The sequence below is a fragment of the Sus scrofa genome, chromosome 4 (assembly GCF_054392235.1).
Source record: "Sus scrofa isolate SSC_HxYL_T2T_F1_AM1 chromosome 4, Sscrofa_HxYL_maternal_Yorkshire_Landrace_v2.0, whole genome shotgun sequence".
Lineage (NCBI taxonomy): Eukaryota > Metazoa > Chordata > Mammalia > Artiodactyla > Suidae > Sus > Sus scrofa.
The window spans coordinates 115,038,416-115,178,215 of record NC_139386.1 but is presented as its reverse complement, the minus strand read 5'-3'; the positions used below and the strand labels follow the sequence as shown (position 1 = coordinate 115,178,215).

The 139,800-nt window shown below is 54.3% G+C and overlaps 2 protein-coding genes and 1 long non-coding RNA gene across 8 annotated transcripts; 2 read left to right on the top strand and 1 right to left on the bottom strand.

Annotated features, from left to right (window-relative positions):
- Positions 1 to 18,660: 18,660 nt before the first annotated feature.
- On the top strand, positions 18,661 to 74,890 carry SLC6A17 (solute carrier family 6 member 17). 3 transcript variants are annotated; one of them, XM_085021290.1, is made up of 12 exons: positions 18,661 to 19,190; positions 36,230 to 36,601; positions 41,558 to 41,715; positions 43,364 to 43,490; positions 44,234 to 44,415; positions 46,941 to 47,051; positions 64,223 to 64,464; positions 64,774 to 64,966; positions 66,910 to 67,102; positions 67,681 to 67,840; positions 70,219 to 70,381; positions 70,902 to 74,890. In XM_085021290.1, the coding sequence occupies exons 2-12, from the start codon at positions 36,316 to 36,318 to the stop codon at positions 71,268 to 71,270; spliced, it is 2,184 nt and encodes a 727-aa protein (XP_084877416.1). In that variant the 5' UTR covers positions 18,661 to 19,190; positions 36,230 to 36,315; the 3' UTR covers positions 71,271 to 74,890. The 3 variants fall into 3 exon arrangements, with proteins under 3 accessions (XP_084877416.1, XP_020945710.2, XP_084877417.1); XM_021090051.2 differs by lacking the exon at positions 18,661 to 19,190 and adding an exon at positions 19,519 to 19,879; XM_085021291.1 differs by lacking the exon at positions 18,661 to 19,190 and adding an exon at positions 28,840 to 28,936.
- A 7,474-nt stretch (positions 74,891 to 82,364) lies between these two features.
- On the bottom strand, positions 82,365 to 85,921 carry LOC146404204 (uncharacterized). Its single transcript, XR_014844572.1, has 2 exons — positions 85,782 to 85,921; positions 82,365 to 83,127 (listed from the first exon to the last, which is right to left on the bottom strand). It is a non-coding gene; the product is annotated as an uncharacterized LOC146404204 (long non-coding RNA).
- Positions 83,986 to 111,333, top strand: KCNC4 (potassium voltage-gated channel subfamily C member 4). 4 transcript variants are annotated; one of them, XM_085023702.1, is made up of 4 exons: positions 83,986 to 86,067; positions 97,734 to 98,670; positions 101,141 to 101,344; positions 111,200 to 111,333. In XM_085023702.1, exons 1-4 carry the CDS (start codon positions 85,390 to 85,392, stop codon positions 111,217 to 111,219), a joined length of 1,839 nt encoding a protein of 612 aa, XP_084879828.1. In that variant the 5' UTR covers positions 83,986 to 85,389; the 3' UTR covers positions 111,220 to 111,333. The 4 variants fall into 4 exon arrangements, with proteins under 4 accessions (XP_084879828.1, XP_020945708.1, XP_020945707.1 ...); XM_021090049.2 differs by lacking the exon at positions 111,200 to 111,333 and adding an exon at positions 107,477 to 108,592; XM_021090048.2 differs by lacking the exon at positions 111,200 to 111,333 and adding an exon at positions 103,964 to 108,592.
- The last annotated feature ends 28,467 nt before the right edge of the window (positions 111,334 to 139,800 follow it).

The window sequence follows — 139,800 nt, the reverse complement described above, 5'->3', positions numbered from 1 at the left end:
AAGGCTAGGTGGGCTGGTCCCCGAGGTGATGGGCTGTCCAGTGGGGAGTGGGGGGGGTGGCAGAAGCAGCCAGGCTGGCGGAGATGCGAGGCTGCACGTTTGTTTCTAGGCTGCTTATCTGCAGACGCTCCCTGGAACAGGCTCTGTCCCAGGGCCTAAAAAGAGGGGAGGGCAGATGCTAGAAGGGAGAGTGGGCGGAGGGGAAGGTGGAGGAGGAGGGTCAGGTGAGGGGGTAGTGGCAGAGGCAGAAAACCGGAATAATAGCACAATCACACGTTACATGGCACCACGCATGGCTTTTCCGTTTCTTGACCTCAGTTAATCCTCAAAATAACTTTGCTGTGGCTATTGTTCCCTTTTCACAGATGGAAAAACCACAGCAGAGAGACTGTTCCTGGCTCACAGTGCCCCAAATCAGCCCAGCTCAGCCCTCGGCTTTCCTTTCAGAGTTGAAGGGGCACACACAGTCCGCCCTCAGGGCTGAGCGCCTCCGCAGGCCTGAACCACACATCAGTGGCCCCCAAATACTGATCACAACTTGTGTTCTGGGGTGTCTCCATCTCCGTCCCATCTTTGAACCCAGACTAGGGCTCTCTCTGTGCCAGGCACCCCAGATACAGTCGAGAGACTTCCGTTTCAGTTTCTTTCCTGACACCTTCTTCCTGTGTGATTTCAGGATAATCACTTAACCTCTCTGGGCCTAGATTGCCTCCTGGTCTTGTACCCAATAAGTTTAGCATGTCCTGGACTGGATGCTTCTTCTCTCCAGTCCCCCACACCTGGGGCCCAGACCCCCTGCTGCTCGTTGTCCCCAGTGCTCTCTGGTTGACGTGGCCCTCAGCCAACCCACACCAGAATCTCTGGCCCTCCTTCCCTCCACGTGCACACGATCACTGTGCCTGCTGACTGCCTCTAAATACCCTGAGGGTTGCTCTGCTCCCCGCCTGGTGTTTGGTAGATGCCACAGAGATGCTAGTTCTTTTTAATTTTTTCAGGGCCGCACCCGAGGCATATGGAAGTTCCCAAGCTAGGGGTTGAATTAGAGCTGCAGCCTCCAGCCTGTGCCACAGCCACAGCGACAGCTATACCAGATCCAAGCCTCGTCTGTGACCTGCAGCTCATGGCAATGCTGGATCCTTTACCTACTGAGCAAGGCCAGGGATTGAACCCAAGTCCTCATGGATACTAGTCAGGTTCGTGACTGCTGAGCCACAATGGGAACTCCTTTTTTTTTTTTTTTTTTTTTTTGCTTTGTAGGGCATATGGAAGTTCCCAGGCTAGGGGTCAAATCGGAGCTGCAGCTGCCGGCCACACCCACAGCCAGAAAGGATCTGTGCTGTGTCCGTGACCTACCCCACAGGTCACGGCAATGCTGAATCCCTGATGCACTGAGCAAGGCCAGGGATGGAACCCACATCCTCATGGATGCTAGTTGGATTCATTTCTGCTGGGCCACAATGGAAACTCCAACTAGTTCTTTTTCTTAGGAGCCTTTCTTCCTGCCTTGAAAAGTACCAGGCGATGTGAAAATGTGGGTGTCACTGTGATACGACTCTATCTCCCTTTTCTGCCAGTCACAGAACCCCACCCCCATCCCAGGGCCTAGGGCTTCAAAACAGCTTCTGACTGTCACCCAGTTTCCAGAACAGGGCCCCAGGGGTGGCAGTATGTCGCAGTGGTTAAGAAGGTGGGCTTTGGACTCCAACCTCAATTCTGCCACTAACGAGCTGTGTGACCTGGGCCAGTTACTTAACCTCTCTGTGCTGCTGTTGCCTCACCTGTAAAATGGGAATGATGCGAGATACTAAAACCTTGTTAAAGGAATAGACTTGTTATTGTTAAATGAATTTCTACACACAAAATACTTAGAATGGTGCCTGGCAAAAACAAGCCCTCAACCAATATTAACTTTCCGAATTATTGCCTGGCATATAATAACCCCTCGATAATCTCTGCTTCCAGTTTTGTTCCCTCCCATACATTCTCCACTCAGTGACCAAAGGGCTTTCTCTGTCACTCCATGCAGGCTTGCCAAATAAAATACAAGATGCCCAGTTTAAATTTGAACAGATGTCTGGTATTTGCTAAATCTGGCCACTCTGCTCCCATGCTTAAAATTTTTCCCGCTTCCCCATGACCTTATATAAAATTTAAGCTTTTTAGCATGACATTCACGTTCTTTGTGATTCAGACCCCTGCCCTCTGCATTTAATCTCATCTCCCTATTTCTTCCCACCCCCAGCCCCCTTGTCTTATGCTCCAGCTGTCTCCAATTGCTTTCTTGGAATCCCAGAGAATGGATCTTAGCATTTTGGAGCGACGATGAGCTGTTTGTCACATTTTTAGATGAGGAAGTTAGGGCCCAGAGAGGTTAAAGACCTGCTGAAAGTCACACAGCTCGAAGGGAGGCTCACATCATTCCCCATCGTTTTGTTAGGACCTCAAACCTTGCTTCTGGAGTTCCCATTGTGACTCAGTGGGTTAAGAAACCGACATAGTGTCTGAGGGTGTGGGTTCGATCCGCGGCCGTGCTCAGTTAAGGATGCAGCGTTGCTGCAAGCTACGTTGTAGGTTGCAGATGTGGCTCCGATCCGGTGTTGGCTTGGCTGTGGTATAGGCCTCAGCTGCAGCTCTGATTCAACCCCGAGCCCGGAAACTTCCATATGCTGCAGGTACATCTGTAAAAAGAAAAAAAAATCATTGGTTCTGAAACACTGAAATCCACTCAGGTCAGAGGAGGACCCTTTTGAAACAACGAACATATTTGGTTTAAAAATCCTGGCCTCAGAGGACCAGCCATGTGCTTCTCCTAGGGTTTAGGGGTGAGGAAGCCTGGATCTTCCGGCCTGGACCAGTTCCCAGGGGCCAGCCTCAGCAAGCTGTGGTGCCTGAGAGGTTCTGTGCGGCAGAGAGTTTACCTGGAAGTGCTCTGGGCTCAGGTAAGGGGGTCCCTGGGGAATAGGAGACATGTGTCTGAGACCCAGGGCTGAGGGAGCAAGGCCCAATTTGCAGCCAGAATGGAAACTTATCTCTCCAAGTCCAGGCAGCTGAGAGTGAGGGCTGGGGGTTATAAAATGGGCAGAATGATCCTGGCTGCGAATCATCCTGCCCAAAAACCTGTGGTGGCCTCAGGGACCACAGAGTAGAGGCCAACAGCACGGGACCGGGGGACATGTTTCCCGCAGGCCTCCCGGGGCAGGTTTCAGCACTCTGCTGTCACCGCCGGCATCAGACTTAAAGTGGATCGGCTTCCCAGCCAGATCCCTGGAGGCCCTGGCTCTGTTACAGCCTCTCGATGAAAATATCTCCGCTCAGTGCTAAGAACTTGATCTCAGTAATTGACTTGTATAATGTCCAAAGACTGTGCATATAACCAGCTCAAAGCGATGCATCATCTTTAGCAAAAAGATTTATCATGGAATCTGCGGCAGCTTCTCACTTGTCTGGAGCAGAAATAGGAACAACTCTCCTTGCCAGGAATCATCCTTTGTCTCCAAAGCAAATTTCTCCATGGTTGGAGGCTTCCTGGGCCCAGACTGAGGCCAGTGGCCAACTTCCTGGCCAAGGTCCCAGTGTCCCAGTGTCTCCAGCTCAAGAATCTCAGCCATAGGCAGCAGGGACAAGGAAGAAAGTGGAGCCCCAGTTTAGGAGCCCCGAGTTCTAGGAGTGACTCTGCCACCACTTGACTTGTGACCTTGGGCAGGTCACTTAGCACCTCACGCTTTTACTGCTCCATCTGGAAAATGGAATTTGTGATTCCTGCTTAACCATTACACAGCAGTAATGGAAGAATTGTCCATCGCCTGCTTTGCAGGGAGGCAGTGTGGAATCATGTTTCAGAGCCTGGGTTTTGGGATCTGGGTCAGGTCCCAGCTCTGCTGCTGGCTTATGTCACATTGGGTAAGTTTCTCAACCTCCTGAAGCTTTGGTTTTATAAAGCGGGGATGCTAAAAGCATCTACTCCGTGGTCGTGTTGTCAGGAGGAGAAAGAAAGAACGCACAGGAGCCCTTGGGATGGTGTGGGTGCCAGGCGTGCACTCAAGGACTAGCCGGTGCTCTCATCTCAACCCAGCCACCTGGGGCACCAGGCTGCATGAGGGGCCATGGTGGTCCTTATAAGACAGACCCATCCCCCCATCTCACATCATCTCATTGAGCCGCTCACCACTGTGGGTAAGCAAATGGATTTGGAAAGATTAAGGACTCCCACAAGATCACCCAACCCGACGGCGGCAAAGATGACCATTAAACCCATTTCTAGCTTTTTCTGGCTTGGAATATAGTCAGAGAGAGCAAAGATGGTCAAATAAGAGCGCGATTAACAGTGAGGATGCAGAAGCTGTGAAATCTCCCACCTTCGCCACGCATTAGCTGTGTGGCCACGGACAAGTGACTTACCCTCTCTGAGCCTCAGGCATATTAGCTTCCCTGTGTGGTTACTGGTGTTCCATCACGATAGCTCTTACTGTCTGCCATTAAGATGGTACGATGGCCAGTCCTCAGTGCAGGCAGACTCTATCCAAGGAGCATCCTGTGGGCTGAAGGTGATTAGGCAGGACAGCAGGGTGACATTGAAGTGCAGCTTTGAAGGACAGAAACGCTGTGACGAGCAGAGCCAAGAAGGAGGAACTTCTAGGTAGAGGAGATGGTGCAAGGGGAGGGGGGGACACTCAGGAGGATGCTGGGACCCGTGAGCATGGCAGCTGGGAACCCACAGGGGGCTACTTCCATTCATCCACCCATGGTAGAGGCAACTTCCTTTTCATGTCCCTTGCGGAGTTCCTGTCTTGGCTCAGTGGTAACGAACCCGACTGGTATCCATGAGGACTTGGGTTCAATCCTTGGTCTTGCTCAGTGGGTTGAGGATCCGGTGTTGCCGTGAGCTGTGGTGTAGGTCCCAGACATGGCTCAGATCTGGCGTGGCTGTGGCTGTGGTGTAGGCCAGCGGCTCCGGCTCCAATTCAATCCCACACCTGGGAACCTCCATATGTTGAGGGTGCAACCCTAAAAAAAAAAAAAAAGAGACAGGAGTTCCCATCGTGGCGCAGTGGTTAACAAATCCGACTAGGAACCATGAGGTTGCGGGTTTGGTCCCTGCCCTTGCTCAGTGGGTTAACGATCTGGCGTTGCCGTGAGCTGTGGTGTAGGTTGCAGACACGGCTGGGATCCAGCGTTGCTGTGGCTCTAGTGAAGGCCAGAGGCTACAGCTCCGATTCGACCCTAGCCTGGGAACCTCCATATGCCGCGGGAGCGGCCCTAGAAATGGCAAAAAGACAAAAACAAAAACAAAAAAAGAGAGAGACAAAAAAAAAAAAAAAATTGGAAAAATAAAAATCACTTTCTATGAGCTAGACACTTGATAATACTCTCTTTAATTTTCACAACTGTTCTTCAAAGTAGGTAACGTTATCCCCTTTCATAGAGAAGCAGCTGAGGCCCAGAGAATCTAAACAAGCTCCCCCAGGGGGTCCCAAGTGAGTGACAGAGCCAGGACCCAGAGTCCAGTCTGTCTCCCCAGGATGCTCCGACTGCCCCGCTGTGCTCACTTCCAACCAGCACCGAAGGAATACCTGCCTCGGAACCAGCTGCTGCCAGCCAGGGGAGAGTTTTCTAGAAAAGGGTTGGGCATTGTGTCTGGACTCTAGCAGCTGGTGGCCTTGGTAAAGTCAACACACAAAGCACAGCTGCTCAGCTGGTGGGGAAGCACAGAGGAAGCCGGGCCTGCAGGGCACGACCGCCCCTATCTGAGTATCTGCTCTCACCCTGTGAGCTGGGGCGCGGGTTATGGTCAGACCACTGTTAGGCTGGCAGGATGGAGACAGGCGGGGACTCTGTCCTCAGAGACTACACAGGTGAAGAGTGAGGGACATGGAGCCTTGTCCCAGGTCATCCTGGCTGGTACCAGCCTCCAGCCTGGTGGATTTAAACCTCTGTGGCGCCTGCTGGACACATGTCCCAAGGCTGGGTAGTGACAGTGCCCATGGCTGACAATGACAGATGCAGCCCTGGGATGGTGTCTCTATTTGTTGTCTGTCTCCTTCTGAATACTTCAGTGCGAGAGTTTCTTTGTCTCCTCTGAATCTGCCTCCTCCTGGATGCTCCGTGGCTGACGGCTTAAGCCCACGTGATTGAACCATGTGAATCAGGTCTGCGGTCGGCAGCACCCTATCCCCAGACTTGGCCAGCGTTTCTTCCTCAGCCCACCTCGGTCAGAGCACTGTCTCCCTCCCCAGATCCTGGCCCAGCACCCAGTATCCCCTGAGAATGCCCCTCCCCATCTGCCCGCCACGTCCTCCAGGAAGCCTCCCCAGATTTCTGAGACCCACTGTTCTTCCAGACCCCGACAACCCTGGACACAGCTGTTGGTGGAAAAAAATTCTCTTCTGTACGCTTATGCGTGTGTACCTATGCAGGGCAGCTCTGTGAGGACAGGAAGGGTCCTTTCCTGCCTTTTCATCCCACCCCAGCACTGAGCAAGGAAGGGCACAGGACTTGGTGATGTTTGAGAGATTTAGCCGGATGGGGGCAGATCTAGGACATTCTGCTCAAAAAAAGATTTCCATAGATTTTGGTGCATGGCGTCTGGCTTTGCTCGACACTGAAGGATTTCTCTTGATTTATTAGCCACTCTTTCCACATCTGTCAGCCAAGGGGCCAGGGCCAAGTCGGCACCGAATAAATAAGCTGTTTTCCCCTCCCTCGAAGGACCCATGACTCCAGCCAAGATGCTGAAACCCCACTCACCAGAGTCACGTGTCTCTGTGCCTCGCTCCCCCTCCCCCACCCCCGCAGCCTCCAGCCCAGAGGGAGTCCTCATGAGATGGGGAGGAATCTGCTAAGGACATGCACCCTAATTTTTGCCCTAGTTTTCAGCTAACTTGCGGCATGACCTTGGATGAGTCCCTTGACCTTTGCGGGCCTGGTTTCCTTCCCCTGGCAGCAAGGGGATTGTAGCAGTCCCAAAGGACTGTGAAGGTGCCTCCCAGCTCTGAACTTTTGCTTCTCTGACTCAGAGGCAAAGATGTCTATTGCTTCTTGAATAAAAATGTTTCTGCCCTGACAGCCAGCCTGGGGGAGATCAATAATTCCGTCAGAGCATCCTCCCGGTAAGGCTGGAGCTCTGCAATCTCCCCCAAGCCTGACGCTTTATCTTTATTCCTTGTCCATCCCCAATCTCCCTCTCTTTAGCCCTCCCTGCAGCCCCCTTCACCTCCCCACCCCCAATCCAGGATGCGGCAACCTGCCATGAATGAAGAGTGGCTGGTCACATGGCCTGGTCACCATGGAGACGGATCCCCCGCAGACTGAGGTAGGCATCAAAGTCACATGAGAACCCCGGAAAACTGGCTGAGGTATTTATAGAAGCAGGCTTGTGCTTTTATGGCAATGGGTCTATATTTGACTCTGGTTCTGAAAGCTTCCTGCTGGCTCTGGAGTGGGGCAGGTTGGGCACCTGGTTCTCCCTCCCCAGGTCTGGGGGGAAGATAGCCCCCTCCCTTCCTGTTGTCTCCTGGCACATGGCCTTCCCTCTTCCACTCCCAGCCGACACTGCTCCTACTAGAGCAGACCCCTCCCTTCTGCTTACAGTGAACAAAGCTTCCTGCCCAGCTGGGAGTTTGGGGCCCCAGGATGCTGGGTACCTGGGCAACTGGGGCCACTCTCTTTTTCACCACCTGCCCCAAATGCAAATCCGAGGAATGCGTTTGCTGCTCTTCATAAATATTAGGAGACACGGTCATTGCTCAAAACCTTTGCTGCTTCTTTCTTCCTTCAAAATTGGGAGAGAGCTGCCAACAGGAGGAAGGCTTCAGCCCCCCAGGCCCCCATGGATCTCATAGCCATGTTCTAGAAAAGCAAGTCAGTGCTAGCGGGAACTCCTGTTTCCCAGAATGAGCATTCGCCTTCTGCACATTATCCCATGTCCTCCTCACGTGCCCTGGAACAGAAACTCTGCTGATCGTCCCATCCCATAGGTGAGGATGAGGAAGCTCCAAGTCAGAAAGCCTATCTGATGCCCCAGCCCCTTCCCTGCCCACGTGCCTGCTGAGCAGAGGCAGGGGCCGGGGAGAGCATGCTGGAGAGTGGCAGGCTAGAGAAGCAAGGACAAATGCATTTGAGCTCTTTTAATGAGCAGGTAATACAAGCTCATGGTCAAGAAAAATGAAAACAAAACTCAGTAAGTTCGAAGCCAACTTTCTGTTCCCAGGATCCTCCAGCCCCCCGTTTCCCTCTGCAGAGGAGGTCGCTGTGGCCAGTTTCAGCTGCTCCCTTTCTAGAGATTTCCTACACCTTATGGAGGCATTTATGGATATACTGAATATACAGACATAAGCTATAACATTCACAGGGTCTGTGATGAGAGGTAAATCGTCCTTCCATGCCGGCCCCAGCCATGCAGTTTCCCGCTCTAAAGGCAAGCACTCTTGTCAGTTTCTTCTGTATCCTTCCAGAAACATTTTATGCCTCTGCAAGTATGTGCAGCATATGCAAATGGTCACACCCTCTCCACACTATCCTGCATCTTTTTTTCATTTAACAATGCATTTCACAGACGTTTCCAAACCAACATGTAGAGCACACTTGTTGCTTTTAATAGCTGCAAAAAAGTTGACTGTGTGCAGGCACCCTGAATTATGTAAGCAGTTCTTTGTTGATAGCTATCTAAATAGTTTCCATTTTTCAAAAATCACAAACACTGCTGAAGGAGTATCTTTCAACAAACACTTGCAGAATGAGTGTGTGCCTTCAGAGTTTTGATAGATATGGCCTAATGGGTAGCGGCATGCACTTTTTGACATTTTGTCATTTTTGTAATTTTGATAAATGTAGTCTAATTATCTTTCAGAGGTTGTACAATTTAACTCTTCTCACACTAGCAACATGTGTATTATCAGCCTTTTTTTTTTTAAAAAAAAAGAAATTATTTGCCAATATACTAGGTAAAATATGGTGTCTCATTTTTCAGTATGCATTTTTTCTATTATGAATGAACATCTTTTTTTATTTTTATTTTATTATTATTATTATTATTATTATTTTTTTTGTCTTTTTGCTATTTCTTTGGGCCGCTCCCGCGGCATATGGAGGTTCCCAGGCTAGGGGTCGAATCGGAGCTGTAGCCCCCGGCCTACGCCAGAGTCACAGCAACGCGGGATCCGAGCCGCATCTGCAACCTACACCACAGCTCACGGCAACGCCGGATTGTTAACCCACTGAGCAAGGGCAGGGACTGAACGTGCAACCTCATGGTTCCTAGTCGGATTTGTTAACCACTGCACCACGACGGGAACTCCGAACATCTTTTTATATGTGTAGGAGCCATTTGTATTTTATTTTCTACGAACTTTCTATTGATATCCTTTCTCTTTTTCTTACTGAGTTTTAGGAACGCTTTATATGTTAAAGAAATACGTCCTCCGCGTTTTAAACCGTCATTCCAGACATCCCTCAGCGCTAACTATATGGCGGGACTGTGCTGGGCTCTGTTCTCGGAGATACAGCATTCATCTGTCTAGTTGGGGAGCAGGCAAATACCAAATAAACATGGATGAGAATTGGGTGCCAGATGGGAAAAGTGATGTGGAGAACAAGAAAGCAGGAGGTAAGGGGAGGGGCAGTGATGACATCATACTTAGAAAGGTCTTCCCCACCCAACATTATGACAGTTTTTTCCAGGCTTTCTTTCAGTACTTTTAGGTTTCATTAAAAAAAAAAAAAAGTTAGGAGTTTTCATTGTGGTGCAGCGGAAATGAATCTGACAAGGAACTGTGAGATTGCGGGTTTGATCCCTGGCCTTGCTCAGTGGGTTAAGGATCTGGCATTGCTGTGAGCTGTGGGGTAGGTCACAGATGCAGCTCAGATCTGTTGTTGCTGTGGCTGTGGTGTAGGCTGGCAGCTGCAGCTCCGATTAGGCCCCTAGCCTGGGAACCTCCATAAGCTGCAGGTGCGGCCCTAAAAAAAAATTAAAAAATAATTGGACTTTTCTAAGGACTGTGATGCTCCTGTCCATTGTATGTTTGCTCTGCTAGTTCATCAGTTTCTACATTGTCGTTATCATTGCCTTTCCTCTGTTTTCATTGAGTCTGTTTTCTTCAGTTCTTGAAAAGGTTGCTAGGTTCATTGATTTTCACTCTCTCTTCTCATACATCTACCGAAGGCTATAAATACCCCTCTCGGTACTGCTTTTGATGGTTTCTATGTTTTTGTTTTGTTTTTTTTACGTTACTCTCAATACATCTGCAATGTACAGGGATATAAAGAGTAGGTCAGGGATTCAAATTTACTTTTTTTTTTCAGATGGCCAAACTAATACCATCTATTAAAAATCCATCTTCTCCCTACTCATTTGAAATGCAATCTTTATCATATTCTAAATGACTGAATCTGGGTTTATTCTGGACCATACATCCTGCCTCATGTATTTCTCATAACTAGGACCACATTCATTTAAATTCACAGCTTTATACTAGGAAAAAGGGCATTACCCCCTGGTAAATTCCCACACCACACCCATTACTCTCCCTTATAATTCCCCTGGATATTTCTCCTTGTTTCTTTTTCCATATGAACTTTAGAATCAACTCACCTAGTTAAAAAGAAAAATAAAACCCCTTTGTTATTTTCACCGAGGTCATTTTAAAACATAAGATTAATGTCGAGAGAATTAACATGTTTATTATGTTTTGTCTTCCAATCTAAGGACACATTATTTCTTTTATGCAAACATATTTGTGGAGCTCTCGTGACATTCAGGAGCTTTATACAAACCTTGTAAGGTTTATTTTAATTCAATTTTTATTTATTTATTTATTTTTGCTTTTTGGGGCCGCACCCGAGGCATATGGAAGTTCCCAGGCTAGAGGTCGAATCGGAGCTACAGCAGCCGCTTACACCACAGCCACAGCAACACGGATCCAAGCCGGATCTGTGACCTACACCACAGCTCATGGCAAGACCAGATCCTTAACCCGCTGAACGAGGGCAGGAATCGAACCCGCATCCTCATGGATGCTAGTCAGGTTCATTAGCCGCTGAGCCACGAAGGGAACTCCACAAAGTTTATTTCCAAGTATTTTTCTTTTTTGTTGGTGCTGTTGTAACTGCAGCATTTCTCAGATCTTCTTACTGGTTGTCATAGGTCTGTGGTAGACACCTTACATGTTAATTTTGCATCCAATCACATTACTGAATTATATTAAGTTTTTTAGTCAGAATTATTTATTAAATGAAGTTTTCAGCTTTTAAAGGAAGAAGGCAAATTATAGTTTAAAACTTCGAGGGTAAATAATGATGTCAGGATTCAATGAGTTAATAGATATCAGATGGCTTAGAGTAGCCTCGGCACTCTAAGCAATGATGGGAAAGGTGCCTTGAGTTTACACAGGGTTTTATCCCATTTAATCTTTACAGCCACCCCCTGAGTTAGACTACAGCTAATTTCCATTTTCTAGATAAAGAATCTGAAGGTCAGAGATATTCAGTGATTTGTCAAAGGTCTCCGGGCGAGGCAGTGTTGGAGGGGAAGCTGCGTTTATACATCACACTGCCTCAGAGAAAGAGAAAGAGGCAAATCCCTTTGTCACACAAAGGGTCCCTTAGAATCACTCATCCCACAGGTGGCTTTTGATTTGTGTTCTGGGTGTTCACACAGGACGGGTTTCGTCGGGGTACCCACCCTGCTTTATGTGGACCCTATGGCACTGGATGCCGAGGGGCAGAATTCAAGGCCACTGAGACCCAATAGCAGAAGGTCGGGCTGCCTTTGGAGTTGGGTAGGGGGGCCTGGCCTGCCTTTGTGTGGCGCCTCTTGCCCCAGGGGGAAAGCTGTCATCACGCCTGACCACCTCTCATGCTGATGGCGGGTGGGGAGGGGGGGAACCAGGGGGTTCGCAGGCTCCCCGGAGTCACACCTGGGGAAGAGGAGGAGGCAGGTGCAGGAGGCAGGTCCCCCCGGGCCTCCGACCTCTCGCTGCCTCCCTCTCCTCACATTCAGCCTACCCTGCTCACCCCTGGGGTGCTCTCAGACCCGGAAGCCACCTCCCACGTGACAGCCTGGGGCGTTTAGGTCAGAAATGACAAGACTCTCAGAGCCGCTGGGAGGTGGAACCTGGGAATAGAAATTGCTGTCTGCTGTCAGGGAGCAGGATGCTTCTGAAGGGCTCTGGGGCTGCCACCACCCATTCAAGTCTAGATGGGAAGTCAGCCCCACGGTGTCACTGTCATGCTCTGAAACTGTCCGTGGCTCCCTATGGACAGCTGGGTTTGCAAGACAGAGCTCCAGGCACTGGTCCATCTGCATAGGACCCCAGGACAAAGAGCTCTGGCCTGAGGCACCCTCTTCTAAGCCCCCAGCACAGCCCCTCACTGCGAATCGTCATCATCACCGCCACCACCATCAGCGCTAACACCGCAGCAGCAGCTTACGTGGAGTGAGTCCTCACTGCGCACCAGGAAGCAGCTAAAACACGTTTCTTGGAAACATCTCATTTAATGCCTAATATCCTACGTGGGGGGACTGTTATTCTCCCATTTCCGAAGCAAGGACACTTGGTCCTGAGAGTCCCCGAACTAGTCATAATGGGGTGCAATATGAATGCTGGCACCTTGCTTGCAGGATCCAAGGTTTTTTTTGTTTGTTTGTTTGTTTTGTTTTTTTGTCTTTTTAGGGCCGCACCTGCGGCATCTGGAAGTTCCCAGACTAGCGGTCTAATTGGAGCTGTAGCCGCTGGCCTCCACCACAGCTCACAGCAACGCTGGATCCTTAACCCACTGAGCAAGGCCAGGGATCGAACCTGCAGCCTCATGGATGCTGGTCGGGTTTGTTAACCACTGAGCCACAACGGGAACTTCAGGGGCCCCAATTCTTTCTTCTGTGAAATGCATGGTTCTCCTCTTGACCCCGCCCCTGTGGCTTCTCTCCTGACCCTTCTTGCTCCTCCTGCCCCACCAAAGTAAGGCCTCCCCACCCCGTCCCCAGAACTCTAGCCTCTTGACTGTCCTCTGCACACTTCCTCTGAAGAGCCAGCTCTTCCTCCAACCTCTGACGGGACTTTAGATTCGTATTTCTTTTCTTTCCTTTTTTTTTTTTTTTTTTTTGTCTTTTTGCCTTTTCTTGGGCCGCTCCCATGGCATATGGAGGTTCCCAGGCTAGGGGTCGAATCGGAGCTGTAGCCGCTGGCCTGCGCCAGAGCCACAGCAACTTGGGATCCGAGCCACGTCTGCAACCTACACCACAGCTCATGGTAATGCTGGGTCGTTAACCCACTGAACAAGGGCAGGGACCGAACCCGCAACCTCATGGTTCCTAGTCGGATTCGTTAACCACTGAGCCACGATGGGAACTCCTAGACCTGTATTTCTAACCATGCTTTATCTATTCTTTCAGCCAGTCTTTATGCAGTGTCCCCTCTGTGCTGAAGATGGGGTCTGCCCTGTGGAGACCATCCCTCAGCCCCCAGTCATACCATCGTGTCCTTAGTTACTGTCGCGAGGAGGGCTGCAAAGGAGAAGCCATGCCCACCTGGGAGGGCGACTGAACTCTTCTCTAGGTCAGGGGAGGCATGAAGAAGCAGGGTTTGACAGACGTGTGGTGGCCAGGGGAGCAGCGGCAGAGGGATGGGTTGGGAGTTTGGGATGAGCAGGTGCCAGCTATTGCGTGTGGAATGGATTAACAACAAGGTCCTCCTATATAGCAGAAGGAACTATATTCAATATCCCAAGATAAACCATATGGAAAAGAATGTGAAAAAGAATGTGTGTCTATATATACACGTATAACTGAACCACTTTGCTGTACAGCAGAAATTAACAGAGCATTGCAAGTCAACTATGCTTCAATAAAATAAACTTAAAAAAAAAGAACTAGAAGAGTTCCCATCATGGCTCGGCACAAGCGAATTTAACTAGTGTCCATGAGGACGCTGGTTCAATCCCTGGCCTCGCTCAGTGGGTTAAGGATCTGGCATTGCCATGAGCTGTGGTGTAGGTCGCAGACAAGGCTCAGATCTGGCGTTGCTGAGGCTGTGGTGTAGGCCTGAGGCTATAGCTCCGATTGGACCCCTAGCCTGGGAACCTGCATATACCACAGGTAGGGTCCTAAAAAGACAAAAAAATTAAAAAATAAAATAAAAAAGACCTAGAGTTTGGGGTGAATTCCATGGGGGAGTGGGTGGGAAGCAGGGGAGGAGGAGGGTCACAGTGGCTTCAGGTATCGAGGGCACAGGGGCTGAAGGCTGATCAGGATGGGGCGGGGGAGCAGGAGAGCTGCGGGTGGGTGTGGGTAGTGGGCTGCAGGGAAGGCAGTGGGAAAAGGGGTGTGAAATGAGGCTGGAGATGATGAGGGGCCTTGAAGGACACATTAAAGATGTGGGCACAGCTGTGCAAGCTGGAGGAAGGTGCGATCATATGTACACATCTGAAAGATCACGCTGGCTGCCGCGTGGAGAAAAGGGGACGGGCCTGGAGTTGGAGTTGAGATGATTATGAGTGGTCAGCCGAGCAATGATTATTGTCCGGATGAGGGTTGGGCAGCAGAATTAAAGAGAAGTGGGAGACTCTAGAAGTCTTTAGGAGAGAAAATCTCCAGGATTTAGTGACAGATTTCATGGAGGAGTGAGCAGGAGGGGAGGGGTCTCGAGGCTGACTGTTGGGTGTCCGGCTGGCTCAGCCAACGGTGGAGCCAGGGAGCCCAGAGGAGGAGCAAGAAGCAAAATGTTGACTGTTTTACAGGGTGGGTCTTTGAACATTGATTTTTTTCTTGCAATGTGCATTGGAGGTGATTCATAGGGGGCCAGAGGGAAGGCTGGAGGAGACTGAGCGTGTGAAGCTCAGAAGGATGTCTGGGAAGAAGAGGTAAAAGTGGGGACTGTTGGTCCAAGCGACAGTCTAGGAAAAGACTAAAGGATAGGGCTCTGAGGAGCCCAGCCCTGAAAGGTCAGCAGGGGAAACCGGAAGGGTAGGAGGAAAATCAGGGAGTGCGAAGTCCCAGGAAGAGAGTGCTAGAAGGACGCAGGGGCATCCAGGGCCCCGCACTGCAGCCAGAACAGGAAGCGAGGTCTGGAGACCGTCCTGTGGGTTTAGTGCCACAGAGGTCATTTGTGACCTGAGAGAGAGAGAGAGAGAGAGAGAGAGAGTGTGTACCACCTTGGCAGCAGGCTGGGGCAGGAGCGGGTTAAGGAATGAAGGGAGTGAGGAAACAGAGGCAAGAGAATGGAGAAGAAAATAAAAAGCTGGAGATGAGAGCTGAGCGACTCAATTTATTTTTTATTTATTTACTTTTTTTGTCTTTTGTCCTTTTTAGAGCCGCACCCACGGCATATGGAGGTTCCCAGGCTAGGGGTCCAATGGGAACTGTAGCTGCCGGCCTACGCCACAGCCACAGCCATAGCGGATCCTTGACCCACTGCGTGAGGCCGGGGTTTGACCCCTCAACCTCATGGTTCCTAGTCAGAGATTTCTGCTGCGCCACAACAGGACCTCCCCTAATTTTTAATTTTTTTATGGCGGTGCACGCTGCATGTGGAAGCTCCTGGGCAGGGACTCTGCAGTGGCCCGAGCCTCAGGGGGAGCTCCCTGAGTGACTTTTTCAAAGGAAAGCATTGGAACATGTTTTTAAAAAAGCAGCTCCAAAAGAACCAGAAGAAAGGGAGAGGTTGACAAGACAGGAGAGATGGAATACCTGAGTTTCTCAACAAGGTGTGGGGCCCGGGGAGCCAGTGGACAGGTGGGGGTCGATCTCAGGCAGCAGGAGGCTGTCTGCTGCTGTATCAGAGGAAGCAGGAGGAGGAGAGGGTGGGGGCAGGTGTAGATGCAGATGGAGCAGGTTTGCTTGTCCTCAGTGGGAAGCAGAGAGAGCTTCTGATTGAAATAAGGCAGCTCCTGACGGAGCCAGGGACCTGTGGGGTGGGGGTGGGGGCCAGCTGGGTGGGTGTGTGAGGGGCGTGGAGACGGGGGCGTGACCTTCATTAGAATGGGGAAGTCAGCCAGCCAGGGGCTGGGAGGAAGGTGTCAGGCAGCAGGAGAGCCTCCCTCCTGAGGCTGGAGACCCTGAAGACAGAGGGAGATCCATGTGCCCCATAGTGTGTATTTCCCTAGAAAATCTGGCCTGGAGAAACCAAGAACTGGATAGATGTGATACAAGAGCAGAGAAGCAAGGATGCCTTTGTTACGTCTTGATATCCCCAGCTGCTTCAGTCTCAATATGCTCCAAATCCATCATCTCATTACTTTCCTCCCCAAAGTTCCCCAAATCTGCTCCTCCTTCTAGATACCTTATATTCATTAATCGAAATACAATCACTCAATAATATCATTAATAACAGTCTTTTTCTTTCTTTCCTTTTTTTTTTTTTTAAGTCTTTTTTAGGGCATATGGAAGTTCCCTCTCACCACAGCCACTGAGCGGGACCAGGGATCGAGCCTGCGTCCTTGAGGAGAGCCACAAGGGGAACTCCAATAACAGTCATTTATTAAACACATGTTATATCAGATGCGATACCAGATGTTTTATTTATGTTTTTATGTTTTTATTTTTGGGGGGCCGCACCCGAGTCATATGGAAGTTTCCAGGCAAGGAGTTGAATCTGAGCTGCATCTGCAACCTACACCACAGCTCAAGGCAACGCCAGATCCTTAACCCACTGAGCGAAGCCAGAGATCAAACCCTAGTCCTCATGGATACTAGTTGGGTTTGTTACCTTTGAGCCCCTACGGGAACTCAGGATACCAGATATTTTAAACCAATCCTCTCCTCTGATCATCAAAACAACCTTATGGGTTATGTAGGACCCATTTTACAGATGTGGAAACTGAGGCTCAGAGATAACTCATAACTCATTCAAGGTTTCCAGTAAATGAAGTCAAGATGAAAACCTAGGTATGTTTGCCTCTAAAATCCTTCCCCTTTCCCCGCCTTACAATGGCCCATCTCAGACTCTTTCTTTCCTCCCGCCTCCCACATCAGATCAGTTGTCGAATTCCATTTGTTCACCTCTGTCAAGTTTCCTGTATCACATCTTACTCCCTGCCATGCCCCCTCCTCTCTGTTCTGCATCACCAGATGAGTCCACAAGGGCAGGGATCGTTATCTGTCCTGTTGCTCTGCAGCAGAGCTGGATCCTTAACCAACCGATCGAGGTTTTTTGTTTGTTTTGTTGTTTTTTTTGTTTTGTTTGTTTTTAATGGCCACACCAGCGGCATATGGGAGTTCCCAAGCTAGGAGTCAAATCTGAGCTGCAGCTGCTGGCCTATGCCACAGCCACAGCCACAGCCACGCCAGATCTGAGCTGCACCTGCAACCTATGCCTCGGCTTGCAGCAATGCTGGATCCTTAACCCACTGAGCGAGGCCAGGGATGGAACCCGAATCCTCACAGAGACAACATCAAGTCCGTAACCCCCTGAGCCGCAAAAGGAACTCCTGTCTGTCTTGTTTTCTGTCATATCCTCAGGGCTTAGAACAGCGTCAGGCAAATACTAGGTAGTGGTTGAGTGAAGAGATAACTGTCTATGGAAAGATCATTCCAAAAGCACTGATGGCTTTTGTTCCAGACTGTCTTTTTGAGGAGGTCTGCATGACAAAAAGGCTTGAAAGATACAGTGTCTCCGGCGGTAAAGGGCAGGTATGTTTGCGTCTGGCACAATAAAGATGACATCTCCCTCCAGGGCAAAGTTTGGCGGGTTGGCTTGCAGCCCACTATAAAGGACTGGTGTTTCTAAGCCTGGAGTTCCTCAGCAGTATCGCCTGGGGTCCAGTTCCATGCCCCCCCCTACGGGACCTGTAGGCTAGAGAAATTAATTTGAATGCTAAACTCATGCTACCTGCTGTGCTATGAGTGAAAAAGTCCTTTGTCTCTGGTTCAGGAGTCTTATGTCAGATGCAAGGGTAAAATCTCAGAGCCTTCAGAATTCATGACAATGACCCTACTGGCTTTCTTTCTTTCTTCCTTCCCTTTTTTTTTTTTTTTTTTTCTTTTCTCTTTATGGCCACACCTGCAGCATATGGAAGTTTCTGAGCTAAAGGTCAAATTGGAGCTGCAGGAGTTCCCATCGTGGCGCAGTGGTTAACGAATCCGACTAGGAACCATGAGGTTGTGGGTTCAGTCCCTGGCCTTGCTCAGTGGGTTAACGATCCGGCGTTGCCGTGAGCTGTGGTGTAGGTTGCAGACGTGGCTCAGATCCCGCGTTGCTGTGGCTCTGGCGTAGGCCGGGGGCTACAGCTCCGATTCGACCCCTAGCCTGGGAACCTCCATATGCCTCGGAAGCGGCCCAAAGAAATAGCAAAAAGACAAAAAAAAAAACAAAAAAAAAAAACAAAATTGGAGCTGCAGCTGCCAGCCTACATCACTGTAACAAGGGATCTGAACTGCATCGTCAACCTACACTGTAGCTTGTGGCAATGCCAGATCCTTAGCCCACTGATGAACCCGTATCCTCACGGACACTATGCCAGGTTCTTAACCCAATGAGCCACAACGGGAACTCCCTATTGCCTTTCAGTAGGACAACCGATGCAGCCTCCATGTCCATCCCTCCCAGACCCCTGCCTCTAAGTCCAAGGTGTCCTCTAGAGCTAAGATACTTCATTCCAGACCCCACACCGCCCTCCAAGGCCCCGAGGGATGGCTTCTACTCCCAGTCTGACTGCACCTCCTAACAGCCCGCTCTTTCCAGGTCAGGCAACCATCCCACCTGCACACCTTCTCCACTCTCTTGCATCTTTGTCAGCTGTCCCCTCTGTAAAGGTCATCCTTCCCCCTTTCCATTGAAATCCTGTCTGCCCTTTAAGGCTGGGATCCTGTCTCACCTCCTTCATCAGGCCTGCTCGCAGCTCAGTCAATTTCCTTCTCCTTTCTCTCACTTTCCTCCTCTTGTAAGGTTCTTCCATCCCTCTGTCTTGAACTGTGACTTCCTGGCTAAACCCCACTCTGCCTCTCCCTGGCTTCCATGCCCTCATGTCCCAGAGGGGTGATCTTCTCAACCCCTGCAGCGCCAGTCAAACAGTAGGAGCTCAATAGTTGGGTGATGTATTTAGGAGTCGAACGGCTGGTAAGGATCTTGCAGAATGACAGGATGGAACGACAGTGGAGTGGGACAGTGAGAAGAGCGCGAACAAAGGCAGTGGAGGTGGAGGTGGCCAGGGCGGAGGAATAACCACTTTGGCTGAGTTCAAGATACGGACCTGAAACGATGAAGGTAGGGAGGCCCAGCGCTCAGGAGGGCCTTGGCCATGGGGACCCCATTCCTCTCTAAGGGCAGATCCTGGTAATGCTGCTTCAGGATCTGAGTCCCTTGGTCAGGGGCTTCAGGAGGCTTCTCCCGGGCAGCCCCCCCCACCCCCCGCCGCCTCCCGCTCGCTGCCCACCCCCTCCGCTTCCGTCGGCCATCAGAGCCTCGCTCGCGGCCCCAGAGCCTCGCATTGACGCGGGCCCGCGCGTGAGTCAAGCCTGCGTCACGGCGCCCCGCCACCAGGGTGGCCTTTCGCAAAGCGAGGGAACAGTGCGCGCTGCGCTCCGCCCCACTCGGTTCCGCTCCGCAGAGCCGGCGCGGCCAGGGCGCGGGGAGGGCGGCAGTCGGCCCCGACGCCTGCAGCCTCACGCGCTCCCTCGGCGGCGGCACCTGGGCTCCCCGACCGCTCCCCCGAGGCCCCAGCGCGCCGCGGGCGGGAGACCGGCCGGGACCGGCGGCGAGGGAGGGAGTGAGGAGCGAGCAGAGTCGCGTGCGCCGGCGCGCCGCTCCGGGTGCCCTCCCAGCCTGGGCCGGGGCCCGTCGCCGCCACACTCGCAGTGCCCGTGGGAGGGGCTGTGTGCCCGCGACCTGTCGGGACCGCGGCTGCTCGGCAAGAGGGCAAGGGCCAAGACCGCACGACGGCACACGCGGGACAGGTGAGTCGCCGGCCGCGCCCCGCTTGGCTTTACGGGACCAGCCAACGCAACTTCAGCTGTTCCGGCCCCGCCCCAGGCCTAAGAACCGAGGTGCGAGGCGGCGCTGCTCAGGGATCCGCCCGGCCCGGCGCGGGCCCGGGGCTCCTCCCGCCACTCCAGCTGCCGTTGCCTGGCGACGGAGCCCCGGGGCCCGAGCTCCTCCGGCGCTTCGGAGGGTGCCCCGCGCCAAGCTCATGGGTTGGACATCAGGCTCCAGCTTCCGGGGCTCAGGAGGGCCCAAGAACTCCGGTGGTAGTGGGGCAGAGCTGCAGAGGCAAGCGCCCGCGAAGGACCGGGAAGGAGACCCGGCCAGAATCGCCGCCAGGAGCTGCGCGCCCAGGGCGCAGTTCCTGCGGCGAGGTTCCTGCGTGGCTAGAGACCCCAGCCTCAGCCGCTGGGCTTCAGGCCCATGACCTTGACAGTAACATTGGCAAGAGAAGCAGAGCGCTCACGCCCGAGATGAATATTTAATTCCCAGTCTCGGGGCTGGTCCTCGCTGAATTCGGAGCTAGCGGGGAGCCCATCCTCCCTCGAGGGAAGCGCATCTGGGAACAGAATGGCGGAGATGGGGGGACGTGCGCGGGGTGCAGGTCTGGAGGGGGCGCCGTCTCGGGAGACAGGCCTCTGCCTCCTCGATACCTGTGCGCTCCGGGTTCTCAGGCGCCGCTCGCTGTGCTGCGGGGAGGGCCGCTCCCGCAGGGGCGCGGCCTCCAGCACTTTCCTTTTAAAGCCTGAACAGGAACAGCCGTGTCAGGGCGCCAAGGGTTCAGAAATCCCAAGGCCGCTCACTTTACAGGACCCAGTCGCTGTCAAGGGGAGTTTGTCTTTTGTTCGTTTTTTGAAATAATTTGTTCCTACTCCTTTCTTTCTTTCTTTGATGCATTTTTAATGGTCCCTATGGATTAGGAAATTTCTAACCGGAGCTATTTTGGGGGCAATTCAGCTGTGAACATGAGGCAGGTTGGGTTGGGTTGGGGAGATAGGTCAGGGGTGTAGAAGGCACTGCCCCTATTAACAGGAACTTCCAGGAACTGAGAAAAACCCATAATGGCTCCAAAAAAGAAAAAAAAAAGTATCAAAATTTCACTCACGCCCTGCTGAACCTACCGACTGATGTCTGAAGAACAAGGTCAGAGTGTGAGAAGGTTAACATGGGGCTCCTTCTACCTCGTGCTGTGCTTGCCTAGCCCTCGGTCCAGTGAGGCGGACCCATCACCTGGCAGGAAGGGCTCTGAGGTCACGCCTGCGTGTCCTTGGCGTTGGCCCATCCATAGGGACCATCAGAGGCTCAGCTCCTCTGCTGGCTTTTTCCCCCGAATGGAGCAGCTGTGGCTAAGTAGGTGGTGAGTTTCAGCAAATCCCTGCGGCTTAGCCTGGAGGGTGACTCAGTGCAGAAGGGAAATGGTGCCCACCAGCTCCAACGGGAGTGAGTATGTTTGGCATGAGTCACATGCAGAGTCGTGTGTCCGCTGTTTGTGAGTTGAATGGAGTTCTCTACCGGGACCTGTGAGTGGCAATGACCTGGGCTCCTGGTGTTTTAGAGTCCCTGACCGGAGGTGAGCAAGTCCCCAGAGTGAGCTAAGCAGAGCTCAGGCTGCCTGGCTGTCAGGTGAGGGGCCTGAAGCTCTGACTTCATGGGGAAGGCCAGAGGGCTGAGCCGGGTCGGGAGGGAGGTTGGATGAGAGGCGGAAGTGGGGGAAGGCCGTGTGGTTTTGGTGAGAACTGGATTCAGTGCTCTGCCACGTGCCAGCCTGGAGTGACCTTGGGCAAGTCACTTTACCTCTCGAGCCTGGGTTTCCTCAGTTGTAAGGCAGAGATGCTGGTGGTACCTTTTCTGCAGGCTTATTTTTGAGCCCAGTGTGAGGCACATAGCAGATGCTCATGAAATGTTAGTTTCCCACCCCTTTCCTTGTGGGCCTCAGCCAGCAGGAATTCTTTCTCTTCCTGTCCTTGTTTCTTGGTGTGAGAGGAGGTGTGGAGACAGATGAAAGGGGCAGGGCTGCCCACGTGGTTTCACAGGACCCATAACTCAGCGTCAAACTGACCTACTTCCAACCCTCAGGTCTCCCCCAGGAGACCCTGAATGGGGAAGCCTGAGTAAGAGCCGTGCTATGGCGGGGGAGGGGGGAGGGGTGGGCAGGACTGTGCTGGGTCTCTTGGGTGCCCTCAGCTGCCTGCAGTGGCTCCAGGGTGAGACTCTAGCACAGACCTTGACTCCTTCAGATTGTTCCTGACTGTGGCCTGCACCCTAGTTGCAGCACCTGCTGAACCTGAAGGGTCCCTGCCCTTTGATCAGGTCCCCCCACCTGTCCTGTTTGTAATGGAGTTGGGGGCTGCAAGAGAACCATCCAGGGGAGGCTAGGCTGGCCGTCCTGGAGAGGAAACAAGCATGTTTCCTGCATTTCCTAATGGATGCTGGCCCCTGGCTCCCTCTTGTAATGTGTCTAGGCCTGGTGCTGAGCTAAGATGTGTGCATCTCAAGAGCAAAGGAAGTAAGAGCATCCCCAGGGCAGCAAGAAAGAAGTCACGCTGACCCAGGGGACTCCAGCCTGCTACTGGAACTGCTCCTGGAAGTGTGTGTGTGTGTGTGTGTGTGTACGTGTGTGTGTACATGCACTCTGGAATCATGGCCCTTTCAGTTGGACCTGAGAGCTACTTCCAAGGATGATAAACGCACAGATGAGAGGATTCCTGAGAAGCGAGTTCCTTCTGCCTGTGCAGCTCCCCTTCCTCGTGCGCCTTCCTGTCCAGGTTGGCTGCAGCAGGACAATTCGTCATTAATCCCTTCAAAGCTGCTAAGATAAGCAGCAGCACAGTTTAAAGGGAAGATGGATTTCAGGGTTTTTTTGCCTCCCTAAAACCAGGTCTGAGTTATTGCTCGCCCTTAGGCTGGGCTGCAAGAGGTGCTCACAGCAAAATATCTGGAGCTCCAGGCTGGGGCACAATGTCACTCTGCTCCTACAAAGTCCTCTGACATCGGTCTTTCTCTGACTGGTGTCCCAGGCTTCCAGGGGTCGGAAGCCCAGTGGCACGGGTACATCTGTGTTAGTGCACCTCCCGAATGCAGGCGGGACAGGGATCTGTGGAGAAATGCCTGCTTTGCCAGCTTTCAGGAGGGGCGGGTGCTGGGTTCCAGCCGCTCACGCCGTGCTTGGCACATGGTGATAACATCCCGGGTTTACTGAGGTTTCTGCGCTGTGCTAAGTGCTTTATTAATACACCATCTCCTTCGCTATGGTCCCAGGAGGCAGATATTGCTCTCAGAAGTTTACAGATGTGGACCTTGGGGTTCAGAGAGGTTAAATAATTTGCTCAAGGTCCCACCAGTAGTGAGTGGTAATCTGAGGATTTGCACTCAGGTCTGGTAGATTCCAGACTTCATGCTCTTACTATGTGATGTGTCTCCATAATAAGTTTGTGTTGTTGTTGTTCTTTCGTGGCCGCGCCACCGCATATGGAATTGCTAGGCCAGGGATCAGATCCAAGCCGCCGTAGTGACCTCCTCAGAACCGTCTGATCCTTTTAACCCATTGTTTTGGGCCGGGGATTGAACGTGCATCCTAGCGCTGCAGAGACACCTCCAATCCCCTTGTGCCACAGCAGGAACTCCCGTTTCCATAATAAGTTCTTAATAAACATTGCTGACAACCTAGGCATTTACCCAAATGAAGCTATCTAAACCTATCTAGCTCTTTAAGCTAGAGTCCTGAGCCTTCACCAATGGCTAATTGGTAGAGAATGAATGAACCTTCACTTCTAAGCTTTGGGAAATAAATACTAGTGGTTCCAGGGTGGCTGGAATCCTGAAGTAGATCCCAGGCTCCACCGTGGTGCCTTACTGTTGGGTCTCTCTTTCTCATCCTGACTTCTCCCACCTTCATTCCCTTAAGTTTGTCCAAGTCAGGGGTTGGTGCTCGGAGCAGGGAGGGGGCATCAGAGCAGACTGGAGGTTGCCCTGCAGATCTGTGCCTCTGCAGAATCAAGGACAGCCAGTCACTGGTGGGAGCTCTGATGTGTCAGGTTTCTCTGCTAAGAGGGTGTGCCAGGCACCTGCCGCAGCTTCTGGTGAGGTCCTGGACCCCAGAGCAAAAGTGCCAACACCCCAAGGTTACTTACAGCAGCTGCCCCATGGCTGCCTGAGGGCTGCTGCTTGCTTCCTGGGCTTCCTGGAGAGCTCGCTCTGCTCGCCCTCGGCCTCTGCCACTTACGTCCTTGGCTGTTCTGGGAAACTTGGCATCTGACTCCTCCTGCTTCTCCATCTCTTCTCTTCTCTGAGAAATCACCTGGAGGAATGGGCCCTGCTGTCCTAGGCTGGCTGGCATCTCTGAGCCACCTATGATCCCAGTGGGGAAATTTTTGATAGCGAGGGTGGATAATTGGAATGTAAGCGTTACTGCTGCCCCACCCCCAGCGGATAAAGAAATCTTCCCAGAAACGCTTGCTCCCCAGACAGTCATTTTGCAGAGATCCAGTCTTTGGGTAATTCCCCCCCCCAGCCCCCACCCCTATGAGGAACTTTAAAAATTAAAACATTGTTCTTCTCTGGATAAATCCAGTTATTTTAAAAAATATAATAGTCACTGTGTACAGAAAACTCACATGTGAGGACATAAGTTCAGATACAGGATGAGTTACTGAGCCAAATTAGTCTCATGTTTAGAATCAGGAATATTTGGGAGTTCCTGTTGTGGCTCAGTGGTAACTAACCCAACTAGCATCCGTGAGAATGTGGGTTCGATCCCTGGCCTCGCTCAGTGGGTTAAGGATCCAGTGTTGGTGTGAGCTAAGATGTAGGTCACAGACGCGGCTCGGATCTGGCATTTCTGTGGCTGTGGTGTAGGCTTGGGGCTACAGCTCTGATTCGACCCCTGGTATGGGAACTTCCATATGCTGCAGGTACAGCCCTAAAAAGAAAAAAAAAATCAGGAATATTTTGTTAGAGAGTAGCTCTGGGTCAGGTGAGGCCTGGGCAGCCTGAGTCCCCAAGTCAGGAATTGAGACCAAAAGCACTTTTTGCTCTGAGGCCTCTTGTGGAGTGAGGGTGAGGTGAGCGTGGGACAGAGGAGGTACCACCTCAGCTCCCAGGCCCTGGGGTCATCGTTTCAGCTGCATTTGTCTCACAGAGCTGCCACTCTGTCTTCCAGAGCCAACTCACTGTTCATTTGAAGATAACAAGTTGCCTCTCTCTGTATTCCATCGTTTCTAATTACCAGGTTAATTAGAATTTCCATTGGATTCTGTGCACCACTCATTTGTCCCCTGTTATTTCACTTGCAATAGAATGCACTGGTCCACACCCCAAATTCCTGCTGGTTGTATTTGTCTCTTTAATTATAAGGCTTCTGGGCTCCCGTGGTTTTGAATCCTACTCCGGGTAGGGAGTGCTGCTTGCCAAACTGCCTTTCAGGAGACGTGAGCAGTCCCCTGGCAGGATGGCTCCAGCAGGTGCCGCCAGGTGAGTACTCCGTGAGGACATGGACGCCCTCTTCCTGGGGGTCTGCAGGAAGGGGAGCGAGTGTGCTCCCATGCTGTGCAGCCCTGCGCTGGCTCCCAGAATGCCCTGGTGGCTGCTGTCCACGGTCCTGGCACACCTCTGAGACAACCTGCCTGCTAGTAGTTCGGGGACTCCTTTAGCTGAAAGGAGTCTCCTTGACAGGTTCCCCAAACTGCATTAAGTCTTCAGCTTTGGGAAAGGACCTGGTCAACTGAGGGAGCCCCTGACCCCGCTGGGGGCGGGGAGTGGCACTAGACGGACTCATTCCATTGGCGACTTGCTGAATGAGATGCACGCGTGTCGCGCTCCGTGCCGTGCATCCGAGAACCTCCTAACCAGGGCCCCAGGTGGGTGGCATGGGGCCCAGAAATAATGATGCCTTTATCCCTGGAATAGCCTTGGAGTGGCCCAGGGTGCTGAAGCCTCCTCCAGTCACCCCAGTGTGCCCTACCCGTGTTCTCTTCTCCGTGTGTCATCGCTGGGGGCAAACCGAGAAGCCCATAGAGCAGGGACTCCCGAGGCTGGTAGACCACAGCTTGCATCCCCCCCTCCTCCGCTTCACGGCCCGTTGATCTCGTACGTGGTAGCTACCTTCCCTTAGCTTGGGCTTCTCTGTCTGTATCATGAGAGTGCATTTTATCCCAGGTTGTTGGGGGGATAAATAGCATATGGAAGCACCATGTGTCTTCAGACACGTGCGCACCCTCTGCTGTGATCTCAGGTGTCCTGCTACTTGTTCCTGGTGGGAGTGCTTTTCTGCCCACCCTCCACAGGGCCGCGCTGAGGGCTGTGAGCAAAGAGGCACGTTTCTGGTTCTCAGGAAAGAGGCATCCTGTTGGGACTGTAATTAAAGGTTTCTGATCACTTTTCTTTCGAGGGCTCTTCGGCGGTCTGGTGGGTAACTCAGGTAATTGGACCCCCTTGATGCCTTGTGTTTCTGTCTGAGACAAGAGAAAACAGTAGGTTTAAGAAAATCCAGGTCAGAGGATTTGGGCAGACGCCGCGAGGACCCATCTGTCACCACCATGGGCCTCTTGTGAATAAGAAAAGCTGGGAGTGAGGCCTTTACTCGTCCACTGCTGGGCTTTTTATTTTCAAGACTGATTTTTAAAAGATTTTTTTTTTTCAAATCAGGACAGATGTCATAGATCTTCTGTCTAGAGCCCGTCTACACGTTAGCACACTGGGGTTCTCTGTTTCCCTCTCTCTTTAAAACCTAAAACTGGAGTTCCCATTACAGCTCAGTGGGTTAAGAACCTGACTAGTATCCATGAGGATGCAGGTTTGATCCCTGGCCTTACTTAGTGGGTTAAAGATCCGGCGTTGCCATGAGCTGTGGTGTAGGTCGCAGATGTGGCTCAGATCCCACGTTGCTGTGGCTGTGGCATAAGCTGGCAGCCGCAGCTCCAATTCAATTCCTGGCCTGGAAACTTCCATATGCCGTGGGTGCAGCCCTAAAAAGAAAAGCCAAAAACCTAAAACTCCCCCACCAGCCCCTTGCATCCTCAGGCACCCACGTGCTTCTTCCATACCAGCCCAGGGTGGGACCGTGGGTGGGTGCCCCTCTGTTCCTGCTTGAGCCCATATCTCTGTGTTCTCATATGGAGGGGAAGCTCGTGTGGGTGGGTTCATAGTGTGCCCCCTGCGTTATTTCATTCTCGTGACAACCCCTTGAGGTTGGAGCCTCATCCTTTTTTTCGGGTCCAGAAGCCAAGAAAGGTTGTGTACTTCCCCAAAGACTCACGAGTAACACGTGGCCGCAGGCCTCAGACCCAGGTTCCCTGGCTCCCAAACCCGGGATCTTTCTGGGAGCGTGTGGTAGTTGAGAGTCGGATGCTGGAGTCAGGCTGCATTAGTGGTTGGGACTCAAGGCCTCCACTTCTTGACTGTGTGCCTTATTTCATTCATTCCAAGATGCATAACTTTGCACGGTGTCACATCTTAAAAGCAGGAAGTGCAGTCAACAATGTCTCAGATGCGCTGGTGGTCAGGAAGATGGGTGACCTAGTTGGGTGAAAACCTTCCATTGTCCCTTTCCATTAAGTTCAAGAAAGTACAAGCACCAAAGGGTCTTAAGTTCAATGACATATAGCTAATTAATTCCTCTGAGCCTCTACTTCTTCATTTGTGTGATGCGGACAAGAGTGGTCCCAGCCTCATGCAGTCACTGGTGGGGTTAAAGGAGCTAATGGCTGCTACAGTCGTTTCTCAAGAAGCATCACCCCTGTGCTGCTGCTGTCATTATTATGCGACACCCTGCTCCGCCCTCAGCTCCTAAATTCTAGCGCCAAGACAATGCATCTGTGGCGCAGCCGCAGTGCTGTTCTTACGTCCAGACCCACCAGGCATGAGTTTCCAACTCTCACGTGATTTGGTAGAACTGAACCCAGAGATTTTGTTGGCACGGGCCCCACCCACACTTTCCAGGGCCAGTTCCTCCCCCTGTGGACCATCTGCCCCTTTTCCTGCTTGCCTTCTTCCTTGACTAAGAAAACAAAATACTGACAGCAGAGAACATGCTCAGCAGATGCAACAGGAAGATGAGAGGGACCGAGAAGATTCCACTGGCTCCTTCACCTCTTTGTTGCTTGGAATGGTCCGCCAGCTGATGAAATGTTCCACGCAGAGACTGTGCCCACCCAGTGTTTATTCCTTGGCGTAAAGATGGATCCTCTCTGCCAAGTGGAGAAAGGGAGGCCCAGATCATGGCTCCTTTGTAAAAGGCAAAAAGTCAATGAGACATGGCTGGACTTCTTAGTTTGCCTTAGATTTGTTTTGTTTTGTTTTGTTTTATTGTCTTTTTAGGGCCACCGCTGCTGCCTATGGAAGTTTCCAGGCTAGGGGTCAAATGGGAGCTGTAGCTGCTGGCCTACACAACAGCCACTGCAGTGCTAGATCCAAGCTGTGTCTGCAACCTACACTGCAGCTCATGGCCACCCTGGATGCTCAACCTACTGAGCAAGCCCAGGGATTGAACCTGCATCCTCATGGATCCTAGTCAGATTTGTTACCACTGAGCCACAGTGGGAACTCCTATCTTAGGAGTTTGGAAATCAGACACTCTTGGGATCAGAATATCCTGTCAGAAAATGGAGAAGATACGAAGCTGGGAAATGACACGGCTCTAGAAAATTTGAGGAGCTCAAGATACATCAGTTCATTGATTCACTCGTCATTTATAACCTATTTATTGAGCCCATGTAGTAGAAAGTCTCCCAGAATTTAGCCTTGCAGAAGCAAAGATGCTGTCGGTTAGAATAAGGGCAGGAGACCACAACACAAAGCCAGCAATCTGTGACGTGGAGTCAGAAGGGACCGTTGTGTTGATTCAACTCCTCAGCCAGCTTTTCTTCCTCTCTCTCCTTCTGTCCATGTGGTATCCAGATGCAGTTGGTAGGTGAGCGCTGTTCCCTGTTTTCCAGATGCGCAAGGGAGAGAGAGCTGCCTTCCGAGGCCTGGGGTCCCCCCACATGCGCTGCAGGGCTGTGCGGGATTAGAGCCCCCGGTTGGGCACGCAACTTCTGGTAGGTTTACCGTCTCTCTGGTCAGAGCTGTTAGCTTTTCTCCCAGCCTCTTTGTTTCACAGGCCAAGGCAGTGGTTCAGATTTCAACCTGGGAAGCAGGTGGTTCTCAGAAGCTGGGCAGGCAGTGACCCCGGAGCATCTGTAAATTCCACGTTCCGTCCCGTGTGCCGGGCACCCCCGGGTCCTGCCCTCAGGGAGCCTTGTGGTTAGAAAAGCAATCAGGCCTGTAAGCACCCAGTGATGCTAGAAAGCCAAATGCTAAGTGTGTAAAATAAATAGTCTCATAAGGAGCGTGCTGAGGAGGGTGAGAAAGGGGCATTCATTCTCACTGAGAGGATTCTAGAAGGTGTCACGGGTGAGACGGTGAGCTTGGAGCTGGACCTTCAAAAACCAGAAGCTCCAGGGGCAGAGGACACGGGGTGATGGCTGGGCCGGGGAGGAAGGGGCCCCAAGGAGGAGCTGCGCGTGTTGGCCAGGGTGGGACAGTGACAGTGCGTAGTATCCAAGAAGCCACCTCCGAAGGCCTGAGGAGAAGCGAGCTGGGAGCCGGCTGCCTGCCTCTCATGGAGAGAAGTCTGAGCCGGAGCATGAGGGGTGGGAGCGGACAGATCTGAACCCACTGACATGACTGTGCCACATGGGGATGGAGGACAGAGGAGGGAAAGGCCAAGAATGGGGCTGGGTCCCTGCCCGTGTGTCCTGGGCGAGGAGACCCAGGGCGAGTGGCCGCCACATCCAGGCCAGGAGCAGTTTGCCAGTTTTCCAGGAAGACAATTAAAAATAATTCGTGGGACAGTTTGGGTCTCTGAGAATAGTCCGACCCGTTTGGGGTCAGTGGAAGCCCAGAGGCTCTGAGGTGATGAGCAGGACGGTGGGGCCACCACTGATTGTCACCTGGAGATTAGGAAGCTGCCAAGGTCTCTGAGAGGAAGGAGCCCGGCCTCGCGTTCTTCTCCCCACCGCTTAGCGATGCGTTGGACTTTGGCCGCGTGGTCGGGGAGCGGGGCCTTCCCCACGGCTCTCCTCTTCTGGGGCCCCTCCTGGCTTCCCTGTTGGAAATCCGCATTTGCAGACACACAGCACTCTCTGCAGAGCCCCGCCAGCCAGGGCAGCAGGGCTGGGCACGCCCCGTGGGGCCGGGTGAAGCCAGCACACCGGGGTCCCCTTGGCGGCCTCTTGCCCCAAGATGGCAGCTTGTCCCTCCAACTCCCCTGGGGATCGTACCTGGAAAATAAATGACTCCTGTGGGCTTGTCCCTTGCGTTGCTTGGTACAACCTTACCGACCCCAGGAGGCAGGTGTTCAGAGGGGCCCGCCCCGCCTCTGGCTTGGCCTCGGTGGCAGGGTGAGCAGCCACCCCCATTTGCTTGGGGTCACTGCTGACGGCTGTGCTTGAACATTTGTTGTGGACCCATCAGCCCTCTGGCGGGAGATATTTTTACCTGTCTGCCTCCTAGTCGCACTATTTTTTCATTCTCTTTTAAAGAAGATTCACAGCTCACTCGTGCCGTCCTGCGCTCTCACATGTGCTATTCTGAGCCGTAAGCTGCATCTGTTGCTAAGTGACAGATCTTTCTCCGAGTTTGAGCCCCTCTGCATCGTGCTCTAAGTCATTGAGACATTCCTTGCAGAGAGTACCATGGAACTCATCACCTGATGCTCGGGGAAGCAACTTTACAACCGGGGGGGTCATTTGAGTCCTGCTGGACTGGCTGTCACAGCATCATCACGACACCTCTGTGGGCTCTCAGCTGGCAGAGGGTGGCCTGACAGACAGGCCTGAGAACCTGCAGTGTCTAGCACCTGGGGCAGGTCACATCCTGCTCACACCCATGTCTGGGCGTCAGGGGGGAGCCCTCCCTAGATACATGCGGACCTGAAGGGGGCCTCGGACGTCACCTAGACCAACTCGTATTACACCTGGATGCTGAGGTCCAGAGGGATCAGGGTGATGGGTGGGTGGTGGTTAGTCAGGACCAGCACCCAGCCAGCCTCTAGATGCCTGGATCATGGCCGGCTCCAGGGCCTGCAGAGGCAGGGCCAGAAAGGACTCTCCCCACCCGAGTGCTTGTCCTGGCAGTGCTTCAGGGTTGCTGGCTGGGTACACACTGCGTTCCCATGCCTCCGTCCGAAGACTCACCTTTCCCCACACAGGGACTCCAGGCTTAAGGGGACTGGGGGGGCGCGGAGTGGGAGGGTTCTTCGCTGCTGTCACCGCCCCTTTATTTTATTTTCAAAAGTGATTTTATTGAGCCTGTTGCAGTATTTTTTTTTTTTTTTTAAACAGCCCCACTTGCGGCACATGGAGGTTCCTAGGCAAGGGGTCAAACTGGAGCTGCAGCCGCAAGCCTACACCACAGCCATGGCAACACCAGATCCGAGCTGCATATGCAACCTACGCCACAGCTCACGACAACACCGGATCCTTAACCCACTGAGCGAGGCCAGGGATCGAACCCACGTCCTCATGGACACTAGTCTGATTTGTTATTGCTGAGCCACAAGGGGAACTCCCACTAGTCGGGCTCTTAACCTGCTGAGCCACAACGGGAACTCTGACCTGCCCTTTAAAATCACGCAGAGGGCACAGGAGTGGGAACCCTGGGTGCTGACAGCTGTGTGACATGAGCCGTGCACTGTCCCAGCCTGGGGCACAGCTGTCCACCTCACTGCCCGGCTGGGCTATGAATGCCATGAGGTGACAGGAAGAGGTGACATTTGTGAACACTTGCTGGGAGCCGGTCCCCCTCTAAGACCTGAACAATCCATCCTCCCCACGATACTGGGGGTGGGCTCTGCTCTCCTCACCGATGCTGAGGGAAGCAGCACAGTGAGCTGAAGAAGCTTGCGGGGCTCGTAAGTAGAGAAGCTGGGAATCAAGCGCAGGCCGATCTGAGTCTGGCTTCAGAGCAGAATCACTAGCCCATAATGTGCCCAGAGACTGTATACAACAGGATTTTAAGTGGTTTCAAATTATTAAAAACATGAGCTATAGTTTGATTCATAATATTGCTAGGCTGCACTATGAGCCCGTGTTTTTATTAGTAATTGCTGTTCTCCGGGCCCAGGACCTGGCACCGCATGGCCCTTACAGTGTCCCTGTGAGAGCCCGCGGCGGGGTGAATGGGCCCGGACTTCGCAGGGCGCTGCCCCACCCGCCTCAGGGTAGTGCCCCTTCCTGCAAACAAAAAAAGGGCATCTCTGACGTGGTGCCGTTGCCAAATGCTCTCCGTCCTCCCCCGCATCCCCCGCCCCTGCCCCCATCCCACAAACTCACTCTGGCTTTTCCTGAGGAGAAACGGGGCATTTATGTAACAAAATATAAATAGGGGGACTTGCATATCTTTAAATGAATACAGGCAGACAACACCGGGCCTCCGGTTGCAGCCACTGCCATTTGGGTCCTTGCTGGCGCCGGGAACCTGCTCACCGTATCCTTCCGCAGCCTCCCCGGGAGGCAGAAACTGTCATCACAGAGAACTTTTCACCCACGAGAGGGCTGATGCTCACATAATCTAAGTCAGGTGGCTGCCTGCCTTTCTCAGGGCATCAGCCAGCGTCCTTACAGTTGGTGGGAGGGAGGGAGGGCAGGGGCTTTGAAGTTAGTCGGGCCTGGGTTCGAGGGCTCCCACTTCATTCGATTACTCATGCAGTCGACATACGTTTCCTGAAGGCCGCTGCTCCAACGTCCCCTCCTCCGGGATGCCTTTCCAGGCCATAAAATAGCAGCTTGCAAACACCCCGCTCTGCACGCCATGGTATTTCTCTTTATAGCACAAATCACCACTGGCTATTTTATGTTTATTTCTTTCTTTAGTATCTGGTCCTTGCATAAGAAATAAACCTCCAGATGCGTACAAGGTGCCTGGTGCAGGGACCGGAGCCAGGAAGGACCCAAATGACAGTGGCTGCTACCTGGAAGTCTGGTGTTGTTTGCCTTTATTCATTTAAAAATATGAGAGGTCCTGCTGTGGCCCAATAGGATCGGCGGCATCCCTGAAGCACTAGGATGCAGGTTCGATCCCCAGCCTGGCACAGTGGGTTAAGGATCCAATGTTGTCACAGCTGCAGCGTGGGTTGTAACTTTGGCTTGGATCTGATCTCTGGCCCAGGAGCGCCACGTGCCTAGGGGTGGCCGAAAAAGAAAAAAAATGTGTTAAGTCCCCCAGGCAAGGGGAAACACTGGACTTATTTTGTTTGTCGCTGCATCCCTCACACCTAGAACAGGGCCTGCTGCAGAGAAGGCAGTCAGAAAATACATGTCGAGTCAATGAAGGTATGAGTGCGTGAATGAATGAATGGGAACTCTCAAACCCAAGCCCACCTAACTCCAAAGCCCCTGCCTTCTGCCACCGCAGCCAATTCTCTTCTTCCTGTGTCCCTGCCCCCTGCTGGGTCTGACCCAGTGGCTTCGGGCAATTCACTTCCTCTCTCTGGGCCTCAGGTTGCTCACATATAAAGTGAGCATGTGCCTAGAATCCCTCGAACTTTAATATCCCATAGTCATTAATTCCATATGAATATTAGACATTGCATGGGCATATTCATGGGCACAGAAGGGTCCAGTCAGGATTGCAGCCCAGCCCAGTGCCTCAGCGGCAAGTTTGCATCAGCACTTTGCTTCCTGCAAACCTGATGGCACAGGAGGCCCCCGGGCCGCCATCCTGCAGTGCGGGATGTCCTCGCACATCAGTGACATCTTGGGAAGAAGGAAGAAGCTTGTGTCGAGCTGATGCCTGCGGTTTCTGTGATGCTGCTGTGGGCATCCTTCTCTGGCTTTCCCAGAATGTGTTCATTTTGCCCTTGAGCCCTCCTGGTTTAAAACGAGGCCGTCTTCACCCCCACCCCACCCCTCCCTCATGCTGGTGACCAGAGCTGCCACTCCCTAATCTGTTTATGGGGACACGTGTTCTCTAATTGATCAGCCTCAGGATAAAGTCTGCAGACTTGTGGGAATCCCCCTTGGTTTTCTCCAGTTGCAGCCAGATAAACAGCAAATCATACCTAATGCACTGCAGATTGTTCTGTTCGAAGCCCGCTGCAGGCCGAATACCTGCAGAGAGGCTCTGAGTGAGGTACCCGGGTGGTGATTGCAGTCGTCAGAGAGTCCCCGACCCCTGTCCCCAGCTCTAGTTTTTAATAAAGCACTTGCCGTACGCTGAGGAGCGATGGGGTAGCTGGACGGACAGGCAGCCGCTGCCTGTGCCTTAGGTCTTGCTCTCTTTTGAGAGCCTGGGGTCAGGGTCCTGCCCACTGGGGCAGGGGTAGGAGCTCGTGCCAGTAGCCCAGGCAAGAACGAAGGCCTCTCCCTTGCACAACTCCTAGGGGCACCATTCGCTTGTGTGGCATGGGCACACACAGCCGGGGGTGAGGGGGGGTGGGTGCTGAGGGCTGGAGGGTCCACAGACTCACCGTCCCACCTTGGGCCCCCTCCAGGACACAATGGCACGTTCAGCCTACCCACTGTGAAGTCAAGTCCCAGCAGAGAGCTGTATGTCTTCCAGGGAAAGCTGAGGTTGTGCAGGAAGGCTGGCTGTGTCCCAGGCACTCCAAAGGCCAAGACCCCCACTCTGCCTGGGATGGAAGGGCACAGTCACTAAAGAATCATGGTCTCCCTTAGACGAGGAAGGCAAGGACGTGTCATCGGCTTGTGTGGTCCAAGACCTGGCCTGGGGAGGGGGAGGGCTGGCTAACCCTGCAGACCAGGGAGGACAGTTGTCCCCATCTGCCAGGCCTCCTGCCTTCATTGCCTGTGTAGTAGGATCCAGCTGGCCAGGTCCCCTTGAAGGTCAAGTGTTGGCTGGAGTCAGCCAGGAGGTCTGGGTCAAGTGCAGCCAGAGGGGCAACCATGCACGTTTCTGCTGCACGAGGACCTTGCCCGTGCGTTCAGGTGGCACGTGCGAGAAGAGAGACGGCTCATTCCCTCCGTAAAGTAATTACAGAGCTGGGTAATTTACATCCCTAGAAGGATGCAGGGCAATTGCAGGCCAGGATGTACGTGGTTTAATTTTAAATCCTCCAACCTCCCCTTAATGAGGAGGTGCTTTGAAACATAGCAGAATGTGGAGATCCTTCAAAGAACTCATTTCTTGGTGCTTTATTTGTTTAAGGGAAAGCGTGAAAGACGGATGGGGAATGGCAGGAGCAGGGGAGGGTTTGCCTCCCCCGCCTGCGTCGTGCAGACATTATCTGCTGTAAAACTGTCACTGAAGGATAGAGAACCGGCTCTTGGCTGCAGTGGCCTTCAGATAACGTCAGCGCTGAGCCATGACCCAGGATTTGTTGGCGCTGAGCAAACCTTTCTGAGGTTTTGGTGCCAGAATCCTGAGTGGAACCTGACCAGTGCTCCTGCCTGGGGATGCAGGGGCCCTGGGGTTGCTGCTGCCCAAGGGCTTCATGGTAAACGCTCTGGCCTTTCTATTCTCCCACAAACGTTTGAATCAACTGCAAGATCTGTAAAAATACAGAGAATGATTCAGTGGCTTGGGAGGGGCCTGAGAGTCTGTGTTTCTAGCAGGCTCCCCATGATGTCACTGGCTCATGAAGTGCATTTTGAATAGAAAGCCCCGGAGAAGGCCTATGCTGGCTTCTCGGGGTCCCACCAGGGGCTTTGACCAAAGAGGACACTAGAGGGCTGGGACTTGGCCCCACCCGGCACTGCCCTGGGCAGGGAAGGCTATGGGGCCCTTCACATGGTGTTGAGCATTCTAGGATCCGTGGTTATGAAAGGGGGCAGTATTGTCGTGGATGACCCTTTATTTGGGCTTGGTGTCTGCTGTCACCTCTTCTGTCCCATTAGGCTTTCCTTTCTGATGATGCTCAGGTAAAAAGGCCAGTGGGGGAGTTCCCGTTGTGGCTCAGCGGGTTAAAGGCCCAGCGTTGTCTCTGTGAGGATGCGGGTTGGATCCCCGGCCTCACTCAGTGGGTTAAGGATTTGGCATTGCCACAGGCTGCAGCGTGGGTCGCAGATGCGGCTTGGGTCCAGAGTTGCCATGGCTGTGCTGTTGCAGCTGCAGCTCCGATTCGACCCCTGGCCCAGGAGCTTCCTTATGCCGCAGGCACGGCCACAAAAAGCAAAAGAACGAAGGAAAGGAAGAAGGCCAGTGGGGAAGCTGAGTCTGCAGACCTTGATCTCCTCAGTGGGCACCGCGATGGGGGGGGGGCAAACCCCGTGTTCAAGGCCACTGATGACACAGCCGGTGTGTGGCGGGGAGCTGACGGGGTCGTGTCATCTTGGGCTCCCCACCTCTCTGGTGTGGGCAGCTAATCCTCTCCTGCTCGCCTGGCTTCGCAGGTCCCTGGATGAGAAGGAGCTGACAGCAGCCGAGCCCCACCTTCTCTGTGTGCTGGGGAGCGGGGCTGCGCCGCCCCGGTGGCCCAATGCCGAAGAACAGCAAGGTGACTCAGCGCGAGCACAGCAGTGAGCATGTCACGGAGTCGGTGGCCGACCTGCTGGCCCTTGAGGAGCCCGTGGACTATAAACAGAGTGTCCTGAACGTGGCCGGCGAGGCAGGTGGCAAGCAGAAGGCGGCGGAGGAGGAGCTGGATGCGGAGGACAGGCCGGCCTGGAACAGCAAGCTGCAGTACATTCTGGCCCAGATCGGCTTCTCCGTGGGCCTCGGCAACATCTGGAGGTTCCCCTACCTGTGCCAGAAAAATGGAGGAGGTAAGAAGGAGCTCTGCTTGCCCAGGCGGGGCCCTGCAAATACACCGGGCTTGGGGGGAGAGATGGATCACCCCCTGGTGGGGCAGAATCGGAGCCCTCGTAGGCTGGCGCTCAGGGCTCCAGAGTGAGACTCCCCAGGATTAGCTAACAGCTCTCAAGGGGCTGTAGGCATGATGGCGAGAACATGGGCTCTGGCCCTGGACAGCCTGGGTTCAAATCTCAGTGCAGCCAGTCTGCTCTGGGATCTTGCTTGATTTCTCTGTGCCTCACTGTTCTGCATCTGTAAAATGGGAATAATAGGCGTTCCTGCCTCACAGGATAGTTGGGAGAATTTAATGAGCTTTACACGTAGAATGCTTGCCACTGTATCTGATGCACAGTAAAGAGCAACTGTTGGCCTTATATTAAATGCAAGTAGGTGCAGGCACTGCTGGGAAGCACTCCCTGGATATTGGGCTGAAATACATGAAAGTGCTCATATGGGAGCGTTTTGGAACAGCCAAAGCACCAATTTCATGTGGTTCGACCATTGAAACCTCCGCAAAGCTTAAGTAAGGAGGACTGATCATCATCCTTATTTTATTTATTTTTTATTTTTATTTTTTGTCTTTTTAGGGCTGCACCTGGAGCATAGGGAAGTTCCCAGGCTAGGAGGCGAATCGGAGCTACAGCTGCCGGCCTACACCACAGCCACAGCAACTTGGGGTCCGAGCCACATCTGCAACCTACACCAGAGCTCATGGCAATGCTGAATCCTTAACCCACTCAGCAAGGCCAGGGATCGAACCTGTGTCCTCATGGATACAAGTTGGGTTCTTAATCTACTGAGCCACATCGGGAACTCCATTATCCTCATTTTAGAGACTGTGACATTGAGGCACAGAGAGGTTCGGTCACTTGCTCAAGATCACACAGCTGGTGATAAAATCAGGATTCAAACCTGGGCAACCTCTGGTCCTGGGAATGGGATTTTGAGTCAGCAGAGAGCTTTCATGCCCCTGAGTCCCTGTGCCCCGGGACTGCCACACTCCAGCCTGAAGGGGTGGCCACAGCTTTGCAGGCATTTTAACCCCACCGCTTCCCTCCCTGCTCTGTGGGGCTCTTCTGGGCAGCCTGTCCCAGAGAAGAACCCCATTCGGGAGCCCTCCCTCCTCTCCAGACACTCTCCCTGTGCAGAAGGCAGAGTCGGGACGGAAGCTTCTCGTTCTTGTAGTTGCTCGTGAAGGGCAGGAGTGAGCTGCCCACCTGAGTTAAGGCAGAGGCTTTCATCTTTTCCACCAGGGTGCGACCTGTTCCCTCCATGCTCTCCTAGCTTTGAAAGATCTCCCCCCAGCCCTTCGTCCAATAAATAGCGACCAATCAGAGCTTTTGGTCTGTATAGCACGGCCAGGCCCAGGTCACTAAGCGGATGTAAGACCATCCCAGAGCAAAGGTACAGATAGATGTAAGCGTGTGGTTCCCTTAAGTGCCCTTAGATGTTGACAGGAGCTCAGAGGACCCAGGACGACTGTGTTTGGGGACCCTGGCCGGCAACCCCCAGCCTCATCCTTCTATGGCTGAGATCATCCATCTGCCGGAGCACTGGGTGCTGGATCACGGAGTCCCGCTTCCGACCACACATGCACCCCCCACCCCGAGGGCACCGTTCTTGCCAAAGTGTGTCGGTTCCCAGTGTCACCCGACATCACGAACAACCCCCGGAAGAGAAGCACTGGCAGGTCCCGGGGCTCTGAGCTCTGCATTCCACATTCCCACCTTCATTTTCCATCCTCTCTGATTCCTGGAATCCTGCTTTATCTCTACCTCGAACTCTCCTATATTTTCCTGGTTTTGTGAGAAGTCATCCGAAATGCTATTTTGGAAGGAGGCACATCTTTACAGGAGGGAGATGATCTGAGAGTCAAAACTCTGGTTTCGAGCCCTGGGTGATCCACGCTAAACTGCTTAAGTCTGAAAACTCTGGAATTCTGCCTGGCTCCACCAGATGCTGACAGATTCTTTGTTCTGCATCTTCTGAGTTTGCTTTATTTTCTCTTTATTTTTATGAGGAGAAGGCACGTGGTCATCAAGGGCTTACTCGGGGTAGGTCATTCATTGAATCGTCAGGACAGTCCTGTGCGTAGGTGTACAGGTGAAGCATAGGAAATGGCCGTTAGCATTAGTCAAAAGTGATCAAAGAGTAGCAATCTCATATGGGTCTACCTAATATTTTCTTTTTCTTTCATTCTTTTTTTTTTTTAAAGGACGCACCCGCCCCGGCACATGGACGTTCCCAGGTTAGGGGTCATATTGGAGCTACAGTCGCCAGCAATGCCAGATCTGAGCTGCATCTGTGACCTACACCATAGCTCATGGCAACACTGGATCCTTAACCCACTGAGCGAGGCCAGGGATCAAACCCACATCCTCATGGATATTAGTTGGATTCGTTATTGCTGAGCCACAGCGGGAACTCCATACCTAATATTTTCATCCTCTTTTTTTTTTTTTTTTTTTTTGTCTTTTGTCTTTTTGTTGTTGTTGTTGCTATTTCTTGGGCCGCTCCCGCGGCATGTGGAGGTTCCCAGGCTAGGGGTCCAATCGGAGCTGTAGCCACCGGCCTACGCCAGAGCCACAGCAACGCGGGATCCGAGCCGCGTCTGCAACCTACACCGCAGCTCACGGCAACGTCGGATCGTGAACCCACTGAGCAAGGGCAGGGACTGAACCCGCAACCTCATGGTTCCTAGTCGGATTCGTTAACCACTGCGCCACCACGGGAACTCCTCATCCTCTTTATGTAGATGACAAAACAGTGGCACAAAGAGATCAAGCAATCTGGCCAAAGTCACACAGCTAGCAAGTGGCAGAGCCAGGATTCAGGCCCAGGGGTTCTGGCTCCAGGGTCTGGATCTCAACCCCTCACTCAGTGTGCATCTGAACAGGCTTGAGACCAAGGTGGTCCTTCAAAGCCCAGGAATAACTTTGGGGTTTGCTAGAAATGAGACCAAGTGCAGACCAAGACACAGGCTATCAGAGATCCAGGGAACTTATGAGATTCCCAGAATCCAGCTTTCTGTAGCCATGTTCTGCTAAATTTCCTGGCACGAGCTGTTTAGACTGATGACCCGAAGCCCCTGAACACCACCGAAACATCAAAGGAAATCCAGATGTGTTCCAAGTTGTGTTTTCTAGGGTGGAAGAGGGTACATTTCCAAATGAATTTCTGTAAAGGTTGATGTGAAAAAGTACTCTGCTCACCCAGAGCGCAGCCCGGAGCACCAAGGCTAACTAGACCTCGGTGTCTTAAGAGGCTGCAGCCGGGTCAGCACCCTGGGGCCCGAGTCGTGGCTGGTGGGGCCAGGTCTTTGCCACAGCACTTACCTGGAGGCTTCCCCTAACAGAAGATCCTATCCCAGAAACCCATCTCCCTGCATATCTGGACCGACCTGAGGACTTGCGGGTGAAATATGAAACCAGTGAGGCTGTGTCCCCGTGCCTTCCGGCAGATCACATCTCTCCTTTGCCTCTTCCTGAGCTGGAGGCCAGGAGACAGAACTAGGCTGAAAGACAGGACCAGGGGTCCTTTAGCTCCCTCCTCCTTTTAGGATCGTGATGCATTGGGCTCGATAGTGAAAATTGAATTTATGTGTGCATGTGACCACGTGCACCTGTGTGTTTAATGAATTAGGTGCTGTTATGTAAGGTGCAGGGGTAGGGGTTGCTCCCCAGAAGGCTTTCTGGATTAGCCCCCTTGGACCCCCTACCCCTCCCCTTGCACGTATGTGCTCCGTTGGCCATGCGTGACGTGTGTGTGCGTGTGCGCTGACATGGTCCTTGTGATCGTGAGGGTCCCACCAGTCCTCCTGGGATAGCGTCTGTGCCTTCTGTTGCCCTGATCCCCCTCCGCACACGCCTGGTACAGAGCAGGTAATGGCTGACGGTTGCCAAGTGCTGGGTCGTGTGCCTCGGAGATGCCCAACCCCCTAGGTTCATTGGTGGATTCGGCACATATTGGGGAGCTGGTGAGATGTCACGTTACGGGGGGCAGAGCCGTGTTGCTGGGGGTCTTCCGGAGACTCCCAAGCTTGCAGGGCTGGCTCTGGGGGTGCTGGGTGACCGTCAACGTGCTGGTGATGGAGTGGCTCTGACACCTATAGCAGACGGGCAGGGCTGTGCTGACAGCGCTGCTCACAGGACTAGGTGGTTGGCACAGCTCTCTGCGGAGATCACTCGTCTGTGTCCAGACATGGTTTTAATTCTCCTGCTAAATGCCCTGTCACTTGGAATCGAGATTGTGTCTGCAGCAAGGCCCGGGACAACGACGTTAATTTATCATCTGGAATCTTTAGTGAGATCCAGTCTATCCTTTATGATCCTCGAGGCTACGCTTTCCTGAACTGCTCCATTTCTCTCCCGTTCCTCCCAATTAGCTGTAGATTAATGGCGATGCTGGTCAGCCCCTCTGTCCTTGGAGAGCTTCCAGGCTGTTCTTCCCTGGAGCTGCCCAGTCTGCTGCATCAGCGTCTGGTTCTGAGGAGGGAAGACTGAGCCTGGGGTTTGTGCCTCTGGGGGACCCGTGAGCAGCCAGCGGCCACTCCTTCTGGGCCACCTCTCTGGGCGGGAGGGGGTGTGAACAGGTGTGCACAGGATACGTCGGGAGATGGGTGTGTCTGTCTGCATGTGACTGGTGTCTGTGTGTCTCTGAGTCCAGCCTTGTAAGTGGCAGGTGTTGACATATATCCGGATGCTCCTGAAGTGTCTCAGGTCCGGGGAGCCAAGGGGGAGAAGGAGGCTGGCGTGTGGCAGGTCGCACGTGTGAGCCAGGCCATTCCAGAGGAGCACAGGGGCTGGAGACGGTTTGAGGACGATCAGAGGTGTGGCTGAGGCTGAAGGACGTGGCTGCCACCCCTCCCTTTTCCGGCTGCTGTGCTCCAGACACACTCCGACGTCTCTCCCTTCCTCCCTCTTCCCCAGGTGCCTACCTGGTGCCCTACCTGGTGCTGCTGATCATCATTGGGATCCCGCTCTTCTTCCTGGAGCTGGCTGTGGGCCAGAGGATCCGCCGCGGCAGCATCGGCGTGTGGCACTACGTGTGCCCCCGCCTGGGTGGCATCGGCTTCTCCAGCTGCATAGTGAGTCGGGAGCGGGCAGCGGGCACCAGCCAGGAAGGAGAGGGGCTGCTTCGGGGCATAGGGTTTACAGACCGGAGTCCTGGGCGGAGTTGAGGGCAGGGAGGGAGACCCTCATCGTGAGAACTGCATCCAGCTGGTGCCTCGGGACCTCATGTTTCCTAAACTGAAATTTGGCAGCACTGCCTGAAGCAGGATGTAGTGTTTGGGACTGTTACCAAGGTTGAACATCTTGGCCAGAGTTCCCTGGGGACGTGTGGACCCTCCCAGCTGCCCTCTCTGCTTACCGGCCCATCAGTTCTCTGTGAGGGAGGCCCGTCTCTTTTCCTTGGTCGAGGAGCATTTTATTTGGGTAAAGGCAACTCTGGGGCAGGGCATCTCCTGGCCAGTTTGCCGTGGCATGAGCAGCGCTGGAGAAGGACTCAGACAGGAGCCGAGGACCGACCTGGGAGGGGGTGGCTGTGAAACAGTGGGAGGCAGGGAGATCTCACTGGCCTGGATATGAAACTCTGTGAGGGCTCCAGGCTGATCCATGGGGCAGCAGGTAAGGCCCCACTTAGCTCTCTAGGGGAGGAAATGAGACCCCTCCCGCCCCCCTTAAGGGCGAAGCTCACAGGTACCCATGCTCCCGGCTGGGATAAAAACTGGAGTCTGCCTCTGGAAGGGACTGAGGATCTGTCAGGTGTGGCAGCAGAGCCAGCCCAGATCTGCCTCAAGCAGAGACTGGGAGCGTTCACCCCTGCACAGGTCCACGTGGCTGAATGCAGCGCCCTCTGCTGGGGCTGGCCGTGTGTGCATGCATGAGTGCGATTGGGGTCTCCCCCTGGCGCTGAAAGCATCCAAGTAAAGGTAGTGGTTGTCTCTCCCTCTATATTCCACGTAAGATGTGCTGGAGGAGGGTCTGCTCGTGCATATCGAGGCTCAGGTGAAATGATGAAGGAAGTGTCACCGATGCATCATATAGCCCAGCGGTGTCACTGATGCATCATATAGCCGGGCCCTGGGACATAGAAGGCATCTCTCGATATCCACAGTGGATGCAGCAAATCCCTGCGGGTAAAAACATTACTTTCAAAGAAACCCCTTGGACCCGCAGTCAGAATCCATGTGCTCTTATTTTAAACACAATTCTACTGAGGTTAGTTATCATGTTTCCAAGGAATAAGAAGTGACATTTTCTGGAGGCAGGCTGCTAACCGTACCAAAGAGCAAGTCGCATCCAAGAGGAGAGAGGACATAGGGAACCAATAAGAAACCTCAGCAAAACCTCAAAAAGCACAGCAGTCTGGGGCCATTTACTGTAGAAGCAAGAGCTGTTCGTGCCTCCCAGTCCCCGAGGGCAGCTCTGGAATTGTAATCCTGAGTCATCAGGAAATGATGGGGAAGTGCTTCAAGCATCTTAGAAGAATTTCAAACTGGAAAGGATTAACATTTTAAGAGTTTATTGCTTAAAGGAGAGAACGTTAATATCTGAAACATTCCTTTGTGGGTTCCCTGAATAGCAGATGAGTGGTGGATTAGGAGCAGGCCCTCGGCTGCAGCGACCCACCCCTCCTCCTCCTTCAAGGCTGTGTTGGGGGAGTGGGAGTGGGAGTGGAGTTGCCTGCAGCCTCCGTGACGCCACCCCCACCCCGTGGACCCTTCTCTGCAGGTCTGCCTCTTTGTCGGGCTGTATTATAATGTGATCATCGGGTGGAGCATCTTCTACTTCTTCAAGTCCTTCCAGTACCCGCTGCCCTGGAGTGAGTGCCCTGTCGTCAGGAATGGGACCGTGGCAGGCAAGTATGGCTCTTCTGAGGCACCCAGTTGGGGATTCCAGCTGGCTCTGTCCCAGGAAGGCGTCGAAGGCGCCTAAGTGGCTAAGGCACGCATTTGGGGTTTCATTGACTTGCTGTGTCACCTTGGCTAAGCCACGTACCCTCTCTGATCCTCATTTTTTCTTGCCAGCCCAGCCCACAGAGATCTTAGGGGGACAGAATGAAATAGTGAGTGTAGGCGAAGTTCTGGAAATTGTGACTTGGGTTTAGTCACTGTTAAGGATCCAGTGTTACTCCAGCACCATCCTATCTGGAATCAACCCTGATTTGCATGCTGGTCTATAAAGAGATGGATGATTTGTCCCACTTCACAGATGGATAAACTGAGGCCCAGAAACAACTGTCCCGTGGTCATGCCACTGATTCAACCAAGGATCTAGGATGGGAATCCAGGTCTTCAGCTCCGACCTCAGGACCTTCCTCAAGGAACTTGTGGCCAGTGCCACCTAATCCTCTTGCCCTCTGTGATGGACGTGGGCAGGGGGATCACCTGAGTGGGAATTCAGTCCGCTCAGAGTGTCCTGAAGCCTCCCAGGCCCCTTGGGAGCCCAGGAGTCCTCGGGCCTGCCAGCTCCTGGCTAACCCCGAACAGTAGCTTCTGTCCCCACTGCCGACACTCGGCTGCCCTGGGTGGGGAGGGTGATGGTGGTGGGTGTCCCATAGGCCCTGCCGCTGAGGCCCTGTGGCCTCTGCTGCCGTTTCAGTGGTGGAGCCAGAGTGTGAGAAGAGCTCAGCCACTACCTACTTCTGGTACCGAGAGGCCTTGGACATCTCCAACTCCATCTCGGAGAGCGGGGGCCTCAACTGGAAGATGACCCTGTGCCTCCTCGTGGCCTGGAGCATCGTGGGCATGGCTGTGGTCAAGGGCATCCAGTCCTCAGGGAAGGTGAGTGGCGAGGGGCACCCACACCTGCAGGGGGAGGAGATGCGGCAGAAAAGCGTGGGCAGAGGGCGGGGACTCTGGGTCGCCTCTGCAGGGTTCTTTGGGTGGCCTTGGCCTCTGGATGGCTCAGGATGAGGACACAGGCCCCCAGGAAGCGATGGGAGTGTCACGGCCACAGTACTGTTCCCTGTGGACAGCTAGCCAGGGGTGGGCTTGCAGAAAACCATTGCTTTGACTCCGGCTGCCTTTGTGCTCAGATAACTCAGGCTTGTTCCACAAACTTGAAAGAGAAGGAACACCAGGAGAACTGAGCTGGGACATTTGGCTGGATCCTGCTTCCCAAGCAGAAGCCCTAAAAGAGCCGGCCTAACAATTTTGGATGAAAACCAACAGCTCACTGTCTCTACAGTTAGTGGGCTCTGTGAGCAGCGGGTGCTGGGGGCTCTGAGGACGGCTGTGTACCCGCCTTGGAAGGTGCAGACCAGCCGAGCCTCTTCCACCTTCTCCCAGCAGGTCAGAGTCTCTTCACATAAGGGCCCTTTCTTCTTCATCACATAGCAGGATTTGTGGACTGCCAGGGCTGGAAACCACATTTGTGATCCTATGGCGCAATCCGCCCATTTCACAGATGAGGAAACTGAGGCCCAGAGAGGGGGAAAAAAAATCTCTCCTGAGATCAGGAAGCCGCTCAGCCTCAGGGCTGGGACTAGAATCCTCGCTGTCGGTCTTAGGCTCCAGGGTCTTCTCTGGATTTGATGAGCAGGGAAGCTAAGCCCTGGAAAGGTGTCATGGTCTCAGCCACGGCCTCTTTTCCCTCCAAAGGCCAAAATAGTCGCTGGTACTTCGGGGCCCTGATCAGGCACTGCCACATGTGTGAGTGCATTTGCAGTTAGAAATTACTATGCCCACTTTATTTTATTTTATTTTATTTTTTTGAACAAGCATCTTGTTTTTTTTTTTTAAATCCCAATTGTTAAAAAACAGCAGAATATAGCTAGGAAAATGAAAATGACATTCATGGCAGATAAGATCCATGATTGAGAATAAACAAACAAACAAATCCAAACCAAGGCCATGATACACCCATCAGAGTCACACAGACTTAAATTGCCTGATCATAGAAAGTGCAGAAAAGATGTGGAGCCCTGGGAACCCTCATTCAATGCTACTATATGAAGTGGGACTCAATGAGAAAATAGCCTGCCTTCATCTGGAGAATCTTCTCATGGGTTCGTAGCCAGTAGAATAGCATGTACATATACAAGAATGTTCATCTTAGCATCATTCATAGTAGTAAGCCTTAATCAAATTAAAATGGAAAAATGATTGTTTTAATTTCCACATAATGGAAGAGAGTGACCAACATGAATAAAACGCAATTACATACGAGATAAACGAAACATCAAGTTGTACAAAATAAGCCGTAAACACACTGCGTATGTCCTTTATGTGAGGATAGCAGACAATGTTTAAGACTCTTTCTGGGAAGATAATGAAGGCGGCATCTATGGCCTACATATTTTTCCATAACTGATTTAAGCAGGGGTTACAGGGTGTTTGCTGTATATAGATTCACATGGCTGACAATTCATACTTTTTTCTCTGGAGGGCCTAAGATTTGAGTCAAATAAAACTGTGCCTTGAAAAGATGAAAAGAAATATATCAAAATATTCACAAATAAGAGAAAGATTTTTCTTTTTGTAGTTTTCACTCTACTGTCTAAATTTTCGTTAATCAATATATCATGTTCACAATGAAAACAAATACCTAATTATGCCCACTTTAGAGATGAGGAAACAGAGGCAGCCTGAGGTTCAGTAAGGAGCCCAAGGTCACATGGCTGTAGGTGGTGGAGCCAGGATCAGAACCCAGGTGGTCCGGCTCTAGACACACACGGTTTCAGTCTTCACAGCCTCCTTCCCAAACAGCCCCCCTGGTTTGTTTGCAGCCACCTTTCTGTAAGCATCTCCTTTGCGGAAGGCTGTGGGCCAGGCACACTGGGGATACAGAAACGTTCAAGAAAGACATGTGCTAGAAAATAGCATCTAACTTATAATCACAAGAGGCAGGACCTTCGTCTGATGCCTTTGCCTGGGAGCCATGCCCGTAACCTCCTGGCTGCCTCCTGTCAAGGGAGCTCTTAGGACGGGAGATCCCCTGGGGGGCCACTGGAGGCAGGGACGGGAAAGCAGGCATGTGACATGAAAAAATGAAGAGGGGCCGGCAAAGGGTTCCTGGCCCCCTTGGCGGCCTTTGGGGGTGGGGAGGCTGCGGGCCCAGCCCCGCCAGCCCTTGAAAGGAGAAAAGAAGCATCAGGCACAGCCGTGCTGACTCCAGCTTGTCTGTGCGCCTGCTTCTGCCTTGGCTCAATGCCAGACGCGCAGTGGGTTTGGCCCCATGCCAGGGGTCCCAGGGCTCCGCTTTCTGCTGCCATCCGAGGAGGCTTGTGCACCCCAGCTGGGAGCAGAGAGGGAGTGCCGGCTGCAGGGGGGCTCTGCCACACAGTGGGTCCCTGTCCTTTCCGCAGGTGATGTATTTCAGCTCCCTCTTCCCCTACGTGGTGCTGGCCTGCTTCCTGGTCCGGGGGCTGCTGCTGCGAGGGGCCATTGACGGCATCCTCCACATGTTCACGCCCAAGGTAAGGGTCTCGGGCTCCTGGGGAGCACAGCAGCTCCCTGGGCCTTGTCCATTTCACCCGCTTCAACAGCCACTGAGGACCTGCTGAGTGGCAGGCGCCGTGTCGGGCACTGGAGGGAGGGGCGAGGGAAAGGCGCATGGGCCCTGCCCTCACGGTCCCACATCAGTGTGGGTGAAATCCGAAGAAGCTTCGGGGAGCAGATGACATCTGAAACGAGCCTTAGGGAGCAGATAGGATTTCAGGGGCAGCGGTAGGATGATGCAAAGGAATTGTATGAGCAGGTGTGGAAAAGCACTGGGCCTGCTTGGAAGTCAAGTTTGGCTGGGGTGTGGGGGCGGGGAGGGGCGTTCATTGCACCAAGAAGATGCTAAAGAGAAGAAAAATCCCTGGGAATCCCAGCTTGTATCCAAGCCAGGGGCATGAGGTTAGTATCTTATTAAAGATAAAAGCCACATGCGTGAAGCCGCCTGCATCTCCTCTCATGTAATCTCTCAGTAGCCCAGTGAGGGTCCAGCAGCACCGCAGTGCTCGGCTCGCAGGGTGGCCTCAGGGGCGCAGGCATCCTGAAGATTGGCACCCAGTTTCCTAACGGTGGCCCTGCCTGTCTATTGCCCTTCAGACCACTGGGCACAGCTGGCAGGAGCCAGCCCACTGAGGAATAGGAGAATCTCAGGTGCAGGTTGGCATGCGCTTCAGGGCAACCCCGAGCAAAGTGCCATGGTCACCCTGGCGGGCGAGCTGGAAAGTTCAGCTCTCAATACTGCCATCTCATGCATATGCATGCTCGAACACACACACACACACACACACACACACACACACGCTTACACGGAAAGTTTATACAAATGACACAGGGAGAAGAATCCAGATCTTGTGGGGTTGGGAATCCTTTTCCCTCCCAATCCCCCTGCTCTGCAGCTGCACACAGCTCCTGGTGTCTGGCGGTGGCGGCAGGCAGGACTCACCATCTGTGTTCTCCAGGCGGGACATAGCTGGCCCTCGGTGTTCTTAGATGTGACATCTGAGGTTTCTAGGTGAATAATCAGAGAGGCCCGTTTTACGAAGGACTTAGTGAATTTCCTGGAGGCGTGAGTGTGACTCGAGAGCCGCTTGGCTGGAGAAGGGTTGTGGTGACCATGTGATGTCTGACAAAGAAGAGAAACATGCAAATCCGATTTCTTTGGGGTGGGCGGGAAACCGCCACGAGAAGAAAGCCGAGGGTTTTTATGAATGAATTCGACTGTATTTCTAGAATCGTGGTCAGCCTAGTGTGTTCCCTGGAGTCTTTCCGTTATGCTTTGTTGAACTTTATGAGGAAATCGTATCCTCTGGAGATGTTCATAAATGCGGAGCTTCGCACAGGTCTCCGGATGCGCCCCTGGGTGGTTTTAACAGAGCCTGGAACCGATTCAGGAGAGGGGCTGCCAGTCCCAGCACATGCAGAGCTGCTCCCCTTCTGATTCAGACACTCCTTTTTTCTCCCTCCTTTTTAGGGCCACGCCCCCAGTATATGGAGATTCCCAGGCTAGAGGTCTAATCAGAGCTGCAGCCGTCAGCCTACGCCACGGCCACAGCAATGTGGGATCCGAGCCACGTCTGCAGCCTACACCACAGCTCACGGCAATGCTGGATCCTTAACCCACTGAGAAAGGCCAGGGATCAAACCCACATCCTCATGGATCCTAGTCGGGTTCGTTAACTGCTGAGCCACGACAGGAACCCCCTGCTTCAGACACTCTTTAAGACATTTTTTTAAAGTGAAACCACTCAGACATATAAACACATTATAATAATATAATAAACATTTTTAAGGAAATAAAATATTACAGAGGCCATAAAAGTACCTATGGAGCCAGCTCTCATCCCATTCCCTTCCCTTCCCTAAAATAACCACTATCTTGAATTGGGGTTTAGCCTGCTAATGCTTTATTTAAAATTTGTAATACATGTATGCGTATCCATAAATAACATAGGGCATGTGTGCATACTTTGGATAATTATATAAATTGCACTATGTGCAAGTTTCTGTGACGTGCTTTGATTTTTGCTCAACATTCTTTTTTGAGACTTAGCTCTGCTGTTATATGTCGCACTGGTGCATCCATTTTCACTGCTGTATTGTATTCCACTGTAGCACCACCCTCACATTTGTTTATTCATTCTCTAGTTGATGGTCATCTGGTTGTTTCCACTTCTTGCCACAACTAATGATGCTGCAGTAAACATTATGACCCAGGTCTGCATGTGCACGTTTCCGTAGGCGCATATGTTTCCAAGTAGAATTGCTGTCTTGAAGGGTACGGATATCTCGGTTTTACTGGATGTTGGCTGGATTGCTCTCCAAAGTGGTTGCGTCTGTTAATATTCCCACTAGTTGCATATGAAAGTCCTGGTTGTTCCACACTTGTTACACTGCCATTTTTGCCAATCAGATGGATGCAGAAAGGTTAGTATACACTTTGAATGACAGGGGAGCTCCTTTCCCAGACCTTTTTCCTGGATGTTCAGGAAACAGTGTGCTTCCACCTTAGCACTGGCAGAGGACCAGAGTATTGTTGAGGTGAAGCTTAAAAAGATCAAATCCCGGAGTTCCCATTGTGGCTCAGCAGAGACGAATCTGACTAACATCCATGAGGACACAGGTTTGATCCCTGGCCTTGCTGTGGCTGTGGTGTAGGCCAGTGGCTACAGCTCTGATTCGACCCCTAGCCTGGGGTCAAATATGCCATATGCCCTTGGTGTGGCCCTAAAAAGACAAAAAAAAAAAAAAAAAAAAAGGAAAAAAGAAAAAAAAGAATTCAAATCCAGAAGGAGCCAGGTCACCGAGGAGCCAGGTCACCGAGAGCCAGCAGATGTGGCCCCTGGCCCATGCAGCTCTTGTGATGTTCAGGTTCGGACAGAGCCTACGGGACCCATCTTGAGACCTTGTCCACTGAGCAGTGCCATAGGGCCGCTCCTGCCCTTGACCCTGGAGAGATGTGTTGAGTAGGGAAGGGGAGGCTTGAGGCCCTCAGAGGACAAACCCCTCTATCAGGGATCTCCTTCACAGCCTGTGCCACGGTTTGTTTTAGGCAGGTGAGGCCCAGGGATGCTGGCCGGGGTGAAGTTCCTATTTACATATCCTTTCAAGTCCTCTGCAAAAAGCGTGGACCCATGTTCAGACACAAACTTCTGCCTGTCCCTCCACAGCACTACTGCTGTAGATCTGTGACTGTTTCCGCACAGGACTGCTGAGATGTGGGAAACCCTGGAGCTATTTCAAGTCCGTGCTCTAGCGTAATGCTTTAGAGTGCCAGGGTCACTGCACACAGCTGCCCAGCCTGTGCACTGCTCCATTCATATCAACCACAATGCAGATGACATTCCCAGAGGTCATGCCGGGGAAGTGTCCAAGATTTTTGGCCAGGGCATCTCAGAGTCCACCTGAAAGAAGCATAGCGTCTCCATGGATACACTGAATAACCTGGAAGATGCCTCCTCCTACACATCTTCTAACATCAGAAATAATCCAAGCTAGAGGACCTGGATTTCCCGTCCATACCTTCCATACCTTCCAGCAGTTACTGGACGTGATGAATGCAGTGTCACCAGGATACTGTGATAACCCACTAGCATCTCTGATGGGACAGGAACTCAGGTTGATAGCTAATGAACCTCTTGAATTCCTTGGGTTACTTCTCACCAGATAATTCTTTCCATCCAGCTAAACACCCGAGTCAGCATGAGTACCATGTAATTAATCATGTGATTTACTCCGTGTAATATAAATTACAGCAGATTTTCTAACCACCCAAACTTCCAGGGAATGTTTATCAAAATTACAACTGTTATCATTCCTCGGCCCAGTAACTCCACTTCTAGGTATTTTTCTTACAGATGCATTTACCCACCACCAACTTAATCTGCACACAATGTGGGTCATAACAGCATTTGTTTTAGCAGCAAAAGAGTGAAAACCACCTGAATGACCATCATTCATTTATTCCTTCTTTCAACAAAGGTTCACTGAATTCCTGTTATGTTCTGGGCACGGCTGTGGCCCCAACAGTGAACAAAGCAGATAAACTTCCCAGCCATGTTGGAGCTTATGTTTTGGTGAAGGGAGACAGAAAATGTAAGATAAAGGAGTTGTTGGATGGTGTTGGCCAAGAGAAAAAATAAAGCAGAGAAAGGATTCAGGACACCGGGAACAGGGTTGCTTAGCTAGGGTGCCCAAGGAAGACCTCCCCGAGAAAAGGACGTTTGAGTGGCACCCGAGGAGGTGAGGGAGCACGTGTTTGGAAGAAGCATGTTCCATCCCAACAGAGGGAACGAAAAATGAAAAGCCCTTGGGGCCGGACTTGCCTGGCATCCACAAGGAGGCTGATGTGGCTGGAGTGGGAAGGGAGAAAGGGGACCGTCGGGGGAGCCAGACCAGGAGGGTCCTGGAGGCCAGGAAAGGCCTCTGGTGTTTACTTGGGGTGAAATGGGAGCCATTGGAGACTTCTGAGCAGAGGAGGGACCTGATCTGCCTTCTGTCTTTGGAGGATGGCTCTGGCTGCCATGGAGAATCTGAGGGGTCAAGGGTAGATAGGAGACCTGCTGGAAAGCTCCATCCAGGTGCTGGAAAGCTCCATCCAGGTGCTGGAACTCATCCGAGTGAGAGGGGACTGTGTGGAGCCCAGGTGATGTCAGCGGAAGGGGTGAGAAGTGGTCAGACTGGGGTCCTATGTAGAAAGTAGAGTCTGCAGGATTTGCTTCTGGATTGGACGGGGGGTCGTGAGGGGGAGAGGGCTATCAAGGATGACCGTCTCTGCCTGGGCAACGAGAAGGGCGGAATGGACATTTCCGGAGAGGAAGAGGATGGGTGAGGGAGGAGGGTTGCTGGGGAGCAGCGGGAGTACCGTTTCCAGCATGGGCGGCTCAGAGATGTTGGAGAGATATCCAGTGGAGATGCTGAGCAGGTGGGTGGTAGATGAGTCTGGAGGTCGGGTGGGAGTATAAATTTGGGAGTCAGAGAATTTAAAGTGGTGGGCGGGTTACGGTCATCTGGAGAGTGAACATAAACAGAGAAGAGGACTGAACACTGAGCCCTGGGGTCTGGGCGTTTAGCGGTGGGGGGAGGAGACAGCCGATGCGGGCGGAGGAGAAGCGCGACAGACAGACAGAGACAGGGAGAGAAGTCCTTCTCAGAGGCCACGAGGAGTTGGTGCTTTAAGAAGGAAGGGGCTGGTCAGCCACGTCCAGAGCTGCCCAAAGGTCAGGTGATAAGGACTGAGACGTGGCCAATGCGCTTGGCAACAAGGGTGTCGCTGGTACTTCAACAAGAGCTGTTTCAGTGGTCTGCTGGGGACAGAGTCTAATAGCAACAGGGTCAAGGGAAAATGAGAGGCAAGGAACTGGGGACAAGTAACGGAGACCACTGATTTTCAGGAGTTTGGCGTTGCGGGAGTTGAGGAGTGGGAAATGGGTGGTCATGGGACAGGGTCGTGTGATCAGAGGTGCTCTTTCAGAGCTTTATATGATGGTAGAAATAATCCATCATGCATGGCTTGTGCGAATGTGAAAGGGTGCAGCCACTTTGGAAAACAGTCTGGCAGTTCCTCAAAAGGTTAGACAGTGTTAGTGTATAACCCGGCAATTCCACTCCTAGGCGCACAGCCAAGAGAACTGAAAGCATATGTTCAGAAACGTGTGCACAAGTGTTCAGGGCGGCAGTATTCCTCATAGCCAAAAGTGGACACAACTCAGACAGTATCAGCTGATGAATGGAAAAATGGGAGACAGTGTATTCCTACGAGGGCGGAATTATTAGCTGGCCATACAAAGGAATGAAATACTACATCACGGATGAACCTTGAAGGCATTCTGCCGAGGGAAAGAAGCCGGTCACAAAAGACCACATATTGTGTGACTCTGTTTTTATAAAATATCCAGAATAGGCGCATCTGTAGAGACAGGTAGCAGATTTAGTGGTTGCTTAGAGAGGTTGGAGAGAAATGGGGAGTGACTGTTCATAGGTGATAGGGGGATGAAGATGTTCTGAAGTTGTAGTAAAAGTTGTGCAATGCCATGATACACAAAAAAACATTGAATTGAACCCTTAAAAAAAAAATCCCAAAGAGAGGAGTTCCCACGTAGCACAGTGGGTTAAGAACCTGACTGCAGCAGCTCTGGTCACTGCACAGGTGCAGGTTGGATCCCCGACCTGGCACAGTGGGTTAAAGGATCTGGCGTGGCTACAGCTGTGGCTCAGATTCAGTCCCTGGCCTGGGAACTTCCATATGCCATGGGTGTGGTCATGAAAAAAAAAATTCCAAAAAAGAGAGGGAAGTTGAGGCTGTAGGAGAGGAGGGAACTGAAGTCCTTGAACAAGCAGGGGAGCTGGGACCCAGCACCCAGGTGGATGAGTTGGTCTGAGCACACCCTGGCCCCATAGGAGCAGGAGGGCGGGGCCAGTCTGCGGCACAGATGCCAGGTGTTGAGAAGCGGAGGCAAGGAGCTTCGCCCTGTGGGGGTTCTCTTCTGATGGGGGTGTTTTGTGCTGTGCTGTGAGCCACAGGTCATCAGCTGAGAGGACGGGTGGTGGGGGAGGAGTTGGGGGCCTAAGGAGGGGTGAGTGTGTCATGAGGGGGACTGCGTGCCCACGGAAAGGAAGCTGGAGGTGAGGGGTGGGGGGTGTGCAGGGGAGGCTGCCAGTGCGGTGACAGCGAACGCTTCACCGTTCGGTGGAGTCTTTCCTGTTTACTGTCTCTGGAGGCAGGCTCTTCCCCACAATTGGTGAGGCTCTTAAAACAATCATGTGGAGTTCCCACTGTGGCTCAGCGGAGATGAATCTGACTAGTATCCATGGGGATGCGGGTTTGATCCCCGTCCTCACTCAGTGGGTTAAGATCCGGCATTGCCGTGAGCTGTGGTGTAGGTCGCAGATGCAGCTCGGATCCCGCGTTGCTGTGGCTGTGGTTGGTGTAGGCCAGCAGCTACAGCTCCGAGTCGACCCCTAGCCTGGCAATTTCCATATGCTTGTGGCTGAGGCCCTAAAAAGCAAAAAAAAAAAAAAAAAAAAAAAAAAGCAAAAAAAAGAAAAAGAAAAAGAAACGATCATATATTTTCCAACGACCCATGCTTACTATGTACCAGGCACTGTACATTCCTTACGTACATTAACTCACTCAAGCCCATAAGGACCATAGAGGTATTATTCTCATTGCCTTTTTCCACATGGGGAAGCACAGAGAGGGTAATTAACTAGTCCGAGGGCCCATGTGTCCAGGGCCCAAGGTGTGCTTTGTGCCCAGTTCTGCTTGCTGCTTGGGGGCAGGTGCCGAGTAGATGCATTGTTGGTCCAACCATGGTCAGGAATTTATCAAGCGATGCCAGTGGAGAGATGGCAGGGGAGCTGTGAGTTTAAGCAAGGTGTGATGAAAAGGATGGACATCGCCTAAGCCAGTGACGCAGGGAATTAGGACAGGCAGGGAAGGAGGGGAAGGGGACATGGAGCTCGGTCAGAGGACTGGAGGTCTCAGCAGGGAGGGAGAGTTTTTGGAGTCGAGGAACCAGAGGTGAGTTGGAAATGCAAGGTGCTTGGGAGTATGAGATCCTTAAAATCGAGGTGGGGTTGGAGCCCAGCTGCCAGTCGTGCCCAAGGCCATGGCGTGTCAGTGGGGGTGGGGGAAGAAAGAGCAGTAGAGGAGGAAGAGGAACAAGAGCTGACTTGTTGGAGGGGACCCTGATGGAGGTACTCAAATCACTCAGAGGACAGCAGCGGTAGTGTTGGCCAGAGACGGTGCGCAGTGCAATGCAGGGAGTGGCCGGAGAGCAGGCAGCACCCGGTCCCCCAGGCCCAGGGCTCCCAAGAGTGCGAGAAAATAGCCTTCACCCGACTGGCTGCAGGGGCCGTTTGGGTAGCCCTTCCCTGCGCAACAGGCCCCTCCCCTGGAGCTGTAACGACCAGGAATAACCACCAGGACTCAGGCCCCAAGACGACTCGTTGATCAAGGTTGCTGGGTGTGGCATCCATGTGGTAGCGGTTCTGCTATTCCAATGAGGACCTGGGCTGGAGAGCCGCTGTGTCACAGCAAGAAGGTGAAGAGAACATCCAGAGATGGGTGGTGGCAGTGGGGGATTGGGCTGATGACATGGCCCGGTGACAGGGTGCTCGAGGTTGGGGGGTGGGGGAGTGCAGAGGCTTGAGTCAAAGCAGGGGACAGACCCAGCCATCCTGGGATGAAGTCCAGATGAAGCGTCCCCAGGGGTCGTGGACATCTTGCAGCAGCCAAGCTAAATTGGCCCTGACGTGGGGGTCCCCTAGGCAGACTGCAGGGACGAGGCTGCAAGTGAGCAGGGACAGAGGGGGCAGCTGGCCAGGAGCCTTCGAACCCGGTGGGTTCCCAGCTCAGCATGAGGAAGTGACACTGCTGGGGACAACATCTCTGGTGAACAGTAGGGAAAAAAGAAGAAGGAATACACACACACACACGTACACGTAGATATGCGTGTGTGTGTGTGATACATGTATGCATGTGTATCCATATTGCTGGTATACACATATGATAACACTAGAAGGGTAGACAGTAGAACCATGTTTACACCTAGGGAAGCGCTGAGGGTCTGGGATACAGGGGTGAGAAAAAGGAGGACCCCCCCCCCCCGTGCCTTTTGAGTTCTAAACCACATAACCGCATTCCCTATAATCGGTCAAGATGGAAGCCATGGCAGTCTTTGTCACGGATGGGGCCTGGCACAGCCTGAGCTCTGTGGGGGGCTTCGGGCATCCACTTTACAGCCTCTGGGATCGAGACAAGCGAGAGGTCCTGTCCAGTGAGCCAGACTGGCTGCAGGGTCTGGGGTGTGTGTTAACCCTTAGGGAGGAGAAGTGGGGTCTGTGCAAGTCCCAAAGGCCCAGATATAGCTGTTAGTGGGGCTCCATGACCCCCCGTTAGAGGAAGGCTTCTGAACACGGCGCCAAGGCAGCCCAGCCTCATCACCAGCGGTGGGCTCTGGAGCCGGACAGTGTGGTTCAGATCCCGGCTCATCACTCAGCCATGGGAAGGCAGGTCGCTTGGACTCTCAGAGCCTCAGCGTCCTTGGCTTCGAGCCGGGGGGAACGGCCGCAGCTCCATCGTGGCATTCGGGACAGTAGTAGCCCAGTTGCGGGGTGCAGAGAGCATGTGGTAAGCCTTAGCTGTTATTCTTCTTGTCCCTCTTGAAGGTGACACTGTTCTAGGGCAGTGGGAATCCGGCGCTCAAGTGCCATCTGGTGTCTGCCGGCCCGTCTGCGCTGAGAAGCAGGGGCGCGCGTTCCTTGGCCGCTCAGAACGCATCTTCATGCGCTGAGTCAGATACCGTGGACCACCTTGCCCCCTGCGCGAGGAAGGGATGCAGCTGTGTGCCGAGGAAAAGTCAGGCAGCTGTTGCTCTTTTTCAGAGGAGAAAGCCTGTTGCCCCTCTGAAATGGTGGGGAAAGCCCGTTTCCCACCTCTTCTCTTGCAGTCACATTGTCACATCCTGACATCCGGAAAGGACACTGGGTTTCCTGAGGTTGGCTGTGGGTTCATGCTCTGTTGACACTCTGATCAGGACCTTGTTGAAATCACGTACCATTATCCCTGAAATCCTCAAAGACCCCCTTTTAAATTTAAGGACTGCAAGAAAAAAAAAAAAATCCTGTTGTGGCACAGCAGTAATGAACCTGACTAGCATCCTTTAGGACTCAGGTTCCATTCCTGGCCTTGCTCAATGGGTTAAGGATCCCATGTTGGGGTGAGCTGTGGTGTAGGTCGCAGACACAGCCCAGATCCCATTGCTGTGGCTGTGGTGTAGGCCAGCAGCTACAGCTCTGATTCGACCCCTAGCCTGTGAACTTCCACATGCTGCAAATGTGGCCCTAAAAAGACAATCAATCAGTCAAATAAATTCAGCGACTGCGGGCACTCAGTCCTGAAGGTGCCTGACCTCGTTTACCCCCAGAGGAGCCCTGGCAGCAAGGCATCACCAGCAAGGGTGCCCCTCCCTGCTGCAGGCTGGAAAGGGGGACACTCCAGGACCACTCATACGAAGTCCAAGCTTTGGCCCTCTTCCCTGGGGCCTTATTAATGGCAGGTTTGGATTCATCATTTCGCTTCAAAATAATCTCACAGATGGCTCAGAGCCTTTTGTAAAAACTGTAGTAATGACTGACGAAGATCAAAAAGGAACTTAGTACATTTAAAAGAAAAAGAGAAGAGAAGGAAAGGAAGCCAGCATGCAAATAGCCTTGTTTAGAAAGCACAAGTTTACAGTCCTAAGGATCTGCTTGTCTTAGAAGATTGCATCTTAGCATAACAAAGGCTAGTTCGACTTCACAGCTCCTGCTCAGCTCACCCTGCTTAGCTCATCTCGAGCTCACCTCGAGGATACAGGTTGGCTTTGGTCTGACCGGCTCACTCTTGCCCTCGATTCTTCCCTTCTCTCCCAATGGCAGGCACAGCTCATGCAAAGATGAACAGGAGATGGGCTCCCCTCCTAACGAGCACCCAGTGTCAAAAGGAAGACAGGCACAGAAACCTGCATTGTATTGACAAGAGCTGTGAGAGCCCAAGGACCGTGACTAGCTCTGCCAGAGGCAGTCAGGAAAAGCTTCAAAGGGCAGGTGATATTTGTGCTGGCCTCTGAGGAATCAATAGGAGTTCGCCAGAAAGTGAGTAGGAGGAAGGGAATTCCAGGCGGAGGGAGCAACAGCCTGGGCAAAAGCCAGAGGTATAAGACCCTGGGGCTTCTGAAGAGTAGGCAGGCTGTTCAGAACATAGAATGGGGAAAGGTTTTCCAGCAGACAGTGAGGGACCATCAAAGATGATTGGCATCCATGAACCTCAGTGCATGCCAGCCAGCCTTCCAGGCATCAGTAACCCGCCCATTTCTGGAACGTCTGGGAGAATCGTTTTTAAAAATACCCCAAACCCACCCAGGAGAAGGGAGGTACAGAAGTCCTTTCCCAGTGGAACTATGATTATTTTGCTCTCTCTTTTTTTTTTTCTTTCCAAAAGAACCTCCAGTCTTCTCTGAGGAGCCTGTTTAGGCCCTATGTCTTTATCCACAATGTCGAAATCCAAATAGCCCTGAAAAACAACAACAACAAAAATTTTCTTTCTCTTGGAACTCACTTGCGGCAAAATGACCTGAACAGATGTGAAGCTATTGAAATAGTCTTGATTGATTCGTTTGGTGGGACTATTCGTGGTCTGCTGCAGAAATACTAAGGCGTTTGATTACAGGGTAGTGCCCCAGACCTCGCCGGGGTGTTATGTAATTAGGTGGCACATGTGCCATATTACCTTCCTAAAATAAAATTAGGAACAAAGCCTGATTTCCAAAACCAGTTTGGCCCCGAGGCCTTTAGCTCAGGAGACGTGGGTCTGTATTACTTTTGTAAAGATGACACCGCAAGCCCAGCGGGCCCTCAACAGTGGGGGAGGACCCTGTGCCATTTCTCTGGCCACGTTTCGGTCCCGTGTTCCACAGTGAACGTTTTAAGCCACTTCCACTCGCTGACCCTCTGACCTCCCCTCTCAGCACCGCAGCCCAGCTGACGATTTATCTCCTGCTTTAAGGGAAAAACAGAAGCCACCCAGAGGGAAATTGCCTTAGATGACAGAGACAGAAACAGGATACACAGCCCTGCCTGCAGCTGCCCCGTCCTGTCCTCCTTCCCAGATGAACAGCTCAGGGGTCTCCCCTAAGGAAGACAGCTCTCCTTTCCTCCTCGGGATCCTTTGCCCTCCATCAGCTTCTTTTTTCTTTTTTCTTTTTTTTTAAGACCGCACTTAACGGCATATGAAATTTCCTAGGCTAGGGGTCGAATCAGAGCTACAGCCACCAGCCTAACCACAGCCACAGCAACACAGGATCCGAGCCGCGTCTGCGACCTATACCGCAGCTCACAGCAATGCTGGATCCTTAACCCACTGAGGGAGGCCAGGGATCGAACCTGAGTCCCCATGGATACTAGTCAGGTTGTTACCTCTGAGCCATGATGGGAGGTCCTTCATAAGCTTTTATCAATTGTCAAGTCACTGCATTAAAAACAAAAATGAGACCACAAATCAAAAGGCACCTGTCCATTGACTTCATAGCCTTGGGCAGATAATTGCCCTTTGGCTCCCAGCCTCTCATCTCCAAGGGTGCCCACCGCTTCTTCCCCTTGCTTCTCAGCTTTCCTCATCCCTGCTCGTCTTCTGGCCGCTTGGCTCCCTCACAGCCTGACTAATCCCACCCAGGACCTTGTGGCTGTAGCATCTTTTACTCCGTAGCGTGGGTCCCCCTCCGCCCTGGCGGGCTTTCTTCCCATGGCCCCCGGGGTCCAGCCGTCTCCTGCCCTTCCTCCTGCCTCTACCGCTGCTCCTCTCCCTCCCTGGAAGAGCCTCTGTCCTGCTTTCAACTTGCAGATCTTGCCTTGGTCCCAGGCTCTTGCTTCTCGTCACTCTACCCACAGCCACAGCTGCAACCCCGGCCCATACACCTGCAGCTCGCAGGTCGTACCTGCAGCGCGGCGCTCTCCTCTAAACTCCGAACTCCTTTGTCTCATTGCCGCCTCAACATCTGCTTGTATCTTTTTTAGGACACATTAAACTCAACATTTTTAGAAGGGATGTTTTAATCTTCCCTTTTGCAGCCCATTAAGACCTGCTCCTTGTCTGCTGTTTCCACCTCCACCCACTCAGGTCTGCTGGCCAGAGATGTGGCCATCACCTTGGTGTCTCCCCTCTAGTGCTGCCACCTCTGGTCTGTCACTAGGGTCATCTCCGTCTTTCCGGCTATAGTCTCCATCTGTACCACCCTGACCCTAGGCAGCACCTCGTTACCTCCCACCTGGACCCCAGGAGGTGCTTCCTCCAAAGTCTGCTGCGTCTGCTGGTTTCTTTTGGAGGTGTACATCCCTGGAGCTCCTGTTGTGGCTCAGCGGGTTAAGAACCCGACATAGTGTCCATGAGGATGGCGGTTCTATCCTAGGCCCAGCTCAGTGGCTTAAGGATCTGGCGTTGCTGCAAGCTGCAGCGTAGTTCACAGATGCGGCTCGGATCTGTGGCTGTGATGTAGGCTGGCAGCTACAGCTCCGATTCCACCCTTACCTGAGAACTTCCATACGCCGTGAGCCATAAAAGAAAGAAGAAAAAAAAGAAATGCACATCTGATCTTCACACCCCTTAGTTGTTTCCCCGGTTAAATGCTTTCTTGAGATCAAGACCAGCATCTTTGTGGGCCTGTTGGTCCGATTCCTCTGACTCTCCCAGCCTCGCCTGTGTGGCTCCCACGTGTCCTCGCCGCTCCAGCCCGCCCAGTCTCCATCGTTTCTTTTCACACATCGCTCCCCACGTGAGGTCCGCCTCCGGACCACCTCAGGGCCTCTGCACACACTGTTCCCTCTGCCTGAATGCCCTTCCCTTCCCTTAGTGAAGGCAGCTCCAAGAGCCCTTCCTCTGGGACACCTCCCCTGGCCTCCTGACTCACTCAGATCCCCGGCACAGGCTCTCCCAGCGCTGGGTACCTGGCCTTCCCAGCCCTTGTCGTTTGTGCAACTTAGCATCTGTTTGTGGGATCATCTGACCAATATCCATCTCTCCAACTGGAATGTGGATTCCATGAGAGCTGGGACCGTGGCCGCTACTGATCCCCCTGGTTCCCCATCCTCCACAGCAGGTGCTCAGGATTTGATGGTTGAGTAGCTGCATGTCACATCCACAGCGATGTCACAGCGCATTGAGTGTATGGCGAGAGGGAGGGGGTGGGGAGGGTGTGACCTCCTCCTGGATGTCGACGGGCTCTGGGCTCCTTAAGGCCTGGGCTCTGGGCTTTCTTGGTGAGCCACAGATGCCTTTAGCTGTTTCATGCGGGGTGAGGGACCTTCCTCTCCCCTGGAGCGCACGGACTGGCCAGCGGGCCGTCCTCCTGGGCCTCCATTCGGGTACAGGACCTGAAGCCTGACAGCTCTACTGCCATCTCCCCCCTCTCCCTCCCCCCAAGTTTACTCTGCAGCCTCCAAGCCCGCCAGTGCCTGTGCAGCTGGGGGCGTGACTCCGGGGCTCAGACAGCCCAGGAAGCTGTTAGGATGGCGGGCCTCTGAGCTGGAGCCGGATGGATGCTCAGGTCTGTCCCTTCACTGTACATGCAAGGGAGAGACTTACCCACCCGCAGGCAGTGAGGGGCGGCCGGGCCAGGGCAGGGCTTGTGCCCACAGGGGGTGGATTCCCTAGTTAGCTCCTTGTCTCCCAGTCTGTCCAGAGGGAGGTCCCTTGGGTCCACCCCAGCAGAGAAGGTCCAGGGGAGAATGGTCCGAGGAGTTTAGCTACAGGCCAGCTGAGATGGGAGGTGGGGCCAGAAGGGCACCATGGCCCGTGTCAGACCATCTGCATTTTAGTAACTCCTCAGCCCCAGCCGGCCAGCTCCATTACTTTGAAGGGGTCGTTTCATCTTTGGGTCTCCGTTTACTTTTTCAAAATGCAAATGACAATCCCTTCCCACCAAAAAAAAAAAAAAAAAAAAAAAAAAGAAAGAAAAAAGAAAAAAGAAAAGAAAAAAAGAAAATAAGCCAACCAGGTCAGAGGCATTTTGTCAGGCTTCAGTACTACTACGTGCCTGGCATTACTTGTGACTGTGCATTTGATCCTCACAATCACTTCGGGGGACAGATTATTATTCCCATTTTTCAGGTGAGAAAACTGAGGCTCATTGAGCAGACACTATCACTTGCCCAAGCCTTCTCAGCTGTTTAAAGAGGAGATCAGACTTAGACCTGGATCTGTCTGATTCTCAAACCCTGTGCTGGGCCCAAGCCACAGTCCTTGCCTTGAGAACAAACAGTAAAAGGAAAACAGACATGAAAATCGTTTGGAAATTGCCCCACACCATCCAGATGCTGTGGCGGTCCGGGCTCCTGTCAGGTCTGAGGACAGATGGAGGGTCAGGCAGGGGTTCCCCCCCCAGGAAGTGTCTGGGTTCTTTTTTGTTTTTTATTTTTTATTTTATGGCCATACCCCTTGCATATGGAAATTCCTGAGCCGGGGACAGAATCTGACCCGCAGCTGCTGCCCACGCTGCAACTGTGGCAACCCCAGATCCTTTAACCCACTCTGCCGGGCCAGGGATCAAGCCGCTGCAGTCAGATTCCTAACCCACTGTGCCACAATGGGAAGTCCAAATGCCTGGATTCTGTGCTTCAAGTCCAGTGGGTTGGAGGTGATTCTTTTGTGACCTACAGCATGTAGATGTCTATGAATGAACTTTGGGTCTCTTTCTTTTTTGGAAGAGGATGTTTGGGTGGATGGGAGGGAGAAGTTGGTGTCTTTTTTCATGGTTTAAGGTGGACGAGGTATTTGGGAGACACTGGTGCTCTTGGTTGTCATGTGCTATTGTGCAGGCTCTACACTGCACCCCTCTGGAAGGCACCATTCACACTCTAGTCTAAGTGAATGGCACTCCCTAGAGTTTGCACCACACATCATACATGATGGCCTTGAAGATGTTCCTTGGCCTGAGCTCCATGGTAAGCAATGAGAGCAGTTAAAATTGACAGAGACCGGAGTTCCCGTCGTGGCGCAGTGGTTAACGAATCCGACTAGGAACCATGAGGTTGCGGGTTCGGTCCCTGCCCTTGCTCAGTGGGTTAACGATCCGGCGTTGCCGTGAGCTGTGGTGTAGGTTGCAGACGCGGCTCGGATCCCACGTTGCTGTGGCTCTGGCGTAGGCCGGTGGTGGCTACAGCTCCGATTCAACCCCTAGCCTGGGAACTTCCATATGCCGCAGGAGCGGCCCAAGAAATAGCAACAACAACAACAACAAAAGACAAAAAGACAAAAAAAAAAAAATAATAAAATAAAATAAAATTGACAGAGACCTTATTACATAAGCACATGGCATTTATTTTATCTTACCTAGGTCTCATGACAGTTGTCTGAAGTCGATACTCTTTTTTTTTAAAGAGAAGTATAATTGATGTGTAATATCATGTAAGTTACAGGTGTACACTATAGTAATTTACAATTTTTAAAGATTATACTCCATTTATAGTTATTATAAAATTATTCCATGTGTTGTGCAATATATTCTTATAAGTTATTGAACTAATTAATTAATTTATGTATTGGCTGCACCTGTGACGTATGGAAGTTCCTGGGCCAGGGATTGAATCTGAGCCTCAGCTGTGACCTATGCCACTACAGCAGCTCTGGATCCTTAACCCGCTATGCCAGGCCGGGGATTAAACCCATGCCACCACAGAGACAATGTCAGGTTCTTTTTTTTTTTTGCTTTTAGGGCCACACCATGGGATTTGGAAGTTCCCAGACTAGGGGTCGAATTGGAGATGTAGCTACCGGCTTACACCATAGCAACGGCTACAGCTGCACCGGATCCAAGCCACATCTGTGACCTATACCACAGCTCACAGCAATGCCGGATCCCCGACCCACTGAGGGAGGCCAGGGATTTGAACCCACATCCTCATGGATACTAGTCGTATTTGTTTCCACTGCGCCGCAATGGGAACGCCCATGACAGATTCTTAACTTGCTATGCCACAATGGGAACTCCCTTTGTAGCTTGTTTTATACGTAGTGGTTTATACCTCTTAATCCCCATCCCTATGTGGCCCCTGCCCCCTTCTGTCTCCCCACTGGTAACCACTAATTTGTTCTTTATATCTGTGAGTCTGCTCTTTTGTTATATTCCCTAGTTTGCTGTATTGTTTAGATTCCGGATACTCTTGTCTTTTTTTTTTTTTTTAGGGCCGCACCTTGGCATATGGAGGTTCCCAGGCTAGGGGTCCAATCGGAGCTGTAGCTGCCGACCTACACCACCGCCACAGCCACTCCAGATCCAAGCCCCATCTGTGACCTACACCACAGCTCACGGCAATGCCGGATCCTTAACCCACTGAGCGAGGCCAGGGATTGAACCTGCATCCTCATGGATGCTAGTCAGCCACGACGGGAACTCCAGGTTCCTGATATTCTTGTTATCTGTGTTGTACGCTTGGGGGATGTGAGACTCAGGGGTTTAGGGGAATTGCCCAGGTCACTCAGCCACAGCCCTCTGCCCCAAAGCCACACTGCCTCTGGAGCCCGCGAGGGTACGCCGGGGGGTGTGGAGGGACTGTCACTGCACGTGAGTAAAGCCTTTGTCTGTGTGTCTCCCCCGCCGCGGCCCCTCCCCCGCCCTAGCTGGACAAGATGCTGGACCCCCAGGTGTGGCGGGAGGCGGCCACCCAGGTCTTCTTCGCCCTGGGGCTGGGCTTCGGGGGCGTCATCGCCTTCTCCAGCTACAACAAGCAGGACAACAACTGCCACTTCGACGCCGCCCTGGTGTCCTTCATCAACTTCTTCACCTCGGTGCTGGCCACCCTCGTGGTGTTCGCCGTGCTGGGCTTCAAGGCCAACATCATGAACGAGAAGTGTGTGGTCGAGTAGGTGGCCCCTCTCCTCCTGTCCTTCCTTCTCCCGGTCCCTCTTCCCCCAGGGAGAGGCCCCCTCCACGCGGGCTGGGGGATGGAGACCAGAGGAGCGCTCTGTCCCCAGCCCCCGACCACGGGGACCGCTTCAGAGAGGTCTCTGCCGATGGCCCGTGGCGTCCGGCCTGGGTGCCTGGGAGGAGCTCCCGGCCTGGTGCCCACCCCTGCCTTGTGACCTTTCCGGTTTTTTGTTGTCGTTGCTGTTGTTTTCCTTTTTTTTAAATCGTGTTCTCTTTTCACCCTAACCGCCCCCTCGTGCTGCAGGAACGCCGAGAAGATCCTGGGGTACCTCAACACCGACGTCCTGAGCCGGGCCCTCATCCCTCCGCACGTCAACTTCTCCCACCTGAGCGCCAGGGACTACGCCGAGATGTACAAAGTCATCAGGACCGTGAAGGAGGACCGTTTCCCCGCCCTGGGCCTCGACCCCTGCCTTCTGGAGGACGAGCTGGACAAGGTGCGGGCCGGCCTGTCCTGCCAGAAGGGGCAGGAAGGCAGATGTGGGAGCGCGGTGCCCGGAGCCAGGCTGGTGGGGGGCGGATCGGAGCTCGGGCGCGGGCCTCAGAAGTCGCCAGGGACGCCTTCGTTCCTTGTTAAGCCAAGACCTCCTAGGCGCCCAGAGAGGGCGAGAGGGAACGTGCTGCCCAAACCCCTGCCTCCGAGGCAGGTTGAGTCTCTCCCGGAAGATGAGCTAGGCCCATGCTCATGTCCCAGAAACCCCAGGAAGCACAGCCAGCTCTCACATTTCTCCAGAGGGTTTCCTGAGCACCCGTACTGCCACATGTAATGCGCTCGGAACGGTGCCCCGGACACGGCTCGCAGAAAGTAAAATTTCCATCAGCATCTGCCCTCTGCTGTCTGTCCCCGGGGCTCTCGTGATGGCGCCGGGAGCTGAGAATTAATCCTGTCTCCTGTTGTACGGGTGAGCAGCCTGTACGTTGGGTGCCTGCTCGAGGTCTCACAGCCAGGAAATCGGGGAGCCGGGGTTCAAACCTGGATGCTTCTGCCCCTCCCCGCTCCCTCTGCCCCATTGCCCCTTAGCCCCCAGGTAGGGCAGGGTGATCCCGGCGCTCCTGAACCCGTAGGCCCCGGTTCAGACGCCCTGCTTCTATGCCCATTTGCACAGCTGGCAACTTTCAAAGTGACCAGTCTGTTCGGAGGGGTAGCAGAGAGATGCGCCTATTGGGTCCTGGGCTCCAGCTGGTGCCAGGGCTCCTGAGGGGAGCCAGGGCCAAGCCATCCCTGCCCTTCTTTGTGACCGCCAGGGAGGGGGCGCTTTCCCTGCCTCATTAAACGTCAGCTTCATTCTGCTGGCATCGTCCTTACACCGAGGGACCGTGTCCTGTACCCCGTGACCTCTGCCCCAGATGATCAAGCACGAAAGGTTTCTTTTCCAGGTGACTGGCAGTCAGAAAGGACTGTCCCCTTCCTTGAGAGCCTGCCCCACTCTCTCAGGCGTGGCCTGGTCCTCTGGAGAGAAGTAGGATGGTAGCAGCGTTGATAGAATCCAACCCTGATAACAATCCAGATTGACACGGCTGGGGGAGGCGCTCCCTCGCGGTCACCAGACATCACAGGGCAGCGTACAAGTGCTGTCGGCGGTATTGTGTGGTCAGTTCCCCATGAGCAGGGGTCAGAGCATTGAAGCAATGGCTCTCTCCCTTGGCCGCCCATCAGTCACCTGGGGGCGCTTGATAAAACCTGACACCCAGCTTACCCGCAGGCCAAGCCAATCCTTGTCCCTGGGGAGAGACCCAGGCACTGGCTTTTTTTTTTTTTTGTTTCCTTCTTTCTTTTTTGTGAGGGCCGCACCCATGGCATATGGAGGTTCCCAGGTTGGGGTCGAATCAGAGCTACAGCTGCCGGCCTGCACCACAGCTCAGGGCAATGCTGGATCCCTGACCCACCGAGTGAGGCCAGGGGTCAAACCCGTATCCTCATGGATACTAGTCGGGTTTGTTACCGTTGAGTCATGATGGAAACTGCCAACATTTTTTTAAAGTCGGCAATGTGAGTGCATCGGGCAGCTGAGGCTAAGACCACTCCACGGAAGCCTGGCGTTCAGAGCTGGGGGTGGCCCCGCTGCGTAGAGGGGGAGAGGCTTGAGCCGGGTGTGTTTCTAAAAGTGAGCCTCTTGCTCTGAACACCTGGGGTCTTTGGACAGCTCGTAGCCTCCAGGCTCCACAAGTGAGCTCCTGAATTAGTGTTTTGCTCCCTGGGAGGTATTCTGATGCCCACTTAAGTTTGAGGCCCACTGGCCAACAGCAAGAGGATTTAGGTGAGGGCGGGGATCCCCGGGAGAGAGGGAACCACTCTTTCTCAAGCGCCGAGGGCAGAGATAAGGAAGTGGGGGGCTCCCAGGCGCCCCCGCTGAGCCCCTCCCTCTGCCCCCACCCTCAGTCCGTGCAGGGCACAGGCCTGGCCTTCATCGCCTTCACCGAGGCCATGACGCACTTCCCCGCCTCCCCGTTCTGGTCGGTCATGTTCTTCCTGATGCTCATCAACCTGGGCCTGGGCAGCATGATCGGGACCATGGCGGGCATCACCACGCCCATCATCGACACCTTCAAGGTGCCCAAGGAGATGTTCACAGGTAACTCCTCCCCGCGGCCCCCTCTGAGCTTGTGGGCTGCCCTGGGGGACCGTGGTCAGGTGGTGGCCTTGACCTCAGGAAGATGGGGTTCCGACTGTGTTTTTCATGACTCCATACTTAGAAAGCTCCCCTGCCCCCGCCCAACCTGGGGCACAGCTGGAGCCCGGCTCCAGAGAGGGACACCCAAGAGCCGAAAGGGAGAAGGCCGTTGGCATGTCCGTGCCAAACCTGGCCTGGGAGCTAGGCTGCCTTGGTTCATTGGCTTCTCTCCCCGAGGGCCTGCTGAGGTGTCTTGGCAGGGGTGGCCTGCCTCCAGGCTGGCCTGGCATCCTGCTCATCCCTGTCACTCCCAGCCCCGGGGTGCTCTCTGCCTAGTAGAGTGGGAGCTCAGAACCTCAGCATCTGGACCCCACCTGTGCCCCCACCCCCCGCCCCGTGCAGGGCTGGGTCTGCGGCAGGGTGGGCTACAGGCCTGCGGTGGGGAGGGGTGGGGTGGGAGGGGCCTGGGTGCCCCCACCCCCCTGGGCCCCGCCCTCCCTGCACCTGTGCCCCCACACCGGCCTCCCGGCTCTCTGTAGTGGGCTGCTGTGTCTTTGCATTCTTCGTGGGGCTGTTGTTCGTCCAGCGCTCCGGAAACTACTTTGTCACCATGTTTGATGACTACTCGGCCACCCTGCCGCTCACCCTCATTGTCATCCTTGAGAACGTCGCGGTGGCCTGGATCTATGGAACCAAGAAGTAAGGGGGATGTGTGGGGGAGAGGCGGGGACAGGAGGAAGGGTCCCTCCCATCCCGACTCTCTGGAGAGCGCCGTGTGCCCAGGGCTGCTCGTGAGTGGGGCGGGAGATCCTGCAGCCAGAAGATCAGCCTGCCAGTGCCCTTACAGATCATTCAGGGAAACTGAGTCTCAGAAGGCACAGCTGCCCGGGGGCCACTGGGCTACTGAGAGACAGAGCCGGGCTGAGGACACACGTCTCCTGGGCTCGGGTCCTGGCATCATCCTAAACAGCCTTAAATGACCATAGCACCTTTCCTGGTTACCAGCGCTTCAGAATTCTCTGAAGCTTGTTAAGCACTTCGTGGGTGGCCCCTGCCCTTGGGGAACTCCTTGACTTCGGTAGCCTGCCTCTCGGTTTGAGGGTGAGCTACAAGGAGGGTGAGACCAGGTGTGGTAGGGGCCTCGGTTTAAGGTTGGGTGGGGACGGAGTTCCTGTCGTGGCTCAGCGGAAACAAATCTGTCTAGTATCCATGAGGACACAGGTTCGATCCCTGGCCTGGCTCGGTGGGTTAAGGATCCGACATTGCCCTGAGTTGTGGTGTAGATCACAGATGGGGCTCGGATCCTGCGTTGCTGTGACCCCAATTTGACCCCTAGCCCAGGAACCTTCATATGCCGCAGGTGCAGCCCTAAAAGACAGAAAAAAAAAAAAAAGTTGGGCGGGGTGAGATTTCAGCACCATGGAAGGATCGGGTCTCACGGCCTGAGTCTTGGGCAGACCTAGGCACTGTCAACCCCTGACCTCATTCCTCATTTAGGGACAAGTCCGTGTCCCCAGGAAGCCCCCCCACGCACTCAGCAAGGCCAAGGGCTCTAACCTGCTCAGCCTGACCTTCCCCAAGGTCTGGACCATGTCTTAAATGAAGCTCTCTGCTGGGCCTGGCTGTATCCATCCTAGGAGAGTGCAGGGGGCGGGCAGGAAGAGAAGAAGCAGGCCCTCCGGCCAGGGTTGGAACATGCTGCTGGAAGGGCTCCTATGGTTCTGCAGTCTGGTGAAGCCCCCTACCCCTTCTCAGAATGGTATTTTTAAATGCATAAAGCAAAAAAGAAAAAAAGTAAGAGTTCCCATTGTGGCTCAGCAGTAACAAACCTGACTAGTATCCATGAGGATGCAGGTTCAACCCCTGGCCTTGCTCAGTGGGTTGAGGATCCAGCGTTGCCATGAGCTGTGGTGTAGGTTGCAAACGCAGCTTGGATCTGGCGTCACTGTGGCTGTGGCTGTGGCTGTGGCATAGGCTGGCAGCTACAGCTCCAATTCAACCCCTAGCCTAGGAACTTCCATATGCCACACATGCGGCCCTAAAAAGCCAAAAAGAAAAAAAAAAGCTATGATAAAATATATAAGACTATACAGGAAATGAGTTATATTGGAAATTAGCAAAATCATGTTTCAAACCTGTGATATATTAATATATGTGTACTTTAGTTTTGCTGCATTAAGTTATAAGATCTAATAACTAATTTGGAAGGAGTGATGAGCATAAATGACGTTTGTGGCTCTTTCACTTGTGACGTGATAGAAGAACGTCTGTGATTTAATCACTTCCTTATAGAGTCAGGGGTACTGTTTATACCGCTGCGGTTGCTTGCATTTATAATAGAAAGAAATGCAAGATTTCAGTTAGGTGTGACTGAGCCGAAGATGATTTATTCCCCCCATGGCTTTCTTTCTTTTTTTGCTTTTTCTTTTTTGGCCTCCTCCTGGCCTATGGTGTGCATAGGCCAGGAATCAGATTGGAGCCACAGTTGTAATCCCTGCCGCAGCGGCAGCACTTCTGTATCCCCAACCCGCTGTGCCTGGCCAGGGAGCCAACACCCAGTCCTGGTACTTCAGAGACGCCACTGATCCCGTTGTGCCACAGCAGGAACTCCAAAAATGATTTTTAAAAGTGCCATTTGTGTACTCAGCCTGCAAGCTCCTGGAATTCCACCCACATGCCCAGGGCTTAGAATCTCGAGTCAGGTGGCCTTTCTGCCTTTGGACGCTAGGCACCTGCACTTCTACGTCTCTTCCAGCAGGGGGAGTCTAGAGCCAGGCCAGTGTGAGTAGGGCTCTGTGCCCAACGAAGCCCTCTGGAGCCTGTCCACCTGCCCAGGGCGCGTCCTGTATCATATCCCCAGATGAGTGTGATGTGACATAGTAAGAGGAAGTTAGGGGAGCACAGCAGAGCCTTTTCAGAGATGAGCCGGGCCACAGAATAATGTATTGAATATGAAGCACGGAAGAGCCTGGGAGGGAGGGAGTGGTGGGTGGAGGCTTCCTGGAGGAGGCGGCTGGGGGTTATTATGCAGGAGCAGTGGGAGGGACAACTTCTGGGCCCTCCCCTGTGCCTGGCAGGTTCATGCAGGAGCTGACAGAGATGCTGGGCTTCCGGCCCTACCGCTTCTATTTCTACATGTGGAAGTTCGTGTCTCCACTGTGCATGGCTGTGCTCACCACGGCCAGCATCATCCAGCTGGGGGTTACGCCCCCGGGCTACAGCGCCTGGATCAAGGAGGAGGTGAGAGGTGGGGGCCCGAAACCCCCAGGATGCTGGCATCTTCCCAGGCCTTTAGGGAATAGACAGAAACGTTATAGGGCATTTACTCGGTGCCAGGCCCTGCCACCGAGCAGGTTACACCTGCTCTGTAACCTTTGCCACAACCCAGAGAGAGGGGTGGGATTCCTAGAATCACACAGATGGGGCCACCGCGTGGCACAAAGGTGAACGTCCTTGTCCAGTGTTCCTACGCCACGTTTTCTCTCCATGTCTGTGGGATGGAACCAGTCCAACTTTTGACAAGGGTAGACACGGAGATCCCGGGAGGTTTGGGCCCTTAACCAAACCAGCCAACCCAGGAGCAGCCCCTGATACCCCCACCTGGGCCGGTGCCTGGGTGGGGGAGGCCGGGCAGGCTGGTGGGGGTAGGATGGGAGAGGCTGGGGGGTGGGTGGGCAGGGCAGGAGGGGGTGGCCCTGGCGTCTGAGAGGGTGAGGCTGCTGTAGGGCGGGGCAGCGGGCCTCACCCCTGTCCCCCGTAGGCTGCCGAGCGCTACCTGTACTTCCCTAACTGGGCCATGGCGCTCCTGATCACGCTCATCGTCCTGGCCGTGCTGCCCATCCCCGTGGGCTTCGTCCTGCGGCACTTCCACCTGCTCTCCGACGGCTCCAACACCCTCTCCGTGTCCTACAAGAAGGGCCGCATGATGAAGGAGATCTCCAACCTGGAGGAGAACGACGAGACCCGCTTCATCCTCAGCAAGGTGCCCAGCGAGGCGCCCTCCCCCATGCCCACCCACCGCTCCTACCTGGGGCCTGGCAGCACATCGCCCCTGGAGACCAGCGGCAACCCCAACGGACGCTACGGGAGCGGCTACCTCCTGGCCAGCACCCCCGAGTCAGAGCTGTGACCACCGCCCCGCCCTGCCTGCCTCGTCCCCCGCTCCCCGCCAGCCGGCCTGCCTGTCCCAGCCTGGCCTCTCCTTCCGGGCCAGGCCCTCCGCCCAAGGGGAGGGGGCTGCCCTGCCTCATCCCCCACCCCGATCCCGGCCCATTTCTGCCCCCTCAATCTGAGTGGGTGCTGGGAGAAGCTCTGGCCCCCAGTCTAGGCCCCCAATGCAGCTAACCTTCTGAGAGCCTCGTACCAAATTGCAGCTGAGTAGCTGGAACCATCTAGAAATCCCGATTCCCAGCGCAACACAGGGCCACTCTAGGGGTCACTCCGCTCTCCCTTTCTCCCTGGCACCTGGCACCTGCAGTTCTGCGGTCTCAGGGCCCTTTAGGTCTGTGCTGCCAGGCAGGGGTGGTGCTGGGAGGTACCGGGGTGGGTTGGATAGCCGTGTCTCATCCTGACTTAGGGGTGGGTCAGATGTGCCAGGACTCAGGGCTCAGACTTGGGACGGCGTCTGCACAAGTCCCCAAGTTCTGTTTGGTGAGGCAGGTGGGGCCCTCTGGTTTGAGCAGCAGCCTGGGCCGCAGGGGTGGGGGGGCTGAGGGGGCTCCTCTGGCCCCAGCTCAGGGGGGAACCCCCAAGTCCTTGGCCCTGCCTTGGGTGGGTGGGGCGTGCTCTCAAATCCTGCCTGGGGGGTTGATGACTGGCCCCGGAACCCCTCCCACCTCCCTTAGGGCTTCTCCTGCCCTCTCCCTCCACCTGCCTCCTGGAGCCCTGGGTGGCGGCCCTGCCTCCCTCCTCAAGAGCGGGGGGGCACAGCACATGGAGGGCACACCTGATGGTTCCCAGCACAATTCAGATGGTTCGGAGCACAGCTGTGAAGCACACACCCCTTCCCCTCTTGCCTGGGGCCCGACTTTCTCACTAGTGGCAGCTTCTCCCCCAGAACAGCGGTCCCTGGACGTCAGGGGCTCACACCCGGGGAAAGAGATGATTTCACTGCCCCTTTGGGCCACCACCCCCTCCTTGTACAAGCACAGCCCCCCCCCTCGTGTGCACATCATGTGGGGACACCTCGGAAGCCTTTCCCAAGCTGCCTGGCCTGTGGCAGGGAGGGCCACGGACAGTGCTGTGGACACTGCAAGCTGCCAGGGGACGGGCCAGCCCTCTGTCCTGGGGCTCAGTCCCACACGTGCTGACCCAACTTACCTTCCCCTTCCCCAGAAGGGGGCTTCCCTTGGAGTATAGACTCAGAGGAGCAGAACCTGACCGGGGAGCAGAAGTCTGCAGAGCAATAGATAGAAGAATGGAAGGATGGATGGATGGATGGATGGATGGATGGGTGGATGGATGGAAGGATGGAGGGAGGGAAGGATGGATGGATAGATGGAGGGAGGGAAGGATGGATGGATAGATGGAGGGAAGGATGGATGAATGGAGGAGGGAAGGATGGATGAATGAATGGGAGGGAGGAAGGAATTCTGGCTGGGACAGCAAATCTCCATCTTTGAGAGCTATGGTGGGCAGGGCAGGGCGGGCCACAGTGCTTGGCCTGGCTCCCTTCACAGAGGGTCCTGACTCACTCTGTGCCTCTGACTGCTCTCAGCCTGGGAGGGACAGACTAGGCCCAGGGCGCCGTCCTTCACCCCTTAGTCTCTTGGTTCCTCCCCCTCCTTGGAGTCCACCCAGCACCTCCCTTACCCGTCCCCCCACCCCGTGCTCCCATTTGCAGCCCTCTCAGCCACACCCATCCTTCCTGCGTGTGTGAGGGGAGAGGGAGACCCACATCTCCCCAAAAACGTGAGCTTTGGGGGCACAACATCCCCCCTTAGGCCTCCTCACCTGACACCACCTGCTCCCTGGCCCCGTGCCTGATCCCAAGCAGAAATAGCAACAGGAAGCACAGGGCGCCGGGAGAGACACTGGACTAAATATACTCTTCTGTGTATTCTTTCTATTGTATATTCAATCTGTACATGTGGGTGTAAATGCTGGTAAATGACAAACCCAATATTATACTGTGGCTGGTGGACTATTTTCATCCTCAGTGCTGTACAGATCTATTTTCATTGTATATTTGAGATATTTTTAATTTTGTAGCGTGTCGCTGGCCCAGGCCCCAGCCTGCCAACCTGAGACAGGGTGACTGAGCCGGGCATCTTCTCCGTCCTCGTGGGCTGGGTAGTGCTTGTAGCCACTGCTGTGAGCAGGGCCCTATCCTGCTGTGTCTGCTGTTAACTGTAGGGCCTGGAGCTTGGCATGCGTGTGTGCGTGTGTGTGTGTGTGTGTGTGCACATACGTGGGTGTGGGTGTGTGTAGGCTGCTAATTTGTGTTTCCCAGCGTTCACCACAACCCTGAAGACCACGCCGCCGCCACCTCCTGCCCCTCCTCTCAGCTCCATCAGGCGAGGTCGCAGGGCAGGGTCCCGTGGGAAGTGCCCTCTGTGGGAAAGGCACACGCTTCTGACGGGTGACACATTGCCTTCACACCAGCGGGCTTGCCCGAAACGGGGAAGGGAGGTCTTGGGGGCACGGGGGAGGTCCTTAAATTTCTTTCCCAGCCAGCCTCTTGCTGTGCCCACTGGAGGCACAAGCTCTTCACTCCCAGAGTAAGCGCTGGGTTTCTTAAGAGGACGAGACCCCAAGAGGGCATCGGCTCACGGGGCCCCTGTCCTGTGTGTGTCCTTGACACATCGCTGGCAGTGTTCAGAGGGAACAGCTGACCCTCCCCTGTGCCTCTGACACATGCCACCTGGGAGTGGGGCAGGGCCGAGAGCAGGTGGGGCATCTGACCAGGTCAGACCAGCCCCAGAGCCCCCGCAGGAGCAGGAGGTGGCCAGAGGGGCAGGCCCCTATGCTCCTGCACAGGGTCTCCACCCCAATGACTTTGGTGCTGTCCTTGCAGTGCCCACAGGGGACAGAGCGGACCCAGGGCAGAGCAGGGCAGGGCTGTACCGGAAAGAGTCCCTGGTCCTGCCTCTGCTTGCCCTCCAGCCCCAGTCACCAGCTTCTTGCTCAGGGAGCCCTCTCTGCTGAGGCAGCTTGCAGCCGAGGCCCAGATGGGGTGAGCCGGTGGGCACACAGGCTGGTGCCAGCCAGGTTGGCTTTTGCCCTCAAGCAGTAAGTCTGTGGGGGCTGCTGCTCTTCTAGTGCCCGGAGAAGCCCTCCTGAGTCAGTCTGCCACTGGCCACGTGGCTGGCAGGGGGCGGAAGCCGCATGGGCCCAGGCCTGAGCGGGCTGCCGCGTTATGATGGGCAGGGGGCGGCCCTCTGCCCATCCTCACTGCACCTCCCCCTCCCCACCAGAGCACAGGTTGGAATGCACGCGACTCCCTGAGCCCTGAACCTGGGGGCCCACTGCCCCTTCACTGGAGCCTAGTGACTGGAGGCGAGGGGGGAGGGTCCGGGGTCCCCGCTCATCCCAGCCCTGCTTTGTACAGACCCAAGCGCACCTGGCAGACGTCACTTTAGGTTCTGGCACCAGCTCAGAACAATTCCAGTCCACGTGCCCCACACTAGACAAGAGTCCTGGGTCATGACCGCTCAGCCCAGGGGAGGGAACAAGGCATTGTCACCCCTGGAGACCCTCTTTCCTCTCTTTCCTCCCATGGTGTACAATAAAGCGTCTGTTCTTACCAAACCCACCTTGCCTGTCTTGTCTTTTTTTGGTCTTTTTAGGGCCGCACCCCCAGCCTATGGAGGCTCCCAGGCGAGGAGTTGAATCAGAGCTGCAGCTGCCGGCCTACCCCACAGGTCACGGCAACGCCAGATCCTTATCCCACTGAGCGAGGCCAGGGATCAAATCTGAGTCCTCATGGATGCTAGTCAGGTTCATTATTGCTGAGCCACAAAGGGAACTCCCTCTCTTGCCATTCAGACCTGCCCCGGATCAGGGAGAGGGGATCCCCAGTGCAGCTTTGGGGTGAAAGCCTGGATGGGAGGGGCCAGAGAGGACGGCTGTGGGGGTCTGGGGGCTGCCCGGCTGTCTGGCTGTGGCGTTTGAGGATAAGGAGGGACATGGGCTTATGTTCCCAGGAATCATCCAGCAGAGTTAACGGTGCACACACACCGGCCGCCCGCCTTACGGAGTCCGGGGCTTCCCACCTCGAAGCCATGTGATCGTTGCAGCAGCTCTGTGCGGGTGAGACGTTCGTTGGTGCCTGAGGGTTTCTGGGCGAGGAAGAGGAATGGGAGATGGAGGTTGTTGTCCATGCACAAGGCTGGAAGGGGAAATTCCTGCCCTGACTTTCTGCTGGGAAGACAGCCATGTAGACCTGTCAGCTGTGCGACGGTGGAAACCACCCATCAGGGAGAGGCGGTGCCAGTGCCCAGAGGCCTGCGAGGGAGGTGGGAGAGGGCAGAGGACAGGCGGGTTCACCGGGAGCCGGCCGCGTTGTGCGTTCTGAGGGCATGGCCCTGTCTTCCAGGCAGCGATCGCTCCTGCCAGCTTCAGTAGACGGTAACGATGAACCATGAGATTTGACAGGAGCTGTTCTCTCAAATTTCAATTGAGCATCTACTGAATGCTGGGCTCTGAGCAGTGGAATGCGCCATGGGTGGGGGACACGCGCCTTCTTGCCTCACGTCTCAAGAACCACAGACCTCAGCACCCACTCCATACTGGAATGAGGCTGCCTGATCCCAGACACAGCCAAAGAACCCCAAAAAACCTTGCATTTCCTTCTCTGGCAGCAGAGAAGAAAGTGCTGTTCCAGAAATAGCCACCAGATGGCAGGAAAACCCATCTCTTGGTCCACAGCGTCTCTCTCCCACGCTATCATTTCTTCCTCTGTGGATTAATTTCCTTTTTTTTTTTTTTGGCTTTTTGCCATTTCTTGAGCCGCTCCCGCGGCATATGGAGGTTCCCAGGCTAGGGGTCTAATCGGAGCTGTAGCTGCCAGCCTACGCCAGAGCCACAGCAACACAGGATCCGAACCACGTCTGCGACCTACACCACAGCTCACGGCAACGCCGGATCCTTAACCCACCGAGCAAGGGCAGGGATTGAACCCGCAACCTCATGGTTCCTAGTCAGATTCGTTAACCACTGCACCACGACAGGAACTCCTCCTTTTTTTTTTTTTTTAAATGGCAGTACCTATGACATATGGAAGTTCCCAGGACGGGGGCTGAATCCAAGCTACAGCTGCAGCCTATGCCACAACTGCAGCAAGACAGGATCCTTTAACCTACTGCACCAAGCCGGGGATTGAACCCACACATCTGCAGTGACCCGAGCTGCTCCACAGTGGGAACTCTGGGTTAATTTACCCTAGAACAAACATTTATTAAGCATCCACCATGAACAGGCTCTGTTCCAGCTGTGGCTACACAAAGATAAATAATCAGTGCCTACTGTCTTGAGTTTGGAAAAGGGAACCCCTCCTCCCCAACCCCTCCCTCTCCAAAGCTCCCCACATTATCTCTCAAACAGGGGAGATAATGCTGAAAATATCACTCTTTGAAAATTCATTCAGTTCTTTGTTTGAAAGTCAGTGTTTTTGGTTGAAATGCCAACCCTCCTGCCAGGAGGGACACATAGATCCACTAAGAAGCAGCATAACAAAGGCTTGGGTTTGAGGGAGTTTAGGAGTCAGACTTCTCGAGTTCAAGTTCAAATGCCAGCTAGGGCTCCTGCTTCCTGAAAGACCTAGGGCAAGTTATACAACCCCTCTGAACTTAAACTTTTTAATCTGTAGGATAGGTATAAACTGGATAGAATGACATAATGCCTACATAACAAGTTACACTTAAGCTTAAGGAATTAAAACTCATGTTTTGGGAGTTCCCATTGTGGCACAGTGGAAAGAAATCAGACTAGTATCCACAAGGACACAGGTTTGATCCCTGGCCTTGCTCAGTAGGTTGGGGATCCAGCCTTGCCCTGAGGTGTGGGGTAGATGGTAGACTTGGTTTGGATCCCGCGTTGCTGTGGCTGTGGTGTAGGATGGCAGCTGTAGCTCCAATTCGACCCCTAGCCTGGGAACCTCCATATGCCTCGGGTACAGCCCTTAAAAAAAAAAAAAGGCCAAAAAACGCTTATGTTTTAGGGATGAGGAATTCAGGCAGGACTGGTCTGAGTGGCTCTTTTAATGGTGTTGAGGTCACCCAGTGGAATGAAACTGGTAGATAAGCTGGTTTGGAGGGTCCACAGCAGCCTCACTCACATTCAAACGGCAGGCACGTCAGTGAGAACGGCTGGCAGGCTGGTCTTAGACTGTTCCCAGGGGAGCATCCGCAGCTGGACTGCCCCTGCACAGTTCATCTCTGGGTCCACGGTGGCTCCAGATGCCCAGAGAGACCGTTTCAAGAGACAGGAGGGGGACGCAGCCCATTTCTTAAGGGGCCTGGCCCTGGAAAATGACACAGCGTCACTTCTGCCATATCCTGTAGGTCACAGCATCTGCCCAGAGTGAATGCGAGGGCATACAGGCCCCCCTTGGTGATGGGAAGGGCACCAAAAAAAATGTGTGGCTGCCCATGTAACTGGCTTATTCCAGGGGGCCAGGGATCCTCAGGCATCGGTGCCCGAGTGGGGCACAAACAGGGAAGTTGTGCTGGGGAGGCAAATGGCTGAGTTGGGGCCCCAGGGCGGAGGGAGCAGACGGGAGGAGGAGGGCGCCTGGGAGGACATGGGAGCCGACTTCTGTTGCATGTTTGCCCAGAGCAGATGGCATGAGGTAGGTCTGAGTCATGGCTGTGTCACAGCCCTATGACCTGGGGCAAGTCCCGGAACCCGTTTCACCTCTACTTTCTAGAAGGAGAATGTCCCTTCTCACAGAGACGTTGTGAGGGAAAAACGAACTCCTTCTGGAGAACCGACTGGAAGCCAGTAGAGAATTCTTTCCATCCTGGAATCTAATACTTGCTCATTAAACATCAGCTTCCTTCCTTCTTGCAATGGGAGTAAGTCCAGGGGGCCTGCTGCCTTCTGGGGGCCCCCTCACCCTGGCAGAGAGTCATTCTCCCAGAGCTATTCAGAAGGGACGGTCTCAGCCTAAAACATTAAAAAGCCCAGGAAGGAGGAGAAAGAGGCCCCGTTTTAAGGAAAGGGAAGACCAAAGTGTGGGGGTCTCTCCGACCCCACAACCAGCCCCCGAGCCTCAGCCAGCTCTAGCCACAGGGCCTGGGGCCAGAGTAGGATTCCAAAGACCACTGGGATGTGGTCGGGTTTTTTTTCCTTTAAGGCCCCCAATTCTTTAACACGTCAAGGGAGTGGAGTCTAAGCTCCTTTCCCAGAATCTGGGTGAGGAAGGGCCTCCCCGACCAACAGAATATGGCAGCAGTGATGCTCTGTGACCTCTGAGGTGAGATTAGAAGAGGTCACGCCACTTCCACTGGGAGTTCTAGGCAGAGCGGTTCTGAGGAAACTCAGCCGACATCTTAGAAGTCTAACTACCCTGAGACCAGCCTGGGCCAGAGGGGCCGTGTGTCTGCAGGTGTTCGGTTGACAGCTTCAGCCTCGGTCCCAGCCAAGAGCTGGTACCCTCTGCCGGCCCCACAAACACACCCTGGCGAACATCCAGCCCAGCTGAGCTTCTGATGCCCGCAGCCCCACCCGACACCTGCCTGCAGGTGCATGAGGCATGCTAACAAGGCCTGTCTACCAGGCCCTTCTAACCTCCTGACCTGTAAGATCCTGAGCGCGATACAATGCTTGCTGGATTTACACCACTTAATTGGAGTCGTTTGCACAGCAGTGGTAACCAGAATATGAACTTTAGTGATTATCTGGCCCAAACTCCTCAGAGAACGGTTGGGGAAACTCAGAGCCTCGTGTATCATGGTTTCGAGTTCCCGTTGTGGCTCAATGGGTTAAGAACGTGAGTGTAGGTTCCATCCCTGGCCTCGCTCAGTGCATTAAAGATCCAGTGTTTCTGTGAGCTGTGGTGTAGGTCGTAGATGCGGCTCGGATCTGGTGTTGCTGTAGCTGTGGCATAGTTCATCAGCGGCAACTCCGATTCGACCCCTAGCTCCAGAAACTTCTATGTGCCAAAGGTGTGGCCCTAAAAAGAAAAAAAATTAAAACTAAAAAATAAGATGAAAAGCATACTGCGTTTTTAAAAAATACAATACATGATGGACTTGGAGTCAAAGGGCTAGAAGGGACCTGAGTGTCAACCAAGCAGGGGGCAAAATTGGGGCCAAAGACTCGATTTCTTGACTCCCAATCCAGCGCGCCCTCCAGCCCAGCAAGATGCTGACAGGGAAGGTTTCATCCTCTCCCACCCTCATCCTGCTGCCTCGTTAATCCCATCCATCAAGCTCCAACCAAGGGTTCTGAGTGCCTGGAACTGTGCTAAGCACTGGGAGTACACAGAGAAGGACCAGGCGGGGAGCCCAGCCTGGCGGAGGTGGTCGTGTCACTGTCGTGCTCACCCTGGCAGGCACATTGCTGCATTCACTCACACGGTCGTGCATGGTAAGAAACCTCTGGAAATGGGGAGGGGGCCATGTCTGTCACTCAGCAGTCATGATTTGCATTATTAGGGTTGCATTCTTGGTTATAGGGTTGCCACCACTGGCTGCAATATTAGGCTTACACCCGGTGAGCCATGGTGCCAGCTGCAGGGCAGAAAGACTCCGTGGAGCCGCACCCTGTGGCCCCCTGGGTCCCAGCAGCCTGGCTTCCCGGGGCTGACCCAAGCAGGGAAGGAGTGCTGGGCTTCAGGAGTGTCCAAGAGGAGCTAGAATTTGCCTCTCCAGACAATTGCGTTCCTTCCCCCAGGACACCACTGGAGGGGACGGGGCCCATCAGGACTAATTAACTACTCTAATGGAATAAACCAGTTTTGCTAGAATTTAGCCCAAGCGAGAGGAATGTGTGCTTTTCTAGATGGAGAAGCACCACGTGCCAAGGTGTCTTGCCAGCTGGGCCCTGAGCAACCGTGTGCGCACGCGTGCTCTTGTTCCCCGCCCTGGGCTGGGTCTCCGCCTCAGCAGCCCTGAGGCAGGAGGGCTCTGGGGGTCCACGATCCTGCCACTCCCTTGACCACTGTTCTACGCGGGCTCCACGGGCCCCATGTCATGCTCGATGCTTGGTCCAACCCCAAGCCCAGCTCAGTCTCCCAGCTGCTCCTTAGGCCTGGACTGTCTGGAGAAGAAGGTGCCTGTGAGCTGACACTCAGGTGCATGGTTTATGAGGCTGTGTCCTGGTGAGGCCTGAGCTTGTAGCCTGTAGCCTGCACCCTTCGGGTTCCTTTCTTTTTTCTTTTTTTCTTTTTTGTCTTTTTTAGGGCCACACCCCTGGCATATGGAGGTTCACAGGCTAGGGGTCAAATCGGAGCCACAGCTGCTGGCCTGCACCACAGCCACAGCAACGCCAGATCCTTAACCCAACCGAGCAGGATCAGAGATCAAAGCCGCATCCTCATGGATACTAACCCACAGAGCCACAACGGGAACCCCCTTCTGATCCTTTCCCTTTAAGAGCAGGGTCATCAAAGGCCACCTTTGGAGGTCCTCCAGAGCTCCAAATGTGCCTTCGCTGGGATTTCCACAGCAACCCAGCCCTGCCTTCAGCCCTCATGAAAAGTCCTTCAAGCTGACCTCCGTGAGGCCTATGGGCTGCCCTCTACGTCCGGGTTCTTCCCAGATCCCTCCTGGGAAGGCTCTCAGCAATAGATGTGGAGCCTGCAAGTCTCTGCAGGGTGCCTGGGGGTGGGGGTGGGAGGCAGGATAAAGTGAAGTGATAAGCAGAGGTTTCAGCTTCTGTGCTCCCATCCTCCCTCCAGGAGGGGAAAGGCTCTATTCCCCTCCGCCTCGTGGTGATGGTTGATAAAGCAATTCAATTAAGCAGTCTGGGCAGCAGGGAAGGCTGGGCAAGGATGCTGGCTCCTTGACCTGGACCTGAGGAAAGAGGGGCTGGTCCTTGGCAGGAGCTGGAATATCAAAAAGGGACAAGCGTGAATATCAATGGCCAGGGCCTTGCTTTGGCAGCCAGGGGGGCTACTCCTAGGCTTGGAGCCCCTCAAAACCAGCAGGGTCCAAAGAAAAGAGATGGAGAGGAGACTGGATGGCCCCTGTCACCCCAAAGTGGCCGAGCCCCACACCAAGCCCAGTGGGGACACAGGCTTTGATGTCAGGCTCTCAAGCCTCCCACTGGGCAGATCAGCCTCAGTGCTCAGAGAGCAAGGGTCTTATTTGAGGGGCTCTAAAAACGCTGCAGGTGCTTGACAGCCTCCCAGCAGGGCCCCTCTAGGATCAAGCTTTGCTCTTTTCCTTTTCTTTGGCCATAGTTTTATTCCTGGTGAGGAAAATCCACTTTAGCAGGAACTGGCTCCCAGACAGACGTTCTTTCCCAACAGCCAGAAGAAACCTGGGCATCCAGGGGAGGAAGGTAGAGAAAAGGTGAGACTGAAGGGCAAGAAGCTCGTGGCATTGGGAATTTCCAACTGTGACTGTTTTCGTGGTTGTGCTTAAGCCTGTCGGTTATCAAGGTCTCGGAGGACTGGAAAAGGCCAAGGCCACATGGGAGAGGGATTCGAGGTCCTGGAACTGGGGGGAAACCCATCAGCCCCTTTCTCTCCCATCACCACAAGCCAGAAGGTAAGGTTGGATGCAGGGTCTCCTAGCACCACCAGGGGGCAGCACCCACCCATCCGCAGTACGCGGTCACAAGGCAGGTTGGCCAGGGGGCTCTCTCCCCGTTTCTGAGCTTTGAGGAAATAGCTAGACCTCACACACACCAATTGAGGCAAACAGGCCCTGTGAGGCCAACTGCAGCATACTGAATCCACCAGAAAATTCCAGAGAGGCCCGGGGAACAGGTTAGCCCAGAGCTCTAGAATACAACCTTCCGCAGGGGGTAAGGCCTTCTATGGAGGCCCCTGGCCTAAAGCTGACTTCCCCTCTCCGGAAGCTGGTAGGTGGGTGACATGAGTCAGGGGCCCTCCCACCCCGTGATCCTTCACCCCACTGCCTCTTTCAGGCGGGCCCTCTGTTTTCCATGACTCTTCCTGGGTTCCCCTACCCCCGACCCCAGCTTTCTGACCTCCCCTCCAGGCCTTCCCCCCCCCCCCCCCCCCCGGGCAGCTTTCTTCCTCCACCCATCTCCCCACATGCTCCTCATCCTCTACAAACCGTGCGGCGGGGAAGCACCACGCAGGGAGCGATTTACCAGGGTGAGGCTGGAGGGGCAGTTTTGGTCATTGATTTCCAGAGAAGCCTGGAACAGCTTCTGGCACATCATAGGCATGCAAGAAATATTTATGGAAGGAACAAATGACTTAAGAGTGGGATGCTGGGGTGGTTTTTTCACCTCTCCCACCCCTCCCCCATCAACCTGGCTCTCTCTTCAGAAGGACTGCGTACAGCCAGACCGAAGGCTGGAAAGTGGGGGAGAGCTCCCCAGGGGAGTGTGCCAGGACAAAAGCAGGTAGCGCTTTAACACCATTCATTACAGTCAATTTGTAACTCTCCTTGCGGTGGTTCTTCCTTCCTCGTTCCAGCTTCTGACCCATCCCATCACATTTGGGAGATTCTTTTTTTGCTGCAGCAAACGCAAAGCCAGCTAAACTCTGAAATGCAGACATCAGGTCCAAGGGATAAGGCAACTAGACACAACGTGGGGGCCCGCAAACATGTTTCTGACGCCGGTCCAGGACGCTGTCCACCTCTTCTGCATGTACGTACAGATCACAGACCATCGTCTTGTCACTTTGGTTTTCTGACCTCATCAATGATGAGCCTTTTGCTTCTAAGAATCCCTCACACTGGCACTGGGCCCCCGTCTCCTCTCTCCCAGTATAGCCAGGTATTGACTGATCTGGAAATCAGATGATGTTCTGATGTCCGGGAAAGCCGTGTCAAGCACCTTGCATTTCTGCTTTATAATCCTTCTCACGGGATCTGGACAGATGTGGAGGCTGCCTAAAACTTTAAAGAAAAAAAAATGGATTAATTTAAAGATGTAGACGAGGTCTGGACTTAAAAACAAATGAATCTGGACATTGCTCTTGGGATGAGGCCAGTCAAGGCTGGCTGCTGCCTAATGATTGGGGTATGGCAGCTTCTCAATCACTTAGCAAACAGGTTCTCAGAGGCGGGCACTGTGGGAGCTATCAAGATGAAAAAGCGGTGCAGTCGGGAGGAGCTCAGGGTCAGAGAGGGGAGATGAGACAGAAGAAGGGCAGAGTCAACTTGCAACGAGTGACACAAAGTAGAGCCTGGAGAGGGCCACAAGATGGGACTCGGTCACTACCTACGTGCCCCAGGACCACGATGGGCCACGCCTTTAACCTAATGATCTTTCAGGGCCTCCTGACCCACACCCATGACAGCACTAGGACAACGGTTTCCTTCTGCCCGTGCCAGGCGCTCCTTCTCTGGCCAAGGCCGTTGGGTCCCTTATTCCACTGCGAGGGCTTCAGTGACTGCGACAGGGCCCAAAAGCACCCAGACCGTGGGGATCCGGGGCCAGGCTGGAGGCGGAGTGGTTAGGAGGCCCTAACAGTGTTTGGGGCCGCCTCCTCCTAGCAACGCCATCTCTCCACTCTTTCTTCCCCGGTCAGCGACAAGGAAACCGCAACAAAGTGATCAGCTTGGTGGGAAGGGGGCAAGGCGAGCGGCCAGAAAGGGCAGGCGGAGGTTAGAGGTCAGGGGTCGTGAGCGCTCCGGTGTCATCAGGACTGCAGTGGGAGGAGCTGCGGGCGTGGGGGAGGCGGGGAGCAGGGCCGAAGGGGGCGGGAGGGGATGGCGGCGGAGGCGCGCGACAGCGGCGCGCGGGCCGCGGGTGGGTAACGCGCCTGGCCTGGCTCGGCTCCGCAGAGAAAGGCAGAGCTCCTCGGCCGCCGGGGCCCTGCATCGAGCGGTTCGGCCCCGCGCCGCGCCCCGCCCACCCCGCCCCGCGAAGGGCGCGCCCGGGCGAGGCGGAGCCGGGAGGAAAAGGCGCCAGCGGAGAGTGGCGTTCGCTGCGAAGGCCGGAGGGAAACTGAGAGCCCCCGAGCCGCAGCCCGCTGGCGTGGAGGCAACTCCCTCCTCTAGGCACCTCTCGCCCGCCCCCGGCTGCAGGCCAAGGCCAGCGCCCCGCCCGGAGATGGGCAGACGCGTGGATGGCGTGGCTCCCAGCGCCGCCGCCAGATCGCAGGAGCCAGGCGCCGGGGCGCTGCGCTGAGGCTCCCGCTCGGCGCAGCCCAGGAAGCCTGCAGGTGTCCTTGGCCTCTCGGCCGCCGCGCGGGAGACTCCTTCGCCAGTGTCCAGAGCCCTGCTCCCGGGAGCTACCCCGCCCCCGAGGGTTGGCGCCGAGCAGGACGCCCCGTCTGAGGCCCCCCCGCCCCGGCGCGGCCCCCGCAGCGCAGCGCCCAGCCCAGCGCAGCTCCCCGCCGCTGCCGAGCCGCGGACGCAGGACCCGAGGCTCGCTCTGGCGGGCGCGCTTGTTTTCCTTCTGCCGCCTCGCCCTGCGCATCACCCGCCCGCCCGAACGCCGCTCTCCGCTCCGCCCCGCCTGCCATCTGTGCCCTGCGCTGGATTTATGAATGGGGGGAAGAGGCCACATGCCGCCGCCGCCGCCGCCGCCGCCGCCTCGTGTTGACCGCGCGCAGCCCGGGCCCGCGGAGCTCCGGCTGCCGTGAGAGCGTCGGCCCGGCTCCGGCAGCCGCTCGGAGGACTTGTTGCTGCTGCGCTGCCGCCGCCACCGCCGCCGTGGGGAAGCCGGCCTCTCCCGGGGCTCGGCGCGGACTGGGAGCCGGAGGGTGGCCCGTGTGAGTGTGAGCGCGCGCGCGCCCTGGACCCTCCCAGTGCGCCCGGACTGTGCGCTTCCCCATCTACTGGGGGAGGGGGAAGGGGGCGTGTCCCGGGGCCCGAGCGTTCGAGTGTCCAGTCCTAACCCCGGAGCGTGTGTGTGCTTGCCCCTGCCTCCCCGGACGCCTCGTTTGGGTCCTCGGCTCTCCTTTCCCCCCTTCTGCCTCCCTCCCCAGCTCTGCCTGCCCCAACCCCAACCACCTGTGCACCCGAGAAATCTAACTCCTCCCGCTCGGCGCCCCGGGGGGGAGGCAGGGGCAGGGCCAAGCCGCAGAGGGGGCCGCCGCCGCCTCCTGCCTCCTCCTCGTCTCCTCCCCCTCCCCCGTCTGACGCTGCCTCCTCGGGAAGGGTGTTTGGAGGGCAGCGGCCGCCCCAAGCCGAAGCCCCGCAGCGCTTCTTATGATCAGCTCGGTGTGTGTCTCCTCCTACCGCGGGCGCAAGTCGGGGAACAAGCCTCCGTCCAAAACATGTCTGAAGGAGGAGATGGCCAAGGGCGAGGCGTCGGAGAAGATCATCATCAACGTGGGCGGCACGCGACATGAGACCTACCGCAGCACCCTGCGCACCCTACCGGGCACCCGCCTCGCCTGGCTGGCCGATCCCGACGGCGGGGGCCGGCCTGAGTCCGATGGCGGCGGCGCAGGCAGCAGCGGCAGCAGCGGCGGCGGGGGCTGCGAGTTCTTCTTCGACCGGCACCCGGGCGTCTTCGCTTACGTGCTCAACTACTACCGCACCGGCAAGCTGCACTGCCCCGCCGACGTGTGCGGGCCTCTCTTCGAGGAGGAGCTCACCTTCTGGGGCATCGACGAGACCGACGTGGAGCCCTGCTGCTGGATGACCTACCGGCAGCACCGCGACGCCGAAGAGGCGCTGGACATCTTCGAGAGCCCGGACGGAGGCGGCGGGGCCGCGGGGCCCGGCGACGAGGCCGGCGACGAGGAGCGGGAGCTGGCCCTGCAGCGCCTGGGGCCCCACGAGGGAGGCGCGGGCCCCGGCGCCGGGTCCGGGGGCTGCCGCGGCTGGCAGCCCCGCATGTGGGCGCTCTTCGAGGATCCCTACTCCTCCCGGGCGGCCAGGGTAAGTGGCAGGAGCCTGCGTCTCCTCTCAGACCGAGACTGACTGACTTTCCCACCACCTCCCTCCCAATTCCCCCTGCCTTCCGTGGGACCCCAGGGGAATCGTCCATCCCCACCCCCTGCAGCTTCATCGGGAGCCAGCACACACTTGACTTACTACTTGGACCGAATCCCAGCTCTTGCTCTAAGGCATCCCCTCCCAGCATCCCAGCAAGAGCGGTGCCCTTAGCCGAGCTCATCCGCTCCCCCCGCCCCCTTCTTTCTGCACCTGCGCCTTCTCTACACCTACCCCCTGTTCCTCCCAAGGCCCAGAGAGCTGGAACTAGGCCTTGTGCTGTGGTCAGGCAGGGTTTAGGGGGAAAAGCTGTAGAGTGTAAGTGCCTGCTCTAGCTGGCCATTGGCTTTGCTGCTTCCTTGTGTCCCACCTCATCGAAATCCCCCACCACCACCACCACCCGCAGCAGCTCCGTGTGCTGGGAAAGATGAGTTCTAGAAAAAGGGACTTCAGTGCTTCAGCCGTAACAGACAGAACGAGAATCAGAACCCAGGCCTCTCATCCAGGCTGGGGAGAGCCCTTCATTCTCCCAGGGAGATAAATAAAAATGCCTGCCCCCATTCCATGCCCCTGAGGCTTCCTGGATCCCCAGGTCATCCTGGCCTCAGCAGGGATGAGGGGAGAGTCAGACAGGAAGAGCCTAATGTGCCGGGCCCTTCCGGCTCCCATAGCCAGTGGCCAGCCCCAGGCTGCCTGGTGATGAGCCCAGATTTGTTGCCGCTTCTTTCTTCCTGCTGCAGCACAAATTGGCTTCCCAGAAAGCCCTGGTTCAGGTTACTGCTTGAAATAGGTGTATGGGGTATGGGGGAGGGGGAGGAAAGAAGTGATTTAGGTCGACTTCGGCAAGATCTAGTCCCGTTCCACCACCCCCTCCCCAGGTCACTCCAGCTTCCCCTAACCCCTTAGCTGGAAGAGGGTCGTGGGGGAGAAAGGCTTGGGCATCTGGAAAAAAGACCCTGATGCACAGCTTTAGCTTCTTCAAAAAAGAGGCCCTGGGGTTGCAGGGGGGGTGCCTGATCCCATGACCGGCAGCCTGAAGCCTGGCTGGGGTCTGTGTGGGAGACAGATGTGCTGGGTCCGGGGACCGCCTCCTGCTGTGGACGCTGGTAGGTAGTTAGCGGTGACATCCCAAGTCGTCATGTTAATGAGTCTCAGAGCCCTGCCGGCCTCCCTGGCACCTCCTGTGCGGGGCCTCAGCCCAGTCATGGAAGGAAAAGTTCCACTCCCCCCGCCTGGCCCCCAGGGGAGGATAGGGGATTGGGAAATGGGGCTGTTGGGGGGGGGCAGGCTGGCATCTGTGCTCTACCAGGACACATGCATCTCTCGAGTGGAAGAGGAGGGAGGAGGAGAGGGCTCCGCTGGGTACCCTTCCCAAGGGCAGCCACTGGAAGGGCCGGGGCCCTTTTCAGGACTGACAGCAAAGCTAGGGTGCTGCCTGTGTTTCTTCCCCTGCAGCCCTGAGACCAGCTCAGAAGGCGAGGGCACAGTGGAGGCCTGGGCCGGCTGTGAGCTCCACGGGCTTCTCAGGCAGTTCTCTTAACCCTGCTAGTGTCCGCTCTTGGCCTCGAGGACGAGAGCAGAGAAGGTGCAGATCCTTGGGGCTCTTTCGAAGTTGGGGGTGAAGGGAGGAAGAGACAGATTTGGCTTGATGGAGCTGGGGGGGAAGGGGGCAAGCCAGGGAGGTGGTTAGGGGCCTGATTTCTGAGCATTCTGGGGTCTCTGAGGACCTTTCACCTGCTCAGGTTCCTCCCTCTTGGGTTCCCAGGGGCTGTACCATCAATGAGTGTCTCTTCTCCACTCAGTGCAGAGTGGTCCAGCAGGGGGGCTCTGCGGGTCAGCTCAGAGCCTGGTCAGCCCCCGAAAGTCCTCCCAGAGCCCGAGGTACTTGGCCCTCTTGATGTGGAATCACAGCAGCCAGGGCCATTCAGCTGAGGCCAGGATTTTGGGGGGCCGGGCTGGGTAAATTCTTCCCATTGAAGCACAATGAGAGTGAGAGCTGTTAAGTGTCTCGTCACAGATCCTTAACTAATAACAGAGCCCACGAAGCCCCGAATTTCCCACCTCTGGTTGTTCGTGCTGATGGGCACAGCTGGCTGGAGCTCTGGAGGCACCCATGCCAGAAGGGGTCTTGCCTCCTGCTCAGGAGCACTGGCAAAGGCGTGCCTTCAGCTGTTCCGAGGACACACGAGTGAGAGTACAAAAGTTTAAAACATGCATAACGACTGCTGCTTATTGAGCTCTCCATGTAGATGCTCTGCATTCATCTCAAATCCTCGCAGGACACTCACAGCAGAGGTGTCATCCCCAGGTAATAGATCGAGGCTGTGAGAGGGCAGACACCTTGCCTGAGGTCACCCAGCTGGAGAGTGGCAGGCTGTGACTCAAAGCCAGGGCTCCCTGACACCCCAGCCCTTGCTCCTCAGATCATGACATGTTCTTGCCACCAAATAAGGCTGTGTCTGAGGCAGCTCATTGGTTACTCTGGTCTGGGAGGTGTTCTGAGCTTCTGGACATCCTGTGGATGACATCAGAAAACCCAGGGACAGCTGGGGACATCAGAAGGGATGCTTACTCGGGTTATGCCTCCAGGCCTGAGGGTCTGAGGTGCAGGGGTTCTCGGGCTGTGCCCTCCCTGCCCTGTTTACCCCCGGCCAGTCATACACACGCCCCCAGTGCTGTCCCCTGGGGCTGTGTTCATACCTTCCCTCCCTCGGGGCCTCCCCCGCTGCCTCCCCAGCGGGGCCTGCAGCACTGCGATGGGCTTGGGGCGCTCACTGAGGGCTGGTGAGGGTAGTGGAGCAGCGCGCTGCCCTGGCATCTCTTCACTCTCAGCAGCTGGTCATTTGCGTGGCATGTTATACGAGGAGCAAAACAGATACAAACGGAACGTGAACTAGGCAATGGGAGCCTGTTGCCCAGCTACCAGCCTGGACTGAAGAGCCATCCTCCTTCGGGCAGGCCTGGGTGCTCACCCCACTCCCTTCACTGCGACGGGGCCCATGGGTGGCTGCTGCTGTGGTTCTGTTCCTGTAGCCTGAACTTGGAGCAAGCACGAGGGTCAGGCCAGTCTTGTCCCCATCTGCCCTCTGCCCGTGGGCCCGGGCAGAGCCAGGGCTTAGCAACAGTGAGGGTGGCTTCCCAGACTGAGGGGGAATGGTTTGGGTCTGGGCAGCATTCAGAGTTCTAGAATCAGGCCTTCCTCCTATTCTGAGGGCAGACAGGAGGCCTGATGCCTGGGACCCCAGGACCCTCACCCCCCTCACTCCCAGGCTCCAGAGGTCCCAGGGGCTGAGCTGGCTTTAGCCCAGTTATCAGCCCTATTAAGGATGACAGTCCTTCTCCTTCGGTGACATCAGTACCTGGACGGAGTTTTCCCATGATGCGGTCCTTCTGAGAAGAGGTGACCCCACGGGATCCCATGGCCTCAGGAAGGCAGCTGGAGCTGGGTTTTCACATTGATGGGGCATCCGCTATGTGTCAGGTGCTGGCACCTGCGATTTTTTTCCTAATATCTAACCCAAGTGGGGCAGGGATTCTTAACCTCCATTTACAGAGAAGGAAACTGAGGCACAGAGGGGGCTTTCTCAAGGTCACAACACTGGTGGGAGAACTAGGACCCAAACCCGGATCTCATGCGCTTACATCTGTGCTTGTCCCTCTGCTTCAGCCACCCTGGGTGGCTTCCACCTGGAGAAGGCCTCTGACTTCAGGGGCTGGGGGGCCCTCTCTCCTCCACCCAGCCCTTTCTTCACGCTCCCTCCAGACTAAAGCCCCGTCTCTTTGCTCCCTAGAATTGTTCATACCAGGTTTTGCTTCCTCTTTTCTTCCCTCGGGACTTAGAACAAAAGGAGAGGAGGCTTGATTAAGAGCAGAGACAGGGGTCCCCTGGCTCAGGCAGAGGGATGAAACCCAGGCCCCAGGCAGCCTCCTAGCCTCCTCCTCAATTTGTTGTCTGTTTTCCTCCCCGGTTCTGAACAGACCAACATTTGTCTCTGAACATCTTGTCTCTGGATGATGAGGTGTTTCTGTTTGTCACCGTTTGGGGTGGGGTGCAAAGTGGGGGAAAGGATGAAAAAACTTGGGCTATTTTGGAGAGTGGGGGGAAGGGCAGGCCGGAAGAGTCAGGCGAGCTGGGCCTTGGGAACAGGGCTTCCGCCTGTGGTCCGTGTCCGCCTGGGATGTGGGCACAGGGCACTCACGCCATCCTCGTTGGGCAGCCAGCCTGCCCCATCCTGGCCCAGCTCCCTGCTGGGGTTGTCTTCAGGCTGGGTGAAGGTTACCAGCCCCTGGCAGGGGTCCCGGACAGGCAGCAGGTGTGACCCACCCAGGAGAGCTGCTGGGTCTGAGAGCCCAGGTGCCTGAGAGCCCAGAGCCATTTGTCACCTCTGGTCCCAGTTGGTGAGGCTGATGACCTCCCCTGGTGACAGGCTCGCTAGGACCAGGAGAGGGAGCAGGCAGTCCCCTTGCCTTCAGTCATTCAGAAATCACGTATTGAACATTTGCTCCACACCAGACACCAGGCTGGCCTCGAGAAACAGCAACACGCTCAGAGGTGGTCCTTGTTCCTAAGGAGAGCCAGGTCAGGTGGACTAGGTAGCCGTTGGGGACAACTGGGTGACAAGAGATGATAACAATAATACAAAATAGATGGTGAGAAGTGAGACAATAGCCTTAAAAAAAATGAAGGCCAGGAGTTCCCGCTGTGGCACAGCAGGTTAAGAACCTGACTGCAGTGGCTCGGGTCGCTGCGGAGGTGTGGGTTCGCTCCCCGGTCCTGTGCGGTGGCTAAAAGGATCTTGTGTTGCCGCAGCTATGGCTCGGCTTCCATCCCTGGCCCCGGGAACTTCTATGTGCCGCGGTGTGGCCCTTAGAAAAAAAAGGAAAAAGTTCAGTAGGAGGTGAGAGAGGGAAGGGATAAATCCCGCCTCTGTGTGGGACAAGGTTATTTTATTTTATTTTATTTTTTGGAGGGGGTTGGTATGCAGGGAAGCGTCAAGGAGGAAATAGAAGTTAAGCTGGGGGGGCCCTGCACGGTAATGACTTGGCTCCCTTAAATAATTTTTAGAAGGAGGCAGGTTATAAATAAATAAATATTCATTGTGCGCAGGGCTTAGCTTAGCCCCACTGAGGTAGGGAAGAAGGGAATTTCCTGGCCAGGGGACCAGCCAGCTCAGACAGGACAGTGTGGGATGGAAGGTCTAAGGGGCAGGGGTGTTTTGATAGACAGGCACGAACCAGGAATTAGACTTGGCCAGATAAGTTCTTGGTTTGGTGACCTGGGACTGGGACTCATTGGCTCCAGGCAGCCCGGGTGCTGGCTTGGCGGGGTGGAGGGGGTGGTGGAGAGGCTGGCTCTGACACTGAAGCCAGGGGGTCTGGGCTGGGGATGGGAAGGCCCAGGGCTAGGGTGGGGTCCCTTGGCTGGGACCTGGACCTCTTAGTACAGGCCCTGACCCGGGAGCCCGGGGACAGTGCAGAGATGCAGTGCCTGCCACACTCCCTCTCCCTTCCTGCCGCTCAGCCCCCAGGGCTGCCCACTCCCTCGCCAGCGCTGCCTGGGCACTAGGATCTCGCTTCCCCGGAAGGCTGAGCCCCTCATCCCAAGCCTTCAGATCTTCCTCTGCAAGTGTCTTTGGCTGTGCTCTCGAATTTCTCTTCTCCTACACTTCATCCTTAATATAGGTTTTTGGGCATGAGTCTTCTTCTGTTTATCTGTCCATCTGTCTCCCTGGCCCTTCCTCCCTGGGCTCCCCTCCCCTGCTCCTGCTGATTGTATTCAGTTCCCAATGACTGGTGTCTGTCACCTCCTCCCCACCCCCAATCCCCACCCCAGCCTGCGCCAGCTTTCGGAGACACTCTAGGCTCTGTGCTGAGTTTTACAAATATCATTTCTTTGAATCCTTCAAACAACCCTATAAGGTCGATACTACTCTCATCCCTTCAGCGCATCAGGCTTGCTGTAGCCTCAGGGCCTTTGCACTGCCTGTTCCTGGGCCCTCTGGAGTTTCTTTGGATCGTCGCAGAGCTCCCTCTCTCGCTCCTTCAGGTCTCTTCTTAGCTATCACCTTGGCATTGAGGTCTTGCCTGACCACCCTATTTGAAAGGGCTCCCTGACTCTCACACTCCTGAATCCCTTTTCTCTTTATTTTTCTTCCTAATGCTTTCTACCATCGGCCATACCAGAGGTCCCGCTGGAATGGAAGGTCAAAGGGACAGGGGTGTTTTGTTTCCCACTGTCCCGCAGCACCCAGAACAGTGTCTGGCATACAGTAGGTGCTCAACTTTCCACTTTACAAGCAAAGATCCTCAGGCTCAGAGAGGTTAAGAAACTCGCCCAGGGTCTCCTGGGCAGTAACAGAGCCCGACTAGCACCCAGAAGTGTGTGACTCCACGTCGGTCGGCCAAGGTTGGGCAGAGGATGAGCTCCGTGAAGGGGGCTGGTCACAGGCTGGCCCACCAGCTGGAACACCTGAGCCTCTGGGGCCAGGTGGGTCCCCAGCAGGATACAGTGTGAGGGGCCTGAGGGAGCAGGAAGCTCGAAGGCGCCGTGCGCTGTGCCTCAAAGAGGTTAGGCAGCTGCTGTCCAGGGCGGCGAGCCCCTCCCGCGGCCTCCCAGCCAGCAGACGAGGAGCTGCTGCTGGCCCAGCCAGTGCACATGGGTTTCCGAAGCATCTATGCCCTGTGTTCCCACACGGGGGAGAGAACAGACAGCTTCGGCCACGGGCACCAGTCAGAGCCCCTTCTCCCCAGGCCTCAGCTTTATCATCTGTAAAACAGCAGAAGGGGAATTGGATTCAATAACCTTTCAAGTCCCCCCCCCGCTTTTTTTCCCCTCTTTCTTCCCTTTCACTTCTAAAAACCAAAGGCTTTGTGGTATTTTGGGCTCCAGCCCCAGCTCGCCCTCAGAAGCTGTGTGCGGGTGCTCCCGGAGGGCCCCTCAGCTCTGTCACCGTTTATTGAGCGCTTACTGTGCGCCAGGCACTGGCCGTGTCGAAGCTCATTTCATCCCACAATTACCGCTCCCGGGGGCACCAGTACTGTCCCATTTTGTAGCGAGGAAGCAGGCACAAGGCGCACCATTTCCCTGGATGACCGCCGGGCCAGGAAGAGGCACCCAGGCCTTCTGATTCCAGGGCTCCCTGGCGCTCCTGTGCCCTTGGCCTCAGCTCCCCAAGGCCATGCAGCCCCGTGAGTGGCGGGGCCAATGGAAAGCGCTCCGTGGAGCCCTGCCAGCTGGGCAGGCTGGCCCAGTGGGAGCTGAATAGGAAGCTCAGGTGTGAAGCCTTGACCTCCAAGCCGGGTGCTGTTGCTGCAGCTCCTGCCTCCTCCCTGGTCGCTTTTGTGTCTCAAATGAGAGTTGTGAGGCGTTCCCATTGTGGCTCAGTGGAAATGAATCTGACTAGCATCCACGAGGCCACAGGTTCGATCTCTGGCCTCGCTCAGTGGGTTAAGGATCTGGCGTTGCCGTGAGCTGTGGTGTAGGTCGAAGACGCAGCTCGGATCCTGCGTTGCTGCGGTGTAGGCCAGTGGCTACAGCTCCGATTCAACCCCTAGCCTGGGAACCACCATATGCCCCAGGTGCAGCCCCACCCCCCAAAAAAAGGGTTGTGAGAAAGCAAGCCGTATCCCTACCACCCAAGGGAAAAGCCCTGGCGAAAGGCACTAAGCAAGAGCACCGCTTACAAGGTAATTTGGTTTGGGGACTATCGTAGCGGAGAGGTGGATGGTTTGGGCCCTGAAGGGGGACCTGTAATCTCGGGACTCAGCTGGGGCAACGTGCCAGAACACAGACCCCTGCCCCTGTCATGGCTCAGCCTGTCTCCCTGGGGACTGAGGGCCTGCCGGGCGGGTGGGTGGCGGGGAGACTGAGGCCCCGTCTAGGTTTCATCAGGGAGCAGTGGATGGTCCCCACCTCTTTGATCAGAAGGGCCGAGAGGAAAGAACTGAACCGAGAGTCAGGAGCCCTGGCTTCAGTTTAATCCCGAGCGAGTCATTTGCCCTGTCTTGTGCCTCTGTTGCCCTGAGAAGGGGCGCATGTGGCTTCCCTTTACCCTTCCTTATGCTCTGAGAGGGTAGAGCTGAGGGGAGAAGTGAAGAGATGGTGGATGCTTCTGTGCTTTAGGTTTGTTTGTTTGTTTGTTTGTTTGCCCCACCCATGGCATATGGAAGTTCCTGGGCCATGGATCAAATCCAAGATGCAGCTGTGACACCGGCTCCTTAACCCACTGCTCTGGCCAGGGATCTCCGGTTATGTGTTTGTTTTGTTGTTGTTGTTGTTGCTGTTTAAAAAGCAAATGAGTGAACTGCAGGAATTCCGGGGGTTGTTCCTTAATGCAGGAGGGGTGGTTTGCACCCACTGGGCTTGCTGCAGAAGGAGCCCATGCGGCGGAATTGAGGAAGGCCCCTTGGCCCTGCAGGTGAGACGGGGCCTGGGGCCACAGCTGCCCCTCCCACCCCGGCCCTCCCCCTCCCCTGGTCCTCCCAGCACCTTCTGCTCAGCCCCTTGGCAGCTCTTCCTGAGCTTGTTTTTCCAAATCACTAATTAAGTTCACCCTGGGCTCCCAGGTGGGCCAACTCTCCTGGCTAACTTTTCCTCCGAGAGAGCAAGGTTCTGCTTCCCAAGCTTCCCGGCAGAGCTGGGGTATGCTGACCCCACTCCTTATCCCAACCCCTCTCTGCTGGCGCGGGGGGGTGCTAGGACTCGGGGTTCCCAGCATCACCATGGCCACTGGACAGGTGCCTCCACCAGCTGGTCTCTGGATGGCTCTGGAGAGCCCATAGGCTGCAGCTCTTTGCCTCATGCCCGTATCAGCCTCTCTTGTCTTGACAGCCCTTTTCTCAGGGGAAGAAAAGTGAAACCAGAAAAGGAACTTGAAATTCACCTTCACAGGGGAGAAGCAGGCAGGGGAAGCTCTAGGTGAAGCTGTCAAGTGGGACAGTGTGTCTGTGGTCTGCTACCCTCTTTCTCCCAACTGTGGATCTACTCAGCCTGTCCAAGTTCAAGTGTAAATAAGTCTTAGTGTGTGCTGAGTGTCGGTCCCAAGCCAAAGGCACACATTCCTCAGGGTGAAATAGCAGTCACCAGGGAGCTGGCTTGGAGCAATGTTGACAATTCAGACAAGACTTTCCTGGGTCTATGAATTGACCCTGTCTGGAGATGCGAAGAGAAGATCCAGCCCCCGAAATTGAACCGTGCTGAGTTCAGGTCTGGTTTCCACCCCTTCCAGGCTGTGTGACCTTAGGCAAGTATATAACCTCTCTGATCCTCAGTTCCTCCTTTGGAAAATGGGATGGCGAGGCCTGCCCTCACAGGGAGGACTGGAGGTGATAACACCTATGGAGTGCTTGCACAGAATAGACAGCTAGTGAACGCTCAATCCCTACGTTCCCTCCTCAGACTTGCTCCAGCTCCAGAAGCCCTTGAAGGGGCTCTTTCCTGCTTCATTTCCCCAGATTCCTCTGTATTCTCTACTGTGTTCTGCAGTACGAAGAACAAGGTGTGCCCTCCCCACCCCTCTCAGTGTGGATTCCCAGGAAGGATAGAGGTATCGTTAGACAGGGAACAATGCCATGGCCAGGTGGACGTCTGAATGGGGCAGGTGTGGGGGTTGCCAGGTGGTCATGGGGGCCACAGGTCCCTCATCGACCTATTTTTTTTTTGTTGCTGTTGTTGTTTTTCTGCCTTTTTCTGGGGCCGCTCCTGCAGCATATGAGGTTCCCAGGCTATGGGGTCGAATTGGAGCTGCAGCCAGCAGCCTATGCCGCAGGCACAGCAATGTGGGGTCCAAGCTGTGTCTTCGACCTATACCACAGCTCACGGCAACGCTGGATCCTTAACCCACTGAGCAAGGCCAGGGACCGAACCCGCAACCTCATGGTTCCCAGTCGGATTCGTTAACCACTGCGCCACGACGGGAACTCCCTCATCTACCTATTTAACTCAGCCCTCTGCTCCGGGAGGAAGCCAGACCCCACCCACAAGCAGGCCAGGCAGCCGCAGGGGGCGTGGACCCCACCTGACAGTGGTGAATGGCATCTCACGAATGACAGACAAAGGCTCCGTAATTGGTGTTATTACACATGCATTTCATCTCCATTCATAACGATTGGACACTTAAACCCAGCCGTTCGTCTGCTGAGTGCCGCTGTCATCATTCTAGCCGAGATCCCAGCAGCTGTCTGGATCAGCTGCTGCCACGCTCTGATCCCAGTGGGTGCAGTTTATTTTTTGTTGGTGCTCAGCGTCCCAGGAAATGTCAGTTCTTGGGAAGGGGAGGGGTGGCTCTTCTGGGCAGACCACCCTGTCTGCCGCTGTGGGACACGCTGTCTTCATTCAGATGCCGCTTACTCTCTGGGCAGTCGGCCGGGACATCCTAGGGTGAGAGGCGGGAGAGAGGGCCTGGAACTTGGGACTTGAGGAGGTGGGTCATGGCAGGAGCTTAATAGGCAGAAAGCCAGCCCTGTGTCTCTAGGCGTATTCCTCAATGCAGTGGATCTCACAATTAAGTGTGTATCAGAATTACCTAGAAGATTGTTGAAATATTACTGGGCCCTCCCCCCAGTATTTCTCATTCAGTGGGTGTGGGTGGGGCCCAAGAATGTGCCTTTCTGACTAGTTTCCAGGTGATGCTGATGCTGCTGGTCCTGGTCCTCACTTTGAGGAAGCTCCCTTTAAAGCCTAGTTCCTCCATGGAGTTCCTGTCCTGGCTCAGCGGAAACAAAGTATCCATGAGGACGTGGGTTCGATCCCTGGCCTCTCTCAGTGGGTTAGGGATCCAGCGTTGCCATGAGCTGTGGTGTAGGTCACAGACACGGCTCAGATCTGGTGTAGCTGCGGCTGGCAGCTACAGTTCCAATTCAACCCATAGCCTGGGAACTTCCTTATGTGCAGGTGCAACCCTACAAAGTCAAGGAAAAAAAAAAAAAAAAGCCTAGTTTCTTCCGGTGTGGTCTGTAAACAAGCAGCCTCAACCCGACAGCTTGTCAGAAATGCAGAATCACAGGCCCTGCACCGGACCTGAACCAGCATGGCATTTTTTAAAAAACTAACACGTCATTGATTCACAGTGTTGTGCCAATGTCTGCTGTAGAGGAAAACAACCCAGTCATACATATACACACATTTTCTTTTGCTCATTTCATCCCCCATCACGTTCTATCCCAAGAGCGTGAGCACAGTTCCCTGTGCTGTACAGCAGGACCTCCTGGCGCAGCCACAGAATGGCATTTTAACAAGGTTCCCAGAGGAGGTATTGAGCCATCACAGTTCAAGAAGCCTCAAAGCAGGACTGGGTTAGGGGTGGGCCGAGCTAGGCAGTAGGCAGGGCCAAGCAGCTGTAGTTCTTTCTTCCCGCCCTTCCAGCCAAGAGCAGCCTCTCACTTTGGTGCATCAAGGCAAGGATTGGGAAGTCTTGCCTGAACGCCTGCAAGCACATGGATGAGGAGGAGGCCCTTCCAGCCCCGGCCTGTAGACCTTAACCCCACCTCTCAACCCCCGCCCCCGCCCCCCCCCCACCCCCGGCAGATGGCCTGGTGCCCCACGCCCCCTCCCTCCACAAGCAGAGAGCGCCTCCGTCCCTGACCGCTGCCCTCGCTCTCCTCCCCACCCATAGGTGGTGGCCTTCACCTCTCTCTTCTTCATCCTGGTCTCCATCACCACCTTCTGCCTGGAGACCCACGAGGCCTTCAACATCGACCGCAACGTGACGGAGATCCACCGAGTGGGGAACACCACCAGCGTGCGCTTCCGACGGGAGGTGGAGACGGAGCCCATCCTGACCTACATCGAGGGCGTGTGCGTGCTGTGGTTCACGCTGGAGTTCCTGGTGCGCATCGTGTGCTGCCCCGACACGCTGGACTTCGTCAAGAACCTGCTCAACATCATCGATTTCGTGGCCATCCTCCCCTTCTACCTGGAAGTGGGGCTGAGCGGCCTGTCCTCCAAGGCGGCCCGTGACGTGCTGGGCTTCCTGCGCGTCGTGCGCTTCGTGCGCATCCTGCGCATCTTCAAGCTCACGCGCCACTTTGTGGGGCTGCGCGTTCTGGGCCACACGCTGCGCGCCAGCACCAACGAGTTCCTGCTGCTCATCATCTTCCTGGCCCTGGGCGTGCTCATCTTCGCCACCATGATCTACTACGCAGAGCGCATAGGCGCCCGGCCCTCCGACCCGCGGGGCAACGACCACACCGACTTCAAGAACATCCCCATCGGCTTCTGGTGGGCCGTGGTCACCATGACGACGCTGGGCTACGGGGACATGTACCCTAAGACGTGGTCCGGCATGCTGGTGGGGGCGCTGTGTGCGCTGGCTGGCGTGCTCACCATTGCCATGCCTGTGCCTGTCATTGTCAACAACTTCGGCATGTACTACTCCCTGGCCATGGCCAAGCAGAAGCTGCCTAAGAAACGCAAGAAGCACGTGCCTCGGCCGCCCCAGCTGGAGTCGCCCATTTACTGCAAGTCGCAGGAGACCTCGCCCAGGGACAGCACCTACAGCGATGCCAGCCCCCCTGCCCCAGAAGAGGGTCTGGTTGAGAGGAAGCGGGCAGGTGAGTTTGGGGGCTGGGAAGGCAAGCCAGCTCTCCTCCAGGGATCTCCAGGGAGGTTCTCAGGAGAAGCAGATCGTGGAATTTGGGATTGTGCTGCTACTGCTCTGGGCTTCCCTAAATATAAGGCGTGCCTTTCAGAGGGCACAGTATCACGGCTGCATCTCAAGTGTCTGGTTCTCCGATAGCTTCCTGAACGTCAGGCTCTGTGCATTGAGCATCCTCCCAAACGTAGGTAGCTGTGGGTAGTACAAGGGGCCGTAAATCAGAAGCCCAGGTTTCTAGGCTTATCTTGGCCAGTGTGCTGTGTGCCCTGAGACCAGTCACTCACCCTCTCTGGGCATAGACCCCTCATCTGTAAAACAGAAATGATTGTCATATCTTACCCCTAAGACTTTGCCAAGACCCCAACAAGTGGCAGATGTGAAAGCACTCCGAGAGGTTAAAAATGCTTTACAAATATCAGGCGCTGTCATTATTAGCCAGAGAGTTGGGCGGCTGTTCTTCTGAGGCACATCAATACGTGAATCATTTCTTTCCAAACGTTCGAGTCTGGTGTCTCTCAGCCTAATAAACGTGATAACGTAATGGCAGTGGGAGGCCGCCTTCTGTTTGGCACAAGCTGGATTTAGTCCGAGATTGCGTTTCACATGGGATGGAAGGGAACCAAGAGGGAGTAGCCAGACGGGGTTGGGAGAAGGGAAGAGACAGTTGGAAGAAACTGGTACCTGCATCCTGGAACGGCAGGGCCCGAGGGGCTGAAGGATGGGAAAGGCCACGCCAGGAAAGCTGCCTTCTGCCTGAGTCCAGAGGTGAAAGCAAACTGGCTTAATTCTTAGCAACGTGAAGTTAGGTTGAAGAGTGGGAACCCAACTCTTAGGCACGGGGTGGGCTCCTAAGGGAGGTATGGGATTCCTGGAAGCGGGGAGCACTGGATGCCAGGCCACTGGGGAGCTGGGGGTGGGCCCGGGCTGGGCTCTGAGAGCAGAGCATTCTCATGCCCTATCCAGGATACCCCCCTGTGCTGTCCTAAGCAGTGATGGATGCCCGGCATTCATGCCGGAGCCGCTCATTCCCTGGGGTCATCCAGGGGCCCAGGTCTTCCAGAGACCTTGCTAGAACATCACCCATCAGGCTCCCCTCTTCTCCCCCACCTAAGTGGTACCCCCTTCCCCGATCCCTGAACATAAATCTCCCAGCCATTGCCCCAGGGAATTTCAGCTCTACCCTGAGGTCCATTTGGGGCTCAGCGGGTAACTTCATATCAAAATGTACAAGTCCCAGGAGTTCCCATGGTGGCTCAGCGGAAATGAATCTGCCTACCATCCATGAGGACGTGGGTTCAATCCCTGGCCTCACTCAGTGGGTTAAGGATCTGGCATTGCCGTGAGCTGTGGTGTAGGTTGCAGATGTGGCTTGGATCTGGCATTGCTGTGGCTGTGGCCTAGGCCGGCAGCTACAGCTCCGATTTGACCCCTAGCCTGGGAACCTCCATATGCCATGGGTGCGGCCCTAAAAAGACAAATATATGTGCGTGCGTGCACATACACACACACCTCAGGCTGGCTCTGAAAAGTACATTTACCTATGGTCCCATCAGCCATGCCTCACCCTGACCCTAACTGCGTGGCCACAATAAGGGCCTTCCTGGTCACTGCCTTCCAACCAAAGCAGCCCCCCTTCTCCAGATCCAAGGGCTCAACTTCACCTGTCCTGCTGCCTGCCTGGCAGGGCAAGCCTCTTAGGACCTCTCTGGGTCCTCCCCAGACACAGGTGACACTCTGGCTTGGATGCCTGGTGATCAAGGGTACATGCCTTCAGGTGGTCCAGGGAGACAGCTGCGGAAGCCACAGCCTGTCAGTTTAGCCCTGGCAGCACCATCCCTCACCCCAGCGAGCCAGGCATTGTCCCAGGGAATGCAAACTCATCCCAGCGGCAGCCTGAGCCAGGCCCAAGGACGAAGCCGGCTCTGTGGGCTGACTTGAGCCAATCTCACAGGGCTAACTTGCAGCGTCCCTGCCTAGGGTATCTGTGGCCCCATCTCCAGGCAAGACTCTAGGCCAAGACTGGAAGGAAAGCCAGCATCCTATCCCCTGCCCCCAGGACCAGGCCCACTCCCCAGCTCTCTCAACGGTCTCCCTTTGGTTGGGGGAGTGATGCTTTTGGTGTGAGATCAGCCCTCATGTGGCCTCCTTTCTGTCTGCCCACTTTAATTTTTGCTTTTCAGGGCTGTACCCACAGCATATGGACGTTCCCAGGCAAGGAGTCAAAGTGGAGCTGCAGCTGCCGGCCTACACCACAGCCACAGCAACGCCAGATCCAAGCCTCGTCTGCAACCTACACCACAGTTCACGGCAACACTGGATCCTTAACCCACAGGTCAAGGCCAGGGATCGAACCCACATCCTCACGGGTACTAGTCAGGTTCATTACTGCTGAGCCACAACAGGACCTCTCTGTCTGCACCCTTTAGACTCCAAGCAGAACGGCGATGCCAATGCGGTGCTGTCAGATGAGGAGGGAGCCGGCCTCACCCAGCCCCTGGCCTCCGTCCCCACCCCTGAGGAGCGCCGGGCCCTGCGACGCTCTGGCACCCGAGACAGAAACAAGAAGGCAGCTGCCTGCTTCCTGCTCAGCGCTGGGGACTATGCCTGCGCCGATGGCAGTGTCCGGAAAGGTATGGCCCCCCAGGCTGGGCATGGGGGGAGCCCCCACGGACCTGAGTCTCCCCAGTGTCCCCCACGGAGCTTGAGGTCTCCTTCTCCTCTGAGGCCATGGCCACCATCTCCTCTGCCTTGGATGTGCCCCCGCTTTTAGGATGGGTCCCCTAATCTTCCAGTCCCTGGGTTAGAAAGGCCTGAGCCATGCCCAGGAGGTGCACAGAGCCCCCTGCCCGGGTGCCCACGGGGAAGACAAGTGCTGGAGGGTGAGGGGACCCCAGATCAGGCTTCTGGCCACCCCCCACGTCCATTTTATTGCCTTCTTTTCCTCTGGTTCCTGACCTTCAGGCTTGGTTCCACAAGGTCATTGCCAGCCCTCTCCTAAGCCTCCCTTAAACACAGCTTGGATGGAGTAAATAGTCCCAGGAGAGGCCAAAATCGTTCAGGAGTCGGGGTGAGAATGGGGTGCTGGTGTGAGGTCTTCAGAGAGCCTGGCACAGGCCCCACCTCCTCCCTCCTGCCCTGGGGGGCCTGGAGCCCAGCTCCGCAAGCCCCTGGCATGTGACTGTCCTCTCCAGGTAGAGCCAGACGGTGACCAGCGGGTGGGGGTGGGCAGGGAGAGTGGGTCCCGACTGAGGTGTGTTCCGAAGGGCTTGGAGAGTTCAAGGGCAGGCTGAAGTTCCATCAGCAGGCCCCATGGAGATGCCCGGCTGGGGAGCCCGGGATTCCTGGCTGGGAAGAGCAGGGCTGCTGGGGACCAGTGCGGCTGAGAACCAGGACTCTCAAGACCAGGAGTCCCTTCTGCCCAACTCCTGATCACGTTTTTGTCTTTCTTGCCCTGTTCCTGTGACCTCGGCTCTCTAAACAGCCTGCCTGGTTTCAGGACAACTCCTAGCTCTTTCCCCCTAAGAGCTCTTCCCTGGGTTCACTGGCCACTTCCTAACTAGCCTTCTTTCAGCCTGACATGCCCCCCGCATCACTTCCCAGAGCAAAACCAGGTAGAGGGAGGAGGGGCAGGGGCTGCTGGCGGATAGCCTGTGATGCCTCTGTCTCTCCCACCCCCACCCCAAGGATGTCCCCTGGCCGGCCCCAGCCCAGGCAGCCTCTAGGGCACTTTCCCAGGCTCCTTTCCCGGTCTGCTCAGCACCACTGTCCCCATGGGCTCCCCGGGGCCCCCTGACCCTAACCAAGCCTTGAGAGGCATGGGTCCTGCTTTGCTGGGCGTGTGTCCTATTGGGTGGCAGGAGCAGGAGCAGCTGCCTGGAGCCTGGAGGTGGCCCAGAGGCCCAGCTCAAGGGCGGCAGATGGATGGTGCTCAGGCCACATACACCCTCCCCTGTGTTCTGGTCAGCCCCTGCTCCCAGGTAGCCCAGTCCTTGGCTCTGGGCGTGCCTATCCCTCTTGCCCCCTGCTCCCCCAGACACGCTGTGGCTCTCGCTGTGTCCTGGTGCAAACCCAGAACCCTGCTCGGGCTGGAGCACACTAAGTGGAGGCATAGAAGGTGGGGTAGAGGGGATCCCCACTGCCCATGAAAGATGTGAGCGAACAGGGCTGAGTGCTGAGCAGCCGCGTTTTCATCCGGGGTGGTGAAGGGCTCAGTGGAAGTGAGGTTTGGAGGATGCTGTGAGGTGCAAGTCAGAGCAGGGACCAGGGCAGGTGGCACCTGCTCAAGGGGCAGCCTGTGTGGGGCAGGGGAGCCTGCATCCCACCGTGGCATCTCTGGGTGCTTGTGGGGCCCGGCTGCTCTATTTTCAAGATGCCTCCACACTGCTTCTTGGCAACAAGCATGTAGCTCAGCCAATTAGAGTGACCTTCGAGAGGGAACAGGTGGGTTGCTGGGAAACAGGCCCTGCTAAGCAAGCGTGGCAATTAGCATCGCCAAACTCCCAGTGCGCACTCGGCAACCTGCCCCGTGCCAGACCACGCCGCGCTTCTCTGCGCTCAGGCGACATTCCGGCTCAGGAGTGAGTGGGCCCACGCCTCCTCCAGCCACCAGCACAGACCCCAGGTGACCCTGTAGGTGCCCATGTGACAGAGTGTGAACTCCCTGGGAGGCAAATGACGGGTGCTAAGTAGGACTTCTTCCTCTTTTTTTTTTTCTTTTCTTTTTAGGGCCACACCCGTGGCATGTGAAAGTTCCCAGGCTAGGGGTTGAATCGGAGCTACAGCTGCCGGCCTACACCACAGCCACAGCGACAGCCACGTGGGAACTAAGCTACATCTTCGACATACATACAGTTTACAGCAACGCTGGATCCTTAACCCACTGAGCGAGGCCAGGGATTGAACCCGCATCCTCATGGACACTAGCTGGGTTCGTTACCGCTGAGCCACAATGGGAACTCAGGGCTTCTTAAGAAGGGTCGAGGAGAAGGGTGCTGAGGGCTGTGGGGTCTTTGTGCAACTGGAGGGAAATTTACCCGGGAACAAGGACAGGGCAAAGGTCTGCTGAGTGTGGGGCCCTTAGGCTCCATCTAGAGATCAGAGAACGTCAGGGAGCCTCTCCCAGGTGGATCAGACCCTGCCACCCTGCCCCAGGGCTGCCTGCCCTGTGGGGTCCCCGGAACATGGATCCCAGGGAGCGTCTCAGGCTCGGAGCTGCGCCCCTCTGACCCATGTGCCTTTTCTTCACCAAGGCTGTGAAAAGTCCCGGAGTCTAAACAACATAGCAGGAGCGGCTGGAACCAGTCTGGGGCTGTCTCCACTGGCATCGCGATACAGCTCACCCTACCCTCCAAGAAAGCTCCTGCTCTCCCACCCCTTCCACCCCCTCACCAGCCCACCCCCTGGACACCCAGCCCCGTAGCCTCTCCCTGGCTCTGCACCCACCCCTGGGTGCACACGCACAGACAGGCACACTTGCGTGCCTCCAGCCCTCACCCCCTGCCCCCCTCCCCGGGCCTGCGGGAGCCGGCAGGATGCAGAACTCAGGCCCCCGAGCCTCTCAGCACCCAGCACCCAGCTCCCCCAAACACTCATCTCTGGAGCCCGAGAGCAAGGGGGGATTACTTCCGGGGCTTCTCCCCCGCTGGCCCCCATCCCGAGCAGAAGGTGCCGTCACCCCCGAGGACTGTGTCTCTGGGCCCTGCCTCGCCATCAGGGTCCCACCTTCATCACAGCCAATGTATTTCCATTCCTCGGGGCCCTTCCACCAGGGACCAAACAGCCTGCCACTGAACATCTGTCTGTCTGTCTGTCCGTCCCACACCGAGATCAGCCTGGAATAAGGCGTCCTCTGGGACGTCTCTGCTGGTGTGTGGGGGTTTGACTCCTCCGGGGAGCAGAACCACCTGACGGTCTCCAGCCCTAGTGCAGGGCACGGGGAGTGGGGGGGTGTTCCTAGACTCGGAGCCCCACGATTGGCTGCCTAGGCGCAGGGATGCCCTCCTCTCAGAGCGGCCCCGGCAGCAGAGCCCAGCAGCCCATCTGCACCCCGAGCCGCAGCATCGCTCGTCACGCTGCTTCCTCTGCTTCCCGACAGTTCTTCCTCTCCCGCTCCCTCCAACTCGCAGCCCTGCCTCTGAGTCACCTGCCGCTCCCACCCAGCCTCTGCGCTCCTATCACTGCCAGAACCGGAGACTCATCTAATTTCTATAATTAAGTGTATTCATTTACCTAACGAGCCCGGGAGCACAACAGGTTTGTGAGTCACTGAGTGAGCAGAAGTGCACCCTGGGCTGGGGCAGCTGAGGGGACGTGTAGGGACAGAAGCCATCCTGCCCCCGCCCGCTCCTGCACGGGCGCCCCGCCACACCCGGGGTGGCCGAGCCGCAGGGGGGCCCTCCCTGGCCCACCAGGACCTCCTCAGCCCAGGAACCCGAATCACCTCCACCGAGACCTTCCCTGCTTCACCTGATGGGAATTAGACCTGACAGCAGAGCTGTGCGCCTGGCAATTTTTAGAGGCAGATTATGCAACTTTGTGGAAGGAGTGACTAAGGCCCATGTCTGCTCCTTCCACGGTGGGCAGAGATAGGAATGGCCAGACAGCAGGAGGCTGGGGACTCTGGAGGCCACCCCAAAAGGTGAACTGGGCAGAAAGGTCAGATCATGTCACGGGCTTGAGGGGCAGCTGTGAAACGCCTGTTCCAAGAGCATCGGCATTTCAGTGTCTCCTTCAGCCTTGGGCAGACACAGGAGGGTCCTTTCCAGAAAAGTCTGTCCAAGGTGGGTACTGGGTTACCCCAGCCCTGCTGTGGTCTGGGGGGCGTGCCTCCTGCTTGCTCTCAGAATGAAGTGTCCCTAAGGGCTGAGAAGATACAAGGGTATCCATGTCACCACTCCTCAGAAGGGGACACAGGGACAAGGAAGCCCTATGGAGCAGGACGGAGACCAGGGTACCTCCCTCCCCACCCCCAGCCCCATTTGAGAGCCCGGCTTCCCCGGGAGGATGCGTTTGGTCCTGCCCCCGCGGGGCTCCCTGGCACTGGGGTCCTGGCTCCGACGGGGATACGGTGAGCTGGGGGCCGGGTTAGCATGAGCACCACAGCGGTTCTCTCCTTGGATTTGCCTTTCTGGTTCAGGGAACCGAGGCGGCTATTTCTGTGGCAGCCCTCAAGTTGTCAGGAGCCCGTTTCCACGGCACCACCGCCTCCTCCCCTCTCCCCTCCCACAGGAACGGGCACGCGCACGGCACCCCCACGGTGGGCACAGATGTCCCTGGGCGACGTGAGGCAGGAGTGCCAGGCTGGAGCCCCTGGTGTCTTGGGAGGTGGGCCCTCACCCCCCACCCCCAGCCCCCCTGGCTTCTGTAGGGTTGACCTAGGCCTGAGCTAACGGGAGAGCTGATCCGCTGCCTGCCCCGGCTGCTCTTAGGGCTCTGCGCAGGGGCTCAGCGAGTCCTGGGGTTTACGGAGCCCCGCTGAACACCGGGCCCCTCCGGGGAGGCGGCTATCCGCACAGGCCTCAGGCTTGCCCAGGCCTCGGGCCTCCCCCATCAGGAGAAGGCTGCCCCTCCCACCCACAGCCTGAGAGCGCAGTTCGCTTTACCTTAGATCTGGACTTGGGTCTATACCCATTACTGTGGCTTCTAAAAGCCTGTCCTTCCCCTGCAGCAGGGGCCAAGCCCCTCCCTGTAGAGCAGAGAAGTGGCCCAGGTAGGAGTTGTTACCCCTCCAGTTTGTACCAGGGCTGGTGACACTCCTAGAGGTCACTTCTCAGCCCCCAGGGCTTCTGAGGGGCGTGGCCCTGAACTGGAGCCAGAGGGGAAGGTGCCTGATCAGCCCAGAGCCCAGGCTGCCTGGGACTCAGAGAGGAGGCTGCATAACAGTCCAAGGCCCAGGACTGCCTTCTCACAGAGCTTTCTGGAAAGGAGGGCCTCCTTTGCCCTGGCCAGAGAGCATCACCTTCCACAGTCTCTTCCCCCACCGCAGCCTCCTGCCTGCCCGGCCTGTGCCCCAGCTGGGAAGGGAGCGGGAGGGAAGCCCAGGCCACTGCTCTCGGGGGCTGAGGAGGAGAGGCTGAGGGGTTGGGTTTCCCGGCCGCCCTTCCTGAGATGGGCGCATGCGTCCTCCCTGCCCTTCCCCTGCAGCAGCCACCCTCCAGCTCCTGGGACTCTGTCCCTGCCAGATTGAGGAAGGGGGCTGGCCCGACATGACAGCACACCCAGGAGCTCTGCTCCCCAGCCCTCTGGGATGATGGACTAGCCCCGGGTGGTGATGGCAGATGGAGCTGTGTTACAGGGCACACAGGCTGGCCAGGCAGCAGCCCCGCGATGGCCTGTGGGCTCTGAGCCCTGCCAGGACCCTCCCTCATGGCCTCCATGCCAGGCTGCGGAGCTGTGGTCCCTCTTCCCACCGCACTGCAGCTTTGAGGACCCCAGGGCTCCTGGGTCCCAGAGTTCCTGACCTGAGCAGGCATGGGGGTGAGCCATAACATCAGCATGGGGCCCAGCGCTGGGTGGCAGAGGGGTGATGAAGTCTCACCCCCTTTCCTCCCTATCCTTGCTCTTCTGGCCTCTTACTCCTGGGCCCCATGCCTTCCAGCTCCGCTCCCACCTCCTAGCCCACAGCCTGTGGGTTGGCAGCTGCCCTCCTTCTAACATCTCATTGTTTCTCCTTCTCTCTGGCTGAACTCCTTCCCCCCCGAGAAGGCAATGTTGAGCCGAAAGCGTGCGTCCCGGTGTCTCACACCTGTGCTCTTTAAACACAGAGACCTGCCAAGACGCCCTCTCGTCCAACTATGCCCAGGCTGAAGTCCTCACACTCTCTTAAAGCGGCACCAACGGGAGAGAGACAGGCAGACAGACAGAAAGCCAGAGGCTTAGGGCAACTCTGGAATCCAGGCAAGACTCTTTCGCTGGGAAAGCCTCAGATATCCTTGTTTGCACAGGACTGACGGAAAAACCTCCCATGTGACCCTCAGGGCCCAGAGCCATCGGGTCTGATGTTCTTGTTCTGTTGTACATTGAAGAGCTATATATGCACATATAGTATCTATATGCATACATACTATACTATTGTGTGGTGTGCACGTGCTCTTGGTGGTCTGTCTTCTTTGTTAGGCTGTGTCTCCCCGGACCCTTGCCCAGCCCCCATGCCCAGCCCCTTCCCCTTACTGATTCCATTACCTATGGAATGTCCCAGGTAAAATGCACCTGCAAACTGCCAGTCCAGCTGGGTGGCCCCAGGCTGGACTCTCCCTTTGGGGAGCGGTTCCCCTGTGGGCCAGAGGCCTGCAGAAGGCTGGATTGCACCCTCCCCTCGGGGTCACTGCTTCACCAGCCCCATCCCACCGCAGATTGGGGCTCTACCTCCCACCCCTGCCCCAGTTGTTGGGGGACTTCGGGGCTCCACTGCAGCTTCTCCTCCTCCTCCCACCTTCCATGTCCTTGACTGAAGGGGTGTTTTGTCTTTTTTTTTTTTTTTCCCCGTTCTGTCTCCTTCGTCCATTTGTTTCCAAAGATGCTGCTGGGCAGACGGGCAGGGAAGGGGTCTGTCTGCCCATCTGGCTCAGGGGTCCGAGAAGGGGAAGCCGCAGGCGAGCGGAGACCAGTTGCAATACTGTACTTCCTGGCTGGTGGCCAGAGGATGCGTGCAATAGCAGAGGCCAGGTGCCCCCTTCGACCTTGGCCTCTGCCCCTGCCTCGGCCCTCCTTCCCCACTCCCAGCCCGCCCTGCCCCTCCGTGGTGTTGGTTGTCCTTTTCTAAAGCTGACCCCTCGTGCGTCTGAGGCTTGCCTAGGCTGGGCCCCTCCGCCCTGTCCGCACGTCTTTGACTGTCATGCTGTGCTCAAGCCCAATAAAGACATCTGGAGCGTCCTGATGCACCTGCCGTGTGAGCGACTGCCTCTGCCTCTCCTTTCTGCGCCCGTGGGGACCTCCCCAGCCCCCAGCTCCGGAGAAATGCACCCCACTCCCAGCCTTACTCTGCCCCACCAGGAATGGGCAGTGCAGCCCAAGCCCTGCATTTAGAGCCAGACAGCAAATGCTCAGAGAGGAAGAGGGATCTGGCCAAGGTCCTGCCAAAAGGGCTCGGCCAGGACCCTGGGCTCCCAGGCAGTGATCGACACTGCTGCCACCCGTCCCCCACTGTAACATGGAAGAAGAGACTTGTTCATTGAAGTCCGCTGTATTCCTGCCTGTTTTGCAGGGGGGGCTCCCCTCCTCCCCCACATCGCACCAGTTCTATGTGGGCCAAGGCCCTGGGGATGCCAGAGTCATCGTGGTGACTGGATGACGAACTGAGGCTGAGGAGGGCCTGGAGGCGCAACTGGGGTTGCTTAGGGCTGGGGAGGGAGCACATCCTGGGCCCAGGTAGGATCGGGGTGGCGGTGAGTGTGGACCTCGCCATGGTTGCCCTCACAGTCACACAGGAACACGGGTGGGGCTGGCTTCAGGGCCGTGCCACCTATGCCATCGCTTAGAAGGGCCCACAACTGACCTAATGCTCAGCTGTACTGACAATTATCCGAGAAAGGCCCTGCGTTTTCATTTTGCACTGGGCTCTGGGTGATGGACCAGGCCTGGGTGCATGTTTGCTTTCCTTACACTTGATTTCAGGAGTAAACTTGGAGTCAGAGGGGCCTCAGTTCAGAGTCTTATTTTTAATTTTTAAAATTTTGATTTCTTTTCTTTTTAGGGCCTCACCTGTGCCATATTGAGGTTCCCAGGCTAGGGGTCAAATCAGAGTTGCAGCTCCTGTCCTGCACCACAGCTCAGGGCAACGCTGGATCCTTAACCCACTGAGTGAGGCCAGGGATCGAACCCGCATCCTTATGGATACTAGTCGGGTTCTTAACCCACTGAGCCACAATGGGAACTCTCAGAGTCTTGATCTGCCACTTCCTAGCTAGGTAACTTGGTTTCCCCGAACCTCAGTTTCCCTGCCTGTAGGATGGGGTGATGATGCCTCTGTCTCATAGACAGAGCGTGTAAAGGCCCAGCTTGGTGTCTTCCGTCCACAGTAGATACACAATAAGCGTAGCCCCCTCCTCACCCTGCCTCCTGGTACTGCCAGCTTTTCTGCACGGATTTCTGAGGTTGCCTTGTCCAGTCACAGCAGGAAAGGACAGGAGCACCCCAAGGAGCAGGGGGTGAGGATGGCAGGGACGAGGGGCAGGAAGATGGGGGGCTGAGGGGAAGCCTGTTGCTGAAACATAACAGAAAATCAGACTTGGAGCCTGGACAAGCAGAGGCAAGGCGATGGCAGGCAGCCAGTTGTCAATTAAAGATAAAATCTCTCCTCCAGCAGTGGAGGGCAAGTTGGGGTGGTGGCCCCCCCACCTCAGACAGGAGAAAGCCATTTGCAGCCAGGCTCGCCTCGGAGAAGCTTGGCCGGGCGATAATGGAATGGGACGCACTGCTGGCTCCGTAATGATATGATGCATCAGGCCCACGTCCAAAACGGTGTTGTTTTTTGGTAGATCAACGTGGAACCATTTCGTGGTCAGGGGCCGAGCACCCAGCAAGCAGCGCAGGGGTAGTCAGTGTCAGGATGGGCCTGAGGGCACCCAAAGAGATGCAGTCGGGGTCCTCGGTGGCACCCTCAGGCCCTGGGAGAGGGGAGGGCAGGGAGCAGGAGGGCAGAGTGCAGTGAGAGAAGCAAGATCCTGCCCCCTCCCCCCCTCCTCGGGCAAACAGCAGGCAGTGATGTCAAGAAGAGAGGCTCTGGCTCCCTCTGGTCCTCGAAGCTGGAGCGGAGCCCAAACTAGGGAGCAGGTTCAAAGGGCAGGATGCTGCGGGCGTGGAGATGGGCGCTGGGAGTCAGGCAGAGGAGCTGGAGTTGAGGTTCCATCGTTTCCCGGCTGTGTGACCCTAGACAGGTTACAAACCCTGTGTGAACCTCTATTTTCTCTTCTGTAAAATGGGAGCAATAATGGAATCACCCTCTTGAAGTTGTTGGGAGAATTCAGTGAGGGGAGGCTTGTGACATCCTTAGCCCTGTGCCTGACACTAAACATCATCTACAGATACTGGGGTAGGGGAGGAGCTCACCCCAATGACAGATGACTGGCTGGTTGGGTGGCCTCACCCAAGTGGGTGCTATGAATTCCCTTATCTCTTGGGGAAGGAATAAGAGTCAGAGTCTGGGTGATAATACCGAACAGCTCACCTTTATTCAGCGTTAGGCAGCCCCTCTGATGCGCCTAAATACCATTCTGAGCTTGGTGTGGTCCTCATTTCATTTCAGAGAAGACGACCCCAGCACAGCAATGTCAGATCATTTCTCCAAGGTCACACAGCCACTAAGCGGTAAAGCTGGGATTTGAACCCAAGCCATCTGGCTCTGGGCGCCCCACACTTAGCTGCTGCCTAAATGGAATAGGGCTTCTAGATCCTCACACCGAGGGTATAGATTTGTGCTTTTTAACGTTTTTCATTTCCTTAATCGCTATTGATCCTCATTGCAAAGGTATTCTTTTCCCCTTTTTTAGGTAAGAAAACCAAGGCTTGAGGAAGTAAGTGGTTTGCTCCGCCTCCTCCCCCCCATCACCTAAAAGGGAAAAAAGGATGTCTTCTCACCTCGTGAATTAATTAGCATGACGTAACAGCCGGCTCGGGGCGAGATTGGTTCCTTCCTTCTGCAACCCCCTGAGTTTTATTTTCTGAAGAGGAGGGACTGGGGAGGGGCCTGGTCTGGAAATTGAGTTACAGGAGGAGCAGCTCAGCCTGGAGAAGACTGGATGGAAACTCGACACCCACCTTCTGGTATTTGAAGGGCATCAGAGGGGAAGTGGGTTTAGATGATTCTCTGATCCCAGAGAGCAGACCTGGGACCAGTGGGTGGAAGTGTTAGGGAGGCAGATTGAGTTCAGATCAAGAAGAACCCGACCTGGCGGTTGTTTTCTTTGCTGGTACACGCTTAACACACGGTATCGAAAGCATTTGGAACCAAATCAGCAGGGACACCCCCGTCGCCCTCCCTCAACCCCACTGCCCTCCCTGGTGACACTGTTAACAGCTGGCCTTGGGGCCTTCCAGGCCTTTGGGAAAAGAGACGCCTCCTGACAAAACGGCCAACACGAAGGAGCTGCCGTGTGGGCAGTGGAGGTCCCATCCTGGGAGGTTGGGGAGACTCTGGATGATGGGGTGTGGGGTTTGTGCTCCGCCCCCAGAGAAGGTGGAAATGGAAGAGCTTCCCCAGTGTGAGGGTGTTCAGACTTCCACGGGGCCGTCAGTGCTCAGGGCAGGTCCCGAACCCAGGGCTTCGAACAGGACTCAGAGAAGCTCCATTCCAGTGGGATTTTCCTCGAAGTCCATCACTCTGGGCCTAAAAGGACAACAACACAAAACAACCTGACAGCGTAAGGCAGGCCCTCAAGGCCCTGCTGCCCTTTTAGGCCCCTTCCTAGCTCAGAAAATCATTCCTGCCCCAAACCTTTCCCAAAGCCTCTTCCACCTTGAGCGGCTTTAGTGGTTTATACACGCTCCGAGGATGCTGTGTCCCCCTCAACCACCCCTTCACTTGACCCAGTTCTCCCTGTTTGGGTCCAGGTTTGTTTTTTTTCTTTTTTTTTCTTGGCTTTTTAGGGCCGTTCTTGCAGCACATGGAGGTTCCCAGGCTAGGGGTCTAATCAGAGCTGTAGCTGCCAGCCTACACCACAGCCACAGCAATGCAGGATCCAAGCCGTGTCTGCAACCTACACCACAGCTCATGGCAACGGCAGATCCTTAACCCACTGAGCAAGGCCAGGGCTCGAACCCACATCCTCATGAATCCAAGTCGGTTTTGTAACCCGCTGAGCCACGACAGGAACTCCCGGGTCTGGCTTTAAGTGTCACTTCCTTGGTGACCGATTCCCCCCTCCCCCCACCCTGGCCTCTGCGTTTTCTTTCACTGCTGCCCCTCGTTTTCCTCCTGGCCTTGTCACCACTCCTGGTAACTGTGTTTTGCCGGCCTCCCTATATATACCTGGGGCCCTGCACCATGTGAAATAAATGTTTTATGAATGAAGAGGCAGAGGTGGGCCTGGCACCACAAAGTAAATAAGCGCCAAACTCTGTCCTCTGTGGCCCCCCCTCCCCCGCGCCGCTGTCTGGGGCTGGCTTGGGCACCTTCCCTCTAGGGCATCCCTGGGAGTCCTTGGAGTGTGAGTGGGAAAGCTTTTCTCTTCACCGGATGCATTTCCTGCCTGAGAAACTGTCAGAATCCTGAGGGCTGGCACAGAGGGACTGAGAGGAGAGCTGCCACAGCTCTTCCTTCCAGAACTTACCGTTTCTACCCACTGATCCGGAGGCTTGTGGACGTCCCCTCCCCCACCGTGAGCCGCCCCAGGGAGCTGATGCCCCCGGGCACTGCCTGCTCCGTTGGCGCACAGGGAAATGTTCGGGGGGCGGGGGGATGAGGAAAGTGATAGAAAAGGAAGAAGAGGGAGGAGAAGAGGAGGAAGAGGCAGGCGTGGGGCGCTGCTGGAGAGGAGCGAGGAGGATGGAGGAGGTGAGGTTGGAGAAGAGCTAAGGAAACTTTGGGGGGGGGGTGCTGGCCGGCGTGGCCTCCCCTCCTGGCCACTCTTTCCTGCCCTGAGCCTCTCATCCTGCTCAGGCCTCGGGGAGGGACAGTGGGGCCCCTCCAGGGGCATCCTGAGCGTCCAGCTCACAGACTCTGGGGTCCCTGTGGGTGCCCACCCCCGCGGGGACCTCTGTAGGGACCAGAGGCTGGGATTCCTCAAGCTGGCACACGCCATTCCTGATGTCCCCAGAGCGTCCCCCAAACACTCCGCCCACTTCCCCATCTTTAGGCCCCGGGTCCAAGGACAATTGCTTTCAACTCATTACAGTGATCAAAAGTTCAGCACAAACAAAGCGAAACAAGCAAAACCAGACGTGCTTCCATGCCCTCAGCCCCTGGTCCCAGAGGGGCTCAGAGAGGCAGTGGCCCACCTCCCCATCCAGGCCCAGGCCAGGCCAGCTGTCCCTCGGGAAGACATGGGGGGAGCCCAGGAGGCCCAGAGGACCTGCTCCCAGACTGGTGGTTGCCATGGTGCCCCTGGGAGGGCCGCCAGGGGTGGTGGTTCCCAAGGTGCTATGGAGAGCAGAGCTGTGCCACCGCCACCACCAGCACGTGTAGGAGCTGCCTGGGATCCTTAACCCTTCCTAGGCCGTTGGCTGGCTGGTCGGCCTGGGAGTGAGCCTGTGCCAACCTCGCAGTGCACCAGGTGGCCGAAGGACCAAGGAAGAGGACAGAACCAGTCTCCTTCCCAATACCCAGCCTGCATCCAGCCTCGTGTCTCAGGACTGCCTCCTTCCCTGAGGGACAACACTGTCCTCCTGGCAGATTAGGGACCTCCTTTCTCTCAGGACCCCAGGGAGTCTAGATGGTGAGGACAGGGGCCAGGAAGAAGGCTCCAAGCCTCAGGGTACCCCATTGGGACAATTGATCTAGACTTCTCCATCCCTCTTCCTAGGTTCTTCTCTACCCCTGTCAGGGGCACTCACTATTTATCCTCTTACTGCCCATCCCCAAACACACACACAGACACACACACCCACACAGACACACACAGACTCTCCCCCCCGACACACACACATCCTTCCGGGGTCCTTCTGTTCTCTTCACCCTCTCTCCATGTTCTAATCTATGCATGGGAAAGTATCTTGTGTCAGTCATCCACACTCTAGTATAAATTAGAGTCCATGTATACTTTATTTCTCAGGATATACGATTACTAGACCTCATATCAACTTATGAAATGAGAGCCTTGTTCTCTAAGAAATCCTAGCACTGGAGAGCTCCAAGTGGAGTGGATAATTTTTTTTTTGATCAGAGGAGAAAGAAAGTGGGAGCTTCCTTGTGTGAGTCAAATTAGAGGCCAGAGTTCTGCAGGGAATTCTGGCTTGGCTCTGATTAACAAAAGAGATAATGGAACACAAAAGGAAGCTCCAACGTGATTAAGCAACAGGAGTTGCCTCTAGACAGAAGACCTTCTCTTTCCTTTTTGCCCTCCTTCCACATTCCAACATTTGATTCCTCTTCCTGGCAAACTCCTATTCATCCCTCAAGGTTCACTCAGCTGTCACCTCCTCTGAGACTGCTTCTTGGATTCTTCCTTTGTGCTCTCACTGCACTTTGTTCACCTCTCTGTTACAGTCCTTCTCACGGAACAGCCTGTAGCTTGTTTACTCATTTATTACAGATGCTTCACCTTTATTAATGCTTTTCTCTCCAGTCCTGCTCAGCTCTCAGGAGCTGGATGGTGAATGACGGTAGGAAGGAATGAGTAGAAAGCGAATGAATTAGCTGCTCACTGCTGACTCCTGCCTTTCACGCCTGTCAATCTAGGCCATGTCTGATTTCAGAACTTGTCCAGAACCATTCCCTGGGATGTCGGGCCTCTCCCTCTCCCCACCAGCACCGTGTGCCAGCCAAGTCCCCCCACTGCCTCCCCGCCACTTCAGCTTCCCAGGTTCTTCCCGACATTAATGGCTTGGATTGGCACTGGAGTCCCCTTGGAAGGGCCGGGGGCTCATGTCCTGGCTTCTTCTCCATCTTCCTCCTCAGCCTTCATCAGGCTGTTCTCACATGAGCCTCGGGCCCTCCCTAATTCTCCAAGGGCCTCTCTGGTTGCTCAGGTATGTGCAAGTCCTTCTGCCTAAGTGGACCATAGAGAGAGAGAGGCTGGAAAGGGTTTATTTCCACAGGGGACCCCGTCCAGTCCTGGGATATTGCTGGGCTTCAGGTCCACATCTGCACATGGGAATTCAACCTCCCCTGCCCTCATCCAAGGGAGTTATGAAAATTAAATGAGAAAGTGGGTGGGCAGCTGCTGTGGATCCTCTAAAGCACTACCTGAGATGGAAGTTATCTTATCATTCCTCCAACCTTCTCTCAGGGGCTCGGGTGTTTCTCCAGAATCAAAGAATTGGTGCCTCCTGACACAGCAATAGCTAACACTGAGTGCTTATGTGGGCCAAACACTGCTCTAAGCCCTGTAGGTGGATTCATCCTCAGCACCAACCCAGGAGGGAAGGGCTCTTTTAATCACCCCCAATTTATGGATGAAGAAATCGAGGCATACAGGTCCCACGTAGTAGATTTTACAGCCTGATTTTGACCTGAACGCATTCAGCCAGGTACTGGCCCCAGGCACCCGACCAGGGGCTCTAGGGCCATGCCCAGCCACAGGTAGGAGCTGACCCCTTGGCACCAGCACCACCCCTGTCATGGATTTATTGCCCATGTTCAGAATGCTAATCCTGGCTGCCTCTGGCCTTGCGGCTTATGAGCTGTATAACTTTGGACAAATGACCTAACCTCTCTGAGCACAGTCTCTCATCCATGAAATGGGGATAATACATTTCCCACACATTTGCCAGGAGGAGGAAGGTGTGAAACGGCTCGCCAGCCTCAGGTAGGTGCATGGTACTCGAGGTGTGTCCTTCCCCATTTATAAGTAGGGGAAGGGTCCCAGGGGAGTAAGCAGGTGGCAGACTTGACTTCCACAACAGAAAGCACCAGAAACCCTTTTCCAGAAACACCTTGCTAGGGCCACTCACTGTAGGATGACGGGATGGGGGCAGTGTCCTGCCTGATGCAGGTCTGGGGACATGGATGTTCATGAGATGACTCCCTGGCCCTGCCATTTCCCTCCTGGTGACCCAGAAGCAGTGCTACCTTCGTGCTCACTCCCCAAAGCCGGGAGAAGCGCACAGGGGGGCCGGCGGTGCCTCTTCCACTCCTCCTCTCTTCCGCAGAGTTGGGGGTCAGGAGCTGCGCCCCGGGCTTTTCCACACACACCTGTGAGCCCCTGGGAATGCGCACTAGGGAGGCGGTGAGGGGAGAGGAAGCGAGGGGGTGCGGATCACAGGGGCGGAGGAAGGGGAGGAAGGAGGAGCGGGAGAAAGAGCGGGAAGGGAAGTCGAGGGGGCGGGGAGGAGGGGGAGGAGGAGGGACGGAGCCGGGAGGGCGGCGGCACCTGCCGCGAGCTGAACGGGCTGGAAATAGAACAGCTGGGCAAACCCCAAACGCTCTGTTTGGGTGTCTGCTGAGCAAGCACGTGAATGCGCAGAACTGGGGGCGCAATTCAGGGAAGAAATAGATCCTTTCACCTCAGAGGTAGGTCAGAACAGGAGGTGTTTATTCTAGCCCGGCCCAGATTAGTCGGGACTCTTTTCTGAGGATGTTGTCTTGACGTAATCATTATTTTTAACAGTTTGGCGTGGCGGCTGCGTTAGCCTGACGCCACCCTATTCTTGGCAGGTGGAAGGTTTGGTTCCTTTGAGACCAGGACCACTCTGGGTTTTTTTATTCTCCCTGTGGACACTGCTGGCTTCAGGGAAAGGGATCGGAATCCACTTTCCAGGTGGAGATTTAGGAATCTGAGCTGTGTCATAGAAACCTGTTTCCCTTATTAGAACAAAACCCAGTCCCAGGTTGGGTTAGGGCTGGCCCGGTGGGCGAGGGCAGGCTGCCCACCTTCAGGCCTCCCCGGGCCCCACCGTGCCTTTTTGATGAGTTCACTTGATGCCAATAAATTTCACCCTGGGAGGCGGTCAGGCTCCCTGAGGCTCTGCCCTGGGCGGGTCCTGCCCTGAGCACCCTCTGCACCCCCTCTCACTGCTTCCCCTCCCCCACAGCGCACACGTTTCCAGCTTTCTCTCTCTCTGCTCTTCCAAACCCCGAGGGGACTTCTGGGTTTCAGAAGGAATTGCTAACTTCCGGGGCCCATGAACCCCCCTGAAACTGCAGCCAAGGTTGTATGTATAGGGGACTATGAATGGACATCTTCTAGAGAGGGGATCCAGCGCGTTCATTCATCAGATTCTCAGAGGAGTTCGCACCCACCTCCCACCCCATCCCTGCCAATTTGAGGAACTGTGAGTCTAGAAGTTAGAAGTTGGGCCAACACAGGCTGTGAAGCTCGCTGGAGCCAGGTGGCCCCTGGCCCAGCCCCTGCCTGGACGGAGGAGTCCTTCTTATTCTGGGCTTTTGCGCCATCGCCGTTTTCTCTAGAGTTCAGAGCAACTCTGCTTGAGGCTGAACAGGGACCAGAATTTGGGGCCTAGAGCTGCAGACTCACATCCTCCACAGGCTGTGCCGTCTTTGGCAAATTGCCTGACTTGGCTGAGGGGTGGTTCTCCAGTTGTAAACTTGGAGCTGATACTGCCCCCCTTAACTCTTCTCCCAGGGTTCAGTGAACTCCCGTCTCTACAGCTTGGCTTAGTAACTAACATTTCATAAAGCTTAATGTCCTTGCTTCCTCGCTCCCTTCTTCCCCAGCTGGATGCTAAGGCTCTTTCTGAATTTAATACAGAGACTTCACTATAGGACCTTCGAGGAGACCTAAACAGGGAGAGGAAGAACACAGGCTCTCACTTGGCATCTCCACGAGGGGCTGGTGCTGGAGGGTTAGGCCCGGTGGGGGATGGGAGAGGCAGGTCTGAGTGGCCGAAGGTCCCCACTGTGGCAGAGTGGACCGAACCCATAGCTGATATCCTGGAACACAGCTGGTTATGGGACTGGGGTTTGGCTTTCACCAAATATTTGACATTTTGTAGAGCTCATTTCTAAACCTGAGGCTGGGGGCCGGGTCCTTTTCCCCAGTTCCAATTCAGTTCCCTCTGCTGCTCCAGGCTTCAGTTTTCATCAGGAGACATTCACCCGAAGCCCCAGCTAGTGATCGATTCATGGCAAAAAGCCAAAGGAAGTCTTATCTCCAAGGAGATTAGATTAGAATTTTCCTGTTTCCACTGGGTGGTTAGTTCTGTACATGGGTGATTATATAACTCCCAGTGGAAACAGCCCCCTAGAGCTGTCTGCCTTCCCGGAGGGGCCACTTGGAAGCCCATCAGCCATTAAAAAAAAGAGCTGATTTAAGACCCCTTGCCCCCCACCCCCACCCCCATACACACCACCCAAGAGAGACAGGTCAATTGCAGACCCATCCTAAAATCTCTCCTTCCCCACACTGCCTCGCCCCTTCCTGTAAGCCACAGGTTCTTGACCTAAAGTAGCTTGTTCTGTGCACTTCAGGTAGAATGAGAAGTCAAGGAAGTGAGGTCCCTCTTCTCTGACCTCGATGAGGTGGGGGCCCAAGGAGGATGTTTCAGCAGATTCACGAGTTCTTGGCTCTGTGTGCCATCTCTGCCTGGGGCAGCATCCCCTGCTCTTGTCTGACCTGCCTCTTGCAGGAGCAAGAGACAGCATCTTCGAGCACGCCCGTCAAGTGCTCTGAGCTTCTTAGCTGTGAAGGGCAAGAGAAATCAAAGCCGGCTCTTATCTCCTGCCAGATGATGGGAATCAAAACAGCCCAAGCCCGTGCCCTCTCTTGCCTCATTTGTCCAGTGGCTGAACTGATTCCAGGCTGAGGTTTCTCTTACCTTGTACTAACTTGACTTCGAAGACTGTGCCAGGGTATCAGCGACTAAATCACCTGCCCATAAAAGTCATCTTGCAGCCCTCTTCAGACCCAGGGGAGTCTTTACTCCATCCTTGCCCGCTTCCCTCATACTTTCTTCACTCTGGATTTGGACATCACACCTGGAACCTGATGCCTAGAAAATAGTTTTAGCTACCAACCATGACTCAGATGCCTTCCTCGTTCACAAGTGGGGTGATGAGAACTCAGGGAATTAGAGGAGATTCCACCAGCCATGGGGCCAACAGCTCCTTGACGGCTCTTCCTAAAAGACGAGTCTGGTCATATCCCTCCTTTTCTGAAAACCTTTATGTTCCAGGTCCTGGAAAGAGTTCGCGTCCTCCCCACATAGGACAGGTGGAGACTCACTGCACAGTGTAGTTAGCAGTGTAAACATAAGTTCTCTAGTTCCCTGTTGGGTAGAGATGAGAGCTCACAACCCTGGGCCAGCTGGTCCCAGACGAGCTTGGAGTCTCTGTCCCTGCCCTCCTCACCCACACAGCCAAGCAGAGGTGTTCTTGACCTTGGGCGCTGTCCTGCTTGTGGTTATACTCTTCCTTTTGCTTGGACGGAAACCTCCTCATCTTTCGTGAAGTCTTTTCTGGTCCACTGCCTCCCGCCAGCAGAACTCTGGGCCCTCACGGCTCCCATACACCTGTCCAAGAGCATCTGTTGCTTGGATGGTTATATGGCTGCCTTTTAAAGGGCACTGCTTGGACTCACCCTTCCTGTACCTGTGCCAACTAGGTCACAGGGACCTAAGTAGGTTTTTTAGGGACAATGATCTGAAATTTAGATAAGGCCAAGAGGATGACTACATATATTCCATCAGGGTCATGCTAAAGCTTTGTTTAACAGACCTGCAGGGAGATTATTTGATTCTCTGGAACTGTGCTATTGACACAGAGCTATCGAGCCCTTGAAAGGTGGCCAAAGACAGGTCAAACTGATAATATCTTGGACACGGTAGGTTAAATAACGGATTTTCTTAAAATTAATTTTACCTAGCTGTTTTTCATTTCTAATGTGGCTGCTAGAAAAACTTATATTACACCCATGGCTCATGGTACATACTATCAAACAGCGCTGCTCTGGAAAACAGGTTCAGGTTCATCGTTTGACTTTCTCGTTTGCTTTTTTTTTTGGCTGCAGGAGCTTGTTGTAGGATCTTAGTTCCCAGACCAGGAACCAAACCCAGACTGCAGAGGTGAAAGTGCTGAGTCCTAACCCCTAGACCACCAGGGAACTCCTTGTCATCTGCAATTATCAGTGAAGGGCTCAAACGGTGAAAGTACATGTTAACTTGTAGATATTTACTGTAGAGATTCAAATGATTTCTGTCCAGTAGGAAAGATAATTCTCCTTTTATTGCCCTGTAGGACATTTACCAGATTTGTGTCTAACTTAAAAATATATATATTTTGGTGTGCCTTTCCTTTAAATCCCAGGTCCTTAAGTGCTCTCTGAACCAGCTCTGTCATCTTATTGGCTCCCTCATTAACTAATGAGTTCAGTAAAGTCTTTGCCCCATGTTCAGACTCTAGCTGTACGACACTCTTGCTTTTAACTTTTTGGAGATTGTACTTAGGTCTCTTATCTCCTGTGCAGCTTAAGTGCAGAGACTGAATTATTAACATGCCTGGTATTAAGTAGGGGCTCAATAAATGTTGATTTAGTAAAAAGCAACTGCTTGGAATTGGGACCTTATGTTTAAACGACTGACTCACTCTGCCGTGAGTCTCCATCTGCCACACGCGGGGAGGAGGAGCCCTCTTCTCAGGACCTCAAGCTGTGTGGGTGACCCGCATGAAGATTCTCGATTCTCGGGGCCTGTGATTCCCAAGGGGATGCTGGCCAAGGCAAGTCCCTCCAATCAGCTCCAGGGGAACTCCTCCCAGCCCCAGCCACCCAGGGGGCTGAGGGAAGCAGGGCGCCCAGGTTGGTTTCCCCTCCCTCACTGCCCCATGGCCTGGACTCTTGCCAACCTCAGCCCTCTGAAGACTCCCCGCCCCCAAATAACCCTGACGGCTCCCCAGGGATGCTTCTAGCCTCAGGAGCCAGGTCTTCAGGGGCCCCTGGAACAATCTCTGGGCCCGGAGTCCACGCGAACTGTTGCAAAACTGTGTCTCTTCCCCTTCACCCTCCTGTTGTCTCCACGGTGGGGAAGGCAGCTGGCGGGTAGAGGTGGAAGTGGATGGCGAATTCCATGAGGGCAGAAGCCTGTCTGCATGCCTGGCACCTGCCAAGCGTGCTGCCCAGCGCACAGTAGACACTCCATGAACGTGAGCCACCTTCCCGCCCTCTGCCCAGCGCCAGCCTGCAGCCAGCTTCCTTCCAGGCAGCCTGAGCTGTGGACTCCTCCGCCTGCACAGAATATGGACTCGTCTATCCTGCTCTCTGGATCCCCCGATACTTAGGCATCAAGCTCGGGTTGGTGACCTGTTACAAATGTCACGCCAAGCCTGCTCTGGTCCACTTCCCTTACAAAGAAAAAAGAAGTTGGTAGAGGTTCTGCTGCTCTCGAGAAGGAGAATAAAAGCAACATTTCTCTTTCTTAAATTGTAATAAAATATGCCTAACAAAATGTATGTATATATGTATGTCTTTAAGGGCCGCACCCGCAGCATATGGAAGTTCCCAGGCTGGGGGTCAAATCAGAGCTATAGCTGCCGGCCTACACCACAGCTTATAGCAATGCCAGATTCCCAACCTACAGATCGAGGCCAGGGATCGAACCCGCGTCCTCATGGATACTAGTCAGACTCGTTTCCACCGCACCACAGTGGAATGCCACAATCCATTATTTTTAAGAATATAGTTCAGTGGCTTTGAATACATGCATGTTGTTGGACAACCATCACCAGTATCCATTGCCAGAACTTCCCATCATCCCGAACTGAAACTCTGTGCCCATCAAACAACAGCTTCCCGTGCCCGTCTCCTTACAGCCCTGGCAACCACCATTCTCCTTTCTGTCTCCATGATTTTGACTATTTTAGGTAACTTATGTAAGTGGAATCATGCAATATTTGTCCTTGTGTGATTATCGTAACAGAATGTCCTCAATACATCTTAAGGCATGTGTCAGAATTTCCTTCTTTTTTAAGGCTGAAAAAAAAATTCCATTTTGTGTGTGTGGTGTATGTGTGTGTGTGGGTATGGGTGTATGTGTATATTTATATATGTATATATGTAATTTCTCTATTTTTATTGGTGTGTTGCCACCATATGCAATTAACATTATCTTTGATATGAATGGATCCATCATCTTGTTGGTTGAATGCTGGACAATATGTATAGAACCAGTAGATATTGAGGGTGTTTATGACTCACAAGGGGCATGTCTCTCCTTCTGATGGCCATTCATTTAAGTCAGGAGTTGAGCTAGGTTTGGGTTTTGTCGTGCTGGGATAAGCTTCAGTGCACCACCAGCGGCTCCAAGTGCCTTTTGTGTTACCTTGATGTGTGTTTGGTTGTTTGTTTGTTCTTTGTCTTTTTAGGACCATACCCATGGCGTGTGAAAGTTCCCAGGTTCTCAGGCTAAGGGTTGAATTGGTGCTACAGCTGCTGGCCTACACCACAGCCACATGGGATCCGAGCGGCGTCCGTGACCTACACCACAGCTCACGGCAATGTCGGATCCTTAACCCACTGAGAGAGAGACAAGGGATCGAATCCGTTTCCTCATGGATGCTAGTCGGGTTCGTTACTGCTGAGCCATGACAGGGACCCCTCGTGTTCCCTTGTACTTAGGGTGGGGCTATGATGCTGCATGGTTTTTTTCCCCTCAATATTTCCGCTCTGTTCTCGCCTCTCAGCGGTATCTCACATTTTGTTTCAGTTTGTTTCTCTGTTCATCCGTTGATGAACACTTGGTTGCTTCCACCTTTTGGCTCTTGTGAATAATAAATGTACAACTATCTCTTTGAGAGTCTTTCAGTTCTTCTGGATATACGCCTAGAAGCAGAATTGCTGGGTCATTTGGTAATTCTGTATTTAATTTTTTGAGGTAAAATAAAATTTCTGAGCACCTGTGTTGTCCTGGCTCTGAGTGAGGCCCTTTGCTAGCACCCGCAGTCAAATCGGAGCCATAGCTGCCAGCCTAGGCCACAGCCACAGCCACACGGGATCTGAGCCACGTCTGCAACCTACACTACAGCTCCCAGCAACGCCGGTTCCTTAACCCTGAGTGAGCCAGGTATCGAACCTGCGTCCTCATGGGTGCTAGTCACATTCGTTAACCACTGAGCCACGATGGGAACTCCCCATATGACATCTCATTTAACCCACCAAACAACCCTATGGCGTGGAGATTCTTGTCTCCACTCAATAGAAAGTGAAGGTTCCAGAAACTAAATGACTTGCTCAAGGTTATAGCTAGTGAGTGCAGTCAAATTTTGAACCCAGGTCAGACTGATTCCAAAGCCACACTCCTCCCAGGCAGCGGGTGATGAAAACAAACAGTCCTCAAAGGGAGAGGCCGCACCTTAAACCTTAATTCAGTCACACCTTTAATTAACATTTAACACTTTCCTTAAAGAGTCTTTAACGCCTTAGCAGGAATCAGTTGCTGACAGAGAATGGGTCATCACTCCCCCTTTTCTCCTGTCAGATGAAACAGTCATCCAGAAGTTTCCCAGACACAGCTCCTCTTTCCCTGCTCTCTCCCCTCCCCGCTCCCTCACCACCAGACCGCCCTCATTCACTGGCTAAGCCCCCACCCCCTCCTGAAGCCTCTTTTCCACCCAGAAGTCTTCTCAGCCACACCCCAGGAGGGGTCCCTCCTCCTGGCTTCCTGGGGCTTCTGGGCCTCCCTGGTGTAGGCGGCCAGCGCTTTGCTCTGTTGGTTTGCAGACACACTCCCCCCAGGCCGCCAGCAAGCTCCCTCCTGGCCGCAAACTCCCAGGCACAGCTCCCAGGGTCCCTTTGTATCACCTGCACCTGCCAGCACCCAGAGCTCTGTGCCTTTTGCATCAATGATTCCATGAGTGACTCAATCAATGACAGGAGAGAAGACAGGAACAAAGAAAGAAAAAGCCAGCCTCCTCCTCCTCTTCTTCACTACTTGTGTAAGACCAGGCTGTGAATTGCTCAGAATAATTTCTGTGCCGCATTTGGCACCACTGCGCAAGCCTGAGCCGTTTTGGGGTTGGAAACTCCCAGGAAAAGCGATAGAATGAGCCTCTTGGAGAAGTGTGCCCACGTGGTTGGCCCAAGTTGGGGAGGAGGGGCTTTCCGTGCTGGCAGGGATTTCAGGTCCTGAGGAAAACCAGCTCCCAGAGGGCTGAGAATTCTTTGTGAGGCCTTCCCGGAATTATTCCTTCCTTCCTTCATTCACCCAAGCATCCCGCGAACACTCATTTCCTCTGAGTGAGGCACCCAGCTGGGCACCCTGCTCCAGCCTGAGGGAGAAGAGGAAAGCAGGGCCCTCTCCCAAGGTGCTGTGAGCTCAGACTCAGCCTGGGGCCAGGAGAAGCTGCGGCCTCTGGGAGGGGCCTGGGGCGTCTCTGGGAGGAGGTGGGGGAGGCTCAGCCCATCGGCAGGGAGAGCCAATGGCTGCTTCTGAGGCCAAGTGCCTGGATGGTGAGGATGCACTGGCCTCGCTTGTAGGCTCGGATCACATGCAAGTCCTGGACGATGTCAGGACAGGTGGATATGAACCGTTGGGCAGGCAGGGAGGAAGAGCCGGGTGCCTGGGGTGGCAGCTACCCGCACCCAGAGGGTTGGGGGAAGTGCCAGCAGATAGGAAAGCCCAGGGCAGAGTCCCTGCAGGACCTCCAGCCCCCCCCACTTCCCCCACCGTGCACTAGTCCAGCTTGGCTTAGAGGATGGTCTGTTTAGAGGGCTTCAAGCTCCACACGCCAGGAACATGAAAATGTGTCACACAGAGAGAGAGAGAAAGACAGAGACAGGATTTGAATTTGATTGGAAGGCAAGGATTTGGGCTTATTTGCCCAAGAGAAAAGGAAGCATTTAAGTGACTCAGTTATTCATGATTGCTGGTCAGGTGTTAGGATAATAGGCAGCATTAACCCAAAGGTGCTCATATCAACCCATGAGATGAGCAGGGCAGGACACCCTCTCATTGTGCAGGCAAAGAAAACAGGACAGCAAAAGATGAAGGCCCTAGTGGGCCACTCCCTAGTTCATCAGTAAAGGGGATTTTTTTTTTTTTTTCTTTTTAGGGCCATACCACCAGCATATGGAGGTTCCCAGGCTAGGGGACGAATCAGAGCTGCAGCTGCCGGCCAACACCACAGCCACAGCAACGCAGGATCCAAGCTGCGTCTGGAACCTACACCACAGCTCACAGCAATGCCGGATGCTTACCCACAGAGCAAGGTCAGGGATCAAACCACCATCCTCATGGATACTGGTTGGGTTCTTAACCCACTAAGCCACAACGGGAACTCCAATAAAGGAGATTGGACACTGGTGTTTCTGCCCTGAGTCCAGGGTGCTTGTCCATCCTGGGCTGCCTCTCCCGACCCCATAGGTAAAAGGACATCCCCTTCAGGGGGACTTTGAGACAAAGCCCATGATGTGAGCTGTCTGGCTATCCCAGTAGCTCTCTGAGGACTGGCCTCAGGAAGGATGGGGTGTGGGGACAGGCTCTGCCTCACCTGGGGGTTGTGCAGTCCCCTGCACCCTCCCCCCACTCTTGGTCCAGGGGCCCAGGGCCCAGTATCCCAGGCAGCTTGAGTCCATTGCCTTTCCTGGGCCTCTGCAGGGGTGCTTGGCGGACTCAGGCTTCGTGACGGGGAAATGCTGCACAGGTTCTGTGATTCAGTGTGCCTGCAAGAAAATCAATCCACCAGAATAATTTTTGTTTTCTTCCAACAATGAAATGAAGCCCGCAATCCCACAGTGACTGCCAGAGGCCAGCCCTCCCTGAATCCCTTCCCTGCCTGGGTTACAGCCATTAAATTGGTCATTTTGGTTCAGGGGATAAAAGTCTGCCCCGTGGGGCTGTGGCTGGCCTGGTTAACTCACTGGCTGGAGCCTGGCAGGGGATGGAGAGAGGCTTTGCTCCCCACTGGGCTCTCCCTGTATGTGTGTGCAGTGCTCACAATTGCTCTTCCAGGTCACAGGGGAAAGGTCAGAGGGTTCAGCTCAAACCCCTCCTCTCTGCTCTAAAACCTTCCTCAGGGCCCATCTCCTGGAGAGGATCTGGCCTATTTTCATGTTCTCGGGGCATTTACTCTGTGCCAAATATTTTGCATCCTTGGCTCCTGTGGCCCTAATACCACCCTTTGGAGGAGGTGGAATCTCCTCTCTAAAGATGAGAAGTTTGGGGTTCAGAGAAGTGAGCATGCGTGGGCCAGGCAGCTGCTGAACTGCAGAACCACAGCCTGGATCTTTTAGATGCTTCACACTGGTGGTTTCAGGCAAGATTGTTATCGACTCTATATAAGTGAAGGACCTGAGGGAGTTCCCGTTGTGGCTCAGGGGCTATCAAGCCCGACTAGTATCCATGAGGTTCTGGGTTCGATCCCTGGCATTGCTCAGTGGGTTAAGGATCTGGTGTTGCTGTAAGCTGTGGGGTAGGTCCCAGATGCAGCTCAAATCTGGCATTGCTGTGGCTGTGGTGTAGGCGGGCAGCTATAGCTCTGATTTGCCCCCTGGCCTGGGAACCTCCATGTGCTGCAAGTGTGGCCCTAGAAAACAAAAAAAAAAAAAAAAAAAAGAAAGAAAGAAAGAAACGGAGACTCTGGCTAGTTAAGCTTGTCCACGGCAAACAACTGCTGACCCGCAACCAGAGCCCAAGCCCGGCCTTGGTTGTCTGGTCTCCCTGCTGGGCAGCGCCCTCTCCTCCGCTCTCCAGCCCCCTCTGCCCCCAGCAGCCCTCTCCCATCACAGCCTCTCAGCCAACCCTCTGAGGCCAGCGCTGAGTGGCTTTGCAGTCCAGTTTCACTGGGCTTCTCTGCAAGGCCTTCCCTGACACGCTGGGCTAGGCCCGCCTGCCCCTTTCTCTCCTTCCCGACCTCCCAACGCTTTTATTAAACCCAAGGGCACTTGCTTATGGCCTGAAGCCTTACTTCCCAGGTGTAGGCCTTGTTTCTGTCCCCTCTTGCCTTCCCTAAAGAGCAGCAGCCAATCGTCTGAGCTTTCCCCTTGCTTACAGCCCTGAGCTCTCAATTCTAATATTACAAGTCTCTGCCCCTGTCATCCGGCACAGTGCCAACGACAATGTGAGGGCTGAAGAAATTCCACACGAGTGTATATTACTGTTTAAAGCATCTGGAGACCCATTGTCATTTTTCTTTTTTTTTTGTCTCTTTAGGGCCGCACCCGCGGCATCTGGAGGTTCCCAGGCTAGGGGTCTAATCGGAGCTATAGCTGCTGGCCTACACCACAGCCACAGCAACTTGGGATCCGAGCTTCGTCAGCAACCTACCCCATAGCTCACAGAACGCTGGATCCTTAACCCACTGAGCGAGGCCAGAGATCGAACCAGCAACTTCATGGTTCCTAGTCGGATTCATTAACCACTGAACCATGAAGGGAACTCCAAGTTGTGGCCACTTTCCATTTCTCTATCTAAGGCTTCTCTGCCTGATGGAAGAGGCCGCTGTTGGAGCTGCGACTGGGGCTGAGGGTGTGACACACCTGCCTTTTGAGAGCAGCCCTGGCAAGAACTGCTTGCTCTAAACTCTGCACAGCTTCCTGCTCTGGGAAATGCAGAATTAATTGAATGATGTGTGCAGCCATTACAGGAAAGAACTGGGGTGAGGGGACGGCTGTCTGTAGAGCCTGACAAGGAGACCAGGAGTTAATTCAGCCTGTCACTCATACGGAGCTCCCTTAGCAGGTGGCAGCAGTGCGGTCACCTCCTCCAGCCCCAGTACAGGGTCTCACAGCCTGAGCACACCTTGCAGTGCAGGCCAGAGCCTCAGGGAGGCCCAGGAAGAGAACTGTCGCCCTGAGGTGGAACAGGCCACAACGGCCACAGCGATGCCATTATGTCCCATCCCATCACATTTGATCCAGTATTAGCTCACCACCTACTATATGCTGGGAACACTGCCAAGGTCATATGTAAAATCATCTTCAGCTGAAGAAGCTCACTGCGTGGCAGGAAAGACATCCAGGTGTACATGTAACGTGTCTGCACTTTCCAAGATAATCACAATTTCAAACATTCTGTAAACTCTGTTTCAAGCAGGAAACCTGTGCACACCTACTCACACTTAAAAGCCCCATGCCTGGCACAGTATGACTTAAGGTATGTTTGTTGAATGAATCAGTGAACAAATGCCCAGATCATCTGAGTTGAGCCAGCAAGTTCACCGGTGTTCTGCAGGAAGACAGGCTTCAGTGTGCTCTGCTGGTGGACACCCCACAATCCTTTGCCTTTTTCCTCGCAGGACGTCCTCCTCAGTTCTCCCCCTTCTTCTCTCTGATGTATCCCAGCCCCCAGAACTGAGCTCTGCAGTTCTGCATTCAATGCTCTACTCCGTGTCCCCCAAGCCCGAGTTCCCCAAAGATAAACTAATATTAGCAGGTCAGGGTCAACACAGATGCACTTGAAGATGCTTAGCCTGGCTAGAGAGCCCTAGACCAGGCTGGATGTATTTTTAGCTCTTTGGGTATCTGGAAAGGTATTTGAGATGCAGTCGTTGTTACAGACACCCTGGCGAATCAGTATTCTGCTACTGGCCTCCCCATACTAGCAGTTTCCTCTCAGTGTCTCAAAAGCAAGGGTTGCCATGGAGATTGAGTGCCAGGGCAACTGAACTTCCTGTCGGGGAATAGCGGCACAGGTAGTGCTCTGGGCCAATGGGAATCAAGGAGCTCCTTGGATGGCCACAGCTTCCTCTCCTGAAGGCAGATGATGGCAGAGTCCCTGGTATCCTCAGAAGAGGTCAGCCGGGGGATGGAGGATGCTGTGTCTGGAGCTTTATTTGGGGAGGGATTGATATCGATTCTATTTCTTCTCACACCTGCCATAGGACTGATTTAGCTCTCTCTCTGTTCCTTTGCCCAAGGACTTGGGCCAGCCAAAAAGCAGCCTGGAAGCTGCTTTAGAAGGAAGGTGGCAGGACCATTTTTTAGCAGATGCCAGTCCTGCCATATACATGGAACCCAAGCTCTGTGGGGGGCTGGGGGAGTCCAGGCCAACCCAGTCCTGGAGCCAGATGAATCATAGTAACCCACTCTTCCTGTTGGCACTGTGTAGGATTAGCTTATTTTATACTTTCTATCATACAGAGTGGCAACCAAGACAAGTAGCCTGGTCCTCACTTTCCTAATTCGTTCACTAAACATTTCTTATGTACCTGATATGCTGGGTAATCGAGATGAAAAATCTAAGGCTCCAATAGGCTGGGTGGCCCACCAACAGTTACAAAGCTGGTAAGAGGTAGAACCAGAAGAGCACCCAATTCTGCCCAGTCCACAGATTCAGAAGGATAAGAGCCCAAAGAAATTCTTAGAGAGCATTTAGCCTGACCCTTGAACCTGAAAGAAGATCAACTGAGGCCCAGGGAGCGTGTGAAACTTGGTCACTCAGGGAGTTGGTGGTAGGGCAGGGCCAGGGTTCTTTTGCCCACTTTTCTTCTCATCGCTGAAAGTTCTTTCCAGAGAAACAGTGCTGACTCAAACGTTTACAGGACACATGCTCTGTGTCAGGCACTGGATCAGCTAAGAATTTCCTTTCGTTGTTATTAACTGAAGTATGATCACTGTGACTTAAACAAACTCGGGGTCTATCCTCTTTCATAAAAGAAGTCCAGAGGCAGGTATTCCAGGGCTATATGACAGCTTAACAAGGTCATCAGGCATGCAGGTTCCTTCTACCTTTCTCTATCACTACTATTAGCACACAATTTAATCCTAAAACACCCAAGATGGCTGCTGCAGTGCTAGCCATCACATCCACATTCCAGGCAGGAAAGGGGGACAACAAAGGAACAAAAGGGCATGCTCTCTCCTTTAGAAGTCTTTCTGAAAGTCTATCTAAGCTCCACTTATAACTCATTAGCACTTGCTAGTTACAAGGAAGGTTAAGAAATGTCATATTTTACCTGGGCACATTGCTATCCCAAATAACATTGGTGTTATGGTAGGAATGAAGAATGGAAGAATTATATTGGGAGCAACCTGTAATTTCTGCCATAGGCTGAATTTTGCTATGCACCGTATGGGGCTACTATACACACACCGAGTATATGTGTGTGTGTGTGTGTGTGTGTGTGTGTGCATACATATATGGATATACATGTATCTGTGTGTGTATACATGCCACTTATGGGTTCTAAGATTTATAAAGGGTTTTTGTTTCCTGCTTCATTAAACTTTTCTGTACTTCCTAAATGTTCAGTGGCGTGTATATATTTATTTGACAATGAAAAAAAAAATACTACCCCTTCTAATCATCCCACACAGAGTCCTGCTCAGAACCACCTATTTTGCTACTTTGAAGAGGCTGGAGCAAAAATTCTGAAAACAGCGTTTGAACAAAATATCAGTTCCATTCCCTTGGAGCAAAGCCTGTAGACCTTATGGATGTGACCCTTGGAAGGGGCTTGGAGTAGAAGTGGCAAGTCCCCCAAGTTTCTGGAGAAAATCAGAGCTTTATGCAAAGCGAGTCCCCCAGCCCTGAGCCACCCCCGCTGCCAGCCCCAGTCTATCTTGTCCAGGGATGCCTCCCACACACAGTCTCCTGGACGCTGAAATCGAATGCCCTCTGGGGCTGCTGGGCTGCACGCCCACCTGGAGCCCGCTGAACAGCAGGGGTGGACACTGCGAGTCCGCCAGCCAGGCGCAGCCTTTGCCCAACCTCTCGCAGATGGCTCCGGTTATTTATGAGTTGGAGCTGTCCCCGTCCAGACCTTGTAAGGAAGGTCAAGGACACGGAGGAGCCCCACAGTCAACTGAAGCCTGAGCACAGGCATCCTGACTCCAGCCACCCCCACAGAAATAGTTCAGGAGTGATTCACTGGCCAGCACAGGGCCATGACTGGGCGCACAGGGAGCTCACCGCAAGACTGTCTTGCCAGGAGGTGCTTCTCAACAATATTTTAAAGCAATATGTTGTCCAAGGCATGATGAAAAGAGGGGCCTGTAAAAGCAAGAGCCACTCTATTCTGTGTGGAGCTGAAGCACAGGTGGTTCACTCAGGACACAGCCCAGCCCCTCCTCACGTATCTAAACTCCATTTTCCCCGCAATCTTTGCTAAATGAACACCAATTTTATTTGGGGGCAGTAATGGGTTTTTGTTTGTTTGTTTGTTTTGTCTTTTGTCTTTTTAGGGCTGCACTCGCGGCATATGGAGGTTCCCAGGCCAGGGGTCGAACTGGAGCTGCAGCCGCCGGCCTATACCAGAGCCACAGCAATGTGGGATCCGAGCCACATCTGTGACCTAAACCATAGCTCCTGGCAACGCTGAATCCTTAACCCACTGAGTGGGTCCAGGGATTGAACTGGCATTCTCATAGATACTAGTCGGGTTCGTTAACTACTGAGCCTTGACAGGAACTCCCAGTAACGGGTTTTTTGTTGTCGTTAGTGTTCTTTTTAGGGCTGTATCAGTGGCATATGGAGGTTCTCAGGCTAGGGGTCCCAGCATCACTGGATCCTTAACCCACTGAGCGAGGCCAGGGATCGAACCTGCATCCTCATGGATATTAGTCAGATTCCTTACTGCTGAGCCACAAGGGGAACTCCGGTGGTACCGTGCTCAGTTGAAATACCTGCCCTCCAGGCTCACTTGCAGATTTACACAGGGACAGATAATAAAACGTAGGTAGATGTCTCTGGGAAGGCTGTCCATCCCTTAATAAAAGGCAAAGGCCCGAGAGGAGACGGCCCCACGTGGGCCTCACCCTCCCGTCTCCCTGCCTGGAAGGAGGAGGGGCCTGGGGTTGGGGCAGCTCCCCTCGACCCTGAGAAGAAAAGCTGGAGTGCTCTGAGGTCCTTCAGGACTTTTCTGGCAACATTCCTGGACGAGCTACCTCTGGACTTCTTGTTATAAGACAAAAATAAAAGCCCCATCTGGGTAAGCCGTGGGTTTCTGTTCCGGGAAGGCAAACGTAACCCTGACACTCCTAAAGATTGCCAGGGGGCTGTGCCCTTTTTGCGTTCGCAGCCTTGCCAGCCGAAATGCAGTTCCTGTCTTGGTTCTGTCCCCAGGCTCACTTCCTCTGGGGTTCAAACCCAGCCAGCTCGGATCAGATCGCCCCATTTATCAGAGGAGGAAACTGCGGCTGAATTCTCCCAGCAGAACTTCCAGCAGCCCTGGGCGTGCGCCTCAGCTCCTCCAAGCTCTTCCTCTCTTGCTCATCTGTACCTGTCACTGGGTGGGAAAGTGAAGAACTGAGTTCCGATGACTTTTTGTGCCCCTCCCAAGAGGGAAGATGGCATCCGGGAAAAGGCTTCTTGGATGATAATCCCTGAGAATCGAAAACTTGATCTTGGGAGTTCCTTTGTGGCACAGCAGAGACGAATCCACCTAGTTAGTACCCATGAGGTTCAAACCCTGGCCTCTCTCAGTGGGTTGGGGATGCGGTGTTGCTGTGAGCTGTGGTCTAGGTCGCAGACACAGCTGGGATCCTGCGTTGCTGTGGCTCTGGTGCAGGCCAGCAGTTGTAGCTCCAATTTGACCCCTGGCTTGGGAACCTCCATATGCCGCGGGTGCAGCCCTAAAAAGAAAAAAAAAAAAGAAAAAAAACCCTTGATCTTCCCAAACCCAGGGAGAGACTCTTCCCCCTCCCCTTTTCAAACCACTGAGGGCAGGACACTGTCCCCACTGATGGCCCCAATCTCCACCCTCTGGGATCCGAAAGGTCTTAGGGTTTGTAAGGAGGAAACAACGACCGCATCATGGTCAGATTTTTCTCAGTTCAGTCACCACCTTTTTGAGTGCCTCCAGTGTATCATCTTTTTGAGTGCCTCCTGCAATCGTCACAAAATGAGCAAATACTTTAAAAGATACCTCCAAAGAAACCTGGATTAGAGATAGTATCAATAATGCAAATCAAGAAAGAACAAGAAAATATCTGCATGGTCTTTCTCCTCCTGATGAAGCTCTGTATTAGCTTATTACAAGGCAAAAGAAACGATGACCTGATTGGATCTGAAGCAATACACCCCCGAGATACAGTTGACATTTATCATTGTTAATGAAGGTTATTGACCTAAGAATTTTTGCCTTGAGATATGAACTAATGATAGCAAAAAGCTTTCCAATTAGTGAGATATTTAAAAATTAAGCATCTAGACCATGAACATAAACTTCCTTAATTGTTTCATTGATGCTCAAAGTTATTACAATACTTACCCCAGTACTTAGCAAAATTTCATTAAATGTAATGATAAACATATGATTCTTTTGGCCTCTCTTACTTATTGCAAAACACAAACATCCACATGCCCTTAGGGAAACTCTGGCTTTTTCTACCATGAAAAATGAATGAAACGCTACCCCCACCCCAAAACCAACATGGCAACAGAAAATGCAATGTTCTTTTTTTTTCTCTTTAGGGCCACATCTGTGGCATGGGATGTTCCCAGGCTGGGAGTCGAATCGGAGCTGCAGCTGCCGGCCTACACCACAGCCACGGCAACACCAGATCTGAGCTGCATCTGTGACCTACACCTCAGCCTGCAGCAACGCAAGATCCTTAACCCACTGAGGAAGGCCAGGTTTCGAACCTGCATCCTCACAGACACTATGTCAGGTTCTTAATCCACTGAGCCACAATGGGAACTTCCAGAAATGCAAACTTTTGTCAGCAGGCTTTATTGAAAGATGCACAGAACACATAGCCAAAAAATTTAAGAAATGAATATTAGGACAGAGTATGCCTTACAAAGATTTCTGGAGTTCCTTGGTGGCTCGGCAGAATCCCTAGCTAGAGAATTCTGCATAATGCAGGCACAGCCAAAAAAAAAAAAAAAAAAAAAAAAAAATAGAGAGAGAGAGGTTTATCTTCTTAGTTAATGAGATTCACTAGATTTGGTTTAAATACTACAAATACAGGAAAAAGAACAATTTTTGAACCACTAAGGAAAGACATGGGAGAAGAATAAATGACTTTCTTAAGAATACTTTATTATTGAATTGTTAGTAAAAATAATTATTAACTGCACTAAAAGGAAGAACTGGGAGTGATGCTGCAAAGAGAGAAACACACTTGATATTCAATTAGTCAACAGCAATGAAGTTAAAACCAGACATGAGCGAAACGCTAAGTGTGGTCATGGAGGTGAATTTTATTAAAATAAGGCCTTTAAAGTATAATAGAGTTTTGACCTCACTTTGTCGCGGGATATGAAGGGACCAGGAAGATCTTTCGTATCATGTAGGCATCCCCAGCGTCCTCCAGAGCACTCCAAAGAGTTACCAACCTCGCCGAGGAATCCCATGTTTTTCTTATGAAAACAAATGTTCCGTTTTTATTGCCCTTCTCTGGGGTGACAAATGGCTATCAGATTTTTTTTTTTTTCATAAGCACCCTTGATCTGTCCTATAAAGATAAAGGTGACACTTTATTGTCTCAAAAAAATAAACTCATGCTAAGGAAAGAGCACTTGAAAATGTGTTTTGGATGTTTCCATTGTTACACCATTTTGACCAAAACTTTGCTTGTAATACCTGTAAATATCTCATATCTGTACATTTAAAAAAGAATTGGAAACAGAAGCTTGTTCTAACTCATTTTTAAATCTCTTAAATGAGACGTTTCCATAGGTTTTGACCCCATGCTATTAAAATTATAAAAATATAAGAATTACATGTAATATATAATTTTAAAATGTTCCGGAGTTCCTGTCGTGGCGCAGTGGTTAACGAATCTGACCGGGAACCATGAGGTTGCGGGTTCGGTCCCTGCCCTTGCTCAGTGGGTTGACAATCCGGTGTTGCAGTGAGCTGTGGTGCAGGTTGCAGATGCGGCTCGGATCACGCATTGCTGTGGCTCTTGTGTAGGCTGGTGGCTACGGCTCCGATTAGACCCCTAGCCTGGGAACCTCCATATGCCGCGGGAGCGGCCCAAGAAATAGCAAAAAAAAAAGACAAAAAAAAATAAATAAATAAAAATGTTCCCACTTGCTTAAAAGAACAGACTTTAGGTGTTAGAACAATGATGTGATGCCTAGTGTTGTCTTAGCTCGTGGGAGTTCTTTTTGTCTCCTAACCCTGCTGCAAGCTCAGCTGTTTCTTTCATTCTTTGTTTTTGTTTGTTTGTTTGTTTGTTTGTTTTGGCTGCAGCCACAGCATGTGGAAGTTCCTGGGCCAGGGATTGAAACCAGGCCACAGCAGCAGTGACAAGGCAGGGTCTTTTAACCCACTGTACCACCAGGGAACTCCTCGGCTGTTTCTTATTCTGCTTTACCGGTCTCTCCTCTCCCCTGACTCCTCTAGCTACCTAGCATTTTTCTACAGGTGCCACACTGGTTAATGGGAATGTCAAGTTCAGGCCAGCAGGGACTCCCTGAGTCTGGTAGCCTGCACTCTGAGGCCTGTGTCTTTAACCTCCTCTGACCCCCTGATGGTCAGGGGATACACTCTAGCTTCGATGTAGGAGACCTGGGCTTCTGCCTCAGCTGATCTCTAGCAAACTTCTCAAACTTACCTCTCCTGATCCTTCTCTAGGCGCCTTCCTCCTCCTACTCACCCGGGGTCTAGGTTTGCTCCACGACCCGGCTCACATCCCATTTCAGCAGCTCGCGGGCTCTGGAGCCTGCAGTCCTCTCTGGCCTGGCCTCCTTGGAGAGCTTTCCTACGGCACTTATCTGCAGAGCCAGGCACCATCAACGCTTTTCCTTCCCATGGTGACGTCCTGTCAAACCTGTGAGCACCGGACTGTGAGCCCTGGTGGAGGCCCAGTGCCAAGGGAACAATGGCTCATGTGTACCCAGGCCCCATGACTTACTGTGTGTGACTACCGCTGCATGCAGTAAGTGCTCCTTGGTGACAGCATGACATCTGGGGTCTGGGTAGTGACCCGTCTGCGTTTGTCACATATACTTTTCCTTTTTTTTTTTCCTAATGATTTTTATTTTCCATTATAGTTGGTTTACAGTGTTCTACGGTACGAAAAGAGACCCAGCCACACATACAAATACACGTTTTTTCCTCACATTATCCTCCATCACGCTCCATCACAAGTGACTAGATATAGTTCCCAGTGCTATACAGCAGGATCTCATTGCTTATCCATTCCAAAGGCACACATTTATTTTTCTATGATGGAGTGGCTCTGCTCTGTGACCCTTGAATTGCTGCCTGCCTGGTGGTGGAGGGGACATGCGGGGTCAGACGTGGGCCGCTCAGCCTATTCTGGGGACAGCTGGCTACCCTGAACCCAAGGAACTCAGGGCTGGATGCTGGCTCATCCCTTGAGTAAGAGTTATGCCAATAACTTCTGTTTGGGCCAGAATGCTTTGAGTGACATCCTGGGAGATTTGGGTGCTTTAAAAATACATGGGAATTTAAGTGTTTTTTTTTTTTTTTTTTTTTTTTTCTCCCACCTGCTGGAGAAACATGTCCACACGTCTGGGCTAATATTAGGGCTGTTTATTTTCCAAGGCTGACGTTCCCGTGGCTGTCTCAGGTTGCTGCTGGAGATAGAAGGAGTGATATTTGCTTTGGCACCCTTGGTCCAGAAAGGATTATTGAGGGTACGTAGGAGCACGTCTAGGCAACACAGGCAGACAGACGCCCAGAAATATGCAGGCCATGCCAGAGCGGGCCATCATCTGCCCCACAGATGTTTCTAGGGGGCAAAATGGCCCTTAGGTGAAGGAGACCCACTAGAGGGGGACATTTCATGTGGGAGACTAATGGGTTCGAAAATGTAATTTTACATGTAGAACAAGAAACAGCTCTTCCTGCCGGCGGGGGATACTTTAGGGAGAAATCAAGGTCCCTAAGGCCAAACTTTTCCAAGTTTGAGTGAGGAGCGGTCTTCATGTGAGGAGGGCACTTCACTAGAGGCATCGCTTTACCCCTGGGCTTTGCTTCCTATTTGAATACAAAGCTCCCCCATTCTCCTGATCAGATGCATTAGAAAAGAAAACCTCTTTCTTGTATTGCCCTCAGTACAAGGAGGAAGGTTGGAATTCTAAAAGGGATTCGACCAAAAAAAAAAAAAAAAAAAAAAGAGGCAAAAAAAGTACAAAAAAGATTACAATATCCAAACATAATTATTTTTTTATGGCCACACCAGTGGCATGTGAAAGTTCCCAGGCCAGGAATCGAACCCGCGCCATAGCAGTAGCCCAAGCCACTACAGTGACAAGGCCCAATCCTTAACCCACCACACCGCAAGAGAACTCCCAAATATAATTTACTGATGCTACACTAGAACTTCTTTTACCCTTCGCCTTCCCCCCAGTCTCTTTGAAAATCCCCAGAAAAATCTCTCCTTTAGGTTCTTTCTAGGCTGGAAGCCTTGGAAAACAAGTTGGCAAGTGGCCGGTGAGTGATCAGGAGAAGGCTCAGGCTTGATGGGCCTCCTGCAACAGCAGCAGCAGCACCAAAAAAAAAAAAAAAAAAAAAAAAGCCATCCCACCCACAGGATAGCCCCTACCACTGGAACTGAGGACTGCTGGAAAAGCCCAGAAGGGCTTTGATTTTTAATTGTTTTTGGCTGTGCCCAATGCATGTGGAATTTCCTGAGCCAGGGTTCGAACCTAAGCCACAGTAGTGACCCAAGTCACTGCGGCGACATGGCAGGATCTTTAGCCCATTGTGCCACAAGAGAACTCCCAAAAGGACTTTTATTTATTTATTTATTATTTGTTGGTTGGTTTTTTTGCCTTTTGTCTTTTTAGGGCCTCACTCAGGGCATATGGAGATTCCCAGGCTAGGGGTCCAATCGGAGCTGTTGCTGCCAGCCTACGCCACAGCCGCAGCAACGCCAGATCCAAGCTTCATCTGCGACCTACACCACAGCTCACAGCAATGCCAGATCCCCAACCCACTGGGCAAGGCCAGGGATCGAACCCACAACCTCGTGGTTCCTAGTCAGATTCATTTCCACTGTGCCATGATGGGAACTCCCCCAATAGGATTTTTGGAGAGGGCTGCCCAGGAGGCTCATCTAGGCCCCTCTTCCCAGACAGCCGTGGGCATGGTCCCCCTCATCCCACCTCCCCACCCACACTGTTCAACTGGCTTTTTAAGGCTTCTTGGATTACAACATGCTAATCTTTACTGGTTTGAAGAGAGACCCCAAGGAGACATCATCTTCCATTTAGCACCAGGGAGCCTGTCCCCTGGGAGGATGGCAGGGAGGTAAGGTCCTGCCCAGAACTAGACCCTCTCCTCCTGAAAACACGGCGATGCCAGGCTGTGGTGCAGGAGTACTAGCCAGGAACAGAGTGCGGATGGGCTCCTGAGGTCTGCGTGAGGACAAAAGGAGCACCGCTGAGCAGGCACTCGTATGCCTAAGTGCCATTCGCTCAATCCCCCTACCAGCCTGCGGACCAGGAGGGGAAAAAACCAGCTAAGAAAGTTAAGTAGGAGTTCCCGCTGTGGCGCAACGGGATTCAGCAGCTTCTTGGGAGCACTGGGATGCAGGTTCGATCCGCAGCCTGGCACAGTTGTGACTTAAGCTGCAGCTTCTGCTCAGATCTGATCCCTGGCAGGGGAACTCCACATGCCACGGGGCAGCCAAAACAGAAAAAAAAAAAAAAGAACGTTAAATAACAGATCAGGCTTTGGGTCACCCAGATTCCCACACTGCTGAGCTGAACTTTGAAAGGATCCTTGTAACGGGGGCGGAGGTGGGGGGTTCGGGTGGAGAATCAGACCCCACAAATAAGTTCAACCCCAGAATGTGCTCCAAACTTCTTCTTAGACACCGTCCTTCATTGTGGATAAATCCTTCTTGTGTTATTATCATGGGCCAGGCTTGCTCCAGGAACTTGACATAGGATAACTCATCTGTCTCCCCAGCCCCCTGGGTGGTGGGTACTGCGACCACCCCCATTTTGCAAATGAGGAAATGGAGACCTGGAAACATTAAACAATTTGCTGAGGAGCACGAGGGGCACAGAACCCACAAGGGGCAGCACTGGAATTTGAACTCCAGCAGCCTAGCTCCAGCCTCCGCTATGACTGCCAAGCTGTTGTTGCTATTCCTGGCCAGGACTGGTGATGGGCCCCAATTCCGCCCCCCCCCCCCGAAGTCCTTGGCCTTTGTATCCCAAAGGAACTCACTACCAGATATCAGAAATCGTGGGTCCCTTCAGCCCCTGAGGGCCCAGGCACAGTTGTCATGGGGGCGTTTGCCTTTTGAGGTCCCCTCCCCATCGCCTGGTTGGTTCCCCTGAGGCACTGTGCTCTCTCTCCTTGGCTCGCTGGGCAGGCCAAGCAAACAGCGTCTGCCAAGGAGCCTGCGGCAAAACAAACTAGCAGCCCTAGAGGCCTCTGTAGCTTCCATTCAGCAAGCAGCCCGCCAGCATCCCCGGGCAGTGCCCTTGGGGAGGGCTGCTGCGCATCGCTGGTTAGGCTGCAGTTGGCTCGGGGTGCGCTCTGCTGGGGAGAGGGGTGCCAGCTTTCTGGGAGCTGAGAGGGAGGGCTTGAGCATGAGTGAGGCTGCTGTGGGACCCCTTCAGGCTGCTTCAGGGCCAACATCTTTGCTCCATTCAGATGCAGAACAGCATCAGTTTGTTTGCTTTTTATCCTGCAGTTGCAGTCTAGGGGTTTTCCTGGAAGCCGTGGTAAACT

What these genes read in the sequence shown, in the direction of transcription:
- KCNC4 (XM_021090048.2), top strand. Translation starts at nt 85,390, where the DNA reads ATGATCAGCTCGGTGTGTGTCTCCTCCTACCGCGGGCGCAAGTCGGGG. An exon ending in ACTCCTCCCGGGCGGCCAGG is followed by an intron (nt 86,068 to 97,733) that starts GTAAGTGGCAGG and finishes CCCCACCCATAG; the next exon opens with GTGGTGGCCTTCACCTCTCT. An exon ending in GGTTGAGAGGAAGCGGGCAG is followed by an intron (nt 98,671 to 101,140) that starts GTGAGTTTGGGG and finishes TGCACCCTTTAG; the next exon opens with ACTCCAAGCAGAACGGCGAT.
- SLC6A17 (XM_085021290.1), top strand. Translation starts at nt 36,316, where the DNA reads ATGCCGAAGAACAGCAAGGTGACTCAGCGCGAGCACAGCAGTGAGCAT. An exon ending in TCCACATGTTCACGCCCAAG is followed by an intron (nt 47,052 to 64,222) that starts GTAAGGGTCTCG and finishes CCCCCGCCCTAG; the next exon opens with CTGGACAAGATGCTGGACCC. An exon ending in GCCCAAGGAGATGTTCACAG is followed by an intron (nt 67,103 to 67,680) that starts GTAACTCCTCCC and finishes GGCTCTCTGTAG; the next exon opens with TGGGCTGCTGTGTCTTTGCA.